This window comes from Anopheles marshallii, chromosome 2, assembly GCF_943734725.1.
Source record: "Anopheles marshallii chromosome 2, idAnoMarsDA_429_01, whole genome shotgun sequence".
In the NCBI taxonomy this organism is placed as follows: Eukaryota; Metazoa; Arthropoda; class Insecta; order Diptera; family Culicidae; genus Anopheles; species Anopheles marshallii.
The window spans coordinates 51,782,584-51,902,303 of NC_071326.1; the positions used below are offsets into that span (position 1 = coordinate 51,782,584).

Sequence of the window (119,720 nt, forward strand, 5' to 3'; positions counted from 1 at the left end):
GGATTCTTCTACAATTGGTTTTTGATTTATTGTTTATTTCATCACAAACACAAAATCGTCAATTTAAACCCAATATTTCACAACTCACTACAGGTTCATTCCGTGAGAAACTCCAACTGTCAAACTCGCTCAGCTAGTGACCAAAATCCATGTGCTTTCAATTCGTCCCATTTGACGTTTGCAGTCTGTCGAGACCGGGTGTTTTCTTTTGTACCGAGAGAAAACGTGGTTTTTGCTGCTTTCGGATGCGCAAATTAGAGTAGAAATCGTGATTTTTAGCATAACTCAGTTGAGATGGCGTTAAAAGCGCTAAAATGTGAGAACCTCCACCGTCTAGTGTTGTTCATTTGTGCTTGAAACATATCTTTTAATCGTTTTTCAATAGGTCGTTCATCAAAACGCCAGAAAGCATCTCTGCGGTATAAGAAAATCAAGAAGATTGCCGAAAGCAAACGCAAGAAGGTGAAGGAAGCAAAGAAGTTGCCGAAGCTCAAAAGCAAAAAACAGAAGCTGATCCAAGTGCCGAACATATGTCCCTTCAAGAAAGAGGTGATTGAAGAAGTCGAAGCATACAAGCAGAAACAGGAAGAACTTCGCCAGCAGCAAAAGGAACTGCAAAAAAAGCAGCGTCAACTGGAGTTACGCTCAAAGACGCTTCAGTCAATGGTGACCGATGCCGAAAAACGACAGGACCAGTTCAGCCCACAAACAGCCGAGGAGGATGAGTATGCTAATGTTTCTGGAGGAGGAAGGGAAAATTCATTGAAAGCATATTTCAAGGAGTTCAAGAAAGTTGTCGATGCAGCGGACGTTGTGCTGGAAGTGGTCGATGCCCGTGACCCTCTAGGTACCCGGTGCGCTGAAGTGGCAAAGATTGTCCGTGAGGCACCCGGTCAGAAACGGTTAGTGCTGATTCTGAACAAGGCTGATCTTGTACCGCGCGATAATTTGGAGCGCTGGATGAAATATCTGCGTCGATCGTGTCCAGTTATTCCGTTCAAGGCAACAACGCAAGCGCAAAAATCCAATATTGGCCACAAGAAATTCAAAGCCGCTAAAACCCTTGAATGTTCTCCCTGCATTGGAGCGGATTTACTGAAAGAGCTGTTGGCTAACTACTGTCGCAGTGACAACATTCGTACCTCTATTCGCGTCGGGGTGGTAGGGCTACCGAATGTGGGCAAAAGTTCGCTAGTTAACTCTTTGAAGCGTAAACGTGCTTGCATGGTGGGAGCAAAACCAGGTGTCACAAAACAGATGCAGGAAGTGCAAATCGATTCGCACGTAAAACTACTCGACAGTCTGGGTATCGTTTTCCAGCGTCCCAAGGAGCAGGATCAAAACAAATTTTACGCACTAAAGAATGCACAGCGCGTGACGGAAATTCAGGACCCGTTCCCTCTGGCGAACGACATTCTGAAACGTGGCACTATGATGTACTTCTGCAAATTGTACGACATCAGTGAATTCCATTCAACGGACGAGTTTCTGGCAAAGAAAGCCATTCGCATGGGAGCACTAGCAAAGAAGGGTGTACCGGACGTGAAAAAGGCTGCAAGATGCCTGATTGAAGATTGGAACAATGGAAAAATCAAATATTGTACCCAGCCACCGGAGGATGATGCGAACGAGGTACATCTGGACGCCCAGCTTGTCACGTCGTCGGAAAATGTGCCGGAGCTTAATCTCGATCAGCAGCTCGATGCATTGGTGGAACAGTTGAGCAGTCAGTATGAGGCAAGCTTCAATATGCGGGATGCGGACGGTATGAAAGTGGCTATTAAACAAGAGGATATCCTTACGATGGAAGTAGATACAGGGGGCCCAGTACATATGCGCCTGGCAAAGAGTGATCAGCTGGCGCATCTTGCAAACCAAGGTACGATTATTGAGCGAGATGATGCCATGAATGGAAAAACTGATGATGGTAAAACCCGTAAACGCAAAGTTAACGATTACGCAGAGGAAGAGAAACGATTCCGCAAGGATCCGATGTTCCTGCTGGAAGGCAACCAAACGGCTAATCGAAACAAGAAGCAAGAGATGAAGAAACGCAAAAAACAACAGAACAAGCAGGCAAACTCAAGCAACGAACAGGCTGGAGAGAAAGAAGAGTATGATTTCGATGATGATTACGGCATGGAAGACTAACATGAACCGGTCGTCCAATAATGGTGATTTGCTTTTCTTTCATTATCTGATGAAAAGAACTGCCGCTGGTAGTGTACGTTCGTTATAATCAATTTGCCTAATAATCAACTTCTGTTATTTGCAAATAGAATGTATACAATAAAATCAACCATTTTCAAGCGGAAAAATGTGATTTCAACATCATACTATAACATTCATTCGAAATGGCGGGTACAGCGAGCTAACTGAACGGAGCACCTCGCACCTGAAACGCTTTAATTTATCCTCTACTAATGGTACTTTGACATGAAGTCGTCCGATAGGGAGGCAATGTAGGACTTTTCCTGCTGTTTGATACGTTCTAAGGCTATCTCGCGACTAACGAAATTGTGTCGTTCCATGAAAATTCGCAAACCCCACTCCATCACCAGTGCCGAGGTAAAAAATTCGGTGTACTGAAATTGTAAAGCATAACACCGATTGTTAATTTAACACAATTTCCTGTACAAATCTACATATATGTGTACTAGATACAGAATGTACTGATTATAGGTGCATAAAATAAATCAGTCATACCTTTCCTTGTTGATGTTCTGGCACAAATTCATCTTCCAGATGCTGCATCATCGCAAATTTCTGTTCGTCATCCAGAATGTTACCAAAATCGGTAAAGTAACACAGCTCATTGGACGATTTCCACTGACGCTCTGTGTAGTCCTTATTCCGTACATATAGGCCATGAAGTTCTTGTTTGTATTGGCTGAAGGTGTCTAAAATTTCTTCCTTCGACAAGTCGATGCAATCGCTATCAGAAAATAAAACAAATAAAATTTGTTTCCTTTTTGTAACGAAATAATCTAAATCTACTTACAGCACTTCCACCTTCGACAGTCTTTTAATCTCTGTAGCAACCTCGCAAATTTTCTCTATTTTACTTTGCTTCTTTAATGAGCCATCTTTTTTTCTGCGTATTACCTTCTTTAGTTGCATTACTTTATTAAGGCTTTCTTCCTCCGTTTTTACCGATCCGGGTTTCTTTGACGCTTTCCGTTGTGCCTTCTCTTCCGGACTTTCAGCTAGCAAACCGCGTTTATTTTGTTTGCTACTGCGTGGTAAAACTTCCCGCTTCGCATGATAGCCCGGCTCTGAGGATTTTGGTTTACGATCACCATCGTCCCTTGGTGAGTGTTGTTCACTGTCAGCAAACATGTCTTTTCCGCTATCGTTTTTTGTCTGCGGATCGGCAGGACTTTCTGAACACGTCGGATCGTACTCATCGTCATCGTCTGACCCGAATAGATTTTTTTCGACCCTAACTGTACTGGCAACGAGGTGTTTTCGCGAGTCCATTTTGTTCTGTGGGCTAGATGTTGATGTGTACGATATCTTACTCGGTAGGTCGACTGTCCCCGGTGTATAAGGATCAGGCTCCCCATAGCCTGCCGGTTTACCACCATCACCACCTATTTTCGATGGCTTGTAAGTGCGCTTAATGCCTGGAGATGCACCATTTCGGGTAACGGGAACATATTCTTCAAATGTATTTCTGGTACTTTTTTTAACTGGTTCTGGCCGGTACTCTTCGACCTCTGGTGCTACACAGTGGTTGCTAGGATATTTTGGCTTAGCTGCTTCCGTCACAACATTCGCACTTTCGCGCTTATACATTTCGATCTCTCTAGACAAGCGCTGTATAGTTTTACCAAGATTTTCCACTTTGTCGAACATGGCACGGCCATGATCGCTGATCTCTACGTAGATACAAGCATCGTGCAAATTGGTGAGCTTCTCCTTGAACAGAATATTTAAGCTGGTGCGATAGTGATTGTCCCGAAACACATATTTCATCTGTAGGTACGGACGCTCATGGAAAATCAAGTGATATTCTGTATTTATCTGGTACAGCGGATCTTTATCATGTTCGACAATATGTTTGCGGAACAGATCGTACAGCTTTCGATACACAAACGATTCCCAGATGTCGATCGTCAGGAATTTGTTTCTTGCTGGAACTTTACACTCATCACTATTCGGTGGTTTGGCTAATGGCAGAACTACAATATTAGCTAAAACATACTTTTCACCGAACTGAGAGTTGGAGAACCGGGGAAGAAGCGATTACATTAGTTCAAGTGTTTGGAGATCAGCAATAAAGAACATTTCAATACCTTTAATTTTTCAACTAATTGCGACATTGCCATTTCATTTAAGGGTAATATTGGACTGCTATGCTCTGATTATTTTACGTGAAATACAGATTTCATTTGTGAATAAAAAAACTTTAATCTTAAACATGGAACATTTTAAAAGGAAAACAAACACTCGATTTCCACAAATACAAAACATATTTCTGTTGACTGCTGTCAACACAAAGTCATTGTGCTGATGTTTTTCTCTGGGAGTCATTCGTGGAATATTCCTCACAATAGCAGTTTGAACAACTCACGATAGTGAGCAAAAGTGAACACACTTTCAATACATCACAACCACAAAGAATCGGATATTCATTGAGTTTTTTTTTACTTTCTTCATTATTTTTTTTTTATTCAATAAGAACGGCCAGGCCGTATTGCTTCTTTCTTCATTATATTGTAAAAAATATTGCGTAAAACAATTCTTGTAATATACATTGTGAGTGGTTTGTTCATTTGGGTCGCTGTTGCAAACTGGCCAATTCGAACTTGGCACACTGTGGAGTGGCTTCAAAATTGTCAAATTGTCCAGAGCTCACGTCAAAAGACATAAACACACCGCTGAGCGATAAACAAAGCGGCGCAGTATTTATCACCGACACGCGCGCTTTCGAACGTCCAAATAATACTTGTAACTTCATGTGAAAACAAGCAATATCGAACATACGATGAAAAGGCTTGTGATTATCGATACTATCAAGCAAACCCGGAAGATTGTGCCGGAACATAGCCAAGAAATTGGTCGTGGGAAGTTTCTGGAGGTAGGTACAGCCGAGAAAGGTAAATGCGCAGTGTTTGTATTTCACAATCCACTAAACCTTTTTAATCTTTTAGTGCGATGATAAACGTATTTCCCGAACTCATGGCCGTATTGCGAAGGAATTGAAAGGCACTAAATTATTGTTGCGGCTCGAGTCTTTGCACATAAATTCAATATTTTGCCAGAAAAAGGATAGTGAAACGGATTACTTACTGAAAAAAGATGAAGCCATACTGCTAGAAGTCGGAGACAAGTTTCAACTTCTGCAAGACGGCGATTGGTTCGAGGTGGGAGAAGATACCACTGAAATAGATTCACAAAGTACAAATATGTCCGTGGAAATGGAGAGTCAGAATTCCGCATTGCATGATAACATACAATCGAAGCGAAAACATGATGCAGAAGACATTGAGGACAGGTCGAAAAAGCAACGAGTGTTAGGGGAGGATAATGTTGACGAACCGACAACTTCATCTATAACCCTGCCAGTCACTCACTCTACCGATCCTGATAAACTGATGTGTCCCGAACATAACTCAACTGATACAGAAGTTACTACAGCAGCTGACGTTAAACCTGATCCCGATCATATGCCTGCAAGTGGTAACATTTCGCAAGTGCAAATTAAACCCGATCCAGACGCTGTAAGTTGCAACACAGACTCAGGTGTCAACAATCCGGGAACATCGGGAGGCTCTGTAGCGAGTAACGTGCCCCCTGTGTCTATCAAGCCTGATCCGGATGGAACGAATGGCAAAGCAGGATCGGGAGAAATACCTCCTGATTCTGTTAACCCTGGTGTGTTGCGCCCATCGTGTGATTTCGGAATACGATGCTACCGTGCCGGGCAAGATCATCGTAGTGCGTTCGCTCATCCGGGTGACCTTGACTATCGAAGACCGAACCTACCACCACCCCCGCCAGGGTCACCGATGTGTCCATTCGGGGCACGTTGTTACAGGCGAAATCCGCAGCATTTTCGTGAATTCGACCATCCGGATCCCAGTAAGTATGACGATTCATCCAATGTGCAAGCCCCATCGCCCAATGCGAGTAGACGTTCAAATCGCGTAATTAATTTACCCAAAAAGTTTGAGGATTATTTATTATAATATGCGTAGTTGGATGTTTGTGCATGAGGTCCGCTTAACCATATTATACTATTATTGTCTATACAATTGTTAACATGAGTTGAGCAATGCATGTATTAGTAGTACACAAACTAATATTCGTTATTTATACACAATACAATAATGGGTTCGTAGACTTATGGTTTTTTTTATCAATGAGAAAATGTAAAACAAAATTGCAATAATTATTTTGTTCGTATGTCCGAGTGCGATTATTGATCTTCTCCAGATTTGTATTTTTAGATGCTGTTCAACCACGCCGCCCAAGACGCTACGGTGCGCTAAGGGTGGAAGATTTGTACAATCCATCCGATGAATACGATTCTGATGACTACGATGATTTTGATCCTTTATCGTCGGACGAATACTCCCTTGGATTGGACGAATATAGTGATGACTTTGCAAGCGAGGACGACATAAACAATGATAGTGGTTTGGATTGTTAAAGTTATGAAGACTCTATCCTACTGTAAGCTATTTACTGAACGATTAGGTTAGTTTATTTTGAATATGAGGTAATATAAAAAGAATAAACAACATTTCCTTGTGTTGTGTGGATGTTTTTTTTCTATGGCACTGTTGTTTGGTTGGGCTTGAGTTCGGACACGCAAAGGAATAGGTGTTCCCGTCACCCAAGTCGAAATAGTTAAACCTCTACACTAGATTCTGCGCTATTAGTTCTACATTCGTCTGCACTTCAAGTCGTCCCATTGCGAAAAGCAACCCGCAATCCAGTGGCGGATCTAATGGTGGGCAGAGTAGGTGGGTGGAAAAAGCTCCAGGAAAAGCTTCCCCGAGCGATGTCGCATATCCCCTTCGTCACATCAGTCCCAGGAAAAACTTCCCCGAGCGCTGTCGTATATCCCTTAGTCACATAAGCACGCTTCAGCCAGTCCCGGTTGAGCTTTGGAGTGGGCGACTCCGTGGATTGTTGACCACAGAGGGCAGTTTTTGGTCCGTCAACAATTTTTTGAAATTTTTCTCTTTTTATATCTACGGCTGTCTATGAAAAAAAACCAAAACGAGACTCCATCAGACGAAACAAGAGCCACGCTATGGACAGAATTATTTTATTTTCTGCTGTATCTTTCAACATTTGTAAGAGTTCTATTATCTTAGCAAGTTCGTTGCTTCGAATAACCGTTTAAGCTCGCTTAAACTCTCTGAAGGCCATTTTTTCTGAAGCGTAATGTACCGAAAAGCTCCACAAATGTCTAGTGCTGTACCATACGCTGATTCATCCGGTAGAGTCGCACGTGCATGATAAACAAATCGATTGGAGAAGCAGAAAGAATCACTGAGATATATTTTTGGTTAAGCTGATATATTGCCGATGGTAGAGACTAGAAGGATACGTCGAATATAACACGTGATGAGGAAGGCCGATCTACGCTAATTAATCTCACAAAACGAAAGAGAGCATAGCGAGCCCATTGGATGATTCAAACAGCGTAAGCTGAAAGATAAGTGTAATGGACCACCCTATGTCGCATCGGTGGATCCGACATCGTAACTCACCGTTGACAAGCAACGGTCAGCGGTCGATGAGTGTGATCCACCGGGGTTAGCAAGAGCGCGTACGGGCGCGCGCAGCCAAAACACTTCGGTTTGAGCAAGCGATTAGGATGAACGATTCGTGAGGCGGTAGTGCAAAAGATGCAATATGTCGACTTAGTAAACAAAATAGATTTTTTGTAATTTTGTAAACGGATTACATGTTTAACTTATTTGGTGCATGTACGGTGTCTTCCCATCGGTGAGAAAAAAAAACATATAGGTGAAAGATTGTTATCATGGACCGAGCTTTTTGGAGATGATTTGTTCCGAATAGAGTTATGGTAAGTCTAAAATTTCGCCATTGTAAGTTTAACCAACTAAGTAGCAGCTGCATTACTTTCCCTTTTTATTCCCTCTGATATCTTCCTCTTTATCCTTCATCCTTATTATTAAAACTAAATTACGAAAACACCTATCTTACTCCGAGATACATTGTTGTATACTTATACACCAATACATGTCTACAGTAATTTGTTGGAAAATCTTCAACGGGACCACACCTGCGATGGGCAGCTCAATTGGTTGGATGTTTCCAGAAATGATTTTTTCCTGTTGATGAATTTATGTCAAACTACCTACGGACCTGTTGGTGACTTCAAAACGGAAACATGTGAAACACAAATCTACGGTCACGATTGAACAGAAAGCAAAGTATCGTAATCAATATCCGGAAGAAGCTGTCGCAGAGAGATACAAATGATGTCAAAGCATCACGGAACACAATGACCTTAAAAAGCTCAATTAAGCTAAGCCATTTGAGCAATTGAATCAGTATTATGAACCTTAATGTGTTTACCTTTTGAGATTGTTGTAGGTTATGGTCTCAACTGGCAACAGAAGGCTAGCACTTACATGCGATTGAAAGGAGGGCACTGATGGGCACAAGAACAGTATAAACATTGAGGTTACGTGCAACTGCGGAAGTAAGATCAATTGTCCAAAAAAGTTGATCTTACAAAAACCGGACCTGGCCGTAACATTCGGGTCGGGTCGAAAAGGAAACGGAGGAGCACCCGAATGGCCTACGGCTTTACAATATGTAAGTGTCAAACTCGAAATAGTTATAAGCACGAATAATGACAGACTTGATAGTTTAGGACCCCCCGGGAAGGCATTTAGGAATGGTAAAATGGATGGTGGCACCTTCGTTGTTTGTTTACCGGCGATCATGGAGGTATTTTAAGTCATTTTGCTTTCCGGAAGTGTTGCATTGAGATTCGTACGGGGCAGAGCTTTTGACTCGTCGGTAAATAGGTGTCTCGATAAAACTGCTTACCATAATCGTTTTCTTGGTTTTCGGAATTAAATCATCACATTTCACTGCTTTATTCTCGTCCCAAGTGGTTACGAACCTGAGTAAAGACATACATCGCTGTAGATTGCAAATGTATTGCATGTAGCCAAACCCATCGTTCCATCTGTTTAGCAGCATGAAAACAATTCAGTTGTATCTTGTCATTTTGTGAACCCTCGTCGTATGTTTTATTCCATATTCTGGCCATTTTCTGCAAGACTACTCCATTCTTCCTACGCACCACTAGGATCCATGCGATCCTTCAGGACCGTTAAAATGAAGGTGAAAGTAGAGAGAATCGTGTACTGATTAATATCATAAAGAATTATGGCTTCTCTGATCCTGGTGCATGTACTTGAGTTATAGGGTTTTCTATGATTTTAGCAAGAATTTCGTCCTTTCGAAGTTATCACTTTATTCCCCCATTAAAATGGTGTTATAATGTAATTCTGTTTTTTCCTGTCCCGTGTTGTGTTCAGCAACCTGGCTAGAAAGTGTTGTTTCAGGGACTACCAAAATTTCAATCGACCCATCGAAGCGTGAATGGATGATCGCTTTAGAAAAAAAAACAAGATCGATCACATCCATGCAGAGCACAACTGTTGATTGTTATCTTTCATGTAATCGTCGGCTTGGGTGGTTGGATGTGATGGTGTTTAATGTATTATTCTATCTAAAGCCTGCCATCCTTTAAGAAAGCTTTTGTGGATTGAATGATTTCGGGTGGAATGTTCTGCCTTGCATTTTCTTAAAAAAAAAAAATGGTGTACCGTTAATTGCGTCGTTTAGCGGATCGCATTTCTGTAACTTGGAAATGTAACACCAACACTTGAGTACAAAAAACTTGATCAACCTTTTTTGTTGTTTTGGTGACGCATACAAACACCTGGTTTGTGGTTGGCCATGTGCCCATCGATTCTTTTGTGTTTTTTTCTATATTTGTCACAAATCATTTACGGCAGATGATGGTACGGTCAAATAATTGTTCTTATACCATATTTAGTAAAAGAAAATGAATGCTTTAGGGCCACTGAGCGAGTATTTGCTACTTTCCCTCTATTTTTCTTCATACAAATAATTCTGTTTCTGTTTCTTCAAACCTTATATCTTCTAATGTAAAAGAATTTATTTAATATCGTTTTCAGAGCTTTAAAAAAAATCCGAAACTTTTCTATGAGCAGCAAAAAAATATCAGGACATTATGACAATAATTCCAAATTAGAAATGACATGCAATAGAAAGTAATAAACAATTGATTAAATTTTTTTTATCAAATGAAAAATAATATACTTAATTAGTTGTTTATTGATTGCTGTTATAAAAGTTTGTTCCAACCTATAATTGTGCACCATTAATTCAAGTCGCGCGTGTGAGTACAAGGAATGTGTCTTTTATCTCGTTTTATTGACACTTAGCTAAAATGTGGTAACTTTAGTTCAATTCAATTGTCATAAGAAAATTGTTATGTAATTATTTTTTTTGTCAAAGAAATGAATGACAGATGCAGTTTTGATGATATTTTTTTTTAAATTTGAATCACAAGCTTGTTTGCAAAACCAAATTTAGCAAACCTTTTTGGTAGATGCTTTTCCGTAAGCAGAATTAGACGTTCATTCTGAAAAATAAATCTGGATCACATACCAGTCACAATCCAACGCGATTAAAGTGTTAAAAGCTAAATTGAATTATCCCTTTCTATCCTTTATGCTTCTGCTAGTAGCGTTTTACGAGTCCCGATGCATCATCGGGATAAAACGAAGTACTTGAAACGCAACCCCAAAACATAAACTTGCTTAAAATATACTGACAAAAAATAGTTACAATCGGATAACACGATTAGAAAACTCAACAATCGTAATATATCATACCATAACTGTTCGACCCATTTGCAGCTCAGCTATCCACAATTGAATATGCACATTACGACGAACCCTCCGGATAAACCTCCATAACCATTTGTTTGCCTTTCCACGCTTTTTTCCACGCATGACAACGGAGTGCGTTAGCCGGGAGGGAATCGCACTTGGCCTTCTGCAGCAGCAACAGCAGCCCCGTTAGGACGGCGCATCATCCTGGTGATTTAATCGTACTGGTAGGGGTGTCTTCCCTTCGAATTTGACGGTTCTCTTCCGTACCAACGCATTTGGTGGTCTTAGCCTATTAGCTTTTCCCGCTGGCAAGCGCTTTTCCGGGCAGGGGAATAAGTGCAACTGCCATTTTCTATATACCAGCGCTGTGTCGCGTAACACTGTGGTTTTACTGTCCGCTTGAGAGGGGTTGGTCGTGATGACAAACCGCATCCATACATAACCTCAATCCCCGCCACAATACCGTCGCACCGATAGTATTTGCCTATTATTTATTCGATCGAATCAAAATCGGTCCGACCTGCAACCCTCCCGTCGGAGGCTAAAGGAGAAAAGAACAAACGAATAATGGTTGACCGATGGGAGGAATTTTGGGTTTGTATCGTTTTTTTTTTTTTGCTTTTAGCAAAGGAAACCAAAACAAGGATATTTGCGGTACCATGGAAGCTGTGATGTCGATGGGGGAAAGTGGAAAAAATGGCGTGCGTGCGTGTGCCCGTTTCCCGCTTGTCTAGCGGAGGACAAGATGGAAAGATCAACAATAGACACTTTCGATGGGCTGCGATGGGAACAATGACAGCACCGCGCTACATTGGTAGGGATTTTTCATACAACTTCCTTGGCACCGTCGTGCTCCATGTACCAAGCAGTACAATCGAAAGACTTCCTCCCAGAGTGACGTGATTTCACCGGGGAAGGATATCGCGGCACTTGGTTCAATTTAACTTTCTCCCTTTGCTGTCTTGCCATGGTTTATCGAGACTCTGTTTCCGTTAGAACCAGTCTTCTGTCGAGATAGCCTTCCGATGGCCCAGCATACTTGTTGGGCGTTTGGGGTGTGTTGCGTTTGACAGTGTCACGGCATGGTACGATACAAAGGAATGAATCGGACGAAAGCGTTACACCAAGGGCTAGCAGATTTAAAATCTGCAAACTAATAGAATTGCTAACCCCTAGCGGAAGGATGATGGAAAATTGAATTTATGCCTTACTAAAGACCCAGCACCATTTAGGTTTGCGGATTAGTGCAGTAGATATACAACATTGACTGGTGCTCTTATTTAATTAAATTAAATTTTTTATAAATGTGGAAACTGGTATCTTGTAAAATGCATAAATTTCATTATTCAGTACTGTTTACCACCTTTTGCAAAGATATTAAATTTAAAATTGCTATACTATAATTCTCCGAATTTTTCTTCACACTGTAGAAAGGAATGATTATAAATAGATTGCATCCCCGTAAGGAATTCTTTGAATATAATGTGAATAAGAGTGGCAACAGATTGTATCATGGAGTTCTCACGCATCACATCAGAAGATATCCAGGTGAAATGTGATGCTGGTTCCTTCGTGTGAGAGAACAGTGCCATAACCATTGTACAACCGACCAACCGACCTTCACGTAAGGTGCCGGTTTTGATATTAAGAAATTGCCCGCGTTCTCGTGCTATTTTTCGTAAGAGGAATGCGCATTTGCATCGGTTTACAACATTCATATTGGCATATCCGTTTCCTTACAATCACTTAAATCTTGGAGATTAAGCATAATTACCATTGATGGAACCACAAATACACACGTCAAGATCCTTGTAGTTCAAGTGTTAAAGTATTAACATTACCGTTTCAAGGAGTGCAACTTTAAATCAAACAATGTGGAATCAATGAAACGGTGAAACCCAGAGGTCAGAGAAAGTGATGGATGTCTCCACACATTGTTTTGTACTCCACGATAGCAAGAAGTAGAGCATGTCTGGTTTATATAAACTTTGTACCGGTAGGAACGTACGATCATTCGTATGATGTCTAGGTTTATGCAGAAATATGGACTTCAAACTACTGGCTCTAACGGTAGTGCGGTTCATCGCATATCTTTAACTTCAACGGACTGTTCCAGATCAGTTACATATGTAAATAACCAACTGGGCTAATTTTTGTGTGCGATGAGATAATGCGGCTGTGTTGTCCGATGGAGATATCACCTTTTCCAATTGTGGCCGTTTATAACTGTGTATTGCTAACGCTCTCAATGGAACAAATAGATCTGCCTAAACTTCGCACCAAAGCTCTGGCGTACGTAACTATAGACGGACTGACTATTCACGTCGAATTGCTCTTTTGGAATCTTCTGACTGATCCTTTCTGGATGGTTATTGTGACGTAAACCATGCGTTTCTTGGAACATCTAGCTGCCTGCTGCCATTTACACCCTCTTCAACGTAGTCCTGCCTGGACTAATGCCATACTATGCTGCTTGAAATGCAACAAAACTTTATGTTCTTCGCACGAATTCGACAACTGTTCCCAGGTGTTGCCCAGGGCAGTTACTTGGGACCGTTGCTGTTTTCGTTGTTTTTTAACGACGTTACTTCCGTGATCACTGAATCCACCTGCCTACTCTACGCTGCCGCTGTTAGACTATTTATTTCCTATTCGATGCATGTCTGATTCTCTCTGTTTGCAAAGATCAATTGACTGTTTTCCTGACTGGTGCCAAAATGGCACCTGGTGACCTGCTAATTTCAATTGATAAGTACGTCTCTATGTCCTTCTTTAGATTAGCTCCTCATTTAGCCTTTAACTACTCGATTTCAGGGACGCTACTACAAAGGAGTGACACTGTTGGGAATCTAGGAGTTACTCTTGATTTTAAGCTTTGATTTTATCAACATTAGTGCGATATTGTGTGGAGCAGTCGAGTGAGCTCTCCAACCCTCGCTGTTTAATAACTCTCTATAAATCGCAAATGCGTTCTGTACTCGAAACCAGTTCGATTGTTTGGTTGTTTGGATTTGAACAAGTTAGAATCTGTTCGGAAAAAAATTACTCGTTTTGTCTTACATTTCACTCCTTGGCGTAATGTAGCTTCTCGTCCGACATACTACACTCGTTGTTTGTTGTTTTTTACACTGCCTCGCTAGTAGACGTGATAATGCCCAACGTTCGTTCATATGCAAACTGAACTGAACTTAGAACTCACCAAACAAGACGAAAATATAACGATAATGAACCCATGACTGCTATGGCACTTAAATTCAACGTATATTATGATAATTTGGACTGGCACCTTTCGACGTATGTTTCAACTAGGAACACTCTCTACCCTGTGTGATTGTATTCTTCAGGCTAATTTTTAAGTCAAGTGATAAGACCAGTCTGTTTAGAAATATATGGTTCTCATGGCATAATTCATCATCATGTTCTTTGCTGGGTGCATGCACACTGGTACATTCCATACTGGATCAGACAGATTGCGCTGTTGCGTTGAATCGTCTTCGTAAGTGAAATCAATATTACCTTCGTTTTCCCATAGATGATACACAATATCATGCATTCAGTATTTATTTTTATAGTTTAAGATAATTATTGCATGTTCTCATTATGTTACATTTAGTTGCATATTGTCTCAAAAACTCCTCTTATTTATGTTCTTTGGATTGATCGTACGGAAGAGAGAATAAATAGTGGAATTTTTCAGCAATTTGGATAAAAAATTCGAAGAAAAAAAATGCAAATAAGCTTTTTTTAAATTATGTAATTATGTAATAAGTAAAATCCATCAATTTGTAATCTACAACTTCATTTGAAAAATGGCGGATTGGGTCGTCAGGCAGCAATTTTAGCTATATTCTTCACGGTTATGAGATAAGTAGCTCAAGGGCGTACATTTGATGCACAAATTGCATCCTATCCACCACTGAAAGATACATGCAACATCGCGCGGATAAAAGGTTTACAGGAATCATAGAAATGTGATACAAATTTGACCCATAAATCTTCTAAATCTTACATTTTTGGGACACCTGATCGCCCACCCACTGGTTCCTTTACCCACGTACAATGCATGAATGCGAGTGAGTAAGAAAAAAAGAAACGTTACCTAGTGCCCATTGAAACAAAACCCCACTGGCCTTGATTTGTTGTGAAATTAGAACGATCGAAAAGTTTCCCAGACTTTTCAATCCTTATAGCGAACAAAGGAAGCATTTTGTCACACCAGCATTTCGACGACATCATCGAGCTTGAATGAAACCGCAAAATGTCGATTGCCCAATGCTGTCAATTGATATCAATTCTCTAAAAAATCACACATTCCCGAAGAATTTCACGGGCAAAGGGTGTTGGATTACCTGTCCCGATTGCTCACCCTGCCTTCGGTGTCTGATTTATACATGTCCTTTCATTCATTCGATTCAGGTGCTTATGGTTCTTTCTCCTAAGGTAAAGGGGACCACTTTGAATGATAATCGGCTCGGGAGGTATAACCCACTGACCGATTCCAATCGAACGATTTCGATTCGATTTCTGCTGCCCACCCGGACGACGACAGGCTGTCTGGTCCGGTTTGCTGGTCTTTCCCCATTCATGCTTGTACAGTAAGGCTTTGTGAGTGTCGTGTCCTTTTTTGTAACCTTTCATTCATTCATAATTTCGGACAACTGGCCACAACTGGCCCATAGAGTATGCCGGATTTACCTTTAGGTCCTTTTTTATTCCCATTCCTGCTGTTTGTCTCGCACTTCATGCCTGATCCACCCTCATTCGGGCCTTTGCAGTGTTGTTTTATAAATTTGTTGACCTTTTTTCTTGTAATAATATCGAGACACTTCCTCATGTTGGAATCCTGGAATGATAGGTGAGTATTTTCTTTGACTTTTTCCCATGCGCTTACATTCATGATATAAATAGCTGTAGAGCATGGATGCTTACAGCCCGATACCTGACATTGAAGCTAAGGCTTTTAACCAAGTTAAGGCCAGCCAAGCATTAAGGATCATAAATTAAAACCAACTTTTACAGAAGGCTACTAAATTAGTCCGATGACAGAAGGCTTCGTTCAGGCGGATGATAGAGAAAGACCACAAATAAATGAAAGAGATAGCGACTTTCATCGAAGTCTCGAGTGTTCGACGAGAGGCTCACCAACAGTCTCGGTGGGAATGCTTCCCAAAAGTAATATGTTCAACTTCGTCCTTTTTCCTACCAGGGCATGAACCGGCTTTGGTTCAGTTGTTCATGAATATCGCCCTCGCAGTCGTCGTTTTCTCACCTCTTGGTTGATGCCGAAAAAACCCGAACCGACTGGTAAATGGGATAATAGGATTCAGAATGATAATAAAAAGGCGTGCAAGATCCGTTTCTTTTATGACGCTTTCGGTTACGGTTCTCGATATTCACCTTAACCACCTTCGCCGTCGGATCTACGTGGGCCTTAACCTGCTCAAGTCTGCTCTGACTTACGATTGATTAGCCTTCTCTCTAGATGTGTCCTTTTGCAGTTCGCAAGAACTCTCAAAGCCTTTTTAGCCGAGCGAAACAATAGACGAAACTATTGACAGGTTCTGGTGTAGAGATACGATTGTGAAGTGATGATTATTTTACGACATCGTCACAGCTATACAGGTACCTGTGCAGGATCCCAATATTCAGCCATGGGAATCGCAAAAATAGAATCTCACATCTTCAACAATGGTTACATTTGCAGCGTACCAAATGATGTTTCCATTAGAAAGTCAGATGTTTCTAAATTTGGCGAAAAATACAGACGTAGAGCATAGAGTGGAAAGAACAATCACTGATCAATACTGATCATTCAACTGACCTCCCATTGAGCGGTGAGGGATGCAAAAGCCTTCCGTAAACGGCTTCCGTCTTGCAGCTTAAACAAGTCATCCACATTTGATCATTTTGCGCTAATTTCACGCTCTGCACGACAACGTGTTCCATCTTCGTTATCCACAATACTGGACACATTTTAATTAAGCAGATTGGGAATTGGGCGTTGCAAGACGAAAGGTTAAAGGTTCTTTACAATCATCAACTCTCTCCCGTTGATCGCTTCCACTTAAGATACTGACATAAACTCTTGACCTCACTGTCCTCGAGTAGATTATAGTAGTTTCGGTTATTGTACTTATTGTTCACTCTAGAATTGAAGTTTTTAACTAATTTTATTTTTATTACATTGACAAATTAACCCACTACCAAATTCAAACCCATGGTACAATCAAATACGAAGAAGTACATAGAAGGAATAGATTGTGGTGTTGTATAGATTCATGCTTTATATTTTTTAGAAAATAGAAAGTATTAATTATTCCGTTTTCTGTTGTGAATACAGTACTACATGTTGATGTGAAAACCGGCGCTGCTACCATCTTACCACTAAGCCGCCCATTCTATGATTCTATGGCCACAACTCTAATATACAGTAGATCGTCGATTACCTGTGCAACTGCGGACTGGTCGCATGCCGGTTAATCGATTTCCACAGATAACAGCCGCTTCAGCTTTATACGTAAAATAATTAATGATGAATATGACCAGTCAATGCGAGAAGCATTCATATGATTTTAATATTAGAAGTTATTGCTTAATAACAACACTTTCCAGGAAGTTTAAAGATGCTAAAAGATGATGAAAAAAATTTTCAGTAAGGGAGTATAATTTATGATTGTCAGGATATCTCAAAATTACCGTAACTGCTGAAGGTTGTTGCCGATTTTCAATAGAATAAAGACGCTGCAAAACCCATGCACACTATAGATATTTTAGAGTTTATGGTACTTTTTAAAGTAAGTATGTGATATTTTAAACATTTCTAAACATTGAAACCATTGTTCTACTCAACGTCAGTAAAAAAATATCAACCTGAGTTCATTTCTACTAACACAAGTCAGACTGCATCATGTAAAATATAGTAATCATAAAGCCAACAATTGCACATGTTGATCTATGGAGGTTGTCATGTTGTTATTAATTTTCATCATTTTTGACAGTTTATGTTCATTCGAAATTTCAAATTTCATAGTCTTGAAGCTAAAGATGGCATCATTTAAATCAAATACCGGCAATAAAACAAAGAAGCGGGCGCAAGTAGACCATAAATCTCTTTTTTTAATTAAATACTTTACTAAAAGCAAGATAATAGATTTTTTTTGATTTTATTTTAATTCAAATTGTTCAAAATACTCTTTACTATGTGAATTGAAGTTGACTAAGCACAAACCAATCGTGATCAATAACATAGTTTTAGAGGGTTATGACATTCTCACTTAAGTAAACAGGGAATCTTGTGCAGAGTTAAAAAGAGATAATAGAGATCAATTTCGTTATATAGTTAAAAAAACAGCACACAAATATCCTTTTCTTTCGGTTTCTACTAATATATTAACTTGTATAAAATTCTTGAAGCAAAGACAAAAATTAACAAAATCCCAATTTTGTAAAATAGCTATTTGACTATCAATTGCCTTAGTTTTATTGGTTTGCTTCTTTTCTTTCTTAAAGCTATTTAAAGAATAGTTAAAACTCTTTCACCAAACGTATGTAAACTACCGTCGGAAAATATGACAATCATCTGTTTTTAATAGTAATAGTATTTATACAACAATATCAGCCGAGAAAGATATAACTTCTTCCGCTTCATTCATTTTGTTTCTGTCCATTGTTTTATCACGATCGGTAGTATACTGCACCAACACGCTCACTGGAGTAGTATTGAAGAATGGATCGGAACGGATCGTTCTTAGTATCCGAAGACATGTGACGCGTACATCGGCATCAACATGGCTGCCGCTGCAGCCGCGGCTGCTGAAGCCGGCATCAGCCCATATGTATAACGCTCCTGGGGCAGGTGTGTTTTAGTATGTTTCTTCAGGTGGTCCCGACGGCCAAACTTTTTACCACATGTCTGGCAGCCGTATGGCCGAATACCGGTGTGAATTCGTTTATGGCGTGTTAGTTCCTCATTACGGGTGAACGTTTTACCGCACCCAGGCTCATCACACTTGAATGGTCGCTCTCCTGCGAAGAATATAGAATCATGGTACGTTAGTTTTGAAAAAGCGTTTGCGTTACCACGCTAAATGTTTGAGTAACAAATACCTACCAGTATGAATACGGATGTGGCCCTTCAGCTGACCATTATTTGAGAACGCTACGTCACAGTGTGGACATTTGAACTTTTTAGGTCGCTGTTTTCGACTGGCCAGTAACTTCGCTTTTGCATCCTCACTCAAAACACGCATATACTCTTGCTCCATTTGATCGTACGTAAATCCTAGCGGATCGATCACCGATGGTAGACAGGATGCCCCGAATGCTCCAACTGGACCGGCAACTCTTTGCACCTCTGGATGTATTTGGCTAGGTAACGGATGTTCGGACAGTTGGTGCTGTTGCTGCTGATAGCAATAATGATAGTACGCGGCCATATCCGCTGAAGGATAGTGCATCATCGATGGATCCGGCATGACATTAACCTTCGATCCGAAGCTCTCACTTAATTTCACAGGACTGTGGTTGTAGTCGATCGGTTCTGATTTAATCGTTTGCTCACTGTCACTATCACTGAACGAGTCCGAATCTTCACCGTTCACCGCACAACTCGGACTTGGTTCACTACACGTTGCCGTAGGCACCTCAGCTTTTGTCTCCTTACCGTCCCAAGGACGAAATAGCCGTGAGTATGTTTGCGGTGGCGTTAGTGTTTTAGCCGACATTTTGTTCACCTTTTGCGGTACGATCGGGGAGTAAAAAAAATGTGCTCACAAATATTCTGTACGACGACCAACGAGATGTTCACCCTTGGCAATCCGTGCGCAAAATGAGATGACTAACCAGGGGAACTAACAAATTTAAACCAAAAATGCCCTCCAGAATCCTGACTGAAAGGACACGAGTGAGAGAGGGACGGCTTTAAGCGAAGGGTGCTATGTCCCTGTTGGAATAGGGCACATTGGAAGCGAAGGATTTTCCCTTCTTTCACTTTCGTCTGGTGTTTCGGTATAAAAAAAAGAACAAATCTACAAAACCCACAGACAAACTGTCTGCGAATGATCAATAGAATAGGATATTGTCGATTGTGGCAAGGACCTAGATTCTCCAGGATGTGTTCTCGCCAAACAGAGGGGTGCGTAAAGAGGCCTTTTCGTTTTCTAGCACCATAGACAAACCTTAAAAGGGCCAGCACCATATTTCAATGCGTCATAGTGCCGTAGCCTCCTCCCAGTTTTTTTTTTCTGTTGTCCGGAATGGTTATGTTTCGGTCATATTCTTCCGCGTGTGGTACAAATCGTATTCTCCCTTTCACCTTCCAATATGTAACTGCAAAGCGTGTCCTGCGTGCACCACCTAACAACTACAATTCTGCAACTCTTCAACTACATGAGATTATGTCCTCCCTATCTTCATGTGCATTTTGGGTTGTTGATGTAATCATTCCCTGCGGTTCGCTGCCTACGTGGAGAACGGGAAGATATCGATGGAGCGAATTGAAATCTCTCAGCTTAGCAAATCCTGCATAATTTTTGTCTGACGTCCCCCGTTAGCTAGCTCAATTGTCCACCGTGAAAAGGCGAACTGAACTCAAAAAGGGGATTGAGCCAGGGCATTTACAGCGTAAAACGCAATGCCTTATACATGTGAGTGCAGCGACGTAATCGGAACCCCAAACGTGAGAGAAACTAATCCAAAAATGGATGATCGATCAACCTTTTGGCTGTCAAAAATGGTTTTACGAATGGTTCTGCTTGCCGCTGCAGCATCTTCCAAGTGTCAGCCTGATTGGCATTCGCGCTAATTGTGACGGATCGAAAGAGGATTTCTTCAAAAAACATGTCTTCACTTTACCGATAAATTCTCGTACTCTTGTTTTGTGCTCTATAAATGTCATCTTTTTCCTATCCGTTTTCGCCGCATAAAACAATCAATGCGATCCAAAGAGCACTCTTTGAGCACGAGTACGAATCGTATTCGAAATTTATTAGTGGTTTTTATTGCACCTTCCTTTAACGGGGAACGCAACATATTTTTCTTTGTCCACCTTTTTATGTAACAATGAAGCGAAACGCTGAATGTAACAAAGAAGCAGCTACAGGCACGCTCTGGCCTGAGGTGCAAAAATGATATTTTTTTTCTTTGAAAAAGGATCACACATTTGGGCAAACTTGTGACGAAACCAAAAAAAAACCGCATCACCCCAATCGATGTCATATTGTGTGCAATAGTGGAGTGGATTCACTTTTTTTACATAACCAAACCTAGAATAGGATGAAACAGATCAACCGTTGGTCCGAACACGATGGACGAATTTCTGCGTAAATCTTGATCGTTTTATTGTTCTCGCTGACATTGCGCATAAAAGCCGACACTTGAATCAAATGGGAATCGAATGATCGATAGATATGGGACAGTTTGGTAGGTAGCCTATTTGTATAGTGCTATAGAAACAAGCCCGGTTTTGGGCTGTCTTAGAGGTAAGCCACTTTAGTTTCTTAAAAGTCTGATACAAAAACACTTTTATTAGATACTTCGCTGCTATACGATGCTGTTTTAGATGCTATGCGGGTTTTAAATTAATTTAGAATTTAGAATTACGCAAATCGCATTGACAGTCGACAGCGCCCGACCGTGAGCGTTTTAGAGAACTTTTGCAGCAGACCGCAGTAAATAAGTAGAATTACGCACACTTTGAATGCTGTTTTTTTTAAACGGAGGAGTTTACACAAACATAGAATGACGGTATGTTTTTTGTTGTTTATTTAATATATTACAGCTTACTTTGAAAGTTATTTAAATTATTAAGAGTTGGTGCTTGTTGTGATCGCCATCCTGTCTTCGATTCATAAATTTTGAGAATTCTAGAAATATTCCTAAGCAGATTTCATTTTGTTTCTTTAAAGATATTATACACGTGCTTACGATAACAACTTATTGATATTAGTTGTTTGTGCACAGGATTTTTTTAAAAAACTTTTTGTTTTACCCGAAACGTTTGGTTGATTGTAGTTTTATCATTTCAGTAGTTATTTCCAGTTTGAAATAAAAAAAGTGTTTTTCTCGAATTGCCGAGCGATTGTATGACAATACAATTAAAGATGCCACAATCAAACTCATCATGGTGGCCATATGTATTATAAGTTGTTTTGAAGCGTGCTTTTCTATCGTAACGTCTCCAGCTGGCTGCTGGAAAGCCCCCTTCAACACCTTTTCTTTACACAATCAAACAAGAGCACGGGTCACACGTGTCTTGCATTTCCCACCTTTTTCGATCAAAACCGCGCGCGGATCGCGGGCGATTGAAAAGGCTGCGCAAGGGAGAAATACAACAGTGCCCAAAATGAACCTCCCAAAAACGCCATAAATAATGTGTCACACTTTGTCAGCGTGCGCATCGCTTACCGGGCCAGTTTAGTCGGGTCTGGCCGGGAGGGAAAATGATCGGTCCTTTTATCGTTGTGGTTTGCCGCGGTGGCAGGCTGCGGCGGCTACCATTGTTGCCGCTGTAACCGTGTATCTTGTAGTATTAATCGTTTTCTCTCGAATCGATTCAGGTTTTTGGTGGACATTCAAACAAAGGTTTGGATCGTGGCGGGTGCACTTCAAACCGCCGGGTGTCCTTCAGTGCTTTCATAATAGTTGTGAAAATTAAAGCTATTATAACTGAAGGGAGGATCTGAGGAATTTCTTAAGAATGTAAAATTCAAGTATACTATACTCTTATTAGTAGCACGTTCTGCTGTTAAGAAATAATTTGGAGCAGTTTTTATATTTCGCGTTATTAGATGAGCTCAAACGTAGATAACTTGAAGATAAAAGGTTAGTTATTTAACCAGCACCTGGGCCGATTATATGGGTTTGATTCTATTAAATATTACAAAGATCGTTTACCGATCTGAATCATGTTTCTGCAACGAAATAATTCCGGATGTCCTTGAGTAACTTTTCCAAACAAAAACTTGGCTCCATTAGTTCGATGAAAAATGAAGAAACATTGATCATATTTTCACTCTCAAATAAAATTGAGGCGCATTCTAAAATCACCATTTGCTAAATGTCTCGTTTTCTTATTTCGTAGCATGACACCATTTTGAAAGAAAAATTAGCAAGATAGTAATTTTAAAGGTTTTGTAATGAAGTTTTCAGGACTGACTATCAGTCAGACGGGCAAATTAAATCAAAGAAAGCCAGAGATGGCAAACCTAGATCTCTTGAGGTTGTTGTGCCGGGAAGGAGGAGGATTGGGTTTGTATCTATTATAATTAAAATAAACTTAATGTTCATATTTTAGAAATTTTGAGTAGAATGTTAAGTAGTTGAGTACATTTCGGAGGACTATTGGCCTCGTATTTGTTGCTTCGCATTTTGTTTGTTTCTTCAACGCCCCAAAAGAAATAGAGGTTGTCAAGAATACTCGACGACGCAGATATTGTCATCGTCGAGAAAAAGTTTCCTTACATCGAAGAAAATTTGGCAACCGAGCTGAAGCTGCATTCCTCAGTTTTGGTGATGAAATTGTGCATCACTTTGATTGAATTGCTTCCAAGCTTTCATTGCATGATCTGATGATCGCATGGTCTGCATTAACGTATGTATAAAATTTAATGTTAAATAACAAAAAGCTTCTAATTACTCACAAAGTTTTTCTCAAGTTCAATTCTGAAATACTTAAATGAAGAGGAAAATCACTACAATTATTAACTACCGCTACTTCTTATTGGACTCTAGAATTGCATTCGATCCTTAACTAAAGTTTTCGAGAGTGCTTCAGTAGTGTTCCATCGTTCCATCGTTCTGTATAATGTATATATATTTCTATATAATGAGAGTGTTCCACCGTTCTATATAATTGTTTCATCTGCTTCTTTGAAGTACTGTAACCTCAAAGGCCTACCATTTCCGATTTCCTTAACTTTATTTCCTTAATTATTCGCTTCTAGAATATTAATTCCGGCATAACGTAGAGTGGCTCGGATAAGATTTGGTACCGGTGTTATCTTATGATATGAAGATACCTCTCCCATTATCTTCTCCGAATCGAGGTAATACAACTATCTAAACTAGAAACTAAACAAAATCTAATTTTGTGGGAGTTCTATCATCCTCTGACACTACCAAAAAGTCATGGACCCAATATCAACTGGACCGGTTTAAGTCTTCCACAGTAGTCTACCAACATCTACCAATTTACTAACATGACTTTAAAATGCTAAGATATTGATGGTTCGAAGTAGTCATGATCGAAAGTTACTGAAAAAAACTATATAAATTATAATAAAAGCTATAATATAATAGGTAATATTATAAAAGCTATAATAAGACCGATCATTCTTTATGCCAGCCCGGTCTAGTCCAAATGTGCCAAATCTCACATTGCAAGACTGCAAATATTCCAAAACAAATGTTTGAAGCGCATTTTAAACCTACCACCATGGCATAGTACAAAGGATATCCATAGGAAAACAAACATACAATATCTATCTGAGTACCTCAAAATAACATACGACAAATATGTAGCACAATGTAATACCCACCCAAACAGGGATAATATATAGATATAAGGACAAACTAGATGATAAGATAAGCTTTGCTTTTCCATGAACTGTGTTACTTAAACTAACTAGGTTACATTAGATATTTAGCTAGGTTACTTTAGATACAAATCAAAAAAGGATACCAGAGTTTTTTAGAATTTTTACCAACGGTTTAATACTTATTTATTTAATAACAAAACATTATCCCAAATGCCACCGAGCAAACTACATTGAATAATATTGTGTTAAGGTTTCAAAAAGGAAGACCAGTATCAATCTAAGCTATAAAATGTCAAGCTACATGTAATTATTAAATAATAAAAACAACTACAACAATAACAACTGAGAAATCGAATACAGTCGATACCAGAGATACGCGTATAATGGGTGCCAGAGAAATCCTCTTATCTCGTGTTGTCGATGCCCTCTAAAACATCGTTTATATGTCGTATTAAGAGATCGACTATTTATTTCCAAGTTGCGAAGGACATTAAAAATGGATATTCAAACGTTCATTTCCAAAATTACAATAAAATGATATGAAAATTAATTTTTATAACAACCAATTGTAACATTATTTTTAAAATTTGCAAATAAAAAATAGAATTCTGCATACAAAACTGCGCGAAATGTCGAAAATCGCGTAATTCGGGTATTGACAGCACTGAATAATTCCAATATTACTATTCGAAAAATATTAGAATATTACTCAAAACTCGTCCGATTCAATTGCTATATTTTCCTGCTACTAGCCTAAAGCTTCTGTTTTGTCATTTCTCTGAAAAATGAATGGATTTTCAACCTATATCAACAACCGGTACGACACGGTAATTGATCTCATCAGCATGTGCTCTGTGGTTCCCTGTGCCGGTGCGGGCTAAAATCTTTACGCTTCATCTGGCCCGACGCCTGGTTAGGCACGGGTAAGGGACAAATTGAAGCAAATATTAGCATAATTCCTTTCACAGCCCAAACCCAATTGTGCCGAAACGGGACAGCCACCGTCGGTGCGTGCCGACGTGCTGTGAGGTTTCGATTCGATTTTTGCACAAGTAACAACATTGCCTTCCACACCCGGCTTGAACCTTTCAAGCGATGGGATTAGGATTTTTGTTTGGTTTGGCAAAATGGTTAATCCCATTCCAGATCATTTCACCGGCTATCGAAAGTGAGAATACCGACGGTAAAGATGGAGAGCGGGGTGAAATGGGTTTGATGTCGAAGTTCCGTCAATCGATGCACTTTCGGTAACGATCTCTATTTCTTTCTCTCTTTCAATTACTAGGTGAGAAACGGATTACAAGTTCTATTTCTTTTTTCCGGTGGTCTTTTGAATCGGTCCGAAACTGCCATCAGTAATGAATGAATGTCCTCTGCGAGGACCATTTCAAGCACCGTTCCGGTATTAGGTGAAGCTGAAAGAATCTCAAAAGTCAACAAAAGAAGGATCATAGAAGTTAGTAAGATTATCGGGTGGCAATGTCATGTTAATTAACTCACCTCACCGTTACGCTGCATTAGCTACGGATTTTTGACTCCCTCAAGCACCAACCGTAGATAATCCGTGACGAATGACGGGCACAACTCAATTCCATCGCTATGAACCCTGGCGCAAATGGCTTGTATGCGAGATATTCATTTATGGCTGGTTGGAAAACAATCGTCGGAATGTGTGTCGCGAGGCAAACTTTCAACAAACTCTCGGTGTAACATAATTCATGGTACGGAAACCAACTCAAAAGGTGCAAACCATTCCAAACCGTACCGCTGTGGCTTGCCCTACGCAATAGAAATGTGCCAGGGTATGTTGACCGTGCTGTCCCTTTGGGTATCATTTAAGGATAATAAATGTAATGAAAGATGGAGACTCTACCAAGCCGTACCGATCAATTTTCCGTCGGGCTGTTGCATTCAAGATGCGGTTTCCGATGATCGTGAGGATCCAGCGTCAGAAAGGAACGAAAGAAGGCCAAACATATTGCAGCGAATAAACCCGTCCAGAACGAAAGGTGTTGAGATGAAATGGCATGAACTATAGTGAAAAGGTCTTACCCACTGTGAAGGACGCGACGGCGATGACGCTTACGGTCGATCATTGTCCTTGGTGGAAGGTAGCTCCGGTTGTTGGAATGATGGTAGCCAACGCTACACAGAAAGGACACGATGAAGTAAAAGGCAATATGTGTGCGAAACGAAAGTCAGCGTCAGCCAGTCTGGCATTTGAAACGACTCCTGACATGTACCTTTTGCGCCTCCACCAGCACGGTGCGGAATGAAAACGACGGGTGAATCGTTAATATTTTTCCAGGAATTCCAGACTGCAGTCACGAACACTTAAATGTCACCCGAGCAATGATAGCTGAATGGGATGAAACACACAGCAGCATCAGCCACATTTTCCAGCGAATGCAAGTTACGTTTTTCATGGCACAGCGAGAGAAAGATTTTCTTTCCAGTAACAGGATTTACTCAAGTGGCACTCGGTGAACAATGAGAAAATTGGTTAAATTAACTGCGTTTTCATACTGAACTCACTTAACCGTGAACATTTTTTGTTATTGTTTCAAATGGAAAGAAAAGATTAACTTTGCGTGTTGGTTTGAAGGCACGAATAAATGCTGGATAGATGGAACCGGAAGAATTCAGGATTGGGAAATGAGTTAAATGATAAACATTGTTGTGCTGTTAGTGAACAGTTAATATATTTTTACTGGATTATTTTAAGCACCATTTTAGTACTGTTTCTGCTTTATGGCATTATGCATTATGGCCCCTCATATCACATTACATTATTCGTTATATCACATTATATTACTGAATGAAGAATATACTCAAAAACTTTAACTAAATTCCAATAAAACACATAACAATGTATGAAGTACATTGCCTTTTTGTGTTGATGATTTTATAAATGTTAACGAATCATCTGTTTTCAGCTGCAGTCGTAGTACAAGGGTATGGGAATCGCGTTTCAAACAATTTGTCCTAAAAAGTTCAATGTTATTCAAACTTATTTAAAGCTAATTCGTTGATGAATATCATATAATTCATACAGTGGTGGATCAAACGGTAGGCGGAGTAGGCGGCCGCCTAGGGCCCGTCGTGTGGGGGCCGTAATATTAGAAATTAAATTTTAAAATAAATAAATAAATAAATAAATAAACCTACTTGTTATGGACCACCCTATGTCGCATCTGTGGATCCGACACGGTAACTCACCGCTGACAGGTAACGGCCAGCGGTCGATGGTGTAAGTGCGATCCACCGGTGCCAGCGAGAGGTCAGCGTACGGGCGCGCGCGGCCAGACACTTCGGTTCGGACAAGCGACCGCGATGAACGTTTGAGAGGCGGGAGTGTGCATGTTGTAAGGTGTCAAATTTCGGTATAGAATATATTACTTTATAATACGTGTGTTGTAAACGGTTCACGTGTAATTCATTTTCGTGCATGTATAGTGTCCTCCTATTTGGCGCGAAAGAAAACATAAAACTACTACCTACTACTAACCTACGTCCTATTATCAATAAACCTACGACCTACTAGCATTCCGCCCAGGGCCTCCAAGGAGATTGCTCCGCCACAGAATGCATATATTAGTTATCAATTATAGCCCAAGCGATGATACCTAATGCGGCCCCTAACCATCTATAGCATCTGAAATATATGCAGACATCTTATCTATAATATATGCAGCCTAATATCAGTAATACTTAAAAAAATGCATTAGTAATCAATTTCATCCATCAGCATTTAATTATAAACGCAAATAAGGATCTTCAAAAGGATATTTAGTCAAATGTTGTTTAATGTCTCGTATTTTTCTAAATTATTTTAATTGCAAACAATGACACGTTCATTTGAAAATGGATATTCTTCTTTCTTCTTTACAGGTTTGAACCGGTACTTTCGTGTGAAGACTGACGTCGCTACCAATACACCACCGGGCCACCCCAAAGATGAGCATTATCAAATATATTTGAACCTACATTACAGTCAGTTTTTTATACTAAGAATGATTTGTAATAGTTCCCATGCTATTTTATATGGACCTTTGTTGTTTTCTACATCTCTAGCAAATTCTTCTTAAGCTTTGGAGTATTGAAGGGACTATTTATGTGTTTATACATGTTTTCGATTAAAAATCATCACCAATTAAAACTTATCCCTACTGGTAGTTATGGTATCTAAGGCTGAGATGTAGACGACTTAACAATATTGTTGTATTAGCCAGCAACAACCATTTTTTTGCGAACAGGTTAAATAGAAAAAAATCTCACAGCTGCTGGGGGTATGAGTTATTAGACAAATCAATTGGGTTATATATAAGTATAAGTTCTACTGTATCAGGGGTGCAGTAGCATGAACTAATATATTTTTATTAAATTAGGATATTAATTCACAAGAAATACATATGAAAATATCTTGTGTTTTTGTAAGGCCGCCAAAATTCTCTGCCAAATATATATGACGGGTGGGCTGGGTTTTGTCGACTCTTTGTTTCTCGCTTCAGTCTTTTACTCAAATATGTTAATATTTTTGTGTACTCTTGGTATGTGCAGTAGATTTACAAAACTTTAAATTGAAGATTAATGCTTTCTGGAAACAAATCATGCAGCTCCAACTCGTTTAAGGTCTGGGACCATCCGCTGCCGCTCAGTCTGCTTATAGGAAGAAAATACCATCCAGACCAGTTCTCCGTAGCAAGGACTGACTATCCGGTTACTTGGTAAAATAATTCTAGTAAGCCAGGAATGACAGACATGACCTAGTAGGTTGTTACGCCAAGAAGAAGAGGTTTTAAATTGATAAGTTTATTCGTTTGTACAAATTAAAAAGAAAGATTTTTAGCTCTTTTCTCTACTCTGCGCTTAAAATGTTCAATAAAAAAAAAGTAGTCGTGTAATCAATCTGTACGAAACAGTTGTGTGGTAAGAGAAGCAAAAAATGTTTGATTTACACGAAAGAACATTATTTTTTATTGCCACTTAACACTGGAAAGCTGCTCAGCATGATTTTAAGTACCATGTAAACGGGGAACCACATCAAAGCCGTACGGCAGTGACGTGCAATACTTGTCACCTTCAGCTAATCGGCATGCAGCAAACAAACAGCTTTCGCACAATAGGTTACACCCTCGACTGAAGGCAATGATATCTACCGAAGCTCATCAACGGCCTGCAGAATTATGAAGATGTTGTCCATAAACATCACTTCAGAAGAGTCAACCCGAAAGGTTGCTCCGGCGTGCCGTCTCCCAAAAATAGGCGGTTTCAATGGGCTACTTTATACAATTCTTTGTCGAATGCAGTTTTCAGTGCACCCAAATGACGTTGCCGGTTGGAAAAGGCATCCTTTGTTGTAGCTTGTGACGAAGACACAACCTCAGCGCTACTACAAACGAAACTTGCCGACATGTCGGCAACACAGTAAAGCCGTCAGGAATGCAGAGCAAAGGTATATGGTTCGTTTTTGCAACGCCTCGCCCTTGTTTCGGATGCGTTTCTATTCGACCCGGTGACAGTTTGCCGAAAAAGGGAAAAAGCGGTAAACGGCAGTGGCACAAAGCGGTACCCACAACAACAGAAGCGAACAATTCAAAGAGATGTCGGCTGAAAGTCACGTGAAATGTGAGCGAAATAGGTGCCGGTAGGTGCTACTCCTTCTGGCAAAATTCGTGAAAAAAGGTGCCGGGTCATCAAATGCATTATTGGCACTGCTCATTAGAGAGAGAGCGAGCGTGTTGATGTCTTTGTCGTGAATTTTAAGAGCTACCGTTTTTTTGCAGTGCTTCAAATGATACAACCACCTAAGCCACAAGACCAACCATCCCACATTGTGTTCAAAAGTATTGCACGTGTAACACAATAGTTGATCGAAAAAATCGATAGTCACCGCCCTCAAGTACTAAAGGTGGAATAGAACACTTTTGATTGGGTTTTGCCCCATTACTACTCCGAACCCCTTGCACAAAACCCATTTAGCGAAGTGATGACTTTCGACAGATCGTGCCTTTATACAATAACAAGACCACAGGAGATCCACGCATTCATCTTGTTCACTTAGAACCCTTTTGCGCCCAAAGGCACTGTATGCGATTGCTGGTAAGGGTCCTGTAAATCGATTTATGTACGTTCAACGCGCCACTTCGATTATGAACATCGCCGTTGACCCTTTTCAACTCTTCACTTTTACTCCAATCGGTGCAAACTGATCGATCATAGCTAGTCTGCGTTACGTTAGCATGCTTATTAGACGAAGTGATGCACGTGCTTTAAACTAGAATATGTTATCGTGTCATGTTTGTCGTATTGGATTTGTCATATCAGCGTTAATCTGGTCGAATGATCGATCATTTAAAAGTTTTAAATTTTTCTTCGATGCTAGCAGTAATAATACTAAGGGGTATAATTATAAGCAAACAAAACAACCAGGGTGAGTTCAATTCAAAATAGAATTGGGATAACGACATGACTGGAAAATAGTTGTCAATCTACATCATTTAATATCTTGCATGTTATAATTATTCCAGAATTTCTTGCGTTTCTAAAGAAATTAGCTGTTTATTCATCGTTTTGGCCTACCATTGCTGGGTTTTCTTGATTTAATAAAGCTAGAAAGATAATAGTTGCCGATACGTAAAATTGAACGAATAGGTCACGTGCCCTCACAGCAACCGAACAAAAGAACAACCAACCGGATCGCGAAGGTTCAGCCGTCGTGAGTACTATCACTAAATTCCACCGCATGTTTTTTAATAGAAATTTTCGCCAGCAAACTGATCATTAACCACTCCTGAGGATTTTTGGATCTAAAAAAGGAATTCCCATTTACGCAGCCCATAGATTACAGAGACTTGCGCTCACTTTACTCTTGTACGATTATGATATAGAGTACGTAGCAATAGATAGATTTGGAAATGCTGATGTTTTGTCACGTTTGATCAACAAGCATGAAAAGCCAGAGGAAGATCACATAATAGCAAGCATTGATTTGGATGATGATCCACTTCTTGCAACGACGGTCCAAAAATTGCTCCTTGGAACGGTCCGAAAATCTTTGGTTGGTTTGATACGTGTAGTTTTAAAAGTATTATGCACTTTCAACGGATGACATCAAGCCGTCTGACGCGGTTTGTCTCGACATGGTCCAGGATGGTCTCGGATCCAAAGATTACAGCGACGCCTGCTGTCAAACTGTGTGAGTAGTTGGGCTGTTCCAATTCTTGATTGTCGAAATCACAAGCTATCGACTATCTTGATTGATACCATTCAAAAATGTTGCCGACCAGAATTACCTGCCTAAAAATAGTTTCAAAGAACAAGGAAAATAATTTCGTTGCATGATACATGAGTAGATACTTTATTACAGAAGCAATGTATAATGTGTGAAATTAATTGTGTGATATTTGTTAAATTAGGTTGATTCGAAGCAATGCGTGTTTTACTTAATATCGGTGACAATTTGGCGGCAAAGTAGCTCCTTTCTGTCGTAGTGTAGGTTTATCAAGGTGAATGTATTTTTGTAGTGTTGCTGATAAGATATTAGATGGGTAACAGGCAGTGGCGGATCTAACGGTGGGTGGAGTAGGCGGCCGCCTAGGGCCCCGCCGTGCAAGGGGCCCCGGAAAAAACAGTTTAGTAGAAAAAAGTGCATAAAGTATCCTAGAAATGGGACCGACGAGCGCCGTTTAAACCTTCTTCGTAGGCTTGTGGGGCCCCCGAATTGAAACACAAGGGGCCTCTGTAGAAATTGGATTGGAAAAAAGTTTAAAAAGCCAGGTTAAAAAACCTGTTGGAGCAGATAAGTTACTTTCGAGGAGTAACTACTCCTTTTTTCAGAACTACAGTGTTGGGGCCCAGCACATAACGCAAGCGTCTTTATGGTGGACTGTCTTTCGTGTACTCTACCTGTAACGACCGAAGAAGTTAACAAGTGTGTGGGTTACTGCAACTGTTGTGTCGTCACTTTAGTAAAAACGTACTCGCACAATTACACATTAAAACTCGTTTATTACACTAAAAGATAACACACACGATAACGCAAAAACGACTGTCTCCAGCGGACGCCCAAACGAGAAAGAAAGCGTAAGGATCGCGAGAGCGATCGGGTAGCCGAGCCGAGCGCTCAACAGCGCTGGATGATTTGAAGACGGAGCTGAGTTAGATGGACGCTTGACTGAGGTTTTAAAAGCTGTGAGTAAGCATGTATCGACTGGCATTGATCGAATCAACTCCAACTGCTACACCACTAAGTACTCGTCCGGCGAAATCGACCGAGCATCCCAAAATACTCCATTCCGTAATGCGCCTAAACGTAGGTTAGTGGATTTCACGCCTCCGGACGCCGCTTCTGTCCGGCTACCAAAAAAACACTCCACGTTGGTACCGCACCGATTACACCTTCGTCTCTTACAGTGTTGACTGTTCCTCTCACGGATAACAAGGAGCCAAGATTACAAGATTCATAACCAGAATCAACCCTATGGTTTCCAACGCTATCATCAAGACGATGACGATGACGTCACCATCATCAGACTGCTCCCAGGTGATAGAGACCCGAGCACACACTCCTTTGTGTCTTTAAAAAGTTGGGATTTCGCCTCACAACAGGCCTCAACGCCCGAATCTCAACCCTATCCACACCCGCGACACTACAGACAGAACCATCCTGATACTCCGACACGTAAAGCTGAATTATTAGTCTATTATCAAAATGTAAAAGGATTACGTACCAAGCTCGAAAACGTGAGACTCTCACTAAGTGAAACCGACATGGCCGTATTAGTGTTTACCGAAACGTGGATGGACGATTCCATACCGTCTGCACTGCTAACCGACTCTAATTTTAACGTGTACCAATGTGATCGCAATCCTGCCATCCTTTCATAAATGTCACCTATGGATCCCCCTGCCGAACGCTAGCGATCGCCCCAAGTCGCCCCATGCCGCTGCAGGTTTCATCTTTTGAAAAATGGACCACAATAAACTCGTTGAGCCTCTATCGCACTTAGATTGATACTCCATCGAAGACGGTGACAAAATCGACGACGCCGTCTCCGCGTTCAATCATGTGATCCTCGCAGCTTTCCCACTGTGATGGCCTTCCCTTAAACCTGCTCTTCGTCTGACCGAACACTACGGGTTGTGAAGTCTGATAAAAATCGGGTGCTTAGCAGTCTCCGCCGCAAGCGTAACTCTATCCCTCTACGCACTTACAATTATGCATCCTGCGCCTACCGTGCTTACAATCGGTTTCTTTAAGCATCATATGTAATGAGATTGCAAGACGGCTTTTCCGCCGACCCTACAAAACAAAAACATCCCTTCTACAATGACATCCCTTCTACGATATCCTTGAATGTCGATAATGTTTGTTGGCTCAAGCACCCGAACATCGCCTTTGGTTGGCGGTCTCTCTGACACTGCTCGTGATGTCTTCTCCCTAAATCATGTTTCCATTGATCTAACTAATGAGCTGTAATTCCTTTCTAAACTCAAAATGTCCTACTCTCCCGGTCCTGACGGCATACTCTCGTCTATCCTTAAAAAAGTGTGCTCCCTTCTTTGCCCCCCTCTTGACGCGCATCTTTACCAGACCAATTCAAAAGGGTTCCTTCCCATCTATCTGGAAATGTGCATGGCTGATCCCTATCCACAAAAAGCGTAACCGCTCCGTATGGTCTATTTACCGCGGTATTTCACTGTTTTGCTCCCCAATTAAGGTCCAGGAATCCACAGTACATTCCTTCATTCTTCCTGTAGTTATCCCCCACCTATCCTCTCATCTCCTCTCAACATGGCTTTGTCCCCAAACGTATTACCTCCTTCAACCTTATGTGTCTTGTATCCTCTGTCTTTTCTAATTTCTGACCGCCAAACCGATGTAGTTTACACGGATTTTACAGCGGCATTCGACAGTCTTCCGCTTGATCTTCTGGTTACGCTTGAGTTTTTCAAGTTTGGTTTCGGTGGTCGACTACTAGCCTGGTTGGAATCATGCCTAAACGGCAGATCGTATAGAGTTACAGTGTTGTCCTGTTTTTATGATTCCTTTGCTGGCTCCTCAGGAGTCCCTCAAGGGAGTGTTCTTAGTCCACTCTTATTCTTGTTGTTTGTCATTTCGTTCGGAAGATCTACGAAGGATCCGTTCAGCTACATCCTTCATGATACTGTGATAAGTCGAGTGTATTCAGTAAAAGAGAGGAAGTGTGGCTGGATGAGACACTCTCCATCAATGCACATGTGGATCACGTTAAAGACAAGTCCAACAAATCCTTGGTCTAATTGTCAGACTTTCCTCCGAATTGAGAGACCCTCTCTGCTTGAAGGCTTTTTTTCTGCTGCTGGGTTCAATCCATCATGGACTATGCCGCCGTTGCCTGGTCTCCCCCAGACTCGAAAGTTATCGTCAGACTGGAGATTGTGCAGCGAAGATTCACCCGAGTGGCTGTTCGTCGCTTGCTTATGGGTTATCAACTGTCTCGTCCTTCCTATCCCGTACGCTGTCGGGTTCTTGGATTAAACTCCATTGAAGCTCACCATTGCGATCTTATCGCAAATCGCCTTTCCCATAAACTGAATATTCCTTCCCTTCTATTGTTCAAATTAACTCTTTATTAGAGCGCAAGCGGACTTCAACAGCTCATATCACATGTTCGACTACAATGTCATTGTGTTCCATTTTCGTTCACGTGTGTGCGAGTCCGCGTCCTTTCATCCTCATTAGCTTTTTGTTTTATCTGTTAACTTCCTTTCTACCCCACATCCCTTAGTTAATAAGACATATTTGTAAAACCCTTGCGGCAGACAAATTAATTTGAAATCAATAAATAAACAAATAAATTTTTCTGAGTTAAGGCCGCAGATGCCAAGATTCCGACAGCGTAAAAATGGTAAGGGAAAATATTTTGGGCATTTAACGACCGATCAATTGTTTGAAAATGAGATTTAAATCGTCGTATGCAGTACTACTACTTACTTTTGGTTGCGGCCTGGAGGTTGTTGTGCCGATGAAAAAGAAGAAGAAACCGCCGGGGCGGGGGCGAGATGAGATTCAAACCCACGTAAAAAACATTTCTTTAACCCTATGCACCTTCCCACGGTCCCACCTAATTGGAGGGTAGTGGTGATAGAAACCCTACCGATTACATAACAGCTACACTAAACACGGCAGTTTACAGCACAGCAGTCATCCAACAAGTTAGACGAACATTTGATTGCACACTATTAAAAGCACATTATTAAAGGGGCACTAACGAAATTTGCCACCACTACACAACCATTTACAGGACTAATAAGTACAATGCAGCCTCCCACTGCATCATCGCGGCCTCGACTGACCACGAATCACTAGCAGAAGGTTCGCCTGGTTTACTATAGTACCGCCAGTGATGCTTAGTTGCCGAAGATCGTTTCCGAATCTAGAACAGTGGAACATCTACACTAGGGACGTGGCTATGTCAAGGAGAAGTGCGTAAATTCGGCATCCTTCCTATTTTTGGTCTATCTCAGTCAGCCTGCCATTTCTCCAATGCCGTCGATCTAGTCGTCTTTCTGTTGGAAGATTTCCTCGCCCTATCACCTCTGAAGCACTCAGCTCTCCCACTAGTGTTATGGTTATTGGCAATATTCCTGCTATTACGCACGCCGCTTCATAAGGTACCGTCCAGTATGCACATGTCACTAGCAATCTATGTGCTCTAACTATAACTGTTCGGATTTGCACATGAACCATTACAACACAGCCACATACATACATTAGACTGCACCTCGTTTAGCTTGAAGGAGCTCCAACGTTTGGCTTGAATCATACTACTTAATATGCAAGCGTACTTAATGTTCCCTTGAAACTTCAGTCCTTCATCAATGACGACACCCAAATACTTCAGACTAACCAGATTCGCATATCACCTACTCGAATTGCTGTCTTCTACACAATTTGGTGACTGCTTGCCAGGATAAACATTTTCAACAGTTTGAGTGCTAATCTATCGATCACTTGCACCGCTATGTCCAAAACAGACCTCAAGTCGTCAAAAAGGAGTAGAGAGCATGCTACTGATCTCCGATTGAGCATTGTACCTCACTAAGTATATATTATGTTTATTAATCTTGAACGAGCCTCGAGGCCTAACTAAGATGTACACTTTGTTAACAGTATTTACAAAACAAAATTAAGAAATCAACGGGGACGAATCCGAAAAGTTACGATGACTATGGCAGGATAGGATATGGCACGACGAAGTCTTACTCTGAAATGGTGCAAAGAAATTCAGAAGTCAAAGGCATCAGAGATTGCATCGGATTTGACCTGGAGCACTGGAACGGGGATACACGCAGAAAACCCCTAGTGCTAAGACGTAGGGGCTGTAAAAGGGCTCCAAAGGACACATGCGTACTCCAACATCGAATAAACGATACTGCAATAAACTGTTTTGATGCAGACAAGGTATCGGAATTCTTTGGTAGTCCTAATGTTGATGCCTAGTAGTCGATTACCTCTTCAGTATGCAGATTGAAGGTCAAATTTGCATCGAGCCCATACACCCTGATCAGTTCGTCTATTGATTCCTTTCCTGTATGATCAGCAATATCGGACAATCGGTAATGAAAACGCAAAGCCAACAATATTGAGTAAAAGATCTTTACGGAATTGCTGAATAAAAATGTCTGCTGGACATTGCGAACGAAATACGTTCAAAATATCATCGAGCACAAGCACTTTGAAGTCTGTGAATGAATATCTTATTGACGCACCGTCTAAAACAACTTTACAAAATGTTTAGGGACATACGAATCCCTGTACGATATTATCTTGTGTGACATCTTCGTTCCCACAACCCCAGATTGCCCCAGATTAAGACGTGCGTGAACTGCCTATGAATCAATAACGCAAACAACCACTCGCTTCAAATACCATTCACAATTCACAAATTTCCATTACAACACCACAACACATTCTTTCCTCTACAATATGGTTTCTCAACGCTGTGGTGAATAATTTGCTAAACTCATCCTTTCCAGGACTCTCTGCTACAATCAAATTCAAACGCTCTCACCAACGGGTGGTGTGACATTGCTGTGCTCCCGCTCCGTACCGCAAACCCATCGGCGTTTAACCCCTGCTGATGTTCCTGCTGTGTTCGTCGTGCTGCGTTTCCCTTCTCAGTAAGCTGTGCCGGAAAGGAATACACCGCAACACCGAAACGATCGTGTAGGACTATCGTAAGGAAACGGCAGGAATGTACCCCGTAAATGTTGTGTAACTTTGGCGTGTTTGTGATGCTTACTTCCGGTCAGCAGAAGGGACGCAACCGGTAATTTGTAACCCATAATTTTCTTCCATTCATACAAACGCTCATTCTTCATGCTCACCGGTGGCTATTGCCCTTTTCGTAGCATATTTCTCACACCCTGGCGACAGTTACAGGTCAATCGTGTGGATTGGACACATATGAGTGCATGGTTCCAAAACCGGGTTCACGCGTTGGGCAGATGAGACGTGGAGGACAAACGAAAACCAACGGACATCCGCAAGAAGCAAATCAATTTCCACCGTGGGCGGTAAGTTTTGCGGTTTTGTTGCAGAAACAACTCTAGCAATAGCTGTACAATGATGGGAAGTGAATCCCTGTAGCTGACCGCGAAAGGTTATGATGGAAATTGACAGTGTGGAGAAATATTTATACACCCACCCAGAAATGGGGGGGGGGGGAAGGCTGTATTTATTTTAAACTTTGCCATACCTTTCAGACATTTTGCTCCCGAAGGGCACTCTATTTAGCAGTTGCAACAGGTACTCAAAAGCTTTCCCAATGGTACTTCAAAGCTTTTCAAATGGATAGCGATACGTGAGGTGTGCCTTTTTTCTCATATTTTTCGAAATGTTTTTCTTTTTTCGTTCTATGCTTGAGAAGTGAGTCTATTCGTACAGGTTATGCTAAATAAATAATAGAGCAGCTACCCGGCGATTAGCAACATCCCGATCCGTGACCTCACTGCTCAAGCACGGTTGATAGGGATTAGGGATAGCGAAGTACCATCGGCAGCCAGTACGGCCTACTCGTCTTCCTGTTTATGGCGAGTAATTTTCTGTGTGTTTTTTTTTTCTTTTGGTGAGCGACGCACTGCTAAACCTCAAATCCGACATCCTACATGTACTACATCGAGAAGTGCCTGGTCGACGGCATACGGTGGTCATCCACTTCCCGATTCACCCGGTTGAGTGGGAAAAGCGAAAGTGAACCGAACAGGAACCGTTCGGACCGTGAGCTACTCGCTACTCGCCAGCAGGCGCGCTAGTGCGCAAACGTTGAAAATCCGCGAAAAGCCCGAACGTTCCCGCTCGTACTGCAGGCTCCACCGTTTGCCGTAGCTTTCGGCCGGGGGTGGCTTCCGACGACGGTGACGAGCTTTGCCGTTTCACGAAACACTCTTGGACACACACATCGTGACATCGTGAATCCCTTTTTCGGTTGGGGCCTACGCCATCGGGTCGTCGCCGTTTCAGTAGTCCAGCAGCGTTTGTGACTCGCGCTTAACACGCTCGTCCGTGTCCGGGCCCGGTCAGCGAGCGGGTGGGTAATCTTTTCCTTTTCCGGGTGGTTGAGTGTGCGTGTACGGTGTGCGTGTGTGTGTGTGTGTATATGCGACTCGTGTGTATGCGTTCGTGACAACGCGCGCCTCTGTGTGTGTGTGTGTGTGTGGATGTACAAGTGTATGTGCGTCTCTACGAGCAAGAGATAATAACAAAAGGTGAAAGTGGAAAAAAAAGGAAAACCAGCAGGAATCCGCAACTACCTATTGGAGCCCTCGCGCATTGGGTTAAAGGTAAAGGTTGGCGTGTGCAGGCGAATTGTGCTCACATCAAGCTTCACACACTTGGCAAATCAAAACCCATGTGCGTATGTGTGCTCGTGTTCGATATGAGTGTGTATGGTTTTGTGTTAGTGTGTGGGTTTTGTGAAAAACTGTGCAGAAGCCCTTGGATAAATTGAAGCTGCCAAATTTAACCATAAAACCCTATGACAAGCTTTGTAGCCCAAATGCTGGGTTTGGGAAAAGCGTTTCAGGAAAATTCGTTGTACGATGCTCCAATACGAATGTTTGCACAAATCAACCACCGATTTCGGTAACAGAAATGTACTTACAGTGAAATTCCTTGGATGGTTTTACCGAATAGCATTAAATTTCAAAACTAGGACAAAATGAGCTGGTGGAAAAAGGTTTGGGCAATGTCATTGTTGGTTCGGTTGGGTGGTTTATCTGTGTGTTCCATCCTTGTGAATGAAATATAAAATCACTAATTCGTAACATTAGATCAGCTCGGTATGTGCAGTATTTGCTCTCCGCTTGGTCGCTTCTTTGGTTCTTGAACTAGTTTATCGTTTGTCATCCGCTTACATCATACGGCAGCAGCACAAACAAGGCGCAATCGGGCAGAAACATTCTGCCACCATGGTCATCTGGAGCCGGTGGGTAACCTGCTTCTGCGGCGTGGTGCTGCTCGTTGCATGGACATCCGCCACTAAACGGGGTATCCAAAATAGAAAATCAATGAATTTTCGTGCTGACTGCATGGTTTTCCGAATGGAGGCCACCATGGCCGGACCGGACTCGTGATGAGCGCCCCGTACACTAGGACATTTGCTATGGGCACCGTCGTTCTTGGGCCAGAATGCTCGCCTTGCGGTGGAGTAGAGATTTGTTGTGCGTACTTTTGTTGCCCCCGAAAAAGGACGTAGGGTGAGCGTGGGTTTTTGCTTTCTTTCTTTCCGTTCCTGTACTCTCGTATCTCAGCGTGAGTGTTCCTTATTACGTGATGGCTTTGGGGTGAGTGTCACCGCTCGCGTTCCTGATTCAGAAATAGTACTCCGGGTGGTGTGAATAGTGAAGCATGGAGCAGAATGGTCGTTTGTTTTTGCGCCGGATGACGTTGGGGTGCAGAAGGGAACACTTAAACAGGGTGTACACTTTTGAATGGGGAATGATCGGAAACCCCGAAACGTTCCACGAGTGGCGCGACGAGTCGGCCAAAACGACGTAAACTCGTCGAAAATCAGCGACAAAGTGAGTGTACGTACCCGAAATCGGCTTCGTTGCGGGGATTGGAACGATTTTCCCTCAGTTCCGGTACGATTTGTGTGCCCTACGTCACGCGGTTTCTAACGATTTTTCGCACATTCGCACATAGCAGCAGCCCCACCACCAGTAGCCACATTATCGCGCCGAGTCGTTGTGCGACAGGTGTGGTGCGCCCGGAGGTAAAGCGATGTAGGGAAAATTGTCCAAAGTCATGGTTGTTTAATCGACTGTCAAGTACGATACTACGGCACGCACTGTCGGCTCCACTCAGCCGCGGAAAATGAAGCTGGTGCTACGACACTTTAAAGTATTGATCATTACGCGTACCGTCTGTAGTATAACTTCGGTACCTTTTCGATTCAAAACATCGGAAACTTCCAATCAGCAATAGAATACCTGATTGTGTTATGGTACTACTTTGTGCCCCACTTCTCTGCTGCCATTAGTGAATGCTTTTTTTCCTCGCATTCTCGGCCGAATCATTACGATGAATCATGTTATCCGATCAAAAGTAATGCGATAAAAGTAATGGCAGTACCAACACTTCCGGCAAAACCCTTTTTCACAAAACACACACCACAGATAAGGCAAGGGGTACGGGGAATCGGGAACGGAACGCTAATCGATAACCGTCCAAGTGGCGCGGTGTCATTGAGAAACAGGACAGTGAAAGAGGGCCACTATTTGGCATCTCCATTGACCGGACCAACAGGCTTTATAGATGGGAATACACCGTGGTCCATATAGCCATCGAACGAAACGAACTGGATCGCACGTTCTGGATCGTCTGGATGGCCCCGAGTAATAAAACACCTTAACGAGCAGGACCTGCCGCTGCCACACTGGGCCACGGCGGAGCGTTTTGGCGACTGTGGAGCGTCATCAAATGCAATGGTTTGGATTTTTTGTGTGTATTCTTCTCTCCTTAGCATCCCCACTATCGATCGATGCTATGTACAGCACCAAGCGAATGTTTCGCCTAACGGCTACGATAATTCTGTGCGTTTGCCGACATTCTGGCAGCATTCGAAAATGCGGACGGCTTCTAGCAATTGTTATTTTTGGTGTTGTCACAAACACTCACACACATGATCTCTCCAGTAAAATACTAATACTGGAAATACTGGAAATAGTGGACAGCCCATCAGGAAGGAATGCCAACTGTGACTTCCTCAAATGAGCTATTAGTTATTAGTTTAGTTCGATATCTCACTTCGTTGTGTTATAAGTGATAACAGATTGTGTCTTAAGGTGTGATATAGCTATCAAGAACTGCAAATTTCGTACAACATCCAAATAATGGCAGTGTAAATGTAAGAGTTAAGAGGCAACACAACACAGTTACATAATTGCAGTGCACGGAACGGTGGAAGGATTACAGTAACGAGGCTGTCGATGAATACGGTGTACAAAAATAGTACGTACTGGAACTACAGCGCGTGGTAAAAATTGGAACATATTTGTAGTCGTGTGGTGTTTATTATTAGCTCCGGGGGTACTGTATTTCCATTGACAGTGTATTGCGTATGTGTAAGCCAATGCTTATCGTGGAAGGTGCTCCTAAGCATTGCTCTTACCTGGAGGACTACATTCTCGAAATCTTTCCACACACCCACGCTAGCGGAGAAGATTTCACCGCGCATTAATAAGTAATTTTCTGAATGAAGGCACCTTATTCGTTATAATATCTGCTGTGAAAACAACCCCACTCCATAACGGGGCACGAAACACCTCAGGGAATCGTGAATAACAACGACAAGTAAGTTGTGAAAATAATCCTGCTCAGCAGGAGGACGGTAGGATAAACTGTCCCACGCTTTATTGAATTACTGCTGCAAATAGAGGGTTTGAGACAAAAGTCAAGTCTCTCGGCTTCAAGCCAAGTCTGGGCAAATTGAGTTCTATAAATCCACTGCAAACGTACACCGTAAATTAAACCTCTGACATTTACCCTTTTATGCTGCACAACAATCACATTGATTAAGCCATGTTTATTCATAAAACACAACAACTTCGCTCTAATCGCATTAGTATGTTGCTTATCGAGCCCGGAAGGATCTGCAATACCTGGAGTCGGCAGGCACGATACGCAAATCGGGTACAACTCCACGTAAATGAAATTATTGTCTAAAGTGTCTACAGCACTCCACAACCGTGCTTTCCTCCATGGTGGCCGGGCCCGTTGTATCAGCTGGCCACGCTGCAAAGCACGTAATGCACAAATGTCGTTACTTGAACTGTTTTGCCTTAGAGTATCAGCTTTGTAAGCGCACTGTAGACAGCAGATGGATACGCATGAACGCAAACAGAAGAGTAACGCCAACCAAAGCTGGCGGTCGCTACACCACCAACATGCCGAAAAGCGTTTGAAAATGTAAATCGGCAGCAGCACAACATGACGTACACATCCGCCCTTTCGTGCCAAGTGTTTGCTCCCCATTGACACTTCTACCAAACGCCCTCCGGTCGCCGGTACCAATTTACGCCTGTCGCGAAGGAAGATCAGCAGCTTTTAACTGGGTGACTGGATGGCGAGAATGGGCAGCGAATGACGTTGAAACCCAAAACGAACGGGAAGCAGAAAAATGTTCGCGCAGCATTTTGCGATGATTTTTCCAATAACCTCATCCGGTGCCGATTGCTTTCTTGCTGGTCACGTGAGCAGTATCGCGCGTGGAAGGAGCCGATTTGCCTGCCAGCAACTGGCAGTATGATGTCTACAGGGAGGAACGTGTAAAAGTGTGCGCTGTGCGATAGCTTTTGGCATCTTTCGGAAAGGAAGCACAGGGAAATTCTTTATGAGTAGAACAAAAGCGTAAATGGAAAATCAAATCTTTACCGCCACTGGTTTGGTTGATTCCACCGGCACGTTCACGAATCATTCACATTCTCGACATAATTTCGTATTCCGTTGGTACACGCCTGCCCATGGCGGTTAGACATCCTTGCGTGAAGGTGGAGTAAAAAACAAATAAAGCAATTATTAAACCACCGTCCCACGGTCTCTACCAACTTGAATGTGAAGCACTCACTTCAGGCAAAAGCTGGTATGCGGGAAGGACGTTTCGCGAACCATGCGCAAAGTTCAAGTTGTCACCTGCTGGTGTGAAAGCTAGAGCTTCCTGTCCAGTCCAAGGCATTTTGAGTGTAAGATTTATTATTCATCACAGAGTAATTGAAAAGCAAGAGGTTGCAAATGAGTGGAAGTAATGTATCGCTGGGGTCACTTGGTGGCATACCAGCTGGTAATTACCATAAAAGGGGTTTCGTGGAAATGGTGGAAGAAATGCAGCTTGTTGATGTAGTTATCAAGCTTTTTAACTATAGCCATCCCTTCCTTTATAAAGGAATTAATATAATGGAAAAAAGGGCAAGAAACAATCAAAATCTCGTTGACCTAGAACGATGGAAAGGATAATTGAAAAAAGAAATTGCCCTGGTTTTAAAACTGAAGCAACGGAAATCGATGTGAAAGCCCATCTGAAACCAAAGTTGAATGGCTATTGGTGTCTAGTAGCGCAGGAACTCTTATCGATATGCTACAGCTCTACCCGTGATACGTGTTCTTGCCATAACGCCAGGCGAAGAATCATGATGCCAGCGAGACTTTTCTCTCATTTCTAAGAGACCTCACAAATTCCCTTTCTTATCAGGCTAGAACCAGTCGATAAAATGAAGATTCGGTTGAGTGAATGTGCTCCTCGCAATTGGCAACAATTGAATTTGTATCAATTTATACAAGAATGCACCATGTGAAACTTTTTTCAGCGATTTGTACCACTTGGTGCATTTTTCATAATATTAATATTTACTAGTGGAGGCGAGAACTGACAATACATACCAACTACCTTTTGATAACTAAAAAAATTTCTTCGTAGTGGAGAGATATTTTCACATCTTAGTAATCAATCATAAAAAGCCATTGAATTTAGCAAAAGGTACAAATGAAATAAATTTCAAAGTGATCCATCAATAAAAACTGGCACTTCAGCTGGCAATGATTGGTAGCAATCATTTAAAAAAAAACCCACTAGATACGGCTTTCAAGTCTTTTATCTCCCAATCCTACCGTGTAGTATTCTCGATCGTTGCCTACTTCTCCAACCATCATTGGTGAGGCGCACTGTTCAATTCCGCATCATCCTTTCTCCGCACACCTCCACCAAACAGCAAATGCGAATTAGTAGACAGCGAGAGATGAACATTAACTGGAATTGCTGGCAAAGCGTCTCGCTAAACTATCCTTTGGGAAGAGGTTTGATCGTTTATTCAACGGTTTAATGAAATCAGCTCGAGTACCTCCCATCATCGAACGAACGAACGAGCGCACGAATGCAAGATTGAATGGACAAACGAGTGGACGGAACAGGGTTTGCCGAAGCTCCTTCTTTGCAAAACGCTTTTTCGCTTCGCAGGGCACGCGCTTTCCTTTTGCATGCCATTTTCATACCGGGGAAATCAATGGTATTGTGAAGGTGCCACTTCGTATGACAGTGATAGCTGCTGTGCAGTTTTCGGTTTCCATAATCACGCGTTCACAGCGGGATCGAGAGCGAAGCACATTACAAGGAATACAGCGTAACGCCACTAGATGTCATGCTAATGCGTGTTTGATGACTTCTATTTCTTTAACATTCTTTTCCACTTGTTCTTTATGTTTCTCGTTTGACCTCAACACGATTAGCAACCATCATCAACATCATCAGTAGCATCATCACGTTTCCACACACCGTCAGCTAACCATCCAAGATTTGCGATGGCCATCGGTATGGCAGGGCATCGGCACCCCCGACGAGGTCGCTACTGGCACATGGGCATCGTATTCCTGGTGTATTCCAGCTTCCACGCGTACTCGGCCTCAATCGGCGGCGGCAGTGAAGAGAAGGGAGGATACGATCTGGGCAACCTCGATTTGTCCAACATTACGCCGAATCCCGCCTTCTACGCTACCTCCGCGTCATCCTCGGGGGAAACTTCAGGCGAAAGTGATACAGCCACACCGGACGAAGCAGCCCCGACGGAGGAAACGAAACCGGCCGCCGGTCGGGCACACCACAGCCATCCCACGTGGAGACCCAAACGTGAAAACTGCACACCACCGGCCATCGAGCAGTTCCCGCAGCCTCTGATGGGACCGAACGTGAGGAAACATGGTGGTCTAATCATACACGTACTGGTGGCCATTTTCACCTTTCTCGGACTGGCTATCGTGTGTGATGACTACTTCGTGTCGAGTTTAGACAGAATATGTGAAGGTACGGCTCAATAGCTTGCATTGCAAACGTGTACACTCCAAGCACGCCTATGAAGAATTTCATAAGAATTTATTCCTTAACATTTAACTGACCTCTTCCTTTTTTTAAGAATTAAAACTCTCCCCTGATGTTGCCGGAGCCACGTTTATGGCTGCTGGAAGCTCTGCCCCCGAGCTGGCAACCGTCATCATTGGGGTGTTCTTCGCCAAGGACGACATCGGCATCAGTGGCGTGATTGGATCCGCGGTATTCAACATCATGTTCGTGATATCCGTTTGCGCACTCTGTTCCGGCACAGTGCTTCAACTAAACTGGTGGCCACTGGTACGCGATTGTGCGTTTTATACCATCTCCATACTCGTGATGTTAATCGTCATCTTCAACGATGTCATCTCATGGATCGAATCGCTGATCATGCTGCTCTTCTATGTCGTGTACTGTGTCGCGCTGCACTTCAACACGCCACTCGAGAAATGGGCGCACACCTGGAACCTGCCGATAAAGCTGCCAACAAAGGAGGAACAGTCGGCCCTGGTCACCTACAAGAACCTACCCGAAACGACCTACACCCAGGGTCAGCAGCCGGGGCAGGAGCAACCACAGCAACAGCAACCGCCAGCCGAGCAGCCGCCGGCAGTCGATCAGGGCTACGCGGCCTACATGGATCCGAACGCTAGCTGGGATCCAAATGCGGCCTGGGGCGAACCAACGCCCGCGGTGACGAACTCGTCCGTAGCAAATGTGAACGATGCGTGGAATAATGGCAGCGGTCAGCAGAACTACGCCTACGAAGACCAATACGGTCAGGAGACTCAGAAACCCCCGCAACAGCAGCAGATCGTGCAGCAAACGGCGGCACCGGCGCCCGCACCCGGTGAAGATTACTACAAACCGAAGGAACCACGGCCACAGGATTCGCATAACCCGCTCGAGAAACCCGTCGACGGTGGCATACTGGCGCAGGTGTCCTGGGCGATCGTGTACCCGATCCATTATACCGCACGGCTAACGATGCCGGACTGCAAAACGGAGAAGTATAAAAATTGGTATCCATTCACCTTCCTCATCTCGATGATCTGGATTTCGTTCTACTCGTACTTCATGGTGTGGATGATAACGATCATCGGCTCGACCCTCGGCATCCCTGATACCGTCATGGGCCTAACGTTCGTGGCCGCGGGTGTATCCGTCCCGGATGCGCTTAGTTCCATTGCGGTGATCAAGGAGGGGTACGGCGACATGGCCGTCTCCAACGCCGTTGGGTCGAACGTGTTCGATATACTCATCTGCCTCGGACTGCCGTGGTTCATCCAGACCGCGATCATCAAGCCCGGTTCGCACGTTAACGTCATTTCCAAGGGGCTCACCTATTCGACGCTTTCGCTGCTCTCGACGGTGCTGTTCCTGCTGTTCGCGACGCATCTCAACGGCTGGAAGCTCGACAAGCGCCTTGGCATCGTGCTGATGTTCTGGTACCTGCTCTTCATCACCGTCGCTTCCCTGTACGAGCTGAACTTCTTTGGTCAGCTCAATCCTCCCGAATGTCCGAGTAAGTATGCTCCACGGTTGGCGCCGTGTGTGAGTAGTAGCCCGTGCAATAATGCGAACGTCTCCCTATCTCTTCACCTGCAGGTATCTACTAAAGCGGGTACCAGTAGCATCTCCAAACCACATCGCATATAGTCCCCAATTTATCTTCCGCCTGTGTATTTCTTCCGCAAAGCGCATCGCAACACGAGAACCACGGCAGCAAAACTGATTCCATTTCCGAAAAAAAAATAACATTCTTGCTCGTTTTCGATGCACCTTACTTCCATTAACTTCGCTTAATACGTGAGCGATTTTCGACACCCTTTTCTTTGAGTTCGTTAACGCTTAATACATGTTAATAGCGCGAGGTCATGTCACCAATGTCGCCGATCTTCGGTTCAGCTTTAGAGCAAACAAACACCATCCATGCCCATCAACTACTACACGCAGTTTAGTTTAGTGACGAGTTTTAGATACCATACTTAGTGACTGTGCACCGGGATTATTGGTACCGGGGGATGCTTGCCGTGTTTTTAACCGTTTTGTCATGATAGCAAACTAGCTGAACATCCGCAGAACGTTAACATACAGATTAGTTTTGCTTTCGTTACTCTTGCATCGTTTACTGTCCATCATCACCACTAACGTAGTTCGAAACCCGTAGGGTACAAGCATCCAGTTCCTTGTTTTCATTTTGCATTAATTCAAACGCTGCGCAAACGAAACAAACATTGTTCACTGAACCAACATTACAAAACCAGCATCATGCGTTTTAACACAGTTTAAGCACTAGGACCAAGCATAAAATGACAAGTATTAACAATTCGCTCGTACTAAGTAGCACATATTGAGCATCTGTTTATCTCGGCAGCATTAGTTGCATTGTTTACGTTTGCGCAATACCAAATCCCATCGATCAGCGTTTCCCCTGAAGACGAAATTGTGCATTCAATCAGTTGCGCATTGCACGCATTTGCATAACACTTAAAACATAACGAAAAACCCGGCACAGTGTTCTGCGGTTACCGCAACAAAAAAAAAACAGCCGCCAGAAGATGTGTCGTGTTAGGTGTAAATACACTAAATTCTCTCGCCATTGAGAGATGCGATCATAATGTAAAGAAACCCCCAAAACAGAACTAATAAGCAGGCAAGGTATGTAAAATTAGCCACGTTAAAATCTGTATAAAACACAGCATCATAGCAATACGTGGAGTGCAGCACACAGATGAAAACCAAAACAACTTGGTGAACCACATCTAGCTATGTCTAATCTCAATTGTGTGTGTGTGTCCTTGTTCCTCGTTTTTTTAGTAAGTGTAGTCGTGTACACATCAATCTGCTGACGCGTACAGATGCTTTCATTGCGCTGCGCCTTCCTCATCCTATACATTACGCAAGGTACATCACTATTAAACGGTCCTATTCTCCCTATGAACGAATAAGTATTAGAGACAATATATACATACTACATATATATACTCATAACAACACGGTTGGGGCAGCCAGAAACGAAGCAGCTCTAAGAAGTGCTAGAGAGAGAAAGAGAGAGAGAGAGGCAAAATAGAATACCCAACAAGAAACTATCACGTCTCCCCCACACATGTGCATCCAACTGTTACTGTTCTTCGTTAGGCACATCGCAGCCATCTTTTGGCCTAGTTTTAGTAATGTAACTTCCTGCGACATAACCATCGCGTGCTAGTAGATTTCAACTAAACGTAACACCGCCGGTTGCAAAACGGAACAGTGAAGGACTAGCTAGCTACGTGTGCGCGACGATAAAGTTATTTACATATATTAATTAAACTATTATAGGATAAACAAAAATGCTGTCGCAGAAACGAACCGGTGTAATGGTAACACACTCTTTACTCCTGATCTATCGTTCGCCTACTTCTAGGATACGCGTGAGCCATACACACTGTTACTATTGTATTGTTGTCGTGATTTTATTGATTCGATCATGCATTCACTAACGGATAAAAGTTCACAGTCACTGTAATCAAATTCAGACGAGATCTATTACAGTGTGCGGCGCATCATTGCACTGTGAACAAGCTATAGACACCAACATGTCTTGCGCCTCAATAGCGACAATTTCGGAAGAAGCCAAAAACCTTCGAGCCGTAAATTAAATTACGTCCAGTATTTAATTACATGCACTGAAGCCTGTTTACAGACTATTATAATGTTTTCTATTGTTGCAAAGTGTGCTACGAACACTACAAAATACATCAATTCGCGTTGATTTTACGATCGTGTTTAAGTGAGCAATAACTTTTTTAAATATTACACTTTAACCAAGTGCGCAGGATAGAAGCATAAATTCCCGGGTTTTTGAATTGCTTACTACTGGCGCGCTCTGTACAACTAGCTGTAATATAAATCCACTCGTCTAGTTCCATGCGCCATCCATGGAATACGCACATATAAGTGCATTTGCGTGTAGTTCCAGCGATCCGATAATAAGGGCGTGAAATACAAGGAATTTCGTTTCGATTCGCAGAATAGACCACAAATTCACCACCGAAGGAAATAGGACAAACAAAAAGGACACGTGTGTAATTCACCACAAACAAACCACAGACCCCAGTGGTGGAAAACGCCAACAGCACACAGAAACATAAAAACACACACACAGGAGAAAAGCTGTTAGCTCCGCCTCTAGTTTTTAACCTTCCGTTTCCGTTCTATCCATCCTTTTCCGCCTATGTAGTGGTTATGTATGTTTTTCGTAAACAAATTCACAAATCGAATCCATCGTAGTTGCAATCGCACCGATGCACTGTCGTATGCAAGCAATTGTAGTTGAGCACGCACGGGAGGCGTAGGTCGTGGTACCGTGTCGTTGGTACTTGGTGCCGATTTCCGATCCCATTTGACCCGTGTACCAACAGCAATCGGTAGTTAGCCCACGTTCGGGACCGGGAGGCGCCGAGATCATCCACAGGACCCCGTCGAAGTGTGCTCCTTGGCTGGCTTTTGCAAAAGTGTGTCGTGCTGAATGAAGTTCCGCAGCAAAGCGCGTGCCGATGATCCACGCTGGGACGCCTGCACACAGGAACGATCGAAAACAGAAAGTGAGCCAACGAGCTCATGATCCTGAAGTTGGCCCAACCGCCTGTAAGGGGATCGCGAACACAACATTCGCCATCCCTATCGGCTTAAGCCGTGCATAAGGTTATCACTTACCTTTCGTAGTGTTTAGCACCAGCACTATTTGAAGCACCGTAGTAAAGTTTTGAATGACAATATTCACAATTATCAGTCTAATGAGGAAGGAATAGCGAATGATACGCGAACCAAACCGGCACGCATAGTTAGAACGTAGCAGGACCGTAATCGAAATACGAAAACGACATGCTACACGAATATCAAGTGTATATGTTTCAGATCTTGTAGGTCACCCTCAGAACCAAACCTCCTAGCTGCTGGATGGCAAATGGGCTAATCAAACCTCAAGCTAAACCATTTGCCACACCGTTTGGGCGATGCAGCACAGTCTGACAGTCACAAGGAAGCGCCATCCTTGGGAGAGACAACGTGGCAGCTCAACGTTCTTTTTGTACATCTCAACAAGGTACACACTCTGGACACATTTCCACCATCGTGGACATAGATTTGGGTGACACCCGTTCGAAACAACGAATCTCTTAAGTCAATTGAATGGCCTCCCAAAACACTTGGAGGGAGGGTACAGAGAACCATGTTAGTGTAGGCAGGCAAAACATGGGAAGCAAACAAAGAAACAAGCATGGTTCGAACATTTGAAAAGTCTTCGAATCATTCCACAAACGTAGGAACTGAATTCGTACACATCATGCCAGATATTCTACGGTTTAACGATTCATTGCGGGTTTGCAGTCAATTTATTTAGACTTTATTTAGTTAAAGTAATTCTTCCCCTTTCAGCTACAACAATCTTCCAACTAAGTTCCCGTGGGTAAGGTAGTACATACGAGGTTCGGTGTGCGTTAGACGGCAAACAATTTATTATCTAGAGGCAGCTAGCTGAAAATGTCAATCAATCATTCAACTTATAGTTTAGATGTACAAGTTGAAAAGGCTAGATAAATAAACCTTCTTGCGCATCGCAGAACCCCCCGCAGGAAGGCATGCAAGACTACTCTAGAACAAATGATCGAATGCACAATAAGCAACTAATATCCCTGCGTTGACTTTCTCTCTTAGTGAAAAACGAAACAATAACAAAATCCTTACCCCAATGTCTACCGTCTATATATTAGTCACGCTCATCTGTAATACTTCTCCGAATATTCGATGGTGCGAAGCTAACTGTATCATTTCACACAGATCTTGCTGGCAATACTATCGATGGCACAACAACAATAGTTGAAGGACACAAGAAGCAACGTAAAATGGCCAATCGGGATCTTTGTGGAAATGCATTATCAACAACAACATCTAAGCTCGTAGCTAAGAGGATTTCTGTAAAATCGTCTATGTTATTGCAAATCCCTTTCCACTCCAATGCTAGCACCATCGTTGAATTATTGATGTGAACAACAGCTAGAACCATGTACGAACCAGCATTCGCAAATAAAAATAGAAAGAAAACAGTGGTTGCCCATGGATTCGACGATAAAGAAGTATAGGGAAGGACAAAAATATAAAACTATAAAACCAAAACAAGTCTAAAACCAAAACAAACTGCTCATGCTATGAGATGTTAATTGTTGAAAAAGTTAAATAAAAATGTACTGATAAAATCGATCATTGTGTCCACCTATCTGTTGAATACAAAACACCTGAAACCATTGTCGAGAATGGTAAGATGTCGTTGCCATTTTTTTTTTGTGAATTTTCGTGTAACTCGGATTCCCTTCAGAATATCGTTTATAGTTAGTTTTCAGTTATCTTCTTTTCACGTTACGAAGCACATTAGTAATTGATATTTCTACGAAAATTTTTGACAATTAGACCAAATTTACCAAAATGACTGCTAATTGACAATTACCAAAACTAATGTTTTTAATATCAAACTGTAACGTATTTTTGGAAAAAAAATCAATTTGATAAATACAAACTTCAATTCCACGTACAAAATTACACGAATTGTACAGTTTTTGGGAATCGCGTATCTCGAATTCGCGTAACTCTGGACAAAGACTGTACTCTAATACGCATCAAATCGGTTGTGCTATTTAACCGAAATAATATTCTTTTTTTCTATTCCTGTCATTTGTTGATATCCAATCCACTACTATTATGATTTAAAATACCGTAAATATGCTCGCATTAAATTGTATACCTCGAAACTGAATTCCAGCAGCAGTTTGATTATTAATAATTAGCGTTTATTGACACGCGCACCCAAAACAAATAACGAAAACGGATTCTGTGTAGTACAGCTACTTGCCCATAGGTGGCGTCATACGCTTAAAAGAGAATTTCAACAGCGATTTTTGTTTTCGGTTCACAATTCCCAAGCAGCAGCAGAGGCATCATACTTTTTTGATAAACAAACTTCTCTTATTTTTATTCAATAACGAATAACGAATAATAATGAAAGTATTAATCCCCTGGACCTATCTTTTGCTTGTGTCTCTCAATTTCAATACATGCAATCATTCCTAGAATAAATAAAACATTCAATCGCAGATAGTTGAAACTGGGCAAATCATCGTGAAAGTCCTTCAGTCCTTGCAAAACTTCAGAAGCGAGCCATCGAATGGAATAATAATTAGTTATACCATTATCGTCACATATTCATCTGTTGTAGAACGAGGAGTGATTGTATCCTTTTTGAAGGAAAAATCTTTTACTAAATGTCTCAAAACCCCCATAAGCGAAACCAACAACAGCACCTTGTTTATGAATGTGCAAATTTGATAACAAAATCGTGAAACTAAGATCACTTAGAAACAATGTAGCTGTATGATGACGTGTAGGTCGACCTGCACACGTCTTGAGCTAAAAATAAACATGAACCATGATCAAATGTTTGGCCCTCTTGACGAGTTTAACTATACGTTAAACGTACTATACGTTCGACCTCGCATTTTTCAAATCCATAAAAGAAAAGAAGGGAGAGTCACCGATTGGGGCCGCCCAGTGGTGTAAGTGGTAAGAATGCCGGTCTCTCATAGAACAGAACCGGTACCAAATCCCATCCAGATCGTTCCTCCGTAGCCTGGACTGACAATACAGCCGCGTGCTAATCTCAAATCTGGTTAACCTCTTATGGCGAGCTCGTAAATCGTTACTCAAATACAGGCAGTCCCCGAGACACGCGAAATCGGAGATACGCGATTTTTGGAATTTTGACAACTGAGTTAGTTTGTAGCACAAAATCTAAGCAAACAGGTGTAAAATTGGTCTAAAATAGCTTCCATTGTCATATAAAACATTTGATTTTAGTTTACTTTAATCAATTGTATCAAAAAATAACCTGTTTTGCTGAATAAATTAAGGGCAGAGAAGGATTCAACTATCTAACTTAGAAGTATAAACGATTTTACTCCCGGATTCGATTTACGCGGAAATTCGAGATACGCGGATTTTTCCCGGGTTATGGCGGTCTGCTACGCTATGATCTGGGGGACTGCCTGTACTCTACATTTAACATTATTTGTTTAGATAAGTTTTTCAATAAACACTTTTCGTGCACAAATTCCACTAATTTCGTCGAACAGAAACTATATTTGCCCCTACAGTACAACACTAATTGAAGACGAAAAACCAAACAGAGAGCACGAAGCTGAAAATTCGCTTCTCTTTGAATTTACAATATGTGCAGGGAACTGAGGAAAGAATGAGATAGAAACATAAGTTTGTGCGCACTGCGTGATTGTGCGTCACACATTTTCCTTCTGTTAAATGGTTCATTGATGGATTTTGCGTTACGTTTAAATGGACCTAAAGCATTTTTAAAGAACTGCAATTACATTCCTTTTGCTAAAATTTGAACAGCATTCAGTCGAAACGAATCGGGTTTACAGGTTTTCTTTGTGTAATTCAAAATGTAATTTAAAGAAAGAGTTTTTTCCTATCTTTCGTATCATTTTCTCCCACCATAATCTGTCAAAACGACGAACAAAAAACAACAGACCGAACCCCTACACGACTGATAGGAAAAACAATCGCTACTAGACTATCCGGGCACGAAATCAGAAGCTGTCCATCTTGCCCACCATCCCCTTGGGCGTAGAACAACTTTACAAGCGTAGTCGCCGGGTTCACATTTGTGTTCGGAATGCTAATTTAATGCTTCTTTATGAGGCATGGTCGTGTGTGTGCCATTGGAATCGTTGTACCTAGGTAACACTTGCGCTTATCAGTGAATGGTAGTGAAGAGCTTGATTCGTCCAGTCCAAAAGCGAGCCGCAGCTTTGACTGCAGTGAAACGTCGCTAGTGTTTCAGCGAGATCCGCCTCGAAAGGTGTGAGAACCGAAAAGAGTGCGCCACAGCTCTGTTCTGTTTTGCAGAAGGTAGCCTAACGAGGCCTTTTGGAACCCACTAACCCACCATCCAGTTACCTATCGAGCTTACATAATCATCAGTCGATACTTGTAACCAGTTACCATGGCAATCGAACTACCTCGCGTTAATCTAGACGAGCCGCGCTACGACCAAAGTACCTACCTTAATCGTGCCAAGCATTTCCTTATCGTGACCAATCCGTTGAATGTGTTCGCCACCGAGGAGCAACTGGACCGGGCCGCCCGAATTGTGCGCGACTATCGGTAACGAACCTCTGTAGTGTCTGACCTCCTGCTTTAGAAGTCAGCACCGACCAGTGCGTACTCTGTTCCATGCCCTTAACGCATGCATTCTGCTTTTCTTTTTTGCTTCCTTTTCCGCACTGCATAGCGCCGGTAAACCCGTTCCAGATGTCAGCAGTGTCGATGAGCTATGGAGCGCCAAATATCTGTACGACAGTGCGTTCCATCCGGATACGGGTGAGAAGATGTTGCTCGTCGGCCGCATGTCCGCACAGGTCCCAATGAACATGACCATCACTGGATGCATGATGACGTTCTACAAGTCGACGCCCGCCGTCATCTTCTGGCAGTGGTTCAACCAGTCGTTCAATGCCGTGGTCAACTACACGAACCGTTCCGGTGCGTCGCCCATTAGCCAGGAGCAGCTGCTGACCTCGTACTGCATGGCAACAGGTGGCGCCCTAGTGACTGCACTTTCGCTGAATCGTCTCGTACGGGTAAGTGGCATTCCATCTATTCGTCATCCGGGGGATTCCCTGCAAGGTCTTGGCATGTACCAGCGCGCATCTGTTTGAGGATGAGCAAATTCTGATCATTTCTTCCACCCGTCCGTCTTTTTCCCCCACTTTAGAATGCTCCCCCGCTTGTAGGACGTCTCGTACCGCTTGCCGCTGTAGCCGCAGCCAATTGCATTAACATTCCGCTGATGCGCATACAGTAAGTATTGCCAATGGTTGTTAAGGTGTTGCATCAAATAACGCTGAGCACACAACATGTGGTTCTTCGTTTGGCTTCTACTCAGTTGCTCCACTTCGGCTCCTTGTAACAATCGCTGTGGAAAGCACGGACCACGCAAAGGGAATTCAAAAATAGAACTACTAATGACGCGAATCGGGTCGTGTATTTGTTGGCATAAGGGTAGCAGAAACGCATTAGGGAATGGTGGTGACAATGCGTCTTGACATTGGAAGATTTCTCGTTATTTATGAACCAAAAAAAAACATATGATTTGTTGTCCACCATATGAGTGCTATCCTCTAGTGGAAGAACACAGGGAACTGAGAAGCAACAAAAATGTGGAATACACGTTTACCCTTGAATTTTCCTCCTTGTATAGAGAAATCAAAAACGGCGTCACGCTGCTGGATAAGGACGGCAATGAACTGGGTCAATCGGTTCGAGCAGCAACGGAAGGAATATCCGCAGTCACTTTCAGTCGTATCTTGATGGCAATGCCTGGAATGGGTAATACTTTTGCCGGATTTTACATGAAGGGATTCTGTTTTATACAAATTTGTTGCTTACCACCCTCTCCACAGTTTTCACCCCGGTGCTGATGAACACGTTGGAAAAACGAGGTTTCCTGCGACGGTTCCCGTGGGCGAATGCTCCCATACAGACACTGTTCTGCGGTTTATGTCTCACGTTCGCGACGCCACTTTGCTGTGCGCTGTTCAGTCAAAAGGCTTCGATTAATGTGGCCAGTCTCGAGCAGGATATGCGTGAGAAGCTACGCAAAGAACGTCCCGAACTTGATGTCGTGTACTACAACAAGGGTCTGTAAGCAGCTATCGTTTATGTTCGTTGAACACCTGTAGCCGAGAATCGTGTTGTATTGCATGTAGTACAATGAGCTTTGCCATTCGCATTTTCAATAAGGCATTTGTTTCTCATATTATACGACTCACACACTCCACTTGCCATATTTGTCAATGAGACTTCTCTTAATCAAGTTAAGCAAATTCGTTATTTTTTCTTTGTTTTGCTCATGTCCACGTAGCATTTAGCGCAGTAATATATAAAAAACAGAATATATATGTACGCGCGTGTATGACAATAAATGTAGGTCTATCTTCGTATACTTCCCCAAACGCCACGTTATCGAATGATGTGAAATGATGGTGTAGGTCTTTATCATATCGCACAAATGCTAAATACACGCCTGCTGTAAAGGCAAATATCCTACATGTTGGACTGTCTTTCAGAAAGAAATAACCGTAATAACGCGACACTGTACACTAGTTCGCTTCATATTTCTTGTGCCAACTTCTTGGACAACAATTGATTTAATACGCTTCTTTATTTCTCTTTATCCATGTGTTTGTTGATGTTTGTTTCTATAATTGGTTCAGGATTTGTTATATAAATCAGTAACACCTAATGAGTGCTTGGTTTGTATGCATTCAAAGAAATTAGATTTAACGTATGCTGTAATCAACGGTGGTCTACAAAAGATTAATTTTACAGTAGTACGGGGTCGACGTTACGTTACGAATATTCCATCTCGTTTCCTACAGATCTCAAAACGATCTTGCCCGTCGACGAGATTAAATCCAAACCAAGAAATATAAGAAATTTAAAAAACTTTTCCAGGCGCAGTTCAGTAAAACCCTGATACACAAAAAGGATCAAGATCATAAACCATGTCTCCCCTTATTGACCAGTTGAACAGCAGAATAACACTGCTTCTATCCTTCTACGACACGACTGTGAACACATGAGCGTTCATAAACGCCGGTAAACCTTACAAAAGAAACGTTTTGTTGCAATCCGGCACAAAATCAGGATAGCACTATGTCAATTCTACAATCACAAGCTTCTCCTTCCATCAGTCGCAAGATGAATCCATTCCGTTGGGTTTGCACACCGCGCACCGTTCTATTCAAGTTTTATAATTAAGCTGTACTAACGTTTTTGTTCTTCGCTACAGTTTCGGGTTGTCTAACACGACCGGTTAAAATGTTTTGCAGTAGTACTTCTTGAAAAAAATTACCAACGACAACATAAAAAAAAAACGCGAAACTGAGTCCACTTGTTTCATTTTACAAAACATTGCCACAATAATTGTATTTTGTTTTTTTCGTGCGTACCGTATCTAAAAGTGCGTTTTTCTTTCTCACGATATTTGCTCTACCAATACGATCTACATTTTCACAACAGGTAAATGTTCTTCTCTACACCACAAAATGATTAGGTATTCCGTTTGTTGCTCATTTTTCATCGGAACAATAGATCGTACGTAGCAGTGTATTGCTTTCCTCACTTCCATTTCATCCATTTAGAGAAGGTCTGATTAGTTTAATTTATATTAGATATCCGTCCATTTTAGTGTATTGAATTGTTTTTTTACGCTTGCTCCTACCACCTCGTAAACCCTTCGCTTCTAATCAACAGTCCGTTCAGCCCTTGTCCCATGTGGCTGACATTCATATCTTCATTGAAAATAACGACGAGAATTCATCAGTAGCGTATGTTTAGAATAAACCAAAACAAAATAACACGTTCAAGGAACCGTACGAAGTGATCGTATTATCTTAGCATTAGGAAATCGTTCAGAGATGCATTAGAGAAAAACGACATTGATAGTACGTGGAACTAAGAAAAGAAGCAATCAGAATGCGCTACACCAAGCCGTACGAGTACAGTGCAGTTCTTCTTTAAGAGGATGGCGGTGACGTTATGCTAGCCCGTTTCTTCAAACTCGGCTCATCAGTATCTGCGTCCACCGGAACAGGTATTGTGGATCCATCGTCCGCTTCCGCGCCATCTATGCAGGAGGGATCGACGGGAATGACGGTTTTATTATCGTCCTTGTTTTCCTTCGCTGCTTCCATCTCGGCCGTTTGTTTTGCCGTTTCAATGCGTTTCGAAAGTTCTTTATGGAGTTTCGTAATCACATCTGGGCGGGACTATATTAAAATAGAGGGAATATTGTTATTATTTCGCGCGTATTCAAAGAAACTGTTTGCACAAATTACTTACCATCACAAGAAATACTTTAATCTGTCCCGTGCTGTCAATAGCTGTTAGACGCAAACTTTTTTGACTCGGTTGTTGGGCGACCATTCCGGCCCACACCTGAAACATCGAACAGAACAATAATTCCTCTCCAACCTCTTCCGTATCAAAGTCGATTATACTTTGACAGGTACCGTTTAGTAAATGTTATATGATAAATGTTTTTTTTTTTATAAATAATAAGAAATGTTAGTCGGTTATCAGATTCCCTTTAGGGGAATTATTAAGCGATTCCCTTTAGGGAAAGCTTTGCATCATACCAATAAAGACGTCGCCTTATGAGCATTTTTACGACAAAGGGTGCTTTGTTTTATAATCACAAAAATGAAAACCTTGTTTCTGTTATTTACAGTCAACTGGTTTCCCCATAGAAACAATCCTACTTCGTAAATCAAACGCTAATAGCATGTTGTTCTGTTAACCTACCTTAGTGTTGATCAAAACACGCAGATTTCCGGACTGCCGAAACACAACACGAGATTCATTGTTGTCTTTGTCGTTAAGTCTGAGCATGCCGTGGCCACGCTCCTCCCAGTTTGACTTGGCAAACGCAAACAGCTTGCAGTTAATTTCCACCACATTTCGTTCATCTTCCTCGCCAGTGATTGTTTCCACCTCTTCATATTTGCGCTTTAGAGCTCCCCGGCTCTCTTCATACCGACGGGCCGCTTCTTCCAGGCTTTCGCGATCCTTTGGCTCCCTGCTGCTGCCATCGGATGAATCTGATCCTTCCTTTCCGGGCGTGGTGCCAGTTGCATTTGATGCTGCACTGGCCGTATTGACCGTGCCGCCCAAACCAGTTTCGCCTGCCGTTGCTGCAACGCTAGTAGCGAATGAAAAACCAGTGGTCGGTAGATTGTTGCCGCTGGCATTGTTAAGATTTTCGCCCGTCACGCGTTCGTGCACATTCTGACCGAAAACAAAACCGCACGAAGCTTCACTGAGCGCCGATTTTTTAACGTTAGCGAACAGATTCGATTTTGGCAGGGAGGCACTCTTTAACTTTGCCAACGGATCGATATTATTTCTGTTCGTACTGTTGTCACCGTCCTTTTCAACAGCTGATTTGCTACTTTCAGCCGAATTGGTTTTTGCATCGGACTCCGATGGTTCGTCTTCGCTGAACTGCGTCTTCAGGAAAGGGTTTGTGGAGGCGATACCCGACGAATCGTTACCATTCTTGTCTGCAGCACCATTGCCTTCTTTGATACCCCCGATTCCACCAAAGGTAAGCTGTGATGGTTTTAGCACGCTTGGCTTCAGGTTAAAGCTGTTTCCCAAGCTTGCACCTCCACCCATGGAACCGGCCAGTGATGGTGACGATGATATGCTATTGCTCGATGAAGATCCACCTCCACCAAGAAACGACGCTCCACCGAAGGTAGACTGTCTAAGGACGCTTGACTTCAGCTGGAAGCTGGACGGCTGCACAACACTACTCGAGCCATTGCTACTGTTGGATTGAGATGATTCTTGCTCCTCGTTCAACATGTTGTCTTCTCCTGTACGAAAGAGAAGCAGGAAACAACGAAACTGTCCCATGAAAACATTGAATGCAAACAATCACAAGCAACACCGATTCCGGGTTTTTTTGATTGATACGTAAATACTTCATCAAATCACCGATACTATCGAATTTTCCTCAGCGCTCCACACTAGGGAAACCTGCAAAAATCACGCGCTTATCGGTCCTGCAATATGCCAAACTTACTTTCAACATTAGCCATTCGGTAATGTATTTCGTGCCCTTAGGTCTTGATGGTGGAAACTTCCAGGATCTGTCCTTACGCTTTACGTATCCGCCTAGCACACCTTCCACAGTATGTATTTGCGATGCTGTGAGGCGTAGTAAACAGCACAAGATATTGCAAAACCACGGACAATGGATAGCGATACAAAGTGCTGAGAAAACGTTTTGTCAGCATCAAAACCGACCTAATCCACACCAATCGTCAAACGCATACAAAACGATGTGAAGAAGGAAACACAGGCAAAGTGGACGACGCTGCACGACTGTCGAAAACCCGGAATCATTGAAGAACTCAATATTACATTCCGTGGAGTGAATATTCGGCACAATGAGACGTACCATAATTGCTGATGCTGGAATATGCAGCCAAAAGAATGATTCCTAGAATATCCTTACCTTTAAATCAGCGATTTTATTGCAAAACTGTTCCGTTTGTTGAATTCAGGTTCTCGAAACTGATGAGAACAATACCTATTACTATAAACGCCTTCTATCTTGGAGTGTCATCAACGTCAATTCCAATTAGATTGCTAGCTGTCAAGACGACATTTTCTTTTTCACATCAACAGAAAAAGGCCCAGCGTCGCAAAAGCAGAAATATCTGAGTGCATTACTTTGTTTTTCTCCGTGGTGGTTAGGTTTTCCTCGTTTACAGCCCATATGCGAAAAGGTTAACGCTGCAAGCATGTCGCTGTCCACTGTTTTACCTGCCCCGTCGAATCCCGTCTGGGATCGGGACGATGAACGCAAAATGAAGACACCGTCGATGGGCGCATTGGTAAGTGCCAAGGTTGCAGCTCCTCCATACGGGCAGCGCAAGGGTTGGATACCCCGCACTGATGCTGATTTCGGCGATGGAGGTGCCTTTCCGGAGATTCACGTTGCACAGTACCCATTGGGTGAGAAAGGATAAGAATGTTTAACGAAGTGTACCGGTTATGTTACGGCTATTTATAATCCGCTTATTCTTTTGGTAACAGGTATGGGCGCTCCCGGAAATGCATCCAAAAAATCGAATGCACTCGCGGTGCAGTTAGACCAAACGGGAAAGGTGAAATATGATGCGATCGCTCGGCAGGGTCATTCAAAGGATAAGATTGTGTACTCTAATATAAATCAATTACTTCCGGCGGAAGTGTTGGCAGAAGACTCGGAAGAACTCCAATTGCCCGACCAAGAGGCTATTAATGAGATAACCGAAAACACCCGCAAAGCGTTGGAAAAGTTGACCAACCAAAAGATCGTATCGGCTATGCCGGTGAGAGCCGCTGAAAAACAAGCACCAGCACAGTACATTCGCTACACGCCCTCTCAGCAGGGTGATGCATTCAATTCTGGAGCAAAGCAGCGCATCATTCGCATGGTGGAAGCACAAGTTGATCCGATGGAACCACCTCGTTTTCGGATCAACAAAAAGATTCCGCGAGGGCCACCTTCACCGCCGGCACCAGTGCTACACTCTCCAACCAGGAAAGTCACTGTCAAGGAGCAAAAGGAATGGAAAGTTCCACCTTGCATATCAAACTGGAAAAACGCAAAAGGCTATACCATTCCACTGGATAAACGTTTGGCTGCCGATGGACGTGGACTGCAACAGGTGCACATTAACGAAAAGTTTGCCAAAATGGCTGAAGCGCTGTACATCGCGGATCGTAAGGCACGTGAGGCCGTCGAGGCTCGAGCCCAGCTGGAGAAGAAGTTGGCTCAAAAGGAAAAAGAGAAGAAAGAGGACATGCTACGTCAGATGGCACAGAGGGCGCGTGACGAACGAGCAGGCATTCGTCACCCAGATGCAGCTAACGAGAGCACCGCTGGAGGATCAACAACAACCGACCTACGTGAGCGGGATGAGATTCGTGCTGAACGACATCGAGAGCGAGCTCGTGATCGTAACCTTGCACGAGCAGCACCAGAGAAACGTTCCAAATTGCAGCGAGAACGGGAGCGAGATATTTCGGAACAGATTGCACTGGGAATGCCGGCCAAAACTAATCTGGCAGGCGAATCGCAATTCGATCAGCGTCTATTTAATACCTCCAAAGGTATGGACTCTGGATACGGAGATGACGAAGCTTACAACGTTTACGACAAGCCTTGGCGCGAATCGGGCACTCTCGGTCAGCATTTGTATCGCCCAAGCAAAGGAATCGATAACGACGCATACGGTGCGGATCTGGATAAGATCGTAAATACCAACAGGTTTGTTCCAGATAAAGAGTTTAGTGGCACAGATCGCAGTGGGCAAACCGTCCGCCAGGGTCCGGTGCAGTTCGAAAAAGAGGAAGATCCATTTGGTTTGGATCAGTTCTTGTCAATGGCCAAGAAAGCACCGAAACGAAAAGAAGATTCATCCGCCGGAGCTAGTGGCAGTAGTAGTAACCGAGATAAGGACCGCAAGAAACGTAGGGATTAGATTGATAAAAATCCTGTTATGTCGTCCTATCATTCTGAAATTTGGTTCTTAAACTCCGTATGGATCTAATTGAACGATTGCTTTTAAATAAAATACAAACGATACATGAAATGGTCTTCGTATTTCGTTCAGAAAGAGATTGGATACAGTGGGCAGTCGATCTTAGCGATCGAGTAGGTAGGAACACCATTTCAAATCATTTGATGATTTTATTCTCGAAAATTATGTCCGCACTGTTGGTGCGGATATCTTCCGAGCAGGGATTCTACGCGTGTACCGAAATGGTAGCGGATATTCAACTGTATGTTATAAACGCACCTATACGAATAACTGTCAAATGACGATGGAATGCCAAAATAGGAAAAAAGAAAGCAAAAAACATTGTTTCGTTTGAAACAATTTGCCGAAACAATTGTCGTAGCAGGGCCGTGCATTTGTGCTACAGGGTTTTTTTTCTTTTAATTTAATTCCTTCTCGTGAACCGCAAAGCATAGTTGTCTCACACATGATCGCGTAGCATAAATGGTTCCGTAGCTGTTTGTAAAGAGGAATCGCGTTCTGTTCTTTCATCGGCGGTCGTGTTCATCAATCCTCTACTCTGGGACAAGATAACTCCAACTCGTTGGCATCTTCCCCCTACATTGTACGACAATGACCCAGCCCCTAATGGGTGACAATAGAAGGAACAGACAACAAGATAAAACTGTTCATATTGTAGCTTAGTGGATTGCTCGTCACGTACCTTTGTTCAATTGATCATCACAGACCCCTGTCCTCGTTGGTATTACTGATATCCAATAAGGTCATACGCGTGAAGTGGAACTGAATATTTGTATGCTCTTCTATCTACATTCACGGCCATCTTTGACGGTGTCACCAATATTGGACCAAAATTGTGACCGATCTTGTGAATAGAAATCTTAAAATATCGACCCCCGTGTTTTGTGGTGTCTACCGTCGCCCTTAGCAGTTTAAGCCCTTGTTTGGGTGGGGGACATGAGTAGCAGTAGCGCCAGTGCTAGTACTGCCGGTGGTACTACTACTTCGGCCGATGGTTCAACTTCCTCCTCTTTTTGGCGCAACAACAGCCGTACGATTCCCGGTCGTCCAACCACGGTCACCAATCGCATAGGAAGTGGGCGACCGATCGGATCCAACTCATCCGCTGGAAGTTCATCCTTCCAGGACTATCAGGACTCTGTCAGCGATGCATGGGATTTGGGCGATGATGAATTTTGCATCATTTCCGGTGTAGTGGATACGCGCATATCAAAACGAGCTTCACAGACAGCTGCGCTAAATGTGATTAAAACCCACAAAAGTGGTACAGCTGGCAGTGGTCTCAAACCACCGAATTCCGTCCGCTCGGACACGCCGGAATCAAGCGGTGCATCAACAGGCACAGGTCGAATAGAGCAACAGCAAAGCGACAAAGGTTCGCACGTGACAGCGGTACTTCGAATAGAGAATTTAGATATTCAAACTCAGCAGCAGCACCAACAACAGTCCAGCGATGGAATGGGTTACGTGAACGATCAGCGGTAAACTATCATTCTTAGCGCAAATACGGGAAGATCCTTCATATCGCCTCTGTTTTTATATTCCAGCCTTCGCCAACGGTTTCATGCATACCCGGGACGACCTCAGTTGTTAAAACTCTCCTCGAACGTCGCCTCTAAGGATGTAGAGTGTGAATCAAAGTACGAAAAGTTTAGCAACATTCTCGAGGCACCGCTACTAAACCTGATCGCCCTCAAGGAGCTAAGCTGGTCGGGTGTACCACGGAGAATGCGGGCCGTTACCTGGAGGCTTCTTTCCGGCTACCTTCCGACAAGCTTAGAGCGCCGCCAAACTGTACTGGAACGGAAGCGTGTCGACTATCGGAAGCTGGTGCAGCAGTATTTTGATGCGGACTGTCGAGATGAAAGTCAACAGGATACGTACCGGCAAATCCATATTGACGTACCACGAATGAATCCACATGTGGCGTTATTTCAGCAGAAACTGGTGCAGGAAATGTTTGAGCGAATATTGTTTATCTGGGCTATTCGACATCCGGCGTCGGGGTATGTGCAGGGTATCAACGATCTCGTAACACCGTTTTTTATCGTCTTTCTTCAGGAAGCTGTGGGAGCGGGTATGAAAACATAATAATCGTGTGGCGATTGGTGGAATACTAATCTTTGTTTGTATTTCCCTATAGATAAAGATCTGGAGCAGTGCCAACTGAGTGACCTCAGCATCGAGCAGCGAGACATCATTGAATCTGATTCGTTTTGGTGTCTGTCCAAATTTCTCGATTGCATCCAGGATAATTACATTTTTGCACAGCTCGGTATTCAGGCAAAGGTTAACCAGCTGAAGGAACTCATACAGCGTATCGATGGTATTAGACCTTATGTCACTGATCTGTTATTGTTGTACAATTAATAATCATCGAAATGATCGTTTTCTCGTCATAGGAACGTTACACCGCCATCTGCAAATGCACGGTGTCGACTATCTGCAATTTTCTTTCCGATGGATGAACAATCTCCTTACACGCGAGCTACCACTCTACTGCACTATCCGGCTATGGGACACCTATTTGGCTGAGTCGGACGGTTTTGCCGTATTTCAACTTTACGTTTGTGCTGCCTTTTTGCTACATTGGAGAGAACAGTTGCTTCAGGAGAAAGATTTCCAGGTGAGCTTCTTACATTAAAACGAGCATCAGAGTTGTAAAACAACTGTTCTCTTCTGCAAACACAGGGACTCATGCTGTTGCTGCAAAACCTGCCAACACACAACTGGATGGACTCGCATATCGGAGTGTTAGTGGCGGAAGCGTTTCGCCTGAAGTTCACCTATGCCGATGCCCCAAAACACCTCGAAGCCAAAAGTTGACCCGGAATGACATTAGACGGTGGGTATTATCAGAACTACTGTAGAAACTATTTGTATAAGTTTATTTGAAGAAATCGCGTATGTCGCTAACCCGCTGTAGACATCAGGGTCGTGAAAATCCATATTAACCATTGGGTGTGAGGAATTGCGATCCAATCCACCCATAACGGTATTATATGTATGAATGGAAGGTAAGCAGAGAACTGGATACTACCGACGGAAAACAAGTAATGAACGATAACGCAGGCAGAATTTCTTGTAGAACAAGAGCTGCTTTTTTACTTCTAGATAGAGGGAACAAGCTGGGATAGCATATATAAATGCGTGTCGTTATTACAAAATGTGCGATTTTTTGGTTACGTTTCAGATTGATTATTTTATCAAAAGCAAATTACTGTTCGTTACCGACCACTGTATAAATTATTCGAACTCAGAAAGTTTGTTATTCGTATTTTGTTTTAAATCAAAATCTGATTATGCAAAGAAATTCACCGAGGTAGTCGCAAATACAATGGAAATATCGATGGAAGTAAAATCTGAGTGAGAACGCGCAAGGAATGACGAACTGATATAAAATTTGATTGTAGCATTGTACCGGCGGAAGATTATATAAGCAGTGGGGGTGTAACTGCAACTAATTAGATAATTGTAAGCAAATAAACGAATAAATCAATCAATAGCTAACTTTGAAAGCGTTGTATGCTAGCGGCTTGTATATTATCGCCCGACTACAACTAGGAGGAATGGAACCGAACGATGGCAAACTATTTCGGTACTTACTTTTCCGGTGTACTGCAGGGGTCACTCACGGTTTACAGAACGCCGTAGTTTTCCAATGCAATATCTCGAAATCATTACAAACACATAAACATCATTGCTTCTTCTCAAATTGGGCCTGCCACTGGAACCGGGACACCAGAGCCTGGCGAGTCTAATTCGCTGTAGAATACTGAAATCGCCATTTATCTCGTAGAGCTCGTCATTGTAGTGTATTGTTTCGTTGAGCTTCATGTTAATTGATTCGGTATCGTTTTGTCATCATAGGCTGCTTTAAAGAACTCGTTTTCTTCGTTCTCGTTTTTTTGTGTATTACCACACCTAACAAAATTACATCTTCTGGACCATTTCATAACCATGAAATTAAACATAAGTAATCCGCGGTATACGAAAATATACTAAAATTCTTTACCAAATACAAAAAAGAAACATTCTGATTGGATGGCAAACAGCACCTTTAGTAGCAGTCCGCATCATTTACGTCGGCCGCGTAATACGAAAACAAAACGTCATCCAAAAGGGATCCAAAACTTTCCGTATTCTCTAGCCACTGCTGTCGACTCGCCACGATCGCGGATAGTTCCAGGGTTTGTACACGAGTCAAAAACTCTTCGGCACTAACGGAAGCATACTGTCGGAAAAGGTCAGCATGCCGGAGCGTCTCATCGCAACCACAATCGTCCCCTGTTTGGCGACCGTATCCTGTCGCTACGGTCGTCATGTGTGGGTTGTAAGTCACCGACAGTAGATTCATATCGTTAAGGTTTACGATAGAATCAATTATTTCATCCGCATTAGCAGTACTGCACGCAACGTTGCCACTGTTGTAATCGGCATCATTTCTACGCTGTTGCCTAGGAGGTATAACACCTGCCCCAGTAGCATTCGGTTGCCCCGTGGATGTTACCGTACTCTGCTCATATGGAAGAAGGATCGGATTTTGTGAAGTGTTCATTTCCATTGATGATCGTTCAGGGGGTTTTACCTCAGAGTAGTTAGTGTCGATAACAGACAGCCTACCGGACGTAGATGAAGCATGTAGTGTAGTGGAACTAACAGCTAAACCCAGCATAGTGGCATTTGCCGGGGAAGCCGAAGAGTCTCCTTTCGATCCCGACGGATTCGCAGATGTTCCAGTACCAGATAGAACCTGGTAGTAGTCGAGAAAGTTGTACTTGTTCAAGTGTGCCATCAGTTTATCTATGATTGCTATCGTTTCCTTGACTACGCCCAGATCACAATCGTCTCCAAGGCAAGCAAGCAGTACTCCAAGGCAACCGCGCAACGAAAGTTCATTAAGTACCTTCATAAGGCGTGTTTGAATTTCACGATCGGTAAGTGTAACGATTTTTTTATGCTCCTTCGAGAATGTTACAGCCGGAAAGGTACCGTCAATCATACCTTGGTGCTGAAATTGTCGACACATGACAAGGCGCCAAAACTGAAGCCCATTGATCTTTACTTCCCAGTACAGATCGCTCGCGGCGGCATGTGCCAGCACCGAAAATACACTATCTAAGCATTGTGGTTGTATTTTATGGTTAGCGTAAATTTCCCTCACCGCATTCACTGCTTCACGGCGAACCACACCTTCACTTTCATTGTCGATCACATCAATCAGGTGATTCTGATGGGTAAGAATTTATAACCAAAGGTATATTGCTGGGTCATATAAATAATATATATGTTTTCATACCATCAAGGACAGCTTCGATAAGGAATGGTCCCACAGCAAACGGATCTTGACCATGAGTGTCAGACAGCGAAGGGCCGAAGCACGAACATACGCTTCGGTATCGTTCTTTGCTGCAGCTTCTACCACTGGGATGATATCACAATCTAGAATATGCTTTTGAAAAGCGGGAAATTCTGAAACGGAGAGAATAACATTCAAAGGTATTCAGTACGGTTGGTAAAAAAATTGTAAACTAACGAAAAAAAATAATTCGAACGAAGCTGTTACTGATTTCCGAAATGGTGACGATCGATGCGAGCAACTCAAGAGCCGAATCTCTGGCTTCCCAGCTGAGATCATGCAAGCGTTTGTATATGATGTGACCGACGTGTTCTAGTCCCGATCCGGAAATGTTATCCATCAGTAGAGCAAGATTCGGTGCCAAAAAGTGTTCGATAGAGGTTTGCGTGAGCTTTAGCGCCAGTACGACCAGCTGTGAAAGAAGAAAGTATAGCGGGGGAATTTTATTTTTGGTATATTTAAAAGAATGAATGTAGACATAATGAGTTAGTCGCCCATTTTCTTGACCTAATGCCTTTCAAGGCCATTACGCGTAGATACACCTAAGCATTTCGCCTCGGTACAGGTCATATAAGTTATGAGTAATGTAGTCTTCGTTGTGTTTACTTACCCTAGAAGGAAGATTTGGATTGGCAAGCAAATTCAACATAAAATTAACTATCGCCGTCGATTCGATGCATTCTTTCCAGGTGATTTTGAAATTATCGATCAACGACATTAGCCCATTGATTATAGCCGACAGGAGATTGGGTTTGCTCAGCATAAGATCCGCCTTACCGAAGACCCTGTTTTCTCCCTCAACCGAGCAACACATATCGGGAAGGAACTCTTTCAGTAAGTAAACGAATGCTTGGAACGCGATAACTGCCCGTGGGCGCGGTAGCTTGTGAGTTGTCACAATACCCTGAATGGATTTGCACGCCAGCTCGGTTACATTCAAATTGTATGCCTGGAAAATGTCTCGGCAAGCGTAAATCAGCCGAATAGTGAATTCGCAAGCGATGTCGTACAGCTGGGTGCAAAACTTTTCGATATAATCCGGCAAATCTTTCGTGGCAAAGCATTGCATTTCGTACACAACGGGAAAGAGCTGCAGCAGCAATATTTGATCACCGAAACGGATGCTCTGATTCTTCAACACCACTTCTTCCGGAGCACGATCGCCAAGAATGCGCCATAGAGCGTGATGTGTTTCGGCCATCAGCATGACGTTCTGAACGTTACCGCGTCTGATGGAAAAGTTTACGTAGTTTAGAAAGTTTATGGTGTATCGATCGAAGGTAAGATCTACGGCAAACGTATCTTCCGGCGGAATTTCCATCGTGCACAACCGAGCACAGTTGGCGAAAATGTGCGTTTGCCAAATTTTGGCCAAGTACGTGTGATCATGGATGGTGTCAGTGAACTTCCAGAGATTTCGCTCGAATTTGTACGTGTAGAGAATAAAGTACGCTACCCGTGTGCGTTGTTTGGATTCGATGATTTTACGAAACAGCGTTTGCATAAGGTTCAGTAATGGAGAAATAATTTTTTGTGAATGATAATCATTCACCAGTACCGCGTCGTCTTGTTCGGGACTTTTCCACACACAATCAATCAGTGGCGATAAAATAGTACGAACGATTTCCTTCGCCTCCTCATAGTCTCCCATTGCGCAAAAGCGCTCCAAAACTTCGTAAATAAAGAGTGATGTTTCGCGTGTTATATAGATTGTCTGATAGCCATTGTAGTAATCTAGACAGATCCGCCAAGAACCGGATTGCTTAATCCAGGCCATCCCCATTGCATGACGGGAGATTGCTTTCAGCACCAGCACGTGGCCAAGCTTGATGGAAGGATTTTGCATCTTTCCGTTACGCTGTATACACTCCTGAAAACGATCCAACATACGGCTTCCGTTTTGTATGCGTGAAAAATCCCACTCATTCTCCACGATCATTCCTAGCAGCTGCAGCGTGAAGGCGGCAATATCTGTAGCGGGAGGTCGATCACTTTCCCACTGCTTTAACATTGTTTCCAGCCATTGGAACACTTCCGGAGATTTCACCAGCTTCCTATGATCTGTAAATAATGTATGAATGTTACCAAGATTAACGTAACCAATACCAAATCACCCTTCCAGCGTTCACCTACCTTCACAATACTTGCCGGATAGGTGACTGATAATCATCTCCAGATAGACATCATTGTTGATCTTAAAGCCACGGTTAAGAAACGCATTTAACACCTTGTGAAACTTTGCTTGGCACGTATCATCCGTACGAGGCTGATCAACACGGTCTTGATCCGAGGAATTGTTTGTCTCTCTTGCCGTATCCATTCCTGAAGATGCATTAATTTCCGATGCCATCGTTTTCTTATCACTCATGTTTGTTTCAGTTGAACCAAGCACTTGCTACTAGAAGAGCAATTTCATCATTTCTATCACGAGAATTTCTTCCACAAGAGCACTACGTTGATGATTTGCAAGGCACTACAGGTGTGCGAAATCATTCATGAAACAGTAATTACAACGAATTCCTTATAGAAAATAAAACATCCTTTCAAAGACCGTGGAAAATTTGGATGCAAATAATTGTGCTTTCGAAGAGAATATTAAATGTTGTGACAACTGACCGATAAACGCATGTGACAGATGCTAAAAAAAAATACATAAAAATTCGAAACAGGCAGGTGCTTCAACTTTACCACCATGTCTTCTGGAGCAATGATTTCGGCGACAATGCTTCATAAAATCCCTAGTGCGATACAGAATTGACCCCTGCCAGTATAATATTAACCAATCGACAAAAAGAAATACGGGACAATAAGCGTTGTTTCATCGAAAAGTTGGAAATTCACTAGAAACTGAGACTACGAATTGCATGTTTGTTTATGTTGTTATCGGTTTGGATTTGGTAGCATGAAACAAAGAGACATCTCATGAAGAGCTCATATTACGAGAACTGAAAAAGGTGCTCAAAGTGGTCCATCTGCACCATTTGGGATGCAGCAGCGCTTTGAATATGCAGATACTCAACTGTCAGCAGACATTGTGATTGTCAAACATTTTTTCAATATGGCTGCCACCAGCTGTTAGTTGCGTGAGCCGTCCTTTGCACATTTTGGTTCGAACTTCTTTGGAAGCATAAAAAAACAATACTGTGTGCAGCTGCTGTCCGAGGCAAAAGTGCGTCTAGCAAAAGTAATTTCTCTCACATGCATTTCTTGCAGCTTCGGAACTGCCCGTTTGTTTGATCGTTAAAATAACACTCGAAAGCAAGCGAATGGTAATCGGATAAGCTTCGTCAGCGCTAGCCGTGAAGTTTTTCGCGATTTTACTGCATCGCCGTCGTATTGAGGCTTTGTGTGATTTTGGAACTCTAGAAAGAAGGTCGCAGTAGTATTTGTCGCGAGGGTGTGTAGGAAAGGGCTTTTGAAGAAGCAGTGCACTTTTGACATGGTGGAAGCATAGAGGTTGGTTCGCGGAACATGTCTTCGCCTTTACGTTTCGGTTTGGATTTGTGCTGGACTCTCCCCTTTAGTACTTTTGTGCTGTTGTGCGAATGGTGAAAAATGTAGTGTCTGTTTACTCTGCAGTCCTCGTCGTGGTCTTCGGTGCCGCACTGGTCCTCTAGGCCTTATCGCTTTATTTGAAGGTCCGGTTGATGTCGGGACGAATCGCAGTGCGGTGATTCTTGTGCTGTCTGCCGCTTTTCCCTTTCCACCATCATATTGCCCCGTTTCCTTTCGTTGCTGCTTGTATGGTGTCGTAGTTCGTCGGCCTCGTTCATACCATTCCATATCACGAGCCACGAGCACGCGCGACAGCAATCTTGCAAGCGACAGTGTGTGTGAGCGAGAGAGCTCAGCAGCGCACTAGCAATAATACTAAAAACAGCAGCAACAGCAGTGCGATAGTGCCAGCGACTGCGAACCGAAAAGGGTGCGAAGTGCGACAAAACGATAGTGTAAGGGGTCTTTTCCGTTTGACCGAGACTGGAACAAGCGAGAGACGTAGAGCAAGAGAGTGTGTGTCGCCGGGATGAGTTTGTACTTGTGCTTGGTTCGTGTGTTCGATGGAAATTGACAATTTGTGGGCAGGCAGCAAATGTGAAAAGAAAATCCATGGTCTGCAACCAGGCGCGGTGCAAGTTCCTTCGCCGACAGTTCATCTCTGCGCAAAATGAATGCGGATCTCCGTTTTCATGGAAAGTTTCCTGCTGTCACATGCTAAACGCCCTGGCTGGTGGAAAAAGTTTATTCTGCTCTGTTTGGTCGAGCATTTGCGTGCGTGTGTATGTGTAAGAAAAGTGCGATAGTGCACACAGTTGTGTCGTTGGTGTTGGCTATTTTCGGCCATGCTAGTTAGATACGCGTGCCAGTATTTGTGCAGTGTATCCGGTTGTAAGTGCGAGCGTGCGTGCCGTTTTCCGTGCTTGGCGTGTTTTCACGCCCTTCTACAATACGCCGGCATGTTTTTTTTTGGCTATTGTGTCATCATCACCAAAGCAATTGTTTCCTTCGCAATGCGTGTGTAGTGTGATAATGTGATATGTGCTGGTTGATAACGATCAATTTTCTGTGTTGTCCACGCATAATTCCAATCGTTCTGTAAATTTCCATTGCAAATGGCAATTCCGGTCCCGAATTACGTCGAATTGATTGGGGTTTAAATATATCTATATTACCGCAACGTCATCAAGTAGGCGTAATCGTGCATATTAATTAGATTCTTCCATTGTGCCAGCTAAGTACGGTGTTACTTTAATGTGCGAAAACATTCAGGTAGCCACCTGAAGTGTGCAGAAATCTTCGAATCTTGCAAGTTACAATTGGTTCACAGACTGGATAAAACATTGGGCGACACAAAATGTCAACATCATCGGAAAGGTGCGTATAATGTAACCATCGGCAAATATAGAGATTTCACACAATCGCATATTTTCCGGCTCATCGTTCACACCAATACCAAAACCCGTTACCGACATGCGTTCTGCGTGCGCCGATCCACGATTGTTTGTGGCGAATGTTGTGCACGGAGCGGTTTGTGAGTTGTTGATATTTTTTGTTTCGTCACCTCTGCTGAAAGGGATCGTAAACGCAAGCGAACGAAGGTACAGCTGCTACACTGCGTGCAAATCTATACCGTTGTAGATTAAGTGTTTGAATCTGAACGCCACTGCCTAAATCAATAGTACGGTGTGTTTACATTACATCTACTAAAAATTTGGCTAGATCTTATGAATTTTATAACGAATTTATTGGCAAGTAGTACTATTCTTCCACAAAATCTTTTAGTGTTGTCCTTTTTCCTGCATATCTTTACAGCTTCAATATCAATATTCAATATCAATATATCATATGTTATGTTTATGTTTCTTTCAATGACTGACCCTTTTTTGTTTTCTTGATCCATTCAACAGAGTGGAATGGGTGGAAATCATCGAGCCCCGAACAAAGGAACATATGTATGCGAATTTGACCACAGGCGAATGTGTATGGGATCCTCCTGAGGTAAGTGATCCTGCAAATAGGTTCTTTGGTGCGAAATCAATTACAGTCAACCTGTCATAAAGAGGTTGTTTTTTTGCATTACGAGCAAATATAAATGCAACAAACAATAGCCATTTCGACGAGCGAAATTTTGCGTAACGAGCATTTCCGTTTCTGGAACAACTTTATTTGTTGCACGGTGCCGTAATCGAATCCTGGCAGAAGTTGCTTAGGCCAATTACACCAGAAATCTAATAGTGGGGCAGATCATACCAGAAGTTAGAAAGCTTAAGCTTTTAGCCTGTATCTATCATATTCATAATCGTAAAGGACACAGCATTTTGACATAATGAATGACACAAGGGATCATTGTTGCGGAATTACAATTTGACAAGAATCTATTAAAGTTTAGAAATTTTACTTTTAATTCAATTCATTTGAACCAATGTATAAGTCTGATTGTTAAAATAATCTTTTTGAGTTGTTTTCGTTAAAAAAATTGTTTACATTTTTCACACACGGGAAATATAGCTCAACCTGGTTCAGACCAGCTAGCAAAATTATTTTGTTTAGACATTTGTCGAGCCTGGGTTTGCTGCTTTCATTAGGAAACCAATCTAATCCTTGTTTCCTAGGCTTAACTTGGCATGTCATTTTTATGGCGAGCTGTAAGCGGATAAGCCTGGAAACGTCAAAACTAGTGTTGTGCTTAATGAATCCTTTGCGAAGAGTCATTTATATGAATCTTTAACGAGGAGTCATTCAAATCAGGAGTCGACTCTAAGGATTAATAAATCCTCAAAGATTAATGAATCCTAAGAGATTAATGAGTCCTCAAAGATGCATGAATCCTCAGAGATTCATATTCGTGGTATTCATTTATACCACATCAATGTCATTGCGTCCTAAAGTTTTACCCTGGCTATGCTGTCGTATGCGGCCTTGAAGTCGATGAAAAGATGGACGGAGTGTAGCTGCTGCTCCGCCATCTTCTCCATGATCTGTCGCATGGTGAAGATCTGATCAGTGGTTGATTTTCCGTTTCGGAATCCCCTCTGATAGTTTCCAACTACCTTTTCTACGAATGGGACAAGACGATCTTGTAGTATAATGGAGGATATTTTGTATTTGGCGGGATTCAACATTGTAATACCCCTGTAATTGCTGCACTCTAGCTTATCTCACTTCTTGTATATGGAGTAGATGATACCAAGATTCCAATCACAAGGCATCAATTCACTATCCCATACCTCAGTAATAATTTGATGAATTTCGTTTTCTAGTGCTGCACCTCCATCAGTTCGGCTACTATTCCGTCGGTGCTAGGTGCTTTGTTATTCGTATATATTTATGTATTATATATATTATATAAAGTATCTATAGCAGAATATAAATTAAATCCTAAAACCACAGACGACATTTTTCCGGTAAGAGAATAGAGTGGTACACATTTGTATATAGTCATGAAATGGATAATTCAAATATCTCATTTCATGTTGTTCGATGTTGAATAAAATGTTTTTATGCAATCTTTGAATTGCTTGACCAGCAATTGTAGCAGGTATGGTTTAGAACTTAATTTTGAGAGGCAAAATGGAATTTAAATACAGTGTACTCAAATTGGGGGCGACTTTTGAATTTTGGGGCGGCCCGGTGGCATTTATGGTAGCAGCGCCGGTCATCACACGAACGGACCAGACCAAAATCCCATCCGGACCAATCCCCCGTACGTAGGACTGACTATCCAGCTACGGGTAAATAAGGTCACAGAAAGCCAGAAGTGGCAGGCCTAGTCCTTTCGAAATTGTTGTTGCCGATAAAAAAGAAGAAATATTTAAATTTAAATAGTAGGAATTCGACCTACATTATATAATTATACAGTACAGTGATTGCAAATTAAGAGTTTATGTGTAAATTTGATACGGAATTTAAGAAGTTTAAATATTACTGTATAAAATAAGACGCAAATATAATTTCTGTAAAGTGGCGTTGTAATAAAAAAAATACCGAAACGAAAACTTACGTCTGATTCACAGTTAAATTTGATAAAGATATTTCACTTTCATCGCGTTTCTTTTAATTTAGAGAAAAACTAGTTTCATGAAAATAGTCGTAGCTACTCATGCTCTGGCTGAGTAGCTGACGAAAGAGGGGATGAACGATAAAGAATGATTACTTTAGCCCAAAAACAAGCGAGAACCTAAAGCGAGAATGCAGAACTAAAGCAGCACATTCGAAGCGAATTGCAGTGATTCGCATTCTACGGTACCCTGAACAGGTTTTTCGCTTCAGCTCATCCTATGCGTGAAAAGAATGAGACTGAATGATGCTTTAGCAGAAGTAAAATAATAGTACTGGAACGAAAAACTCCAAGAATAACTGGAAAGTGAAATGATAATAACGGAACTGTGTCAATATTGTTCGTTTTACCTTGTTGTGTGAAACGAGATGATCAAAATTAAATAAAAAAAACGTCGAAAATAATGAGATTATTTGTTTACGTTTGTAAGTCAATTAAACATTTTTAAATTTGTTGTATCAGAAAGAATTTTTAAATATAGATATTCTTATGCTTTATGAATATTCTCTGTTATTATCATGCCTATGATATTTTGCGCTGACCTCATCACCAAACCTAAGCATCAACATGTAGCTAAGTCGATATTCTATTTGCTGTTGCAGATCATCCCAGATAAGATTCAAATGGTTTTGTTGACGACGACATAAATGTAGGAGAATACAGGGCAGCACAAGAAATATCATGAAGCATATTTTTTTTTAATTTGACGTATTTTTGTGTTTCTTTCTGATTTTTGTGATTGAAAATGAAATATTTATTTTAGACAGTTGACAAATGATGTCTTTAATGGCCATTAATAAAAAATTTTTGCTTTTAGAACATAATTCTTTTTTGCAAAGAGTCTGTATGCTGTTGGAAAGTTTTGCTGTTGCAGTGTTGTTACAATCCTCCTATTACAGAGTAGTTGTGGGACATGTGCAGCAGAGGAAAACTTTCAAAAAGCTTACTAATGGTGAGAGTACATTACATAGTGCAATGAAGCGCACTTTAAACGTTTCACTTTTGTTGTAAGAGTCTGGTTTCTTCATTGTTATCCAAGATGTGTGTTACACTGGCGTAACAAACACGGATCCCTTGAAATGCTCTCTAAAGAAGTACAGTACAAGTACAAGTACCTGTTTTAGGGTTCTTTAGGCCATCGTTTCGCTTGCATGTATTGAGTACTGTGTAGCAATGGGATTGAAACCGTTTAATATGCACTAGCTTATGGTAATGAGTGAAAATTTCTTTCCGTTGCACGAGTTGTATCTATTGACATCAAGCGGGATTTAAAGATTAAATCTAATAGTATAGTAGTATATGGTAAGATTGGGTATTTAGAAACTTTGTTCTATAAGATGGTTACTATTTGTAATTTTCTTTGGGATCTATCCGTTTCTTGTTTAGGTACATAATGAATAGTACCTACAATTTTTGTTTTATAATTACCTTTAAGGATATATGTTTCAACATTTAATATTTAATGTTAGTCCTACCCTACAGTGTCGTTTTTCATTTGTTTAGAAAGTAATCAATGAGCCAAATATTATAGAACTACGCTTGCCGGCCCCCCATTTTTTCTTGTCATGACAGTCCAGCCAGTACAGAAATGTACATTCATAAAAAAGTGAGGAAAATTGAGATAGTTTTGCTTGACCAACGGAACTACAATGAAAACGAAGAACCGTGGCGCATTGTGAGTAATCCTATTTTAACTTTTTTCTTTTGAATTTTTTTTTGCGCAAACTTAAAACATTCCAGTAGAATGGAAAGGGTTCCCCACAAAATCCCTGGGTGGTGTTTGTTTACCTTCTGCATATGAATGGCTGGCTGTAGATTTGCAGATTATTTGTTATTTCTTGGTCATCGTGCTGTCTGTTCGCAAACAGTTTAGTCTGCGGTAAAGCACTGCGGGCTAAGGACAACTTGTTGTTTCGTCGTAAGAAACAATGGTCTTGTTTGTCAACAGCAGCTTTTTCTGGCGTCAGTAAAGCATACGCATTATTTTTAAATTTTCCCGAGGGCCTTCATTTTAAACGGTTGCATAATTTGTAGTATTTATTTGCACTTTAAACTGTTATTATATGCAAAATGGTGTAGTTATAACACACACCGAATACTAAATATTTAATCACAAGCAGATCTTTTTAAAATATAAATTAATAAACTACTCTTCACGGCGGACTGCAACATTGTGTCTAATGATTCGTTTTGGCATAGTCCGTTACACATGCAAAGAAGGAACTAATCAACACGAGATGAAAATTTGCGAAGCTAAACAGGAAATATCTCATTAAGTGGATAAAATACAGAATGGGTTGGACTGGTTAAAGCATATGAATTCAATACGTTTATGCTGAACCTTATGGGAAGTCTTCATTCATCAAAGTGTATATGACTGTTTGGGCTAAGTTTGTGATAAAGGTCTCAATTCTTTATCAGGTATGTTTTTTATGATAATCATTATAAGCCACTAAACCCCGGGTCTATTTAAATCTTTAATTTTTAATGTTGTTGTTGATAGATGATAGAGACTATGTAACATAAGAGTTTCTTTCATCTTTGATTTTTTTTAATTTTTAATGGTTAATGTCCACCATTAATATTTTTTATAAATGCAGTTGTAATTATCGTAGATAAGTGGCAATCAGTATGATAAATACTATGCACAATTAAATACCATGTGTGGTATTGTACCTAGTTTTAACTCATATTAGTTAGTGCAAGGTTTGTGTTAGTGTCTGTACAATTATAGCTATTAGTTATCATACATCTGATTCCAGATGAAATTCATGGCTAGTTCATTTGTGCCATTAGGTGAATCGGATCGATTGAATAGTCTCGATAAAATTTGGTGCATCTTCAGAAAATTGGATGGAAAACTGCACGAATCAATAGAGAGTGCTTCGTTTGGTAGCGATAATCGTTTTTCCCCTACTAATTTTCTCGGTCAACAATCAACAACCACTTCTCCATTAGCTGAAGCTGTATGTATGTATGTGCACCAGCAATGATCAATCCACATTGCTTTTTTCCAGTTGTTCATGTAAACATTCAACGAAAATAAACCACACTGTGGTACGAGAGCGCTTTCGCCAATATGCGCCATTGACGTGCTGCTGCTGTAGTGTGGGCCGTTGCAATGGGAGATGTTTCGGGCTACCACAGATGCGAATGGACCACAAGGAGAAGAAATGTGCATTTTTTTTGTACATGTTGATGAAAGAGCTACCAAAAACAAAAATCGGAACAAGCGGCGCATAGTGTTGGTTGCAAAATTTTACCGATATAAACCCCAGGGTCTTGTGCTCATCACCGTTTGACCGAGCTACGATTATGGTTAGGCCGATTTCTTTTGCCACCGAGTTCAATTCCCGCTGGAAGAAGGGAAGGAAGCAAAGCCTTAATTGAATGTTGTTATTAGAGAAGTTTGTAATTGTGCTTGCAACTCAAATACACAAACTGTTTTGACCTCAAATTCTTTTTAAGAAAAGTGCAATCGATCCCAGGGTAGTGGTGAAAATTGTGTCATCATCGAGAGATATGATAAAACAGTGTAGATAATATTTATATCACTAATAGCGTAAGGTTAGTAGTTAAGGTTATCGACAATTCCATAATATTGACACGTATATTCAACTTCACAACATTCCGCTTTCGAATTAAAGTTTCCCGTCCCTGTGGAACACAGAGTGCACGAAGCTACTCCTTTCAATATTTACGTAAATACATCAATAGTTAACAAAACAGTCAATTCGTAGTTCAACAAATAAGTAATGAATAAAAATGGCACAGATAGTAAACAACCGACAGAAGCACGATAGAAAACCCGATCAAATAAGGTTAATTCCTGTAAATTCTGAATTCGTACTTGTGCTGTTGTAATTTACAGAACTTTAAACGATTTAATTAGCTTCATGTAAGAAATCATACCATGGAATGGGTTCAAACGCTCTTCAAACTTGTTTCGTTTAATGCGATCTGTAAATCAGTAAGTAAGTTTAAACATGTGCATGCAAATGCCATTGCCATTACGCTATGAAATGGAAAGTGTCTTCCATTAGTCCCATTACATATCGCGATAGTTTCGCCACCATAGTTGATGCAAATGCCAATGCAACACATCCGAACAAATGAACCATGGAATGATTGCTCTATCATTGCCACTTATAATTGAAGCATACTCATCGCCCACAACCGTCACTTTTTTCGTGCGTTTCACAGTTTGTGATGTTTAGCTTGTCTGTGAGGTCATATTAGATTAAGTATAATCAAAGAAAATATTTTCAAGAAAACCGCCATTTTTAACAGATGACCGGGCTCAATTTTGTTTTACGGCTGAATACGCAAATATGTTTTGCTGTAATTTTCGTGTCCTATCCACCTTTCGTATGGGGCTTCAGTTCGGTCCACTTATATCAAAACAAAGTAATTGTTATTATGTAATTATGTATGTTATTGTAATTGTAATTATGAGATTTTACTCACAAGGACGCAGAAAAGAAAACACTTGCTTGAGTCGTACTTGTACAATAACTTAAAGCTGTCCCATTACAAGTTTCCTGGGCTATGTATCTTGAGTTACGGATAACGACAAGCTGGCAGGCATTTAGTGTAACGAACGGAAGGTACAGTTCCGGTAGGGCCGGATATTAATACAACAACTCTTGGTCTTTACAGTTCAAGAAAACAGAGTGGGTGAAAGAGGCAGTGTTCAGCCGAACGCAGCTGATGCAATGGCGGCAATGACTTAGACCTATGACGTTCAGATCTACTGCTAGCGGATACTTGAAAAGAAATAGTTGCAAACCGTGTGACAGGTTTGTTTTTATGACAGCAGTGAGTTCAACATAGGAATGATAAGGAAGTGAAAGCAAAATAGTAAATGGGTTTATCCCGGTTTTAATATCTTTAATACGTGAAACACGATCGATAGTTGCATTTGCAGTTCACTTATTTACTAATGTTCCGGTACTAGTATATGTGTATAGGTAGAAATTGTTATATCGCGAATTATTATGTTACATGTTATTTAATGTTTGTTGTAAGTTTTTCCTTATTATTGTCATATCTATTATTGGATGTACATACAATTTCCCACCACTTTTTTTTTACAAATTTTAGGCTTCCAAGCGGCATGGTCCGCCACTGCTCTTGGGATTTATGAATGTTTTGAGAGTCGATTCCCGATTTGAATGACTCCTCACTAAAGAGAATAAAGCTTCTGAAATGATTTATTAAGTAACACATTGAGAATGTTTAAATCGTTTTGGTGTCGATTCAAGTTCGGATTTGGTGTGTGACACGAGATATTTGTCACTCCTGCTCGTGTTGTGGTGTGACCATTTTGTAAAATCCGGAAATTTTACCGGTAGATCGAATGTGTTTTACCTTTGCCTGAATTTGGCATTTTCTCTTCAAAAATATCTCGTTATAATGTCGTGTGTTTGCTCAATGAATTGGCTTGGCCTATCGATTCATATTAACCATGCATCGTCTGGCACTTGCTTTGGTTCCTGTTGCCATTTGTTGCCTGTTGTTCGATTGTTCATTTTTTATCATCTTGGCCATTTTATTTCCCCATTCTATTCCGAAATAATTTAGACGCGCCTGTGGTGGTGTCGAACGAAGACGTATCCAAATGGTTCCAACCAATACGAATTGTAAGCGATCAATTGAGTTCTGTTGCGTTAGACATTAACTTCATTGGCACGCTGTGCAAAGCTAGCGGTTTAATGGGTAGCTTCCAGTGTATGGCTATGGTTGTGACCGCTAAAAGGAAAGAAGAGCAACCCGTTAGTGACCGACCAACTCGGAAGGTTGTCTTCCGCAGGGCCAACTCACTCGTTGTTGCGGTTCTCAAGTGGAGCTATGGTTGGTTGATTTTTTTATTCATTTCAAGCTCTTTGTCTTCCTTCGTATCGGAAAAAGTTGGTCAGCTAGTCATGATCTTCATACTTATGAACCTTTGAAAGGCCCGTGCAATTATGGAAACTAGTCTTTCATTCGTTCTATGACCAGTAACACCTTGAGGCGTACCTTTTCTGTGCTGAATGAATGTAAAGAAATAATATGTGCTGGAGGGTATGCTCTAGTTGTGGAGTATCCAATAAATAATGACAGTTATTTTTATTGCATATTATTTGTACAAGTAAGCATATGCTGCGGCATATTGTTTTAAAAAAGTATTATGCGCAGTGAAGCAAACGGGGAAATTGTTTTAGTGGTAGGGCTCTAATCCATCAATCCAACAAGAGATTCACTATATTGCTTCTAATAATCTTTAACATTTTTCATAGAAATCAACCAGACCAGGGGCGAATCAATCACCTTGTAGGCCCTGAGCGGAATGATAGTTGGGGCCCCAAATAATAAAGTTTTTCAGGGAAGGAGGACGGAGGGGTGGGTGGGGGGATCATGATTAAATTTAAGAAATCACTGACTGCATCAGGGAGTCCCCCACTCCCACCTTCGACTTCCCTCAAATGACACGAAGCGGAACCCGTTATCGAATAGGACCCAATAACCGTGGTACTTAGAACAGATAGAGGGAGGGAGGAGGAGGGGGGGGGGGTGTTGGAGCGGCCCATTTGTAGTACACTTCGGGGCCCCCTCTAGCATGCGGAGAACGTTTAAGCGACGCTTTTCGGGCATATTTCATACAATTTTCCCTACTGAACAGCTTTTTTCAGGCGCCCCAGCACCTATTCCGCCCACCGTTAGATCCGCCACTGAACCAGACCACATTGCTATCTATAAATTTTAAATTTAACCTAAAACCAATGTGCAGCTTTTTGTCTGCCCTCCGTGACGGTGAATCGAGTCTATATTATAACATACTCCCAATTAACTCATTACTCGTTTCAATGTGCAAGAAAGCTGCTGATAAGAGGAAGCGAATATGTCTTTGTGGGATTATCTCTTTGACATCGCACAACGTGAGACTGCAACTATTAAAAGATGTAAGCCGTTGATTGGCAAAGTGGTAATTTACAGGCGGAGGTCAAATTACGTTTGGAGGACGAAATAAGATTGTTTGGTATTGCGTGATGATTAATGTATGAGTGAGACGCGAGTGGGAAGGATAATTTTTGTAACAATATTGGTCTGAAACTTTGTACGGTTTTTCAATCTTGTCTTAGCCGTCCAATAATGCAGACTTTGAATTCAAAGTTGAATTCAACAAATAAACAATATGTCACAACGTAGGGAAGGATCGCGGAACGAAACAGAAACAAACAGAATGATGGCTTAGAAGCGGGGTTGACTTATTTGATTATTGTTTTACTGTCGGAGATCTCCACACTTTGATTTGCTAAAATTTTTGCTTTTGCTTTCCGCCCTTATCATGCTTATTTTGCTATGTTTTTAGAGTTATTGGTGCTCTTGCGAGCAGAAGTTGAATAGTCGGAGAAGATCTGTTTTTATTTTTTGGCTTTGCTTTGGCTGTTTGATTGTCTATTCAAGTTTATGTTACATTCACCAATTTGTATAATGATAACGAAACACTATTAAGAAGAAAAATCATCTTTGTGCCAATGCCAGCATGTACAAAACATATACAATCGTTTAGCAAATGTTACATTTCTAATAGTTGTATCGAGGGTAACAAGTTATTGATGAGTTGCGAACAATCTATTCAAATTTGTGGTTTCTTTGGTTGCTAAAATATTTTAATCGTGCTCGACATACACTGACACACACAAATTCGTCAGTGCATTTTTTTAGTTATTTGAAGCTTTTTCTATTGGTATTCGGTGCACCGACAACATCAACCCCATCAACCTAAACGGAAGTAATGAATTATTTTCCGTTGCCGCCGCTGGAAGCAGTGCAAGAAGGCTACTCATGGACTCTCAACCGTGTCCATACGAATTGGACTTGGCTCTGTAGGCTCTTCGCTGCAATCGTCCTTTATAAATATTAATGTGATGGAGCGGGCCATTGACAACCTCAGAGGGATGTCGGTTACGCATGGCTTAATGTCGGCGAGATAATGCCGTGTTTGCTTCCTTGCGCGAATCGCAGAACGCCCTCGTCTATACATGGTACAAAAGATGGGCTTTAGTTGAGTTTCCACTACAATTTCTATCTTGCACGTGGTATAACTTCACGATGGTACGACAATTAACAATGCATCAAATCGGTTGTTTAGTAAAGTTATTTTATCTAAATAGAGTACCGCTTTTAAGCCGTAAATAAATACATAAATAAATAATGTTAGTAATCACAGTGTAATAGAGGGGTCTGAAAAAAAAATAAATGGATTTTATTTTTGGTATTGGAAAACGTGCAAATTGAACGTTTGGTAGCATTAGTCATCGCAACTGCAGCTCTTGATCACATATGTGCGACCTATGCTGTGATGACACCATTAGGACAGCGCGGCCCGTACTGTAATGTGGAACAAACGGAGCAAAATCCAAACGAGACAACCCCAGAGGGAGCATAAATAACACACATTATATGGAAAACAGAGGGCAGAAGCATCATTAGGGCTTTAGAGGGACGAAAAAAATGAATAAAATGAAATAAAAAATATTAAAACATGTGCGCCATCAACGTGCGGACACATAAGTACCAACACCACCGTATACCGTCTTCTGTGCGATTCACCGTGATTCCCGACGTGCGAGACATGAAGAAAACACGCGTACACGCATTGATTGTCGTATTATACGGTTTGGTTAACCACATACTTTCTACCGAGCGGGACTATAGCGTTGACTGAGCTCTCGGCATTTAATTTTTTCGGAGCGCGTTATTTATTGTAGTCGTAGTTCGTTCGCTCAGAGACCTTAAGATTACTGTTAGCAACGGGGGCACGGGGCTTATCCCGGGTGCATCCGTTTGAATGCACTTTATGGACATGACGTTTCGGTGGTGTGAGGTCGGTAGCATAGAAAACGGCAGCTGTTTGTTATACTTCCGGTGGTTGATGTGATGAGTACGAACACCAGCAACGTTGCTGACGTAGTGGTGCAATATGGTGTTGGTGCTGCAACTTGTACGCTTTCTCTGTTTGCTGCTTGGCATGTGCGGGCAGTTTCAGGAAAATGTATGATCCGATGTTTTAGTATGTGAGATAACAAATAGCAACGATTTTTTTTCTTCTCCTGTTCGCACACTCCGTCGAAGAATAACGCAAGATGTTTTCCTGGAAATTTGAGCACATTCCAAAACTCGCCGAAAGACACACTTCACATTTATTTTAATACATTCAGCACTGAACCACTCCTACTGTGGTGTAATTTGATCGTATGGTTTATCATACATTTTTCACTGTAAATAGACAACCAGTTGTCGTTTTTGACTCGGTTGCTCAAAAAATGTTTCCAAATTGATAGTCATACGAATGAGACACATATATTTTGTTGCCGTGTAAAATATTATTTATGCAGAACGGCCTGGACGTATTGCTTAAATCTGTTGGAATCTCAACCGGTGGTACAATTCACATTATTTTGGAGACATTTCCTTCTGTACACAATGAAACGGCACCTTATCGCGGGTGTTCTCGACCGAATGAAATATATATATTCTATTACGAAAATGTTTTAAAGTTACATAAATAGCTACTCCTGCTTTTTTTTTGCTTGTTTTGTTCGATATATATTATATTAACACTCGAATAGTTCATGACTCAAAGTTATACCGAGTTAATACCGAGTCCAAAGTTATAACGATATAAATGAACACAGCATCTAAGATGTGATATTGCGCAAAAAAGAAATGTATGTTGGTGTCGGAGTTTGTTCCACCTTTGTAATTGTTAGACGATTGCTTCATTCCAGTACCGTAATTCAATCGATGGTTTTCGGTAACAATTGCTGCTCTACGTTTGTGTACCACCCATTTGATCGCAACTATTATTGCACCGTGAAAATTACAGACGGATTATCAAATTCGTACCACGCATGACTTGCAAGTACAGTTTCTTTTGTGTAAGGAGGGACTAAATTATTCCAATCAGCATCGAAATGTATCAATCCGTGGTACGAGCTGCGGAGCTATTATTTCTATGATCAAAAGTAATAAGTTGTTACATAGAACAGAAGGCTTCAAGAGTAAAAAAGCGTAAAAGATTTGAGCTCTGTAACTGTTATATTCTGGATTTATTACACAGTATTTGTTATTTGGTGCATGAAATTTTGAAATTCTAGTATCGACACTTAACCGTTCAGTTCCACTGAGTAGTTAACAATAAACTAATGTACAGTTTTTTTTCACATCGCAACGTCGCAACGAACTTTACAAAATGGACGATTTTACAAAAATATGAAGTTGTGGATCTCATACCGGAACTGAATTTTTGGACAAATGAATTAGGCGTTAATATATTTGAGCTTCCTTTAATCAGTCTCATCAATGGAATACATCACCTTGAAACCTTAAAACAAAATATCAATCGAAATTATTGAATTTGATCCTCCGTTTGTGATTTGTCTCAAAACGTTGTATTGTTCGCATCCGAGGGCTATTTTGTGAGGTTTGGGTATCTCCGGTAAAAAGTGATCGCGTTGCGACAGACGTCTTTAGTTCTCAAGCACGACATAGTCCATAGCAGAGGTCAGCTTAAGCTTAAGCTATCAGTCAAACAGTGAACAAGTGTATGGACCAGGGGTCTCCAAACTACGGCCACCGAGAGCCTCCAGTGCGGCCCGAGACGCTATCGCTGTTGGTGTCATTTTAAGAAATTTTGTAATTAAAAAAAGTTGTAAAACTTTTTAACTATTCAAATATTAATTAGTGCAATAGTCAGTTATAATGTAATACTACTAGACTAGAAATTGCTAGAAATAGAAATACTAGAAATTGTGAAAAAAATCACCTCGAGCGCAACATTTGTGTAAATTACCCGTAAGATGATGTGTTAGTATCCCCCACACTATCGTATTTTCAACCAATACGGCCCGCGGGATGAAAAGTTTGGAGACCTTTGGTTTGGACTATGTCGAGGAGGAAAGAAGATCAAAGAGATCACTTTTCCATGATCTTCAGATTGTGCTGCACTTTCTGGTGATGTCTTCAATTGGGTGGCCAGCAACACTCTGACCTTTCCCTAGATGGGAGAAGACAATAATGAAACCAGATCGGCAATATCCGGTGGAAAAGAAGCGCTTCACCATGTTTAACATCTTCGCCCCTGTCTGGCTCCTGCTGTTCGAATAAGGTGTATGCTAGATTATTTATTAGCCGGCAATAAACTCCAGCGAAAAATTACTAAAATTAGACTTTATTTCCATTGCATTTAATTATATTGAAAATCATTTGACGTACTTTTATTATAAAATATTGCTATGATTTTACAATCAGATTCTTTTTGTTGTTTACGGTTATTAAGACGCATTAACAGTGTTTGAAAGCATAAAATATATATAAATATACATGAACGTATGGTTTAGATCTCATGAGCCTGTTATTAAAACCAGTGTTAAATATTACATTTCACAGGGTGTCACCATCAAGCGAACAGATGCTTCACAATGGTGGGAGCTGTTCGACACAAATACCTGTCGATTTTACTACTACAATGTTGCCTCACAGAAAACCGTTTGGCATCGGCCGCAGAACTGTGATATTATCCCTCTGGCCAAGTTGCAAACCCTGAAGCAAAACACCGATCCGAGCGATCGGAAAGATGCGACACTCCCGCATCATCACCATCATCACCACCACCATGGTACAGGAAGTGGTGGCAGCACAGGAGGCGGCGGTGGAGGCATTGGTGGTCTTGGTGCACTCGGCGGTGCATCAAAGTTGGGTGGCAGCGGAACAGTAGGAAAATCTTGCGGTCATCGAACAGCAACGGGCGTCACGGATTATCGCGATCGAGACCATCACCATCGTAGCTCCAGCTCGGGGCACCGTCGTGGCGGCGGTGGCGGATTAGATCAACGCAGCAACAGCGAGCTTCTGGCCAGCCCGCAAGGAAGACACAGTCTTCAACATAGGTAAGTTTCACCGTCTCAGCGTGTTACTGCTTTCTCCTGTACTTGTCTTGTACCTCTAGAACACTGTATTTTGATGTGGCAGTGTAAGAGCCGTTCTATTATACACATGCACCAGCTGTTACGAACAGCAATGTGTAATTTTGTTCCTTTCTTTCTTTCTGCTAAGTATTGCAAGTTTCTTGTGATTTTCTCAACATCAGTAATAGCAATGTCGCTCTTTTTGATCTTCGTTGTATTTTGAGACGTGTGTTAACGCGAAGTTGGGTTTAGCTATCGAATGGTGGCAATTAATCATTGTTAGTTTGTGTTTTATAAGTTAGTTTCTCTCTTTTTTAAGTACATGATCGTTTTTTATGTTCAGTTCTGTGTTTTCAAATAGTTGTTTCTTTTTTTCCTTTTTCTTTTTTTTCCACGGATGCTTCTCTTTTCTTCGCGCGCGGACTTTTCGATCGATTATATATCTGTAATTTGTATTTTCATTTCACGTAATGTATTTGGGTGGTTTTTTTATTGATTTGCGGTATCTTAAACTTACAAATGTCCAATAATTTGTTTGGTTTTTTGTTATGCATTGAAACTGTTTTTGGGTTATGATTTGAAAATTAATTTGCAATTTGATCCTGACCGATTTATCCTTACGTGATCTCGCGCTACTCGATTTTGCCACCGTTTGGCTTCCACTGCACTTATCTTTCTTTGCGTACCTTGCGTGTGTGTGTGTGTTGTGCAAATACTTTTTGAATGGCGTTTGGCTTGCTTGCTCTGGCACATGTTTTCCTTCCCCTGGACGATCCTTGTTGTTATGCTATACTATCACACTGCCATCACCAATATTCCCTCGATAAACGTTACCGTGAACCAACACACATTTCACAAATGGGGGTGGGGTGGCGCAATCTCGCGCCCTTGCTGGTTGGATACTGGTGGAATTTGTTTGTGGCAAAAATCAGATTACCGCCAAAAATCGTAACCTCTCCGTTGGCTGACGGTAACTGCCACGCTTCGATTAGCCGACTGGACCCGCACAAATTTTGCAGACATGGGCACCAGTCGAGTGGTGGCGCAGGAACCGGTGGCATCTCGGTGCCATCTGCTGGATCGGTACGTGGAAGCCTGCGTTATCCCGGAAGTTATCAGCACGGCCATCTTCATGCGGCGCAGCAACATCATCAGCGTTTCCACCATCACCACCATCATCCGGATATCAACTCGCTTAAATCCTCCGAGGGTAGCCTATCCGGTAGTTACCGTCGGTTGCACGGCGGTGCTGCAGGCAGCGTTCCTGACGCTGCGAACAGCCTGCTTCGGTACGGCAGTGGTTCCAGTGGTTATGCTACGAATGGCCATACCAGCGGTGGAGGCAGTGGCACGGGTAGTAGAAAACACAATCCTGACAGTAGTAGCGGGTAAGTGCATGTAACGCGATGAAATAGATCATTAGTCGGGCGGAGGAGAGGAGGGAGGTGGCGGTGTGTGCACAGTGAACAGTAGTATTTTAATTTGTGTGCGTGTGTGTAGTTATGTAATGAAAGTTACATCCACTATCATTGTCATCCGTAGCAGTGTGTGTGTGTGTGCCTGTGCGTAGTGTCGTCTGCACGTTTCTATTGGCAGCTAACATACTATTAACCCAAATAAGACTTAAGACCTCTAACATTACAAGGTGCCCAAAATTAATTCCACAACATTCATCATCCAGCATCATCACATAGAAGGGGAGCGCTGACTGAGGTGGTGGTGGTGATATTTTGTTATTTGATGATTGCTCAAAAAGCCGTGCACTGCACATTGATTCCAACTGACTAATAGCAATCACACATGTTTATGCGCTCTTTTTCTAGCTACCGAATGCTACAGGAAAGTTCAAGTTCTCACAACATTCCACACTCGGTGGTAGTCCCTTCGCCTTCAGCATCAACGGCAGCTGTGTCTGCAGTGAGTAGCAGCGAAAAGCTAGCCATTGGATCATTGCATCATTCGTCAGCACTGCCCCCACCTCACCAAATGCTGTCGTACTCGATCTCAAACTCTTCGGATCTTGCTGCTGCCGGAAGCCTATCGTCACCGTCACACTCGTTGAGCACGCCGCAGTTCAAAAAGAAATTCATCCATGACGGTGGTGTAGGAGGCTCCTCATCGAAATCTTCTTCGAAGGATGGCAACCTTGTCGGAGGAATGGTATCAAAGCACGAAAGCTTTGATTATGGCGGCAGTAAGTGATCGCTCCGCTTGGCTTATCCATTTGTCGCTATTTAGATGAGCGGGTCTAATGTATATGCGTAATGTCGTTTCAGATCCTAGTGCATCATCAATCTCGCTTACAAGGTCTGGGAGTTTTCTTTCGTCTGCAGGCATAACTAGTGGTGTGGGTGGTGCTATTGGTACTCCCCTTTCATCCCGGCCGTATGGTCCATCTGGAAGCGGTGGAAGTTATCATTCTTCTAGCGGGTCCCATAGGAAGGGTAGCTTTGATGGAAATGGTGGAAGCGGCAGTGCAGGAGCAGATACTGGTGGTAGTGCTGGAACCGGTGGAGCCGCAGGAGTAGGGGGAGGGGGAGGAGGAAGCGATGATTCAATGCATGAAAAATACTTTAAATCGGTTGAAAATACACCGATCACGCGAAGGCGTCACACAACGTCCTCTAAATCGCCTTTGCAGCAACAAAAGCAATCAAGCGATTCTAGTCCCCAGAGTCCAATTAGTCCACAACAACAGCAGCAGCAACAGCAAGGAAAAGTGCAACGGCCGTCAGCTTTGTCGGTGGAGTTATCTTCCGGTAGCAGTTACCAAAACAACGGCAGCAACAAATCTAGTCATAAAAATAGCAATATCAATAGCAGCAACACCACAGGTGATCATCCCAGCGAACTGCTATACAATGTCGATGGTGCGACAGGAAAACCAGACAAATATCTTGATAAAATGAAGCACGAACGCACCGGCAAAGTATCTCCCGGTGCGGTGTCAATGGGCGGAAAACAATCTCCTTATCCGCCCAACATTCCAACATCCTCTTCCTCTAGTCATCCTATGGAGCAAACGAGCGGTGGCAGTACCGCCAAGGGCAGTGGGGGTAAGGATCAGTTTTCATTGAACCTGAATCAATCCAACCTTGACCGACACAACCGAGCGCACGATCAACAACAAACACTGGAGAAAAAGTCGTCGGGATCAACTCATACTGTTGCCTCGAACAATTCTTCTACGCACAATACGAAGCATGGAAAGAGGGCTAAAAATTACAACAATCACAATACCGCTGGTGGTACCGGGTTCGATTTCGATTACGACAACGGCAATACCTCGCCTCTGTACTGCAACTGGGACAAGGTAAGATGAATATAATGCTAGAATAATATTGTCACAATGAGACGGTTCCATGAGAGTAACCTACCTACCACTGTTCGAAAACTATTTTGCAGGAAATGCAGGAACATTTGCTCCCTTTGCAACATTACATTTTAGAACAGGCGAAGCTGTCAGGCTCTTACGGATTAGGTGATTTGGACTCTGATTCGTTTCACTCAGACAGTCAATCAGAGCACTCGTTCTCGGGACACGAACCAGATAATGAAGACTCCGACCATTCTGATGGTCACGGCGACTATTTGGCTCATTATCCTTACGAAGAATATGGTGCCCGACATGGTCAGGATGGCGGCGTATCATACTATAACTTTGAGTTCAATTTTGGGGATCGCGACGAAAAGGAAGATATGTAAGTATACCATTACAAATGTTGTTTTAAAAAATGGTAACCTGTATATGTTTGAAAATTCCAGATCTGAAGAAGTTACGGCAAAATTAGAGAGCATGCCTGATCAAATATACAGCCCAGTCAAAAACCATCCTCCATTGCACAAATTTCCGTCACCTGCATTTCAATCCGGAAGAAAGGTTTTTGAAACGACCGGTAGTATGTTGTCTGATACTGTTGACCGTGGACCACCTACAGTTCCGATGGGCAGTGGAAATGGCACATTTGGATCGAAAACGTCTTACCTACAGCAGATGGCGGCCGCCGCTGGACAACATCAACAGCAGCAACTGAGTGGTGGAATTCAGCCACCTCAACAACAGCTTCAACACAAACTCAGTAAAGCCACATTGTTGCAACGATTCCAGGAAAATCTAAGATTAGAATCATCAGGAACGGGAGCAGGCAGTAATGGGAAGATAGCTGAGATGGCTTTGCTGAAGGAGTGTGATATCGAGAAATTTGCGCAAGATAATCTCAATCTACATTCAAAGGGCATTTTCCGCAAAAAATCCTCTGTGAGAGACATGCTCAGTTGGACATCAAACGCTATAAGCCGTCCGATGCTATCCCTGGCCAGAGACAAAGCGGGCAAAAAGATGGCCACGGATCTGTTCAAACTGGTGCAGATATATATGGGTGATAGAAAGGCACGCATTGGGATGAGCTTGATTTCGGTCGCAATAGACATCGTAACTATGGCGATGGGACAGGCACAGTTGCGAGACGAACTATACATCCAGATGTGCCGCCAGACTACAGAGAATCCAAGTCGCGATTCATTGATCCGAGGTTGGGAGCTAATGGCGATTTGTCTGTCATTTGTACCACCATCCCCTACGTTCCAGCCAGCTTTGCTGGGTTATATCAACCGACACCGCGATCCTTCTTTTGCGACCACTTTCCCAGAAGTTGGAAAATGGCCAATCCACGTTCAGATTTCTCATTATGCAACGATAGCGTGTCGTCGGTTGGATCGCATCGGAAGCTCGGGTAGGAAGCAGGCCAAACGGCCATCGGAAGATGAGATCAACCAAGCACGAGAGCAAATTTTCCGCGATAGTATGTTCGGCAATACGCTTACTGAGGTAATGGAACTGCAGAAAGAGCGATTCCCAGAGCGTCAGCTTCCTTGGATACAGACGACACTTTCGGAACAAGTAAGCTATTTTTATGGCAATCTAATCGTTATAGTGACAATCCGTCTTTTTTTTTTGTTCCGAAATAATCTCAATTTTAGCAATACGGCCTGGCCGTTCTTATTGAATAAAAAAAAAAAAAAAAATAATAATCTCAATTTTGAATAAAAGGAATTATATTCCAATATTGTCTAATAAAACAACACTCCGTTGGTCTCCTCTTTCCCATAGGTTTTACTTTTGAACGGGAAACAAACCGAAGGCATTTTTCGAGTACCGGCCGATGTTGACGAAGTTAATGTATTGAAAAATCTGATCGATCGCTGGGAATTTCCCGAAAACAAGGGAACGATGGGTAAGCATCAAAAGGAAACTATAAGAACTAAACGAAAGTGCATCCGGATTGTGAAACGTATATGTTATAATGTTTCAGATGCCCACGCTCCTGCTAGTTTGCTGAAGCTGTGGTATCGCGAACTGTACGATCCGCTCATTCCGGATGAGCTTTATGATGAATGTGTTCAAACAGAAGACCCTGTTGAAGCGGCTGCTATCGTAGAAAAGTTACCTAAAATCAACCGATTGGTAAGTGTGGCTCACATTGTATAATAAATAGTTTATAATACACAAGTAGATTAACAAACCGTATCTATTCTCTTCGTTGCTTTCAGGTTCTCACTTATTTGATACATTTCTTGCAACAGTTTTCCCTACCTGACGTGGTTGCTAACACAAAAATGGATTCATCCAACCTGGCGATGGTATTTGCACCTAATTTGCTACGTTGCCAATCACAAGATCCGAAAGTAATTCTAGAAAATGCCCGAAAAGAGATGACGTTTATGCGCACTCTGATACAGCATATGGATACATCCAGCGTGACATATTTGGTATAAAATTTGGAAACTATCAACAGCGTCGAATATCACGGGTGAAATAGTTTGTACAACTGAGTTAAAAGTATCCCAAATCAAAATAAATACGAACAGGACAGGCAGGTACCTATAATCGCAGTTGCTATTGCTGGGATTTATAATAGATTTGCTGATAGACAGACAGACAGGCTATATCAGGGGTTCATACGCGATATTGCCAATGTGAATGTCACTGTTCCACTTCGCAACACTGGCAATGTTTTACTGTTGAGTAGAAAGTTATGCAAAAGAGAAGATCACTCTTGATAAAAATATTATCAATTTAAGAGTTTAAACCATATTTTGATGCAACTTTTGTCGCTAGCGCACCGTGCAAAAAGCGGTGCACAAAACTGATTGTGTACTGTTTATGAACCTTACGATGAGCCTACTATGAACACAAAATTGCCCAACGGTCTACACCGTGCGTGGCCGTTGGTGCACGTGAATGAAAGGGAAGTAAAATACAAAAAAACCACACAACTAAAAGCAAGTGTTTTGCATTGCTACTATACTTCGTACAATGGAAAAGGAGTCGATTATTGTCGCTTTTGAAAATGGCAAATCATTGCATCATTTACAGGAAGGCGTTAAATTGTAAAACCGATAAAATAATACAGTTTCACTTTAAGCATCTTAAACATCACAGATAGCACACAAACACATTCATTCATATTACAAAACAAAACTTTAAACAACCATATGTTTGCAGAAACTCTATAGCTGACGCATACTCTAACTGAAGTACTGTTCAGAATATAAAACTTATGGCAACATGGGCATCTAATAGTAATAGCTTAACAAAACAAGCATAATATCGACGAATACTGTGAAAATTCGTACTTTCCTAATGAAAGATACAAAACAACAACTGTTGGACAGGTTTAGCAGTAGACAGCCGTTTACGGTACAGCTGAATGAATAGCTTAGAAGAATAGCTTACTTTAAACAATCGAAAAGGGTTGCAGAGAGCACAATTCACGAAAGGAACACAAGAAGCACTGATGATAAAACAGCACTGAAGTAAATAATTCTGCCAAATAAGATCATTGGCTTAATGATGAACTGTGTCATCGAACAAAATGTAAGTATGGGAAACAGTATGAGTATGCTAAATCCATGCTCTAGAAAAGATAATTCCAAGATTTCCAAGTTTACCTTTTTTCCGAGCAGAGTATGAAGATTTCAAACGACGTAGCTAGGGTTTCAACAACAATTTCCATCTTGTCATAGTTGTTAATGTGTTTTTTTTATGTTCTAGAATGTAGGTAATCTTGTTCATGAGCATCTTATTTACTACTACATGCCTGATTGATAGTTGTCCTATTGACTCAATAATCTTAGGAGCTAGCGATTGTTTTATACCAAAATTAATTATACTTCGGGACAGGCAGCTGCTAGTTGTTACGTTCTCATGCTCTCTTGTTTAAAATAAAGGAGTTCTGTAGATATATTTTTATAATGTGTTTGTTCGAGATCATCGATTTTTATGAATGATTTAAGGCACATAAATTAAGCACCATTTCGTTGTGTGTATGAAATTGAATCGGTGAAAAATGTTTTGTTAACCCATAAGGACAAGTACAAAAGAGTATATTGCAATATGACAACAGACTCTTTGCTCTCATCATCGCGTAGTGATGAGTTTTACCATCTCTATGGCCTTTCGTGTAACGTACCGTAGAGTGCAAAACAAACATGAACTTGTTCACCTGCTAAACAGCAACATATTGCATTAGGTCATAGCAGAAGAAAACAGTGTGCGTCCTTGTGGCAACGAGACATGAACGAATCCATAAACTATTTTATGCAACTGCAGTCAACAGGCAAATTTAAACTAGCAAAAAAGGCAAACAAATAAAGAAACAAACAAACACAGGAGTAGATGCAAGCAAAGAAATAAAGAAGAGCGCCGAACAAATACTGAGATTACAATATATATATGCATATATATATTCTATATTGAGAGAAGTTTAAGTAAAAGAAGCATACACAAACCAATTAATAATTTATTATGAGGAAACTATAACATAGATGCTAACGAGAGACCGAAGAACGAAACAGAAGAAATGACATTAACCTGATGCATGACAATGCTAATAAAAAACATATGTAAAAATCGTTCCATAGTACATTTCTTGGTGTGGGAGTCGTTAGTTACTACGCTAGTGTGTACGTGTGCGTTTCGTTCTGTGATATGTGAACTAGCTGTTATTGGGCAATCAGTGTTAATCTGCTCCATTCTGTATCAGATCTGAGATGAACTGCATTCTGGCAATAGCAATAGCAGTACTAGTGAAGTTTGGTTCGTGTATCCCAGACGATAATGTTTCGTAAGTTAATGGGTTGAATTTAAGGCTAAAGTTGAATGAAGATTCCCAACACGCTTACGGTTCCGTTAACCATTCGTGCATTTGTAGTAAACTTCCAATCGCTGCTCTCGTGCTTGCTCGAGGAGGATCCAAAGGTATACCGCTGAAGAACATCGTCGAAATTCAACCTAATCAAACTATGTTGGGTCGGGCTTTAGACACAATTCAGAAGTCCGGTATATTTAGCTCAATCTGGGTGTCGACAGATCATGAGCAGATTGCTGCCGAAGCTGACCGTCACGGTGCAACAGTGTTTGCCCGTTCACCAATGTACGCTCAAGATCATTCAACCTCATTGGAAGCGACACGCGAGTTCCTGGATGCCCATCCTGAGATAAAACATTTCGCATTGATACAATGCACTTCCCCGTTTCTGCGAGTAGACTATTTGGTACAGGCCGCCCAACACATTCGTTCGTGTGTGGACAATTCAATGGAAATGCCATCGTGTGTATTCAGTGTAGTACGAAGTTATAAGTTGCGCTGGCTCGAAGATGTCGATAGTGGCAGGTTACAGGCGATTAATTTTAATCCAATGGCTCGCCCGAGACGCCAGGACTGGCTGGGTGAGTTAGTGGAAACGGGTATGTTTTACTTTTCCGACAGACAACTAATCATGGAAATGGGTAGCTTTCAAAATGAAATGTGCACCGTAGTGGAAGTGGATGAGCTGGACGCACTCGAAATTGATAATTTAAAGCATCTAACGTTGGCTCGTGTTTTGATCAAAATGGAATAGTATGTCGAACGAGAAATTACATATCATTGATACAAGAATGATCGTTCTCCATCAAACCACCGATTGAGTTTTATTCTTCATTCTTGGTAATCACGGCGTCATTTGTTAAAACTGAACGTGTTTCAAAGATGACAAACGTAAATTGCTTGGCAGGGATTTAGAACATTTTTATATACTTAGTACATCACTGATGAGCACATCGGGGATCTCCAACAAAAAACAAACATTACCAGCACATGCACTGGGTGCTGATTTGATTGCATTAGATAATTGTTGATTGTGCGCTGCAATGTTTGTTCCGCGAGGTGCTGTAACATCTTAGGTTTATATACCCACGTATATTCCTGTGACTAATTGCGTGGATATCTGTACGAAAACAACCGTATGAATGTGTGAGTATATATATTTTTAAATAAACAGTAGACACCGTCAAAATGAAACCTGCAGCATACTTGTAGCCTTTATTCTGCTCGTTTGGACATACATTTAACGTACTTTGTGGTAATGTTCGGGAAAACGAAACGATCGTCAATTTTAGTCATATCATCATACGAAACCACGTACGTTTCCTCGTAACCGGCCTTCGCTGCAGCCACTTGGGATCCGATCGCTGTGAAGCACGTGGATGTTAATGGCACGCCAACAGCCTTGCAAAGGGGAATTCGTGCACGTAGAATTTCGGTAGCAATACCTCGTCCTCGGTACTTTGGCGCTACCGACAGCCCCATTGCTCCGAGATATGTATCAACACCGTATCGCTCGTACACGTTAGCCTTCTTTATCGTGTAATCGACCAAGTCATAAATGCATTTCCATATTTTACCTTTGCACTGCACGCACATGAAACGAATGCGTCATGGATAAAACGTAGGAAATCGTTGCGATATTGTACCTACGTACCTGATACTCTTCCTTATCGCTTTGCTGTGAAATGTACAGCATGTTCATGCCCGCTATTTCGTCGCTACCCTCCTTGAAGCACACGAGCACCAGGCGAAGTTTGACGAATTCGCGCCACAGATCGGCAATCTCCTCAACACTCTGCTTTTCGCCTACGATATCTAGATAGAAAAGTTCGATTATCTCAACAACTGTTGCACGCACAATCGTCAACCGTCTCGACAATCTGGGGCTCACTTTTTGCACGGCACGTTGGTTCGTCGTAGACAAAATGTTCCATCATGTGCGCGATTGCTTCTTCGAATCGTTCTTCCGGCAGGTCCTGCACTCGATAAGTAACCAGCCGCTCACTGTCCGTATCCTTGGCTTGGAATGTATGCCAGACGGATGGATATGGTACGTTTTCCGGTCGTTTCCAAGTCATCGTGCAAGTGGCGATATCTACGAGGAAGGTTCTTACGCGCTCGTTGCAAAACTGCGACTGTGGTGTGTTTCTCACTCCAGCAACGAACAGAATGCACTACGGAGTCGTTTGATTGTTTGACTATGGGAAACACCCTAGCGGTTCCCTCAGCATCGCTAATAACAATTTGCTCGGAAGAAACACGAGCTGCGCGCAAGTGTTTGTACCCTACAGTGTCATGCATGTGTGAAAGCCTAACCATGCTTGGTAGCGGTAGCGGCAGTCACAATATTGCAAGCCACACTGATACTACAGTGGGGCGTTGATAAGGTGACCTTCGCTTTGCTTGAATAACGTGTGAATGGGCTGAGATGTTTTCACCTATCTTGTCTACCAGCAACCAAAAAAGATATCCGATTGGAAAGAATCAGATCAAACTCTGCTCGTTCGAAGATTTATATGTGATAACTTGGGAAGAGGAAGAACACCCATACACCCTGGGGGGGGGGGAACATGTTCCACATGATAAGCAAGTATCTCGCTAAATTGGCAACACCCCATTTTTAGGAGGGGAGCAGTAAATCAGTGCTGCTCGTGGTAGCATTCGTACAAATGGAAGATAACGATGATAATGTCCCTGCATGTGAGTAGCGTTCTCAAACACCACATGCGATCGAAGTGTATGAGCAAAATAGCCCTGATACGATAACAAGACAGAAAGAGGAAATGCGACGTTTTGTTGATGATTAGCCATTTTGAGGATGGGGATTAGTGTGTACGTGTGGGTAAGTTATAAGAACCAGCTCACGAGAATACTCAGCCGCACGGCGGCATTAATCAGATAGTTGGCGCGAACTGTTAAGTCACTGTGTCAACGTTCCTCGCGTCTCGCACACACTAGAGCTATTTAAATGTTTACACATTTTTCATCGAGTCAATGGACAAGGCTGTAGTCTAAGTATTTTTTGTACACTTGAAAACTCACATGACATTGTTGTTTTATAGTATCAACCTGTAGACACCACCACCGTTGCCCACTTATGTTCAAATTCTCTTCTTTTTGCTCAAAAAACTAGTTTGCTGCTAATAGTGGAAGTTGGTGAATAATTCGTGCCACACTTAGATTTAGCAGTACCGTGCGGAAGAGCCACGATTGGCGTTAACGGTTTGACTATTTGGACGATGAAATGAAATGTTCGTTGGGAAGCGCCAGCGTAACGTGATGGAGCTGGTGCTAGCGGTTCATCTTTGCGCGCTTGCGCGGTCTCTGTTGTCAATACGCAAACACATGGTTTTCCTATCGTACATTCGCGTACGGGGTTGAATGTTGTTGTTATCATCTTACTTCATACGGTCGGCTGCAAAAGTTCGACTAGAAAAGAGTCCCAACCACGGGCCAGATGTAGCAGTATTCGAAGACGATTTAAACGTAAAACAGTGATTACAAGCCTCAAAAGCATCATGCCGTGGGAGCGACCGAGCAACGTACCTTATCCGAATGTTTGGTGGACTTTTGATGCACCCGATCCGGATCGTGTGGATGGTGCATTGGTTACGTACCGAGTAGAGGATTTGACGGAGGATCGATTCGAAGATGCCATCAAACTGTACACTGAAAATTTTCTTGATGACGAGCCACTTTGTGCGTATGGCCGAGTTCGTCACAACCCACTATCGTATGAAGAAATAGTTAAATTCTGGATGTACGTATTTGCCGAGAAGATGACCATCGTATGCTACAAAGAAGATTCGAAAGAGTTGGTAGGCGCTAACCTGCTGTCAGTAAAGTTTGCCAACGATAAAGTAGATATATCTGATCTGGTTAGTAATGAATATTTGGCCATGACTCTCATTCGTCGAAAAATATCTCAAGTGGCTATTATTCCTTTTTCCAGATTAAATCCGAAAGCATGCAAAAATTAGTTGCAGTCAATGAATATATGACTGACACAGTGAACCTTTTCGAGCGGTACGGTGTCGATAGGTACCTGACGGCATACGGCCTTAGTGTGAACAGTCGTTACCGGGGTCGAGGCATTGCCACTGAGATACTTAAAGCACGCAGACCGATTTGCCGGGCGTTTGGTTTGCGACTAACGAGCACCAATTTCACGGCGATCGGTTCTCAAATACCTGCTGCAAAGATTGGCTTCCAAACGGATCTGGAGATGAAGTAAGGTTTATGAAATAAGTACCAAAGAAAATATATTTACTAGCATTTTAATCCTTCCAGATACGATGAGTTTGTGAACGTTAATCCGACGTATACCTTTGAAGGCATTAAAAGCAAAAGTCTCAAGCTGATGAGCCTGCCGATAGAGTAAGCATCCTCGTTATAGAATGCGAAAACGTTGTGTGCAGCTGTGTTTAGTGTGGTGAAATAAAATAAATAATAATTTCCCAATATTTATTGTTGTGTACGTACACTTAAAGTACATTTACCAGCGAATTGCGATACGTTATCTTGATGATATAGCACGCTTGATATGCTGGCAATAGGGAAATAGGAATGGTTAGCAACTGAACCTGTGTTACAACTTACGCGACACGGCGAACATTTTCGGGCATGACCTAATCTTGTGTTCATTGCACTAATCCACTGATGGTGTACCCAGTTTATGATGAATCATAATGTACAGTAAAGGTGGTAGGGCCAGGGAAGCAGATGCAAATGAAACAATATCATAACATTTAAACAACTTGTTCATAGTCCACGATCGTTCGTTCTGAGTATCCTTCCCTCAAGAGTATACCATATTGTGGACAGTTAACCAGCTTCAATATTTCACTGGAAATAACTTCTGCATTTGAGCTGGTTTTACTAGTTCCAATTAGTTGGCTTGAAAAGTCTAAATGAGTGCCCCGTATGAATTTCCATAAAGTAGCGTTATAGGAGAATGCATTGTTTATGGGGTTATACACAGGTACGTTAGCCACCGTCCCTCTTGGCAAGCGCGCTGTCAAATTGTATGAAAACCGTTGGGATTGTTCTCGGCTCCTTCTAGGCTCCTTCCCTATTGACAAGCTGACAGTTTTTCTCATGATCTCTCGCTCTATAAAAATCGCGCTATCACCTTCATCTGGGACTTTGGTTTTGACACAAAGTGTGACGACATACAATAACAGAACGACAATTGAAACAGATTGTGCAAGTAAACAGTAGTAATTTGTGCAGTGAATTTTATGTATTTCGTATAAATTTTTACATCAATCATTGTTTTTATATACATAAAAACATGTCTTCCAGTCAAGATACCAATAACACGCGTCGTTGGAAGCGTACATTAGCTCAAATGAAGCAGGAATTAGCGGCGGAATGGAACCCGCTCAGTCTTACGGACCCGGATGGTTCGATAGAGATTGCTTGGAGAAACGAATTAGTTGGTAAGTAATTGTGAAATAATTTCAACAATATGAAATGTCGTGTTTGATAGGATGTGTCTGAGTGTTATGATGTGTGGTTTAGTTGTGAATAATAGGAATCGTGGAGATACGAGAACAAGTGCGTTTTGCCCCGGAAATGAAAAATGACTGTTAAAGAGAGTTGTTAAATGCAACTTGTACTCTAAGGAAAGGATAGAGAAATGTGTGGAAGAAGGGAAGGAGCATCAATAGTGCTGTACAAAAGTCCAGCGATGAAAATCGCATGGGAATTGGAATGGCGGGACTGTAGGGATTCAAGGCCTAATAAGCGACGGCGATGAGGATAGGAGGGAATTGTCACAGGCTGGTAACCCGAAAGGAACCGACGAGTGGCAAGCCGCGTGAACTTGCGCTGAACCCGCTCTATCCTAGCAATCGCAGTTACTCCAGAAGGAGATCAAACAACGCAAGCATATTCAAGGACCGAACGCACCCAGCAACAATACAAAGCCTTCAAACATTTATATTCTTATTATGAACTATTTATTATTTTAATAACATTAAATAGAACAACGAACACACTGAAATGAGGTAGGATTTAAATCAGGTGCACTACAACAAATTTAAAAACTATTTTCTTTTTTCCCAACCTGATTAGTTCATACACCTAGCTAGTTTTGTGATATTTCATTTTATTTTATATATGTTGTCATATTTCATAACTTGCAGTTATATTGTATCTTTTTAATAATTGCATATCATTTCTATCACTGGGTTTTTTTGCCCGTCATCATTATGGAACGGCCGCTTTTACCCCTTTGCAGATGAAGCTCACAATTGTCATTTGTTTTAACTATAATAAGCAAAATTTTTATTCTTATGCATAAATCTCCTGTATAAATTTATTGGAAGACTAATGACTGCTGATGATACATAGCTTTATTATAGGTGCACCATGCGGGGTATCATGCTTCCTAAATATAGGACTGCCCACGTTTTACGCAAGCTTTTTTTCTAGCGAACCTCTGTGTCCTCATGATCACTGTATAGTATATATAGTATTAACATTAACTTATCTGTTGTATTCTATTAACTAACTATACAAGAGCTCACTACTAAGAGGTACTGGTCATTTTTACAAAGGTAAAGGAACAACCATCACTGGATCATTGGGAAGTAAACAAAATAAAAAAAAAAAAACAAGACAATACAGGAATTTTAAAAATTTGATGGATTTCTGCGTGTGTATAGACCCCGTACTACACTTTTAATCATCCCCTTCCTTAGAGAATGGGTTTTTGCATTTTTCAGTTTAGCTTTCATAAACTTTTCCACGGGACAACTTGCTTGAACAACCTAATAAGATTATTATATTTAACTATAGCTATTTTACCACCTCTTCCGCTCCAGCAGCATTCTGTCAAAAACAGTGGATTGAACAGTAAATATAATGCCTCGTGCATTCTTTGTTTTGAAAAATTAGATTGAATTTTATGTTCTAATATATGTTTAAAAGAATTAAAATAGTGTTGTAAACCTAATAGTGTTGTTTTTAAATTCATCTAATTGTTGCTTTGTACATAACAGCCAAATAATAGCGTCGGTTTCGCTATCTTCCACCGTGTTTTGACCCGATGCCGGAGCTGATCGATGGGCCTCAACGAGGTCAGTTAAGTTTTTCTTAATATCTCAAACGGTCCTTGTTAATATGTACAGTCTTTTATTATTTTCTAGTGCAATTTCCTGAAATAACAAAAAGGTGCGTTGAATTATTTGTATGCAATGCGTGTAACTTATATCAGCTTCCTACTTCTCTTTCACAGCATCCCTGTGAAGAGTAGCAAGCCTCCACCACACGAAATCCTCCACGTAGTGGTAATGCCTGTAATCACAAAAGGTGCGTTGAATTAGTTGTTTGTTACGCGTGTAACTTATATTAGCTTCCTACTTTTCTTTGTCAGCATCCCTGCGGATGCGCCTCCTACGCCGAAAAAAAATCGTAACCATATGTAAACAAACACGCGCACACACGCACATACATGCCACGACCCTCGACTCGATTTGGGCTTCTTCTCGAAGTGACGTCATTGACCAAGGAGCCGAAAAGGAGCCGAGAAGAAGCCCAACGGTTTTCATACTATTTGACAGTTCGCTTGCCAAGAGGGTAACCCGTCACAGTGCTTATCGGGAATTTGTCAGTTGGGTAGCGGCGGACGATGCAAGAAAGTGTGCGTATGGTTTTATATTTCAAGTAAATCACGCTCGCGCACATTGAATCTTGATGTGAGCAAAACAATCATTTGAAATCGAACCGCTTGACCGAGCAGACAAGAAATCCTCGAAGGCGCAAAGTAGGCTGTCTGTATTGAAATGTGATTACAACCGGAGTGCGAATCAAGGTGTCAATAAACGAAATGCGCTAGAACTTTCTTTTGCTGTGCAAAAACAGGAAATCTATTTAAAACTACCAAAGTTTTTTGAGTTTCGTGTACCCCTCCACGAACCCAAGTGTAGGGCGGAAAGTGGATGAGCCAAAGTGGATAAACATCACAAAGTCGATGATGGTAATAATCGTCGGTTGATGACGAACATGTGCTGCCCGTGCTAAAGTTTATGTAGTTGAAAGCATCAATACCCAAAATCGAAAATATGTGAAAAGTGAATTGTTGTTTGCGCACAAACAACCAATTGTTTGCGTGATTATGCAAATTGTATGTTCAATAAGTTGTGTGCTAATTTGTCCCGCAAATTATGCTTTTTCAAAAGTTTTGTGTGCTGATTCTGCAAGAATCAACTCAGTGAAATCAATGCAATATAGCTACGAGTTGTACACAGTCCATGTATTATTCAGTATTATGTTTCCAAAAACTGTACACAGCCAAACTGTTTGTTTGCACTTATTTGACATGAAACACGGACTATTGATTTTAGCCGTTGGCTGGTAGTGCGATGCAATGAAGTGTGATCTGCTAGAGACTTGTCCAACCGTCTCGATGTATACATGGGTGCCTGCGCGCCGAACGGCTTGCTTTTCCGACACTGCAAGGAAACATACTTCGTGCGGAAATAATCACTTTGCCCTCGTGCGTTTGTTTCACACTAAAGTACACGATTGCGCAAGTGGTGAGGCTGTTGGACCGGTGGCTACGTAGCCGCCTAGCGTTGTTGCTCCTGGTAGACATGGTTCGTGAATTCCTAGCTAATGAGTGAAAACAACATACTGCTGGACACACATACTAGTGGCTTGCTGTGCGAGTGGATTCTTAAGCGAAAGCAATTAGCTCACAAACTCGCCTGTGCAGCTGTTTAAATCAAATAGCTTAAGTAACATTAAAAGACATGCATTTGCATGTGACACAAAGAAAAACGGAACAAGTGGAACAGATTGGCTCAGAAATCTTCACGTATCTGTTTATCGCAACATTAGGTAGGATAATTTGCCTTCCGTTGTTTTGCAAATGAGCAAAATCTCAAAAATTGGTTAAGCTTATCGAACTTCCAACCACACATGCGTATGATGATGCACACATACAAATTCAATCATCCCCTTGCAAAAATGGAGGCCGAACCCTCCTCCTTCACCATTGAGCTGGTTCGCCGATGATCGTTCGGTTCGGTTCAAAATATTTTTTTTTAAACACAGGTACCATGGCCGGTTTTCAGGTTTGCGGCCATCCGCGACTTCACCGAAATGACTTTCCCGTGAGAGCAAAGAAGCAGCAAACTTTGTTAGAGAAGAACTTCTCGGTAACACGAACCGTTTGCCAGTTTTGCGCATGCTGCGACGCTCGACAGGCCAAGCACACTCTCCAAAACGGTGGCGGCCGGTCGGTGGGCTGTGCGTCCACGTTGAGTCGGTTCAATTTGAATGAGACGTTTTTTTCCTTTATTTGTTGCTGTTGCTTCTCTTCATTCGAGTTATTTTTTCTCGTTCGAAGCACCGATCCGTTACGGGAACGTTTCGTTCGGTTGGGCAGAAAAGAAGTGGGATCTGTTCAGGTTCGGTTGAGACGGTTTTGGTTGTTGTTGTTGTTGTTGTTGTTGTTACTGTTTTCTTCAATTTGCCCTCTGTTTGCCGACACTTGTACCAATCGAGGAAGGTGTGCGTGCACCCGGGGTTCATACCCAACGGTTTTGGTCGCGGTTCAGTTCATTCGACTAATGTCAGTGCCACAGCCCACGAAATTGGCAGCATTGGTAATTGGTTTTTCCAAGAAAATGTGAAAATGTATTTGTTTCGGGTTTTCACCATGTAATTGTGCTACTTTCTTTGCCATAACGCGCATCACGTGGCTGTCGTTTGGAACTATTGTGCTGATCGTTCTAGGATCGTTGAAAAGTTTAATAATTTGCAGACAAAGTCGAATCATATTTCAGACATCACTTGAGTGTTTCTACAAATAATTTGCATCAACTTTCATGAACCTTTTATATCCCAGAAAATGCAAACATATTCTTTGTTCAGAAAGCTATATTTATCAAACGTGCTGGCCCAGCTTGTTTTTAATGGTAACAGATGATTATTTAAGTATATTGTAATGTCTTAAGTTCCGTAAAAAATTAATCGAAAAAATGATCATCTAAAGTGAATGATGATTTAAATTATACTGAGTTGATTATATTTGTGATAAAATGATTGAAGTTAAGCAATAGCTCACAAAATCAGGAAAAAGTAAAAAAAAAACTGCATAGAAAAATTGAATGATCAGCCTTTTTTTTTTTTTTTTTTCGTTAGAACGGCCTGGCCGTATCGACTTATTTTACCACGTAGCCGGATAGTCAGTCCTTGCTACGGGGGATTGGCCCGGATGGGATTTTGGTCCAGTCCGTTCGACCGGCGAAGACCGGCGCCGCTACCATCATGCCACCGGGCCGCCCCGAATGATCAGCCTTAGCACCCCTTCTTTTGAGTCATTTCTAAAAGGATTACAAAGTTTCATTTAATGGCTTAGTGTGCTTACAGACACCCTACTGTGTAATTAGGCATTATTAATTGTAATGGCAGTTGATTATTTGCAATGAGTTTTAGCAATCGCCATTCGTATCTTAGAGAGGTTTGCGTTGGTGGTTTGATTGATCTGTGAATTGAGCTGAAACAATTTTACAATGCTTCCAAAAGTTCCGTATAATTTTGTTATTATTGTTGCTTAAACCTCTCCTCACCGAACAAGTAACTCGAAGCTCCCACGGAACTGTAATTATAGAACTTCTAGCTCCATATTTCATTCCTTTTCGTGCGTTGTTTCCCTCCCGTAAGGGTTCGCTCGTCTTTTGTGTCGTTTGTTTGTTTATTGTTGCTGCTCAACAAGAACACCTCGCACACAGCGCTGTTTGCGACCAAAAACTGCATGGAAGAGAAAAGAATCCCCTCAAATGGGTGCCCTAGTGGTTTGTGGCATAAAAATAATTGATTACATTATTCCACCGTGCCTCTTGTTCCCCAGGTAACTGCCGCATTACCGCGAAACTCTCTGCTCCAGGTTTCATTTACAAACTTTCAGTGTGACTAAATAGTCCCGTTGGTACACCGCATAAATCAATGGTTTATGTCATGGCTGTAGTACGAACCGTGACCCTTTTGTTCGAGTTTCCACACACCAGCTGGGTAGGTTGATCGATTCGGATCTAAACTCGATCGATCTCTGGCTGGGAGTGGATTGCAATGATGAAATGAAGTCATGCGAGTCGCGACGCATTTTCCATTATGCACAAACCTCTTTTTTGCTGCTCCATTCTTCGACAATTGCAACGTTCTAACTGAATAACGAGGGAAACGTATGAACAAAAAACTAGGATGTGTGCGTAGGATTGATTTACAATCAGAAAGTGTTGCGTTGTGGTGGTGTTTGCTATTGCATATAACCGTAAGTGATCTCCATTCTTGTTCCATCCCTATGTTTATTCAGCGATCAATAGTGATAGACTGACTGCCACAAGTGTCGCGCTTCCGGACAGCATTTTATCCGTGCAACGGATTGTATACGCGTCAATTGTCATGTAATGGTGAGTATTACTGAACCCAATTTTTGTATATATTCCTTTACCGTTTGCGCTGCAGCTTGGTTTTGCGGAAATTAAAAATTGCTATATTGCATAACACGTTCCTCCATAACCGTTTTCGCACTACCAAAAAGAACGTTCGATGTTTGATGTTTTATCGTTCCATCATTTTGCAGCGCTCCACCATACTTATTACGACGCGTGAGTCTCCTTGTGATGTGATTGATGAATGTCCAGGAATAATCTGGCCTGCCTTCCATTACCTGACGGTCTACGTGTGCGTCATGAAAGCAACTCGAGCGCACGGTTTCTTGTATTTCACCGTTTCCAAAAGCCGGTTGCCAGTGAGTGACCATTTAACACATGGCAACACCACGTTGGTGCGAAAATGGCTCCGGCAGAAGCAACGTGTGAGGTTTCTTTTTTTTACTGCCGAGAACTGAGCCACAGCGCGATGTACTCTGGCCAGCGGTGTGATTTAAAAGCTTTTCTGAACCCAACCATTCCCGGCAATAAAGCTAGGATGACTGCGAGGAAAATCTACAGCTGATTAAAGCATCAATCGTACGGTTAGGACAAACGTGATTCAAGGGGGATAGAATCCCACAGGAAAGGAACATAGAGGGTGCGACGCGCTACGCAACATTGTTGTTGTTCAAGTGCACGGTTGGCCCAGCGAAGGTGTCGAAACAACGCGCACCCTTACTTGGAACTTAGCCGTGCTTCCCATGAAAAGGGAGACGCTCGTCTGGCTATGGATGGCACATCGGCGTCGAGCATTAGTGCTTTTGTGTGAGATTGTGTGGGGGCGCCCATTGATGTATCGTTTGAAGCGCTGTCATGAAGGGACGTACGTTCCCTTTTCCGGACGCTTGACGGATTAAGCAATCGTCCCCCGGGTCGTGAAGGTGGTGCCTGATCACGAACAAAGCGGTTCCGGTCGTCTCATCTTTCTTGCCCCGAAAAATCCACGTTGGTTACGGGTAAGGGAAATGGGTTTTGGAAAAGACAACAGATATGCACAGCGTATTGTTCTGAGCATACGTCGAAATTTGAGTTTCCTATAAAGACCGTGTGATGTGTGTTTTATTGTTGAAGCTTCATTCAAACCTGAGATCAGCTTACACATTACGTTTTCTATTTCCTTCTCGTTACAATTTTAGCTGGGGACAGTTTAATGCTGTTACACGTAAAAAGAGGAAAATTAAATAACAGAATAAATAAGCATAATCTGCAATTTATCATCATTAGATGATTGCAAATATTACCAGAGGTTATATCTTTTGCAATGATTATCATTCCATTAATCGCCATCATCCACGGGAGAGTTGGGCAGTGTAAAACGCAGCGTGTAAGATGTGCAGCTACTTTCTTGTGCACGTGTAAGTTCTTTTTCTTGCTTCAGCATTTATTACACTGACCTTCTCTGAGCGATTTTGTAGTGGTTGACCGTTCATGGGGCCGGTTCCAGTGCCTAGACTTGAGAAAACTTTCGCGTGATCGGCTACTTTCAAAACCACAAACAAACTGACAGTCATGGTGTTCGAACCTCACTGTTGCGTCGACGGTACAGCAACAGGGAGTAAACACTTTCACTTGTGCGGAACGATCATTTTTGTTGCCTTTGTCGTACTACTACGGTTCCTTGTTGAACGAGAATACTCTCCCGGTGGGTATGGTCACGATGCAAAGGATACATCTGACGCTGGGTTGCTTTCCTTACGCTGCATTGAAGTCTTTCGCTCGGTGCACGGAAAGTTGACGCGGAAGTCGCACACGGTAAACCATTTGCAAACCGAATCACGCGTTTAATGTTATACTACCAGTTGGTTGGTTGGTTTTTTCTCATTCCTATTCGCTTCTCAACTTGCGTTAGCTATGAACTCGGCTAACGTTACCAGAATCATCCCAAACAACACATGTTGGTGGGTGGTCTTCTGAAACGCGTCAATATGGGAGGAAGATATTGTGCATACTAATTTGGACATGCCCCACGCCGTGCCTATGCGGTGGAACCACCGTCACATCCTCTTTGTTTATTCTTTCCCAGCTGTTCCGTTCAAGTCGGAATCGTTTCCAACCGTTGACTCAATTGTGAAGATGGATCTGTTTAGTCATCTAGCTTATCAGCAAGCCTACGATCATGGTGAATAAACAAACTATGGAGAAACTTGTCAGAAGAATAAACACTCATAAACAGCGGAATCCAGCGACGTACACCTCGTTGGCCACACAATATTGACCAAGTTTGTACTGATTTTGTATCAGTTGTTCGATCGTGGTTTGCCCACAAAACGCGTCAAAGCGGCATGTATTTGTTCAACCGCGCGACCGTCGATGGGGAGACAGCTGCAAAAATCTGTGGGAAAAAAAGGAAAATATGAACGTTCTATTGCCAACTCATCGCTGGTGTCGTTTCCTCCCGGCGCCGTTCCTTCCGCCCAGTTCCAATTGAACTGATTTGTCATGCCCCAACCGTTCCCAGGAGAGATTTCCCGGCTCCCAGTGCGCTGGGACGTTGGCGTTTTATTTCCCACGGTTTGGCAATGATTCAACTGCAGCGGGTACGTGCCAGTACCGTGCACCTCGAGTGTAGTGGAAATATTTATTTAGGCCGAATGTAAGCAGGCCAATCGCCCGGTGCTGCCACAAAATGCCGTTGACATTGGAAAACACCGAACGCCCCTTGCGATTGCCAAACGGGGGGTGCATAGCGTTACGGGGGACCCGATTGAACGGGTAACAAGCGTACGACGTTAATGCGCAGCTGGAGAAGTTGTGGATTTATGGTCGGCTTCATTTCATTTCAGGACCCGCATAAAGCTGGGTCATGGCCCCAACCGTTCTGAATATCGTGATCGCTCTCGTGAAGGGAAGCGGGCCGCGCGCGGTTCACACCGCTTGGGTGAAATTAATAAACCAATAAAGATAGATAGTACAAAAGCGTTACCACCGCCGGGCCATGGGTGACGATGTCCGGTGAGTACGGCTGATCCTTCGCGACTGAAGCCCAACCGAACTGACGACGGAAAAAAGTCATTTACTTCACGGTCACCTTTTTGTGGGCACTCCCAACCGCTCGCAAGGCGGTCCATAATATTGTATCGTGGCGTCGAGGTTATGCTCGTCCTGCCCTGGTAGAAGGGTTACAAAGGTTCGGAACTCTAATGTAGCCATGTGCTCATGGTCAGGTAACCGCCGGACGATGTTTCAGGTCTCAGCTCAAATTATCTTCTTTGATTTAGGGGTGGTGATTAAGATCAGTAGCGAGTTGATCAAACAACAATGGTTACGATGCAAGGAAGCGATTAAACGTAAACTGTTCTTTAATATCAATGACAAGTCAATGGTAAAGTCAATAAAAACCAGCAAGTGAAGTAAAAGTAGTGCCACAATTATCAATCAACTTGTATACAATTCAATTATCGCGCTCTTTTGTTACATCTTGCTAAAATGTTACATATAACTAAAGTAAAAAGGAGATTTCATACGAACAATGTTGTCACCCATATTTCGTCCCACCGCTAGTGGCAAGTAGTGTGAACGCAATTAATTAACTATCCTTTTAAGGCTGTGTTGGGTTGTTCCATTTCCAAACGTACGCAACACTTATCTTCCCGACACCCATTGGGGTCCCAGTCCATCCCCAGTTTTACGTCCAATGACCTGTCAAAAAACCACTCTGCTGCCGATTGCATTGATTGCACGCGGCACGGCACCCACCGCCAAAAGCCCCGGAATGAAAATGGGAACTTGCAGGACAGAAGACAAAACAAAACCAAACAAAAATCGCCAATGAAAGAAACGCAAACCGCACTCACGACTTTTCCAAGGCGGCAATTACAGGCAGCCGATTTACCATCATCGCCAGGACGTTACTAGTTATCATGGTTACGCGGTAAAGGCAGAGGGGGTAAAACTCCGGAACCGGACGGCCCCATGACCGGGGTGCAATGTACCGCCACCGCCATGCCCAACAGTGCATTGACACGCTGGCAAGCTCGTGCGGTCGGTTGCAAGCGCATCGGGAAGGTTGTTTTTTTTTGCTCCAACCTACAGCACCAACTTCCTCACGTATACGTCGATGGAACAGTTTGACAATATGGAAGGTTTTCCCCCCTACCCTCCTTCCCCAGGATAGCTCAAGCTTCGCGAGGCCGGTTGTGAGCGGTAGAGAGAGAGAGTCAGCAAGGGTGTGATGGAGACGACAAGGGTAGTGAAAACATCGAGTATGCATCCGAACGGGCTGGAATGATCGTTTGGAGAAAATAAAATGTAGGTCAACAACTCTCCAACGTCAGCTCAAACGTCACCTGCATCCCCCCGGGTCGCGTTTACCCATCTTCGCCCCCCAGTGCGATCAGCACCTACTCTTCACCGGTCCTGTGTACGTGGCCGCGATCAAGAAACGATCTTTCTCTAGTTCTCGCCGGGAGTGATCCGGTTGCTTCGTTGTGCCACTATCGGTTGGGTGTTTTGTTCGATCACGGCTAACATAATATATTCAACCATGCACATTCACCTGCTACAAAATCGCAGCATCTCTCTTTTGCACTTACACGATCCTCGTGACGATGCGTCTCAAGCACAGTCGGTATTCGAGGTGAATTATCATCGTGGAAAGTTTAAGCCGTTGAGTGTCGTTTTTTTTTTTGTTGTTGTGTGGCGATTTCTTCGTAAATTAGTGTACATAAATGCAGAATTTTTATCCTACATGCACTAGTTGCCGGAAAAGAGGAAATAAAGCTGACAGTGACCCCCCCTAAACCATCCCAAACGAATCGTGGCGACGCGCGGGGAACCAAATGAATGAGGCATGGTGGCGGCTTTATGCGGCAAGACAAGTTTCAGCGTTGGTCTTTGGCAGAGTAAACGAGATTGCGGCACTTCAGTGGATGTTAGAAGTGGCTACAAACGTCTACCACACCTGTACCGGGATGCTGAAAATGGGATATTGGTCGTTGTTTTCCGATTGACACGATTCGCCCGACAGTGCCGGCAGATGAAAGGAAGCCGAAAGCGGGACTACATAAATGTTGCGCCTGCTGAACGCAACACTCCCCGCATCGGCCCTGCACACATGAACCGTTGCATTGGCATAAAACCGGCGTCAGTAAATGCAGTCGAACCAATGCCGATTGAGCCTTAGAGTGTTGGTGAATTCAATTACAATTTCAAAGGAAGTGATGCCGATAACGTGTTGCCTTCTATTGGATTAACCGCAATGAAGCAAGTCGACGACGAGGATATACAACGATTGGAAGAGATTGAAACGCTCGCCACTTTTTGACAAGTTCCCATATGCTGCACACATTTAGACATGTTTTTGGAAGAGTCTTTTTTGGACGAATACGAATAAATCCTTTTGTTCATCAGTTCAAACATGGTCAGTTCAAACATGGTTAGAGTATAATATTCAGCAATACCTTCTGCTTTATCGGGACTACAACCTCAAGAGATCTTAATGTCTGCGCCATTTTTGACTTTCTTTGACATTATTTACCCGCAAAACTGAACAGGCAGGCCTGCGCGTACGGGGGAATGGTCAGGATGGGATTTTGGACCGGTCCAGTCGTGTGATAACCGGCACCGCTACCAATACACCACCGGGCCGCCCCATTCAACTCTATCACCAACGTTAATATATACGCGTACTTACCATGTTTCGTTGGCCGCCAGAGTGTGTCTCTGCATACAAACCCGTCTATCAGGCTTTACGTGAGAATATCACGAACGCGAAGAAAGTGCAAACGTAAAAGCTTGAAAAAAACGCTCTCTCTTTCAACGGCACTGGAAGACAAGTTCTTGGGCTTCGCACATTGGCAATACAAAGATTTTCAACCCCTTTCGGTGTCGCTTTCGCAGCGGCCCCCAAAACTGATAACTAGAAAATGGTGAACCGTAGCTGAAAGACCGGCCCGGAAACAGCTGACACGGAATCCACAACTTTGTGTGCAACAGCGTGTCAATCGCCGGCTAATCTAATCGTTGCGCAGGAGTCGCAGCATTTAAGTCTCTGGTACCGGGAAGCTTTGTGAAATCGGTGATGGTGCGTGCATGTGTGTGTGTGTTTGTGTCACGGATCATTCGGTTTAAAAGGACAGGGGAGAAGAGTACGAACGGTGGACAACACCTTTGCCGACACCGTAGCCCTGGGTCAGTCAACTTTCGCAAAGAAGCACTGTCTCGTCCGGATTGCCCGATAGCAGTGGTTTAAGATAGTGTAAAGTTTTTCATCTTTGCCGTCGTACCTGGCAAAAATGTTCGATATTTACCAAAAAGACTATATCTGAAATGGTGCTAACCAGCAAAGCGAACATCCGAAGTGCCCGAAGACGTTTGACTCCAGGAACTTTTCGATGTCCAACATTAAGTATTTAAAACATAAGAATGGTTAATTACCCGGCACATTAGCAATGTGCTTTCGTCTTGTGTGATGGCCACTCGGCGGCGGCTGTTTCCGGTTCCGTGCTACAATTTACGCCGGTGTATGTTAGTTTTTTTTACAATCCAGTCCCATTTCACTGCTCGTCATATGCCTTTAACTATTCCATCTGCCGGAAAATGTTGATTGCCCGGAAGAAGGCATGTGTTTCACCTGCCAATTTAGATGAATGAATGGGAAGAAGGAACAAGCTAAAGCTGACGAAAGCGTCATCGCACCAGGTGCTATCGTATTCTTACATTCTAGCAATAGCTAGTTGTAGGAAAGAGTTAATGATTGAAAAGCCGTTAGCGAAATGAGCCCGAGCACTGCCAGTTGAAGATCATGATCGTGTCGCAAACCTTCACAGAAAACGGCTCCATCAATATCGAAACATCTACAGACGGTATCGAAACATTGTCTGGAGCTTGTGGGGCAGCTTACAGGTAAATCGGATTTGAAGAGATTTTTTCTTGGGCCGTTGTGTTCCCGCTCCCGCCAGGTAATCATACGGACCCTGGCTCTGCTTGGTTACTGATGAATGCCTGGATAAAGAAAAACGACATGTACGGCAAAGAACATTCTCCCGAGTTCTCTTTCACATAGCGGCCATCGAACGAAAGATCAAATTGAAAAAGTCATGTGGCAGATATTTTTATACTACGGAATGAACTATACAAACTATGTCGGGTGTTGTAGGTGCCGCTAACACACCGTATGACAAGGTGTTGATTTCATGTTTTCGTTTCCCACAAGCAAGACCCTGTTCGAGAGACGATAGTAGTGCACCGGTGACTGAATACTCCTGTTAACAAAGCCAACGGTGAACCATCCCAGCGGTATCCTAATACTGACCTTTGCGGTGACCAGTAATCAACACAAACATTTAAAGTGCCTTTTTTCACACGTGTTTTATAGCTGGCTGACCCCTGTGGCCCTTTCTGGTGCGGTGAAATCTACAGGGAGTATGATTGAGGCCCGCTCGACAAGATGTTAATTGAGAGGACTTTGGGAAAGCACCAACTTCCAGCCATCGCAGCTCATGCGAGCTGGAAGAAAATCAGCTATAACCGAGACACAGTGTATAACCTAAATTTCACAGAACGAGGTTTATTTCTTTTTGCGACTCTCCGAAGGCTTTACGCGAGAGCTTTCTTTTTACGACCTGCCTAACCGGGCTCTAGGCATATAGCGATGTGTGTTACTGCAGGTGAAGCAAAAGGCACCACAGGGCGCAGAAAAATGTCTTCGCTTTCGTAAAGTGACATCCGTATGTGGTCACTTAAGCCTCGGCTCGATGATGCCGCCAAATGAACGCAAAGTCGCCCAAAAAAATCCCCCAAACAGCACCAGTAGAAGAATGGCAGACGGTCTTTTCGTGCTGAAATCACCGGCTCTCGTAGCCGATCCCACATCCTCCGCGCAACCACAAACGGTGCTGTACTAATGTAGGACGATCGAGGGTGACAAAGATGACGATAGCACAACGTCGACGACAGGCGATGGCACTTTTGGATTTCGATCCCGGATTCGCGTCATGATAGATCCGGATCCAAACGGATTGTTTGGGATTCCAATCTAGAGGATCCTGGAATAAGCATTGATCCGATGAAGGAGTCGACAACACTAGTAGTGACCAAGCTGGAAAGAGAGGTTGAACAGTGTGGTAATTGCTTTGGAAAGCGTAAACTGCTGCGTTAACACGCCATTCGTGAAGATATGTTAAAGGACTTGTTGGTTTATCGCTACCTTATCAGATTATTCGGACGAAAGGCATTACGCGGTTTGGATTAGCTCGGTGATGTTTTTTTGTGTCAGAATGTTGTTGTTAAATTGTTAAAAGAAGATCTAATCAGGCGACATCGAGGTATGAAGTTTACTGTTCCTAAAGAACTCATTTGGCATTGCTATACACTTTACATTAGTTCAGACCATCATTTACACAAAAAACATTGAATAAAGGTACAAAATACCATTGTAAAATGAAAGTCTTTCATATTTCGAATTTCACGCCTCCGTAGGAATGGTTCCTGTTTTGATGCAAATGGTGGTTTTTTATTTATTTATTTGTTTCGTTAGAACGGCTTGGCCGTATCGACTTATTTTACCACGTAGCTGGATAGTCAGTCCTTGCTACGGGGGATTGGCCCGGATGGGATTTTGGTCCGGTCCGTTCGTGTAAAGACCGGCGCCGTTACCATCATGCCACCGGGACGCCCCTCGAAAGGTGTTTTTGTCACTGAAAAATAATTACTTCAAGAAGACATCTGGAAGCTCACATTCTCTGCGTGCGCTCCCGTGCACGATTTCATGGTTGGCAAAGGAACGCCAGCACATTGTCAGCACGACAGTACAGCAGAAATGTCAACCATGTTACTGACTTGTGAATGCACATCACGCTGCCGACATGTGATTGGCAACACGATTGGAAACAAATTGCATGCATCGCTGGGATGCTGCCAATCTCTGCTTTTGCGTGCCTTGGCCTCCACAGACATTACCATGGCCATCTTCTTCTGGATGCAGTCGAAACCAAGCCTCATGCAGTGCAGCTCCCCACATCAGGTCTGACACCAGTGACAACCCATTTACGGTCATTACCGATTATTGTCCATGCTGGTGTTTATTCCGGGGACGCTCTTTTGCGGCGTTTTTATACAAAAATGGAAACTTTCAAGGTATCTGTGACGGGTTGCTTCCAAAGCTAAAGCTCTGTTGTGGAGAGAATCAATTTCATAACTCTGCCCGTGTCCATTTCTTCAAGTTCCTCTCTCGGATTCGCAAAAAAATCATCTCCCAAAAGGTTGCATAGTGGTTGGTTGCGAACGTGGCAGCTGCAAGCGTTGGTCGTTTTTGCCGTATTGCTTTTCGGCGCCCGACTGACGCGCTGATCATAACATCTTTTATTGCATTATAATTGATTAACAACCAGGTAAGGCCCTTCTGATACGTGCTATGGTGATCGTTTCACTTTCATTTCCCGTCCATGGCATACATCTTCCGCCGACGTCTGGGTGCGTGGTGGCCCCACGCACTTCACGATCACACCTTTCGAATCGTTCTGCCATTCCCGGGTTCATTCGTTTACTTTGCTGTGTGGTTGTACCGTGTCGTGTGCAAACCTCACATCAATCCTTCCATAATTGGACCACAGCGCACGAGTATCAATCCGTGGTTCAACCCGCGCCTCTCGCTGTTAGTGGGTGTTTTCTAACACGGAACAATGATGATAAAAAATTAGCTAGTGACCTTTTTCGCTGACAGATCCCGGATGCTGAGCAGATCACTCAGTCACGATTGTACCTTCTTATCCAAATGTAAAAGCACTGAACTTCTCATCACTCAAAGTTGTTTAAAAAAACCATCCAAAATTGAAGGTAGTGACATAGATCATCATCTATGCCTAGAGTATTAACGTAATTTTATATTACTCAGTGAAGCTATAGTCAAAAGAACTAATGATTGTTATTAAGCTATAATTGTCCAAATAGTCCAGTACAAAGCCGATCCGCCGATTACGAGCCGGACACCCGATCCAGATTTGATCCCCGCAAACCAAACTGACTATACTCCTTCGTCTTCTTTAGTGACCTTACACTCTCAATATTTAGGATATTAAGTTCGTAGATTCCCGTCATTCCGTAGTTGAGAACGAGGAATTGGTACGAATGGCATTTTGACCCTGTGCTATGGTATGGAACCATCGCCGCTACCGAATACACCACTGGGCCTCTGATTATGAAGCTAAAATTTTAAATAATTTAGTATTAATTAATTAGTATGACTTCATACGTAGTAGTGTTGTGTTAATCAGATTTCGATTCATGAATCTGAATGAATCTTTAAACTGAATGAATGAATCTGAATCTCTTTTCTAAAGATGCATGAATCCTCAAAGATTCATCTCGAGAATTCATGTATCTTGAGGATTCCTCCTGATTTGAATGACTCCTCGTGAAAGATTCATATGAATGACTCTACGTAAAAGATTCATTAAGCACAACACTAATGTAGTTGTAATCAGTAGGAATGTCTTAAACAAAATTATAGCAACACTCTTCAACTTTGTGTTCGAAACACTTTTTTTTTACCACCAGCCTAAATCTCATGAAATTCGTGTGAAGCTTAGTAAACTTTATACATTACGTAGCTATGTGGGGATATGCATCCAAAGTTCTTTCTTCGAGGCGCGCACGGAATGTATCGCGTAATACAACAAAACAATACTTTTATGTACGGACCACTCGGTAGAACTTACACTTGAACCTGCTAGTTGCATACGTGTGTGCGTTGGAAGGGTTTTATCCCGTGTAATTCAAGCCTTAGCGTGATTTTGCGGCATGGCCCTCCAACTTTGCAAGAAATTGCGAAGTAGCTTGTCAATGTAGCCGTGCGGAAGGCGGGGAAAAATATTTCCTCATTGTCTTCGAAACCGTTTTTGGATCCGTTTCGTGAGATTAGTGACCGTTGCTTCGTTGCTTCGTACAGCGAGCGGTCGTGCGCGGCCGCCAGTTACATGGCATTGCCCACATTATTCTATCGTTTGGCGAGATCACTAAACGGCAGTAACAAGTTCATATCCACACTTGTTTCCTCTTTGGCGGCTCAGCGTCGCCCCTTGCTAGAAAGGTTGGGGTCGTTTAAAAAAAAAGGTTCTGCACATTATAGTGTAGCAGGGTTATGGCTTCAACCACCATTTTTGCTCGCGTCGCCAGGGCAGCTGTTCTCAGCTGATGACGTTTCCCGATAGAAAGCCAAGTGCCTGGCTTAAATGGGAAGCTTGGGTTTGTTAGCAAACACCGTCGTTAAAAGGTTACTAAACCGTTCCTGCCGCATTCTACCGTTGAATTCATTCGGCATTGAACTTGCCAGCCCCACACACATGGGCGTTACCGGCCGGAGGGTGCATTTATACTAACCACAATCTGCAGTGCACCGCACGAAATTAACATTTCTTTCATCATGAATTATATTCCGATTGATCCGGCGATCCGCATTCGCTGCATGGTTCGACCTTAGCAGACCTTTGGCGAGGATTCGCCATGTACAAAAGCTTCATGTTATCAGTTTTAAGCGATCACAGTCGCAAAAGTTCCCTTTCGCACTCTCTAGCGCTGCGTATGCTCTATGTAAGTCCGGAATGTGGGCACTCTGGCCGCAAATCAAATTAAAGCACAAATCAATGACGCCCAAATGGCGGGTTAGGGAAACGAGCTGAAATAAACCCATCCATTGCCACTCTGCTGCTGTGGTAGCTGTTCGGGCGAGAGACACTAAGCGTACGAAACCAGCACTACAGCAAAACTCTCGCAAACTGCTAGCATCGGCACAGGTTCCCGCTATGCTCTGCTAGCAGGTTGGTGCCCTCCGATCAACATGTGCAGTTGACTGCTCGCGCGAATGCAGCAGTTATTTTGATAACAAGAGGTCGTCCGTTTTGGAACATACCAAAAGCGCAACGAAAATAAGCAGCTCGCGGAACCTGTTTGCTATTCCGTGTTCCCGGGTCCTGTTGCCTTGGGCCATGTTTTACACTTTTTGCCGTTTGCATTTATATTTTCAGCTCCACACACTCTCACTCACGCGGGCAGGGAATGTCTTCTTCCCTACGAAGGTACGAAGATTTTACGCACCATATCAATGTCTTCGGGGGGCCGGGGTTTGACCGGGTTGTTGTTTTGCCCGGGCACAACATGCATTCAAACCAGTATTGTAATAAGTTGGAAAACATTGTACCAATCACGATGGGGCAGGCAGGTCCGCGGACAAGTTCACGGCTTTTTGTACAAACCCGTGTATTTCTGTTTGTTGGTGATG

General features: G+C 42.3%; 14 protein-coding genes across 14 annotated transcripts; 9 read left to right on the forward strand and 5 right to left on the reverse strand.

The window, feature by feature from the left end:
* The first annotated feature begins 294 nt into the window (after positions 1–294).
* LOC128709029 (guanine nucleotide-binding protein-like 3 homolog) lies at positions 295–2,151 on the forward strand. The gene is made up of 2 exons (XM_053804014.1): positions 295–316; positions 386–2,151. The coding sequence occupies exons 1-2, from the start codon at positions 295–297 to the stop codon at positions 2,149–2,151; spliced, it is 1,788 nt and encodes a 595-aa protein (XP_053659989.1).
* A 269-nt stretch (positions 2,152–2,420) lies between these two features.
* On the reverse strand, positions 2,421–4,331 carry LOC128708582 (uncharacterized). The gene is made up of 4 exons (XM_053803560.1): positions 4,299–4,331; positions 3,002–4,218; positions 2,707–2,935; positions 2,421–2,585 (listed from the first exon to the last, which is right to left on the reverse strand). The coding sequence occupies exons 1-4, from the start codon at positions 4,329–4,331 to the stop codon at positions 2,421–2,423; spliced, it is 1,644 nt and encodes a 547-aa protein (XP_053659535.1).
* Positions 4,332–4,990: 659 nt separating this feature from the next.
* On the forward strand, positions 4,991–6,658 carry LOC128708451 (aprataxin and PNK-like factor). The gene is made up of 3 exons (XM_053803428.1): positions 4,991–5,083; positions 5,157–6,087; positions 6,456–6,658. The coding sequence occupies exons 1-3, from the start codon at positions 4,991–4,993 to the stop codon at positions 6,656–6,658; spliced, it is 1,227 nt and encodes a 408-aa protein (XP_053659403.1).
* Positions 6,659–18,678: 12,020 nt separating this feature from the next.
* LOC128707321 (early growth response protein 2) lies at positions 18,679–19,654 on the reverse strand. Its single transcript, XM_053802273.1, has 2 exons — positions 19,042–19,654; positions 18,679–18,956 (listed from the first exon to the last, which is right to left on the reverse strand). The coding sequence occupies exons 1-2, from the start codon at positions 19,652–19,654 to the stop codon at positions 18,679–18,681; spliced, it is 891 nt and encodes a 296-aa protein (XP_053658248.1).
* A 25,651-nt stretch (positions 19,655–45,305) lies between these two features.
* Positions 45,306–47,487, forward strand: LOC128718113 (probable sodium/potassium/calcium exchanger CG1090). Its single transcript, XM_053811787.1, has 3 exons — positions 45,306–45,804; positions 45,914–47,382; positions 47,437–47,487. The coding sequence occupies exons 1-3, from the start codon at positions 45,306–45,308 to the stop codon at positions 47,485–47,487; spliced, it is 2,019 nt and encodes a 672-aa protein (XP_053667762.1).
* Positions 47,488–54,883: 7,396 nt separating this feature from the next.
* On the forward strand, positions 54,884–56,587 carry LOC128719366 (sideroflexin-1-3). The gene is made up of 5 exons (XM_053812989.1): positions 54,884–55,044; positions 55,172–55,520; positions 55,655–55,740; positions 56,141–56,268; positions 56,343–56,587. The coding sequence occupies exons 1-5, from the start codon at positions 54,884–54,886 to the stop codon at positions 56,585–56,587; spliced, it is 969 nt and encodes a 322-aa protein (XP_053668964.1).
* A 1,873-nt stretch (positions 56,588–58,460) lies between these two features.
* On the reverse strand, positions 58,461–60,548 carry LOC128707821 (ran-binding protein 3). Its single transcript, XM_053802778.1, has 4 exons — positions 60,533–60,548; positions 59,248–60,323; positions 58,786–58,881; positions 58,461–58,712 (listed from the first exon to the last, which is right to left on the reverse strand). The coding sequence occupies exons 1-4, from the start codon at positions 60,546–60,548 to the stop codon at positions 58,461–58,463; spliced, it is 1,440 nt and encodes a 479-aa protein (XP_053658753.1).
* A 693-nt stretch (positions 60,549–61,241) lies between these two features.
* LOC128707053 (puff-specific protein Bx42) lies at positions 61,242–62,984 on the forward strand. The gene is made up of 2 exons (XM_053801999.1): positions 61,242–61,470; positions 61,552–62,984. The coding sequence occupies exons 1-2, from the start codon at positions 61,257–61,259 to the stop codon at positions 62,982–62,984; spliced, it is 1,647 nt and encodes a 548-aa protein (XP_053657974.1). The 5' UTR covers positions 61,242–61,256.
* A 996-nt stretch (positions 62,985–63,980) lies between these two features.
* Positions 63,981–65,929, forward strand: LOC128707377 (TBC1 domain family member 22B). The gene is made up of 5 exons (XM_053802330.1): positions 63,981–64,525; positions 64,592–65,121; positions 65,188–65,370; positions 65,447–65,670; positions 65,736–65,929. Exons 1-5 carry the CDS (start codon positions 63,981–63,983, stop codon positions 65,868–65,870), a joined length of 1,617 nt encoding a protein of 538 aa, XP_053658305.1. The 3' UTR covers positions 65,871–65,929.
* Positions 65,930–67,104: 1,175 nt separating this feature from the next.
* Positions 67,105–70,753, reverse strand: LOC128707359 (uncharacterized). The gene is made up of 5 exons (XM_053802310.1): positions 70,537–70,753; positions 69,014–70,464; positions 68,611–68,815; positions 68,344–68,516; positions 67,105–68,274 (listed from the first exon to the last, which is right to left on the reverse strand). Exons 1-5 carry the CDS (start codon positions 70,751–70,753, stop codon positions 67,105–67,107), a joined length of 3,216 nt encoding a protein of 1,071 aa, XP_053658285.1.
* A 2,502-nt stretch (positions 70,754–73,255) lies between these two features.
* LOC128719682 (hornerin) lies at positions 73,256–93,684 on the forward strand. The gene is made up of 11 exons (XM_053813310.1): positions 73,256–73,275; positions 73,809–73,899; positions 87,392–87,891; positions 88,842–89,297; positions 89,733–90,103; positions 90,186–91,222; positions 91,315–91,610; positions 91,675–92,809; positions 93,020–93,143; positions 93,222–93,373; positions 93,460–93,684. The coding sequence occupies exons 1-11, from the start codon at positions 73,256–73,258 to the stop codon at positions 93,682–93,684; spliced, it is 4,407 nt and encodes a 1,468-aa protein (XP_053669285.1).
* A 2,277-nt stretch (positions 93,685–95,961) lies between these two features.
* Positions 95,962–96,813, forward strand: LOC128707459 (N-acylneuraminate cytidylyltransferase A). Its single transcript, XM_053802411.1, has 2 exons — positions 95,962–96,035; positions 96,123–96,813. The coding sequence occupies exons 1-2, from the start codon at positions 95,962–95,964 to the stop codon at positions 96,811–96,813; spliced, it is 765 nt and encodes a 254-aa protein (XP_053658386.1).
* A 461-nt stretch (positions 96,814–97,274) lies between these two features.
* Positions 97,275–98,137, reverse strand: LOC128707304 (uncharacterized). Its single transcript, XM_053802255.1, has 3 exons — positions 97,951–98,137; positions 97,714–97,874; positions 97,275–97,643 (listed from the first exon to the last, which is right to left on the reverse strand). Exons 1-3 carry the CDS (start codon positions 98,135–98,137, stop codon positions 97,275–97,277), a joined length of 717 nt encoding a protein of 238 aa, XP_053658230.1.
* A 1,440-nt stretch (positions 98,138–99,577) lies between these two features.
* On the forward strand, positions 99,578–100,440 carry LOC128707584 (uncharacterized). Its single transcript, XM_053802542.1, has 3 exons — positions 99,578–99,937; positions 100,012–100,289; positions 100,350–100,440. The coding sequence occupies exons 1-3, from the start codon at positions 99,578–99,580 to the stop codon at positions 100,438–100,440; spliced, it is 729 nt and encodes a 242-aa protein (XP_053658517.1).
* Positions 100,441–119,720: the final 19,280 nt, after the last annotated feature.

Bases quoted from the DNA above. Each gene is read 5' to 3' on its own strand.
- LOC128709029 (XM_053804014.1), top strand. From the start codon at position 295: ATGGCGTTAAAAGCGCTAAAAT. The intron at 317-385 runs GTGAGAACCTCC...GTTTTTCAATAG, and splicing joins GGCGTTAAAAGCGCTAAAAT to GTCGTTCATCAAAACGCCAG.
- LOC128708582 (XM_053803560.1), bottom strand. From the start codon at position 4,331: ATGGCAATGTCGCAATTAGTTGAAAAATTAAAG. The intron at 4,219-4,298 runs GTATTGAAATGT...TCCAACTCTCAG, and splicing joins AATTAGTTGAAAAATTAAAG to TTCGGTGAAAAGTATGTTTT. The intron at 2,586-2,706 runs GTATGACTGATT...TTACAATTTCAG, and splicing joins CAGAACATCAACAAGGAAAG to TACACCGAATTTTTTACCTC.
- LOC128708451 (XM_053803428.1), top strand. From the start codon at position 4,991: ATGAAAAGGCTTGTGATTATCGATACTATCAAGCAAACCCGGAAGATT. The intron at 5,084-5,156 runs GTAGGTACAGCC...TTAATCTTTTAG, and splicing joins GTCGTGGGAAGTTTCTGGAG to TGCGATGATAAACGTATTTC. The intron at 6,088-6,455 runs GTAAGTATGACG...TTGTATTTTTAG, and splicing joins ATTCGACCATCCGGATCCCA to ATGCTGTTCAACCACGCCGC.
- LOC128707321 (XM_053802273.1), bottom strand. From the start codon at position 19,654: ATGTCGGCTAAAACACTAACGCCACCGCAAACATACTCACGGCTATTT. The intron at 18,957-19,041 runs GTAGGTATTTGT...TATTCTTCGCAG, and splicing joins CCACATCCGTATTCATACTG to GAGAGCGACCATTCAAGTGT.
- LOC128718113 (XM_053811787.1), top strand. From the start codon at position 45,306: ATGGCCATCGGTATGGCAGGGCATCGGCACCCCCGACGAGGTCGCTAC. The intron at 45,805-45,913 runs GTACGGCTCAAT...CCTTTTTTTAAG, and splicing joins TTTAGACAGAATATGTGAAG to AATTAAAACTCTCCCCTGAT. The intron at 47,383-47,436 runs GTGAGTAGTAGC...CTTCACCTGCAG, and splicing joins CTCCACGGTTGGCGCCGTGT to GTATCTACTAAAGCGGGTAC.
- LOC128719366 (XM_053812989.1), top strand. From the start codon at position 54,884: ATGGCAATCGAACTACCTCGCGTTAATCTAGACGAGCCGCGCTACGAC. The intron at 55,045-55,171 runs GTAACGAACCTC...CGCACTGCATAG, and splicing joins CGAATTGTGCGCGACTATCG to CGCCGGTAAACCCGTTCCAG. The intron at 55,521-55,654 runs GTAAGTGGCATT...CCCCCACTTTAG, and splicing joins CGCTGAATCGTCTCGTACGG to AATGCTCCCCCGCTTGTAGG.
- LOC128707821 (XM_053802778.1), bottom strand. The intron at 58,882-59,247 runs GTAGGTTAACAG...TCGATGTTTCAG, and splicing joins GTGTTTTGATCAACACTAAG to GTGTGGGCCGGAATGGTCGC. The intron at 58,713-58,785 runs GTAAGTAATTTG...ATTTTAATATAG, and splicing joins TTAAAGTATTTCTTGTGATG to TCCCGCCCAGATGTGATTAC.
- LOC128707053 (XM_053801999.1), top strand. From the start codon at position 61,257: ATGTCGCTGTCCACTGTTTTACCTGCCCCGTCGAATCCCGTCTGGGAT. The intron at 61,471-61,551 runs GTGAGAAAGGAT...TTTTGGTAACAG, and splicing joins CGTTGCACAGTACCCATTGG to GTATGGGCGCTCCCGGAAAT.
- LOC128707377 (XM_053802330.1), top strand. From the start codon at position 63,981: ATGAGTAGCAGTAGCGCCAGTGCTAGTACTGCCGGTGGTACTACTACT. The intron at 64,526-64,591 runs GTAAACTATCAT...TTTATATTCCAG, and splicing joins GGTTACGTGAACGATCAGCG to CCTTCGCCAACGGTTTCATG. The intron at 65,371-65,446 runs GTATTAGACCTT...TTCTCGTCATAG, and splicing joins ACTCATACAGCGTATCGATG to GAACGTTACACCGCCATCTG.
- LOC128707359 (XM_053802310.1), bottom strand. From the start codon at position 70,753: ATGGCATCGGAAATTAATGCATCTTCAGGAATGGATACGGCAAGAGAG. The intron at 70,465-70,536 runs GTAGGTGAACGC...CATTATTTACAG, and splicing joins ATCCGGCAAGTATTGTGAAG to ATCATAGGAAGCTGGTGAAA. The intron at 68,275-68,343 runs GTATGAAAACAT...CTTACCCATCAG, and splicing joins TATCGAAGCTGTCCTTGATG to AATCACCTGATTGATGTGAT.
- LOC128719682 (XM_053813310.1), top strand. From the start codon at position 73,256: ATGTCAACATCATCGGAAAG. The intron at 73,276-73,808 runs GTGCGTATAATG...TCCATTCAACAG, and splicing joins ATGTCAACATCATCGGAAAG to AGTGGAATGGGTGGAAATCA. The intron at 93,374-93,459 runs GTAAGTGTGGCT...CGTTGCTTTCAG, and splicing joins TACCTAAAATCAACCGATTG to GTTCTCACTTATTTGATACA.
- LOC128707459 (XM_053802411.1), top strand. From the start codon at position 95,962: ATGAACTGCATTCTGGCAATAGCAATAGCAGTACTAGTGAAGTTTGGT. The intron at 96,036-96,122 runs GTAAGTTAATGG...GTGCATTTGTAG, and splicing joins ATCCCAGACGATAATGTTTC to TAAACTTCCAATCGCTGCTC.
- LOC128707304 (XM_053802255.1), bottom strand. From the start codon at position 98,137: ATGACTTGGAAACGACCGGAAAACGTACCATATCCATCCGTCTGGCAT. The intron at 97,875-97,950 runs GTGAGCCCCAGA...TTTTCTATCTAG, and splicing joins ACCAACGTGCCGTGCAAAAA to ATATCGTAGGCGAAAAGCAG. The intron at 97,644-97,713 runs GTACGTAGGTAC...ATGTGCGTGCAG, and splicing joins GCGATAAGGAAGAGTATCAG to TGCAAAGGTAAAATATGGAA.
- LOC128707584 (XM_053802542.1), top strand. From the start codon at position 99,578: ATGCCGTGGGAGCGACCGAGCAACGTACCTTATCCGAATGTTTGGTGG. The intron at 99,938-100,011 runs GTTAGTAATGAA...TCCTTTTTCCAG, and splicing joins AAGTAGATATATCTGATCTG to ATTAAATCCGAAAGCATGCA. The intron at 100,290-100,349 runs GTAAGGTTTATG...TAATCCTTCCAG, and splicing joins CAAACGGATCTGGAGATGAA to ATACGATGAGTTTGTGAACG.